The 144,179-nt window shown below is 33.0% G+C and overlaps 11 protein-coding genes and 2 long non-coding RNA genes across 28 annotated transcripts; 8 read left to right on the forward strand and 5 right to left on the reverse strand.

Moving 5' to 3' along the window:
• Positions 1 to 6,082: 6,082 nt before the first annotated feature.
• On the forward strand, positions 6,083 to 10,517 carry LOC105764467 (magnesium transporter MRS2-5). 3 transcript variants are annotated; one of them, XM_012583051.2, is made up of 7 exons: positions 6,083 to 6,402; positions 7,045 to 7,644; positions 8,049 to 8,119; positions 8,863 to 8,991; positions 9,078 to 9,419; positions 9,634 to 9,681; positions 10,204 to 10,517. In XM_012583051.2, the coding sequence occupies exons 2-7, from the start codon at positions 7,212 to 7,214 to the stop codon at positions 10,432 to 10,434; spliced, it is 1,254 nt and encodes a 417-aa protein (XP_012438505.1). In that variant the 5' UTR covers positions 6,083 to 6,402; positions 7,045 to 7,211; the 3' UTR covers positions 10,435 to 10,517. The 3 variants fall into 3 exon arrangements, with proteins under 3 accessions (XP_012438505.1, XP_012438508.1, XP_052480867.1); XM_012583054.2 differs by having other exon boundaries at positions 7,052 to 7,644; XM_052624907.1 differs by lacking the exon at positions 10,204 to 10,517 and having other exon boundaries at positions 9,634 to 9,950.
• Positions 10,518 to 10,540: 23 nt separating this feature from the next.
• Positions 10,541 to 19,787, reverse strand: LOC105764466 (probable inactive purple acid phosphatase 1). 4 transcript variants are annotated; one of them, XM_052624906.1, is made up of 13 exons: positions 19,654 to 19,787; positions 14,617 to 14,789; positions 14,407 to 14,498; positions 14,232 to 14,298; positions 13,996 to 14,118; positions 13,369 to 13,461; positions 13,155 to 13,284; positions 12,749 to 12,830; positions 12,426 to 12,558; positions 12,069 to 12,274; positions 11,854 to 11,979; positions 11,191 to 11,500; positions 10,541 to 11,016 (listed from the first exon to the last, which is right to left on the reverse strand). In XM_052624906.1, exons 2-13 carry the CDS (start codon positions 14,770 to 14,772, stop codon positions 10,711 to 10,713), a joined length of 1,824 nt encoding a protein of 607 aa, XP_052480866.1. In that variant the 5' UTR covers positions 14,773 to 14,789; positions 19,654 to 19,787; the 3' UTR covers positions 10,541 to 10,710. The 4 variants fall into 4 exon arrangements, with proteins under 4 accessions (XP_052480866.1, XP_052480865.1, XP_012438503.1 ...); XM_052624905.1 differs by having other exon boundaries at positions 14,617 to 14,799; positions 19,654 to 19,759; XM_012583049.2 differs by lacking the exon at positions 19,654 to 19,787 and adding an exon at positions 14,978 to 15,196.
• A 1,167-nt stretch (positions 19,788 to 20,954) lies between these two features.
• Positions 20,955 to 25,628, forward strand: LOC105764468 (protein root UVB sensitive 3). 4 transcript variants are annotated; one of them, XR_008191631.1, is made up of 15 exons: positions 20,956 to 21,220; positions 21,293 to 21,350; positions 21,545 to 21,604; positions 21,702 to 21,740; positions 21,828 to 21,890; positions 22,047 to 22,103; positions 22,205 to 22,268; positions 22,478 to 22,561; positions 22,812 to 22,894; positions 22,996 to 23,125; positions 23,319 to 23,411; positions 23,986 to 24,124; positions 24,631 to 24,671; positions 24,768 to 24,950; positions 25,206 to 25,628. XR_008191631.1 is itself a non-coding variant. In XM_012583055.2 (15 exons), the coding sequence occupies exons 1-15, from the start codon at positions 21,102 to 21,104 to the stop codon at positions 25,293 to 25,295; spliced, it is 1,308 nt and encodes a 435-aa protein (XP_012438509.1). In that variant the 5' UTR covers positions 20,961 to 21,101; the 3' UTR covers positions 25,296 to 25,628. The 4 variants fall into 4 exon arrangements, 1 of the variants encoding a protein (XP_012438509.1); XM_012583055.2 differs by having other exon boundaries at positions 20,961 to 21,220; positions 24,763 to 24,950; XR_008191632.1 differs by lacking the exon at positions 25,206 to 25,628 and having other exon boundaries at positions 20,955 to 21,220; positions 24,003 to 24,124; positions 24,763 to 24,870.
• Positions 25,629 to 26,064: 436 nt separating this feature from the next.
• On the reverse strand, positions 26,065 to 29,037 carry LOC105762220 (uncharacterized). The gene is given in 9 exon segments (XM_052625836.1): positions 26,065 to 26,428; positions 26,499 to 26,607; positions 26,690 to 26,901; positions 26,998 to 27,144; positions 27,494 to 27,606; positions 27,609 to 27,642; positions 27,736 to 27,795; positions 27,889 to 27,956; positions 28,202 to 29,037. Coding segments are annotated over 9 exon segments (909 nt in total). The 5' UTR covers positions 28,320 to 29,037; the 3' UTR covers positions 26,065 to 26,380.
• A 2,489-nt stretch (positions 29,038 to 31,526) lies between these two features.
• On the forward strand, positions 31,527 to 40,738 carry LOC105764469 (uncharacterized). Of its 3 annotated transcripts, XM_052625659.1 has the most exons (11): positions 31,527 to 31,870; positions 31,975 to 32,069; positions 32,162 to 32,259; positions 32,349 to 32,398; positions 32,634 to 32,729; positions 37,621 to 37,710; positions 38,734 to 38,826; positions 39,050 to 39,142; positions 39,293 to 39,388; positions 40,130 to 40,195; positions 40,380 to 40,738. In XM_052625659.1, the coding sequence occupies exons 1-11, from the start codon at positions 31,682 to 31,684 to the stop codon at positions 40,548 to 40,550; spliced, it is 1,137 nt and encodes a 378-aa protein (XP_052481619.1). In that variant the 5' UTR covers positions 31,527 to 31,681; the 3' UTR covers positions 40,551 to 40,738. The 3 variants fall into 3 exon arrangements, with proteins under 3 accessions (XP_052481619.1, XP_052481620.1, XP_012438511.1); XM_012583057.2 differs by lacking the exon at positions 38,734 to 38,826 and having other exon boundaries at positions 31,617 to 31,870; XM_052625660.1 differs by lacking the exons at positions 37,621 to 37,710; positions 38,734 to 38,826.
• A 5,910-nt stretch (positions 40,739 to 46,648) lies between these two features.
• On the forward strand, positions 46,649 to 49,390 carry LOC105764470 (SH3 domain-containing protein C23A1.17). The gene is made up of 3 exons (XM_012583058.2): positions 46,649 to 47,688; positions 48,134 to 48,187; positions 48,876 to 49,390. The coding sequence occupies exons 1-3, from the start codon at positions 46,690 to 46,692 to the stop codon at positions 49,101 to 49,103; spliced, it is 1,281 nt and encodes a 426-aa protein (XP_012438512.1). The 5' UTR covers positions 46,649 to 46,689; the 3' UTR covers positions 49,104 to 49,390.
• A 7,153-nt stretch (positions 49,391 to 56,543) lies between these two features.
• On the forward strand, positions 56,544 to 59,025 carry LOC105764471 (uncharacterized). Of its 3 annotated transcripts, none has more exons than XR_001124649.2 (4): positions 56,544 to 56,797; positions 57,067 to 57,877; positions 57,977 to 58,088; positions 58,425 to 59,025. It is a non-coding gene; the product is annotated as an uncharacterized LOC105764471 (long non-coding RNA). The 3 variants fall into 3 exon arrangements; XR_001124650.2 differs by having other exon boundaries at positions 58,454 to 59,025; XR_008191639.1 differs by lacking the exon at positions 58,425 to 59,025 and having other exon boundaries at positions 57,977 to 58,206.
• A 1,633-nt stretch (positions 59,026 to 60,658) lies between these two features.
• Positions 60,659 to 62,175, reverse strand: LOC105764472 (PLASMODESMATA CALLOSE-BINDING PROTEIN 3). The gene is made up of 4 exons (XM_012583059.2): positions 61,945 to 62,175; positions 61,461 to 61,703; positions 61,341 to 61,371; positions 60,659 to 61,172 (listed from the first exon to the last, which is right to left on the reverse strand). The coding sequence occupies exons 1-4, from the start codon at positions 61,994 to 61,996 to the stop codon at positions 60,800 to 60,802; spliced, it is 699 nt and encodes a 232-aa protein (XP_012438513.1). The 5' UTR covers positions 61,997 to 62,175; the 3' UTR covers positions 60,659 to 60,799.
• A 2,501-nt stretch (positions 62,176 to 64,676) lies between these two features.
• Positions 64,677 to 69,648, forward strand: LOC105762222 (pentatricopeptide repeat-containing protein At1g26460, mitochondrial-like). The gene is made up of 3 exons (XM_052625700.1): positions 64,677 to 65,239; positions 68,651 to 68,705; positions 69,121 to 69,648. The coding sequence occupies exons 1-3, from the start codon at positions 64,945 to 64,947 to the stop codon at positions 69,353 to 69,355; spliced, it is 585 nt and encodes a 194-aa protein (XP_052481660.1). The 5' UTR covers positions 64,677 to 64,944; the 3' UTR covers positions 69,356 to 69,648.
• Positions 69,649 to 80,335: 10,687 nt separating this feature from the next.
• LOC128035516 (protein MAIN-LIKE 1-like) lies at positions 80,336 to 81,145 on the reverse strand. The gene is made up of 3 exons (XM_052625288.1): positions 81,092 to 81,145; positions 80,836 to 80,982; positions 80,336 to 80,677 (listed from the first exon to the last, which is right to left on the reverse strand). Exons 1-3 carry the CDS (start codon positions 81,143 to 81,145, stop codon positions 80,336 to 80,338), a joined length of 543 nt encoding a protein of 180 aa, XP_052481248.1.
• Positions 81,146 to 99,506: 18,361 nt separating this feature from the next.
• LOC128035557 (uncharacterized) lies at positions 99,507 to 101,558 on the forward strand. The gene is made up of 2 exons (XR_008192006.1): positions 99,507 to 99,831; positions 101,267 to 101,558. It is a non-coding gene; the product is annotated as an uncharacterized LOC128035557 (long non-coding RNA).
• On the reverse strand, positions 100,466 to 105,333 carry LOC105764474 (probable methyltransferase PMT5). Of its 3 annotated transcripts, XM_052625625.1 has the most exons (10): positions 105,193 to 105,333; positions 103,846 to 104,855; positions 103,506 to 103,641; positions 103,091 to 103,331; positions 102,782 to 103,007; positions 102,440 to 102,598; positions 102,014 to 102,316; positions 101,429 to 101,561; positions 100,907 to 101,112; positions 100,466 to 100,774 (listed from the first exon to the last, which is right to left on the reverse strand). In XM_052625625.1, exons 2-9 carry the CDS (start codon positions 104,355 to 104,357, stop codon positions 100,963 to 100,965), a joined length of 1,860 nt encoding a protein of 619 aa, XP_052481585.1. In that variant the 5' UTR covers positions 104,358 to 104,855; positions 105,193 to 105,333; the 3' UTR covers positions 100,466 to 100,774; positions 100,907 to 100,962. The 3 variants fall into 3 exon arrangements, with proteins under 3 accessions (XP_052481585.1, XP_052481586.1, XP_052481587.1); XM_052625626.1 differs by lacking the exon at positions 105,193 to 105,333 and having other exon boundaries at positions 103,506 to 103,598; positions 103,846 to 104,048; XM_052625627.1 differs by lacking the exons at positions 100,466 to 100,774; positions 100,907 to 101,112; positions 101,429 to 101,561 and having other exon boundaries at positions 102,149 to 102,317; positions 102,437 to 102,598.
• Positions 105,334 to 130,128: 24,795 nt separating this feature from the next.
• On the forward strand, positions 130,129 to 132,456 carry LOC105764476 (UDP-glucose 6-dehydrogenase 5). Of its 2 annotated transcripts, none has more exons than XM_052625391.1 (2): positions 130,129 to 130,277; positions 130,753 to 132,456. In XM_052625391.1, exon 2 carries the CDS (start codon positions 130,762 to 130,764, stop codon positions 132,202 to 132,204), a length of 1,443 nt encoding a protein of 480 aa, XP_052481351.1. In that variant the 5' UTR covers positions 130,129 to 130,277; positions 130,753 to 130,761; the 3' UTR covers positions 132,205 to 132,456. The 2 variants fall into 2 exon arrangements, with proteins under 2 accessions (XP_052481351.1, XP_012438521.1); XM_012583067.2 differs by having other exon boundaries at positions 130,151 to 130,277; positions 130,760 to 132,456.
• Positions 132,457 to 144,179: the final 11,723 nt, after the last annotated feature.

Here is a 144,179-nt window from a genome sequence, read left to right on the forward strand (position 1 = left end):
TAAATATATTAATCTTAAATATAATTTTTCTTTTTAAAATTTTAGATTTAATAAAATAAACACAAGGAAAGGAACAAGAAGCTATTTTACGTGATATCTTCTCACTCTCTCTTTTTTTTTTAAGAAAAACATCACTCCAGAAAGATTGTTTGTCCACTTTCTCTCTTTTCACTTCTGACTTTTTTTCTTTTAATACACATTAAATTATTTAACTTTGTTATTATTTTATGCTTTGAAATTGTATTATATTATTATTTATAATTAAAATTGTTTTTATTTATTTAATTCATTCACATACTTTAAAAACTATTATATATTTAATTTAGTTAAATATATTTTGTATATGATTTTATAAATGTTATTTTAAATTGTGAAATTTAATTTTATTCAACATTAATTTATAATTTCAAAGATTACATCTTTTAAGAATTACAATTTTATATTAAAATGTCTTAAATTGACTTTAGTTTAAGATATAATATTATGATGAAAACTATTTTATTAAATTATTTAAATATGATTTTGAACGTATGAATTATTATTGATTTAATTGTCATTAAGACAGAAAATGATTTGGAAGCAATAGAAGTGAAAATACATGAAAGTTTCTTCATGCTCTCTTTAACTTCTCTCCATCTTTCTCCATCTTTTGGTTATTGCTAATGTCAGAATTAGGTAAAAGCATTTTGTTATAGGCATTAAAGTCAATTTATTTTCTCATAAATAAACAAGATTCATGCGAATTGATGAGATAATTTATTAATAATTTTTACATTATATTAAAAAATATCAAATCATTATCTTATTGTTTTTCTTTGGTGCATTTCTAATTAATCTTAATATAACAAATTGTCAAGATTTTCGACGAGTGGAACTAATTGTTCATATAGTGCTTATTCTTACAAAGATCGTTTTACATTTTCGACAATAACATGATTTTTTATGATAAAAGTTATCCCATTCATAATTTTTAATTTTTAAACATCATAAATAAAATTAGTAGAAAGCACATACATTTAAAAAAAACAAAAACATATAATAGTCTTGAAAATAATGAAAATTTCAACATTTCTATATTAAAATAGATTATTTTAAATATATGTTTTAACTTTATAATTTGTTTTTACACTAATTATATGAAAATTTATTACTTGTTTGAATAGTTCTATTTTTTTTCAATTTAATTATTTTGATTATCAAAGTTTACTCATTTTAGTATCCATTTTATTTTTCTCTTTCAAATTCAGTGATTTTTTTGACAGTGTTGGCCGATTGTAAAGTTAAATATAATATTATTTATAATTTTAATAGTACCTAAATTGATATGAAATATTTTTTTATTGAACAGCAATATTGAGAATAAGATAAATGTTTTAAATTTTCAATTCTTATTTTAAGTAATGTTACTTTTTTATTTGACTTAAAGAAAATAAGAAATTGAAATTTATTTCGTGAAATTATGTATATAAGATGTTTTAAAATTAAATAAATTAATTAAAAATAACAAGAATCACTAACGGGAGGAATTTACCAAAAAAAGCCAATTTTTTTATAAAATTATCGAAATAGGCCGGTTTTTTAATTATTTACCGGACTGGGCCATTTCCCCTAAAATCGCGCCACGTCGGAGCGATGTCAGGGGACGGGGCAGAAGGGCGCGATTTCCTTCCACGTCAGCAGGTCGCGCTGACGTGGACGAGATGTGGACGCGCGCGTGAACAGTGCCCAACGGTCAAAAAATTGACCGTTGCCCCCCCCCCAATGGTCAAATTTTTTTTTACTATATAAACCCCCACCCTTTTATTTTCATAAACAAATTCAATATCAATTTCTTTCAAAATTCTCTCAATTCCTTTCAAAATTTCTCTCAATTCCTTCAAAATTTCTATCAATTTCCTTCCAAAATTCTCTCAAACTCTCAAATTCCTTCCAAAATCCTCTCAAATTCCTTCAAAAATCTCCAAATCCATATTAAATTTCTTTTTCCATTAAATTTCATTTTTAAGAAAATTTTAAAATTTTTATTTTTTTAAATAATTTTAAAATTTTAATATTTTCAACAATGGCGGATCATTGATTCGTCTTGATAGGAATCACATATCGGTGGAGCAAATGAACATGGTAAGTATTAAATTTAAATTTTAAATTTTTTAAAGATATTTTTATTTATGTATTTTTAGATATTTATTAATATATTTTTTGTTATAAAAGGCTGAAGATCGGGTATTGGAATGCAATATTCGGAATATGCATGCTCCATCACCGTTAGTAGAGAACTACCTGCGGGAAGCGGGATTTTGGCACGTGGCGACGGTAGGCCGGGGATGCAAGTTGGAGCCGAAACTGATCAGTGCGTTGATCGACTTGTATGACCTGGGTTCCGACTATTGCGATTAGGGCATGATCGACTTGTATGGCCTGGGTTCCTACACCATCCGCACAATTTCTGTTGACTAGCTGTTTCTCGGATATTCATATTGTTCCGTATTCTAGTGGAGAAAGGTCGACCCTTCGACTATGACGCAATTCTCTATCGATATAATGACTTAAACGGAGCAAGAGATACGGGCGGCCACTTACGTTCATCTGGGACCGGTGGGAAAACGTGTCTCCATACGTTGTACATGTTTTCTAATTTGTACACTTCGTCCACATAACTCAGCGGATCCAGACGGAGATTCTGACAGGCTGCAATAACATGAGCGCATGGATAACGAAGTGCATCGAACTTCCCACAGTCACAGGTCCTGTTTCGCAAGTGTACACGATATTGGCCGCCAACAACGCCTTGGTGCGGTCTGTCGAACTCCGTCACGCGAAACCATAAATTGTCTCGATCGTGACACACAGCGTGCATGATATTTGCCCTTGCCTTCGCCTTGTTAATTTCTTGAACTACCTTACTGCACCATACATGCCCACCCTGCATCTGGCCTGCATAAGAAGCTGCTCGCTTTGGAAATAGCGCCGCCAAAAGGAAATATGTCTCTCGCACAACCGCTGTTATCGGTAGATGGCGCGTTCCTTTAAGAACAGAATTTATGCATTCTGCCAGGTTCGACGTCATATGGCCATATCGTAGGCCTCCGTCGTATGCTTGTACCCACTGTTCGAAACGTATGTTGCAAAGGTAGTCCGCCCCTTCTCTGTTTTGGGATTGCAAGATTGCCAACATCTCGTGGAAACGATCTTTATTCATTTCATACCCTACCAATATAAGAACATAGCGAATATTTTATACCCCTTCTACGAATAAAACTAATTCAATTTGACAAACGAAATAATACAGTTATACAGTAAATACCCATGTTGGTCACTTGTCGTCGTTCCGTCTTAGATGGATATTGCCTGTAGTAGTTCGAAGCAATGTGTCTCAGGCAATATCTATGGTGTGTACGCTGCCACAAGCTTCCCTCTCGATCAAATGCAGCTAGTATACCGGCGCCCGATCTGAAATAACACAGATATCAGGTTGGGGGCACACATGCCTCCTTAACCTAGAGAGAAAGAAATCCCAGTCATCAGACGACTCCTCCGGTGTTATTGCATATGCAATTGGAAGAATTCTCCCACCGCCGTCCTGTGCCACTGCAACCAGCAACCAATGAGTGTACCTACCGAACATGAAGGTACCGTCAATTTGTACCAATGGCTTGCAGTACGGAAATGCGTCTCGACATTGCTTAAAGGTCCAAAATAGGCGTTTGAACACTTGACATCCACGTAGCAATCGGCCGTTGTAGTACGCATGTTCCGTTTGAAGGTCTGTGATGGCACCTGGGACGTATCTCTCTAGCACCTGACACCATTGTCATATTTCATTATAAGAGGCGTCCCACCCACTATGCATCTTCTCCAATGCCTTTTGCTTAGCTATCCAAGCCTTGCGGTAAGAGGGCATGTACCCCATTTGGCTACGGATATTGGCAATTATCAAAGATCAAGTCCGAGGATTTGCTTTTATCGTGGGCAGTATCAAGCTAGCCAACATAGCTGAATCCATTTTCGGATGATCTTCTGAAACACCTGCATAGGGAGGGAGTACATTAAGTAATGCAACATTGGAAGATAAAAAAATTATTCATACACATTCAATACTGTACCTGCAGCACATGTATGTGGACCTTTGTACTTTTTGATCTCCCACAACCCTGTCCTCTTCCTTAACGAGGCGACGATTTTCCATGAACATGTGCCGTCTTGCACCGCACACTTCGCCTCAAACTTATCAGATTTTGATTTAACGACGTGGTAATTAACGCCGTTTTTGATGCTATGCTGTTTCAAAGCACCAATAAAACTATCCTTATTGGTAAACTGATTACCAACTTCAAGGTCACCAACATCTACTCCCGAACTTGTACGATCGCGCACCCGGTGTGGTAGATCTGGAAACTCTAACGCATCATCTGCTGATAGATCGACATTATGCATGTGGGCTGGAGGTGAATATGCTCTGAATCGTGGATTTTCTTCATCATCTGCACTCATATCACCATATTCACCTTCTATTGGAATAGGCTCCGGTTCAGAAAATAATCCCACCTCTGCACCATCCAGCCCGGGCTCTCGAGGTGGATCCACATCGGACTCACCTTCTAACCCACAATCATTTGCAGCGTACGACGTCTCCTCACCGGTTGATGTCGTAGGTAGTACGTCATCCCTTCTTCTGGGCATTTGATAACGCCCCCAATTGGATGTAGATTGCCATCCAGCAGAACTTGATGCGGTTCTCCAGCTCGTATTTCCAGCGTCAATCGTCGAGCCACCGACGTACATGTCCCATCCACCGACAGAGTGTCTTGGGGGGATGTGCATTCGACACCGCTACCGAACATGGGCTGTTCCGTATTTTGTAACACGCTAACCGAGTGTCGGCCAGGGGTCGTGTATACATCTCGAACACCGGACGGAAGTACATCATTTGGTGACGTAAATTGTACATATAACTCAATATAAGTTGCTCCGCTAGCAAGATGAGTCTGCACCATTGCCTCCAAGCTACGAGCACCTTTTATGTCGAACGAGTCATATGTCACCGGATCAACAGAAGAACAAAGTCGATACGTCATTGACTGAGCTTTCATTGGCGTGGTTCCAAAGATTTTACGCCTAATTCTTTTACGGAGTTCTGTCAAATCTATGTTTTGGCCAAATGACAGTCGCACCGTATTCTCCGACAAAAAAACAACACCATTCTCGGTGTGGCAAACCTCACCATCGTAGTAAATAACAGCACTAATACGTTCACTCATTTTGAAACTCTAAATTCCCTAACCCTAACCTAAAATGTTTCTGCTCTGAGTTATGCATTCTAAGAAAATTCTCTGCCTAATTTATAGCCTCAGCCCAAACTTGCTACTGTAGCGAAATCGCGTCCACGAGGGCGCGATTTGACACTATTTGCTCAGAAACGTCAAAAAAAAATTATTTCCTACATGACCAACTGTAGCGAAATCGCGTCCACGAGGGCGCGATTTCACAATTTCTTCTCATATAGCATCCTGGAATCAGCGATTTTATACTATTTCCTCAGAAAACGTCAAAAAAAATATTTCTCACATGACCACTGTAGCGAAATCGCGTCCACGAGGCCACTATTTCACAATTTCTTCTTAAATAGCATCCTAGTAGAAGCGATTTCCCACTATTTAACCAGAAACGTCAACTCGGAAAAAAATTTTCCTGGACCCCTAACTCCTAAAAAGTCTGCACCCTAAACCCTAAAAGCCATAAAACCCAGGCGTAAAAATTAGGGTCAAAATCGCGTTCCCGATATCGCTAAGTGACAGGAGGTCGCGTCCACGTCGTGCGACCTTCGCCTTGATCCCCGACATCGCTCCGACGTGGCGCGATTTTGGGGAAAATGGCCCAGTCCGGTAAATAATTAAAAAACCGGCCTATTTCGGTAATTTTATATATATATTTTTTTTTGAATAAAAATGGTAAAATACAATTCACCGAGTTTATTCTAAATATTAATTTTTTAATTTTTTCTTTCACTCACCTGTATCTGACGTAATCTAGTATCTAAAATCTAAATACATGGATATCAATATGGATACTAATTACTAACCTACCTTGGTTCACATTCACAGTCGTTTTCGTCTTTTTTTTTTTGTTTTTTTGTTTTTTTGAATGATTGAATTTTATTTTGTTTTTAGGGGAAGGCAGTAGATTATTTGATTATCTGTTTATTTGCAGATTAATTACATTAAAATGTTTCCAAATCAACTGTAAAAAGTCGAAAAGCGCAAGAAACGCTTCCCGGAATTTAATGGTGGCAGATCAGTTTCCATCCGCTGTTTCACTGACTCTCTTCGCTTCCATTTAGTGCAACAAAGCGATCCCTGATTCAATCCACCGCTTTTTCTGAGTTTGGACCTTTGTTTTCAAGTGGTATTATAAATTTTTCTACCCTTTTCTTAATCGTTTTTTTCCCTTTGGTTTATTGTTCCTGGAATTTGCTTGCTTTCACGCTTATTCTTCTAAACAAAATTGGGTTGTTTATTTATTTCGGTCTTTAATAAATTACTTTTTTTAGTATTCCAATGCTATTTTAGGGGTTTTCCTTGTTGGTAATTATGCTTCTTGTTAGAGAATTATATCTGTTTGAGCTAACGTTTTACTATGGATTAATAGAATTGAACCATATTATACGCATCTTAATTTGGTTTCGAATGCTTTCTTAGTCTTTATGAGTGTTGGGATTTGTGCTTTTTGATAGAGAACTATAACTGCTTGAGTTACCTTCCTCTAATCGTTGATACATTTCTTCATTGTTGGGCAATGAGCAATTGCTGGTTTTTGTCCCCTGTTGAATTGACTAATGAAGCATGACATTCAAGGTGGAGTCCTCCTCCTTTTTTTCCCTGCTTGTAAATATTCAGCTGCTAAAATGAGCAGAGTTTTTGTTTGGTTTATTAATTTGGGTTTTTCTATTTCTACTTTTGTGCCTTTTTTCCTCCTCCTTTTCTTTGAAAGCAGTAATTTGATTTTTAAAGGGGTCCCTTTCTTGCTTTCTCATGTACCTGCCCATAGTTTTCAGGATTCTCAATTCACACTAGAAATATCAAGAACTGTAACTTTCAAATATATTTGATTCCCATCTCATGAGCGAGGCTGTTGCTGTTCTTGCGATGGCAATTGATATATCATCTCTTTGCAATACTGTTGGCTGGAATTGAAGGAGGAAAAACCAAAAGACAATGGAAGAATCACAGGGGGATTTTCTTCCATCTGACGTTCCTGAATCTACATCTTCCAATAACTGTGAAAGGAATACTTCAAGTGCACATTCGAATCGTTGGTCTGGCTTTCCAGGTGTGAAGAAGAGAGGACACAGCAGTCGCTCATGGATAAAGATTGACCAAGATGGGAATGTGAAGATTTTGGAACTTGATAAAGCTAAAATAATGAGACAGTGTTCTTTGCCATCCAGGGACCTAAGGCTTTTGGACCCTTTGTTTATTTATCCTTCAACAATACTAGGAAGGGAGAAGGCTATTGTGGTCAGTCTTGAGCAAATAAGATGCATAATCACAGCTGAGGAGGTTATCTTGATGAACTCTTTGGACATAAATGTTGTCCAATATAAGTCTGAATTATGCAAGCGTCTTCAGGCAAAGAAAGACCAATCTGGTAAAAATGCATTCTTAATAGCCTGTAGTTTAGTTTGGTTTCAAGTGGATGGCTGAAAGAGTCTTAAATAAACAATATTGATCGCTACTTGCCGTTGAAATTATTGTTACAAAATATCTGCTATACTCTCATCTATTCCCACGATATCCACTAACTTGTTATCCTGTTTGGAGAAGCATAAGAAAATGTTACTAAAATTGACTGCTATGCTGCTTCTTTGAAATAGAGACATCTATTAAAAATTTACCAATTTGAACTAAATGATTCTTCCTAAATTTATTAGTCCCCAAAGAGTTTTTATGGCAGTTCTTATTTGTCTCACCTTCTTTCTTAGTTTATTTGGCAGTTTGGAAGTTGTCATATAACATGCTTACATAGTTACATTATCTACTTGTTTTATTCAGATGACCTGCCATTTGAATTTAGGGCTCTGGAACTGGCATTGGAACTAACTTGCATGTCACTTGATGTAAAGGTATTCCATAACCTCTATCACTAGCTAACTGTTAAAAATGCTTGAAATCTTTTTTCAGGTACATAACCAATTGAATTTCTTTTACTTGACACTGAGGGGATATCCTAGAGGTGCATCCTTGAGAGACACTTATATATTGATGCACAGGATAGGTTCTGGTCTCAGTAAATATGATGTTTCCATGGCCGACTCATTGCATATAATTTGTAGATCTTTGTATTTAGCATGCATCATCATCCAATAAAGCCAAATGTGTCTTTGTGATAATACAAGTTCTGGTCTTATAGAAAAAAGGAGGCCAAGTGTGTCTTTGTGATACTATTTGTTCTGGTCTTATAGAAAAAAGGTTAGGGTAAATAGCAAGGGTGAAACAAGGAATTTTGTGTTATGGGGACTGAGATAAAATTATAGAATTTCGGGGGGGGGGGGGCAAAGCTAAAAATTTTGTGGTAAAAGGATTTAAATTAAATTATTAATTTTTGGGAGGGGCCAAAAATGGAATTTTTCCATTTAATCAAGAGGTTAACAGGCTTAAATTGAATTATTAACTTTTAGGAAGGGCTAAAAGTGAAAATTTTCCATTTAACCAAGGTGGGGCCGAGACCCCTGCCTGCCCCCTTGGCTTTGGCCCTTGTAATTAGGCTGGCTAAACCAAAGTAAAGAATTTGGAAATCAATGTTCATGTTGGTATGAAATCATAATAAGCTAAAATCCTTCACATTCTGAAAATTTATTTTCTATAGGTGAAAGAACTGGAAATGGAGATATATCCAGTGCTAGATGAACTAGCATCATCCATTAATACTCTTAACCTGGAGCGTGTTCGAAGGTTAAAAGGTCACCTCCTTACATTAACCCAGCGAGTTCAGAAGGTATAGATATTTATATACAGCGTGTTTTGGAATACACCTATTGTAGTTTTGTTTCTTATATAATTGATTCTAGATTGAAATTTCAGGTTCGAGATGAATTAGAGCATCTTATGGATGATGATGGTGACATGGCTGAGATGTACCTCACAGAGAAAAAACTAAGGTCAGAGGGCAACACCCCCCATGAAATAAATCCTCTAACTAATTTTTCTGGTGGGACCAGACAAGTTTCAAAATCTGCTCCTGTTTCACCAATAGCATCGACCAGTGGAGCTCCAAGATTGCAAAGGGCATTTAGCAGTATCGTGACTGCAAGTAAACAAGGAAGCTTAACTAGTTCACACGGTGGGGATAATATTGAGCAACTTGAAATGTTACTCGAGGCATACTTTGTTGTCATTGATCATACTCTTAGCAAGTTGTTATCGGTAAGAGACCTTTACCTTTATACTGTAGATATGTTAGTGTGGTCACATCCTACTGGTCTAGAGGTCCAAGAACCGAGAATGATCTGTTTTTGCCACCCCTAAGTTTAACATATAGATGTTGCATTGACTTCAAGCGCCACAAGTAGTTTTTTCTTCCAGTACTTAGTAACCCATTATACTCAACCACTGATGCCCAATCTTACTGGTTATGCAGCTGAAAGAGTACATTGATGACACTGAAGATCTGATCAACATTAAATTGGTGAGAATTGATTGATTGTTTCAATGACACCCTCTCTTTTTAGGTGTGCTTGGTTGGGTGGAAAAGTGAAAAGAAAATAAATTGAGTGTGCTTGGTTGGGAAGAAAAGTGAGAGGAAAGAAAATAGGAGAGATAATCATTTTCTATCTTCCAAATTGGAATGATGAGAGGAAAGAAAAGGAAAGAGATGTGTATGTTAATTCAAAATTATGTATTTTTCAATTTTTTTTTCATTTTTTTAATTTTACCAGGCAATGGATGGAAAGAAAATATACTCTCTTTTTTTTCATTTTTCTCTCTCTCCTGCCAAGCACACCTATGAAAAGAAAAATTATGTTTTCCATCATTCTAGATTTTTATCCCTTCAATTTTCCATCTTTTTAATTTTTTTTCCACTCTACCAAGCAAAGCCTTTTAACTTACAATGTGAATTTAGAAATGAAAAAAAAAATTGAATTGCAACTGGGGAAGTCGTAAGTAAATAGTAATCAAAGATCAATTTTCTTCCTGTTCTGCTAAACAGGGCAATGTCCAGAACCATCTGATTCAATTTGAGTTACTTCTCACTGCGGCGACTTTTGTAGCCACATTATTCGCTGCTGTAGCAGGTGTGTTTGGAATGAACTTTGCAGCTTCGATTTTTGACTACCCGTCTGCATTTAGTTGGGTTCTCATTATAACAGGTGCTGGATGTGGGTTATTGTACTTTTCTTTCTTGTTGTATTTCAAGTACAAGAAAATATTCCCATTGTAAGCTCGAGTTTCAAGATGAAAACTACTATTATTCTTATGTCGACGTTGTTAGAATATATATTGCATTTGCAGTGCTTCGACAAATTGTCACCTTTCATCTTCAAAAGTTTTTGGTTAAATATATATAAAATATTTAATAGATAGGATATGTTGAAATATACTAATATTTGATATACAAGTATTAGAAGGGTAAGCCTGAAATACTGCAAAAAAACATGCAGTTTTGAGGGTAATATTTACAAGCTCAAGAGAATGACAGCAAATTTAAGTATATCATTCAGGATGCAAGTGTTGTAAGTGGGCAACTATCCACAGTGCAGGCCAAGATGTCTCTATAATCTCTGGATATTCTGAAAGAATCATAAACCTTCCCATCACTGCTCTTCTTGTATTCAAACAGCAGGTTGGAATGATCGAAAGCGGTAAGTTTTATAAATCCATAATCATAATCTCTAAATAAACTCCATTTGGTCTTGAGAGTGGTGAATGGTGAAAGGCTTGCTCCTGCCCCACCCGCAACAACATGTATTGTTCCCTTCAGTGTGCCCTTATAGTATCGTTTCTCATTGTCGGTGCATTGATTCTGTACCATGGGCCATTTCCAAAAATCAATTGTTTGCTAGGAATAAGAGAAAATGTTGAGATTCGAATCTCAAATATATAGCTCTGGGTTTGTTTATCCTTGAGTGAGTTTAATCTTAATCTTAGCAACACAAAGTTTGCTGCCTTAAATATTGCAAAAAAGTTTTAGGGGTACCTCGTATATAGGACATGTCCTTTCATAATTATGCGCATGACCATAGATGGCAATGTCAACCTTGTATTTCTGCCAGAGTTTTTGAAGGTTTTCCTTTGCCATTGGTTCTCCAAATGATCCTTCAACGGCATAACTGAGGTCAGAAGAGTAGCCGAGAACTCTATGTGCAAGAAAGACCAGCCATGGTTGCTTTTGTCTGTCAACTGATGCTAGGCAATGTTCGATGAACTTGTATTGCTCCGTTCCCTCTCTCCAATCATGTTCTGAGTCCGCTATGCAGAATCGGAACATGCCGTAGTCAGTGGAGTACCTGTCAAAATAAAATCCAATGCAAACAAGTTATAGTAGAAAATGAATTCATTTAGGAACTCATACTGAGACCTAAGTTACTGGGACACGGTTATGCGTGCGTGTTCGTTTTTTTCTTCATGTTTTTGGAGTGTTCCTAGAAAGTTATATCTCCGTACCCATATCAACTATGTCGCTCGAAATGGAGATGTTATTGTCAACATGCTATTTCTATTCACAACTGTTATGGGAAAAATTCATATACCCACTATATTGCTTGGCCTCATAACGGTCAGATAGATCTATGTGTCTAACACAGATATTTGTCAGATATAAGCACTTTAAGGAAAATAAAGAGTTAGTGACATAGAATACCAATATTTAGCTCTGTTTTCAGCAGGAACAAAAAACATAGTTTCAGCCAACACGCCACATTCGCCTCCAGAATCATTGTTCTCATAGAAAGATCCAGTTCCGGGCCAATCACGTTCATGGTTACCACTAAACAGAAAACAATCAACATCGAGTGTCACATAAGTTGAAAATCAGAAGTAGACTACAAGCTCAAGCAAAGCATGCTAGTGGCCAACCTTGCAAGCATATAAGGCACAGCTGATGCAATAGGCTCAATCTGTGCAGTAAATTGGTCCCATTGTGAAATATATCCATTAGCATAACATATGTCTCCAATGCGAAAAACAATGTCAATGTTTTTCAGATCTTTGATAAGCTGTTTAGTAGCGTTAAGAGAGCCCCGCTGGAAATTATTGTATTCATTAGAGCCATCAGCTTCATCCTGCAAGATCAAAGTTTTAACCTCAAGAAACGGCAAGTCCTGAATGTAGAAGAACATCATATTTTTAAAGTTCAAAAAATAAAATCATGAAAATTTTTACTTCATACAAATTACTAAATATGTAATTAGAAGTTGCAAATGGGATTCAAACCTTTCCCATATCCCCAAAAATGACTACGCGTTGCAAAGAATTCTGACCGGGAAATGGAGATGCTCTAAACTGGTATTCTTGACTCCAAACATATGTACTGTTGAACAATCTATGCCCCAGTTTGTAGGTATACCTTCATAGTAAAAGGGAGTAAAATGTATGTTACTTGGATTCAAGTGTCAGATATTGATTTGCATATGGTCAATTTTTTAAATTCTTTTTATATATTTGGAGGATTCTTAGAGGACCATATTTCTATACCAATGTCCAAATATGTATCAGATATTAGTGATTTAAGAAACATAAGGAGTCGGAGAGAATACACTCTGTTCAGCCACAACTCTTTCAGAAAGCTTGTATGTATAAATCCGGGATCACGCCATCCGATGGTCCTCGCCGGTGCACCTGATGATGCATTTATAGAATGAAAAAGAAAAGGAGAAAATTATAACTGTTAAAAGGAAAGGAAAACAAAAGAATCCACTTTGATAAGGTGAAATGGCATGATTACCAGCATAACCGAGAACAAGGACAACCAAGTTGCTCAAATTAATAGAAACTTAAAGAGAATCAACCATCTCAACCTATATTATAATATAATTAATGTCCGCATATGCATCAAATACAAATGTGGGGTACGGGTACTTAAAAAGAAAATAAAGAACATGAGTAATGAAAGTTATATATAGATGATATGGAAATATAATTCAAGTCCAAAGAGCTATGTACCGCACACACTGCTACGATCAAAAGTTAGAGTAACAGCTGGGGAATGTTGTTGATGTCCTCCTTTAGGACCCCATTGAACAAAAGGCTCTGCTTCATCAATCCCATATCCACTAGTCCAAGTTACAGTCATCTGAGAAATGAGACCAACAAATCAATGGAGAATTTTTCCAACATGACAAAAATGTTGCTCAAGATTGCAAAGGAAAGACTTTACTTCATCCCATTGCTTTCCTTGTGCTAAGCATGGATAAACCGGGGCATTCGGATTTGCAAAAGATACTGTGTTTGACACTGCCACCAGCTTTGGCTAATTATGAAATGAAACAAGGATTAGAGGTAATAAATGACTGACGGAAAAGGACTAACCACAAGTAATTTCAGAAAATAATCATTTTCATATGATAAGTAGCATTAAACACAACTGAGGAACGTAAAAGATTGAAAACAAAAGATGTGAGGGAGTTAGAATACTCGGGTTCAGATATGAACATCCAATACATTTGTATATGTCAGACACAAATATTTCTAACTTTTTTCCGTGTATTTGAAGGATTCTTGTAGGATCATGCCTTTATACTCTTGTCTGAATATGTGTTTGACACGAGTACTTAAAAGAAAAATGAAGAGTTAGAGCTAGATAGCATCAGCAAGTTAAGCAAATACGGTCTTATGCTCGTGGAACAAAATAAAAGAGATGATTCTATCATCCTTGTACGCTGCCATACAACTTTGAGAGACAAGTTCAAATCAGCATATTAGAGTAGATTCAGTTCAAACCAACTACACCTTCGCGTCTGACTCACACCAGAACCCGAGTAGGGAAGGACTTCTGTGAACTTACATTTAAGAAACCATTTGAAAATAGTGCAAAAGAGAAGTCTGATCTTTGGTTAATCAACTGAAGCTTCAACGACCCTTTTCCATTAACTTTGTAGTCAGGACTAGTGTAATTTGCATACTGAAACTGTTGAAAGAAGATGGTTAATCTTACTAATTGTAACATATTCCATTAACAATTAAAAGCAGGCTATGAGAAAGAAATTGAAAATTTCATAGCAAAGTAATTTTCAGATGAACCTTAATAGGTGCAGAGCACAGCAGTGGAGGATAAACCCTTGGGTTTTCTGCTGGGCAGGTTGATGCACTGCAAGTTTTTAGTTAGCATGGTATACTGTCAGCTGGAATAAAGATACATAATAAGTTTCAATGATACAAAAATATTCAGAGGGAAGGTATTGGCCTGCTATTCTACCTGAAATTTGCAGGAGAAAATACCCCAATCCAATCATCCATTGAAGGGTTTGGAGAGCTATATTCCACTGTAACCCATTCTGTATTTTGACCCTAACACATCAGGATTCAATGACCCGATCAAGACTTGAAGATTGAAAAAATGGCAAGTAATCCAGAAAATAGATGATCATTGCAAGGCTAATTGTAAAAAGCTGCAATTTAAGCTTACATTCAGTCCCAGAACAGTAGGAGAGGCTTTAACATAAGCAAGGTTGTCAAGAGCTAATGTTGCTTTATGAATAGCAATTCTTGAAAGAGGTTGGATTCCATGTGAACTTGCCCTATGAAGTATTGCAAGAACCAATAAAATGGTCCACATGATCATTCTTAAACCCCTTATCCCTACAAACATCTGAAATCGATCATTTAAAAGAAAACCTTCAAACTTGAAAAGAGAATCATACAAGAATCAAAGCTTAGCATAATTACAGTTTCCAGATACCCAAACAAAGGTGAAAAGCAGTTCCAGCTAAGCTACTTATGCAAGACTCCAATACAAATAGTCATATAAGGTGAAAATTTAAACTTACCCCAAAAAGAAAATGCATGAAGAATTGAAGATAACAATATGGGGATTAAGAAACAGGATTGAGTCACCAAACTAGAAACCTTTAAAGGAGTTGGAGATTTATGGCTGGTTGAAAGAGTTTTTTTTATTGTAAAGTGTGAAATGAAGTAGAGGAATGTGCTGAAGGAAGATTCCTTTAGGATCATGTTTTCCAAGCTCAGATTTTTAAAAAGCTAAAAAAGTCAACTTATAAAATGTTAACATAGCTGCCCAGACATCACTGACAGGCAGTGGCGAGTCCCGGTGGTTGGCAGGTGCACCCAACTAAAATTGAAAATTTTTCATTTACACTCTTAAAATTTTAAATTATTAATAATAAATTTATATTTTAATCTTTTAAAAATGATAAAAAAAAGTAATTTAATCATTTCAAAATTTTAAAGATAAAAATTATTAAAATGATAAAATTATATTTTTATTATCGTAAAAATATACAATTTAATTCTGATCTCAACAAATTTTTTTAACTTTACTCCTACTGACAATTGTTGACAAATTAGAGTCACCAATAGAATAAAAAAAGATAAGTTAAAAAAATCCAAAATCCTATCATTTAGAAAACCAAGAGTTATAGCCATAGTGGCATGCTTGAAGAATGGAGAAAAGAAAAACCATTTGAAAAAGGTCGATTTACTCATATATGTTGAAAAAAATTTAAATCTGATTATTTATGTTGTTTTACTTTTAAATTTACCAATATATATTGTTTTTGGAGAGAGAAAGGAAAACGCATTCTCAAAAATGCGTTTTCACTGCTACAGGATACGTTTTCACTGTCACATCAGTGAAAATGCGCCTTATAAGACGCATTTTCACTTTCTTAAAATTTATTTTTTTCTTACGTTAAAATTTAAAAGTTTATAGATTTATTTTTGTCTGTGTTTGAGATAGGCATTATTATAGTTTTAAGGTATGTTTGAATTTACGATAATGTCGTGAAGCTCGGTGACCTATAAATTTCATCTGTCATGTGAGTATGAAGTCAACACTTGAGAAGTCGGATCGCATTGCAACTCGACATCTCAGTTGATAGTGATTATACGGTCTCGGATTGAAGTGTAACTAAAGTTTCAACTTTAAAAATGTTATACTATCAAGGGATGGAGCGTAAATGAGACCCCAGTTGACATTGGTTATACAACCACGACAACGAGTTTCTCCTTATCGGAGGGGGATGCTTTATAAAACTCATATATAAGTCAAAGACAAAAAACACAATAGTCCTTTCAGTATAATTAAGTAGTTTGTTTTATCCATCATCACCAAAGGCAACAAACCTGTTACTATAACTTGTGATAGAGTTAGGGGCCTAATTCGCGGCGGGAAAAAGTTATTGTGCTGTGTAGAAAAGATGAAACGCGAAACAATCGTTGTCGCTCCAATTCGTATTTCATCTGTAACACCCCTTACCCGTATCCAACGCCGAAACAGGGTATGAGGCATTACCAGAACACTTACACATGTAAACCTATTAAACCGAGTTACAAAATTTCATTCAAATTTAAAACTTTCAAAATTATTAACATACTTTTATAACTCTTCACATTATATATATATAATGCAACATTTTCTGCTAACCACACTATCAAATAATGGATTTACTCAATCGAGCTCAATATCAGATGTCAACTTATAATCCAACATTTAACTTCAATTGCACTTTCAGATACTTTTTAAATTAATGATCGTATTACGGACTTGAGTACATCGTCTGCCCGGTGTCACAATTTGCTTGAATTTTTTTTTTCACAATGCTATAACTCAGTATGGTGTTCTTTATTGAAACACCATACTTACTTTTCACATTTTGCCATGGATCCACCATGGACTTATCAAATCAATTCATCACCGATTGCCGTACATATGTACTCAATCCTGCGTGTCCATTAATTTGAACAAACAATCTCATTTTATTCTTATTTTTACCATAATTATAATTCAACAACATTATACTAATTGATACATTATACCATTCCCACATTAACGATTAATCATAAAAGTTCAGCCATATGAACTTACTTTTCATTAACTTTCCACACTCATTTTCTATGAACATCACACAAGATATAAACAAATCATTCAACCATAGTCATGAGCTAGTGTATTTAAACATAACTCTTTTGGGGCTAATCACATAACAAACCATATCAATGCATAACTTATAAATTTAACGTGGCATGGTCTATGTAACTACTTGGCCAAAGCCTAAGCATGTATACCAAATATGTTCACCAAATATACATATAACATAAGCATTATAAGTAGGGATAAGCACAACATTTATTCATGTATCGGGCTTACCAACATGTTTTAATTCATAAACCACTCATGGTCTTACTCCCTGCCAAATCATGTACCGAATAATTTAGCTTTCTTAACACATTTATTTGCTTTTACTATTGCTCACATAAGATTTATAGAGCATAGAGCCTTGTATATAACACCGGCATAAAGCACGCTAGGCACCAAGCCGATACATTTCACCGCACAAAGCACGCTAGACATAAAGTCGATATAATTCACCGGCACAAAGCCTGCTAGGCATAAAGCCTGATATAATTCACCGGCACAAAGCCTGCTAGGCATAAAGCCTGATATAATTCACCGGCACAAAGCCTGCTAGGCATAAAGCCTGCTAGGCATAAAGCCTGAACTTACAAAATCAGTCTTTCACATAATTCACATCTAATTTAAATCATTCTCGAAATATAATCAAATCACAATATTACATTCGGCACTAGCTTATATAACTTCAAATAATGAATTTCATACATTTTATTGTCCTCCTTCTCCTCTCCATTCCACATCCTTTACGTATAAAACATGCTTAAATAGTATTATACATAATTTCACTATTCACTTATATTAAAATTTAAAGCTCTCTATTTGAGTCAGAGTCACTAAATCATATTCATCCGGAGCTACAGAGCTCCAAATTAAGATCTATAAATTTTCTCATATGATTTCACAGTAATATAAATTTAATCACACATAAATTTTAAGGTTTGCTTAATTTCCAGCAAGCTGTCTTTCTGCGTCATAGACGCTAATTTATTTTTATCTGGAGCTACAGGGCTCCAAATTAAGTTCCGTAAATTTTTCCTGAAACTAGACTCATATAACTTCTTACCATAAAATTTCCAGAATTTTTGGTTTAGCCAATTAGTACAGTTTATTCATTCAATTTACCCCTGTTTTGCTGTCCAACAGTTCTGACACTTCTTCACAACGAATCAATTTTCTCCTCATACAAAATTCATATGATGTTCTCGTTTATTTCAATTGAAAATAGACGTATTAAGGATTTCAAACATATAAATTATACTCCATAATTATTTTTGTACAATGTTTACTGATTTTTCAAAGTTGGAACAGGGGATTCTGAAACTCATTCTGACCGTGTTTCACCAAAATTCAAATATCTCATAATTCGCACTTCTTTTGCTTACTCTGTTTCTTTTATAGAAAAATAGACTCATTAATCTTTAATTTCATATCTCACCCAGACTTTAATTCAATTTCTACTATTTTTGGTGATTTTTCAAAGTTATACTAGTGCTGCTGCCCACAACTGTTTTAAGGTCAGTTTCACTCATTCAATAATTATTTGTGTTCACTTTCATTTATATACATTTACACCAAAACATATTATATCTTGGCACATAACAATCAAGTGATCATAGACACACCTTACTTGTAATATTAGGGATGTTCGGGATATCTCGTACACCTGGTAGGACGCCAATGCCATATCCCAGATATGGTCTTACATGGGATCACATATCGGTGCCGATGCCGTAATGAAGTTGCACAATTAGTGCTAACCAAATTACTCTCGGTATCGCACACTTAGTGCCTATTATTCAACATCATCATTTTAATTTTACACACTTAGTGCCATTCATATAGCCGTTGCTATTCCATACTCGCACACTTAGTGCTAAATATTGATAAATCACATTCATGTCTATTTCTACTTTCCGAACTAAAATACATTCAGCTATATATATATTTATCATATTTCCATTTCAGCATATATAACTAACATTTATTCAGAAATTTTAATATCTAATTGCTTATAAACTTACTTGGATGTAAATCGACTAATTGATCGGCTACTCAACTACTTTCGATTTTCCCCGATCTAAATCCCATTTCTTGTTTTCTTGATCTTAACATATTCAAATAAATCTCATTTTAACATATTTTCATTCAATTTAGTCTAATAAAGCATAAATGGGCAAATTACATTTTTACCCCTAATATTTCGCACTTTCACAATTTAGTCCTTATTCCACAAAACACAAAATATACAAAATTTGGCCACACTCCTTAAGGGCCGAATCTTCCTAGTACCCATATAAGTCCATACATTTCATTTATTTCACCTTTGAGTCCTTCAAAAATTTATTTTTGTAATTTAGCCATAATTACTCAAAATCACCAAAAACTTCAACACAAAACATATTAATCTTTAACATATCTTTCATTTTCATCAACAACTATCAAAAGCTCAAGCACTCATCAATGGCAAAGCACAAAATCATCATCAATTCACAAAATTGAAACATGTGTTTTAAAGAACACAAAGCAACGATATCAAAACGTAAAATTATCAAAACCGAACAAAAGACTAACCTTAATCTAACTCCCAATGGCCGAACCTTAGCCAAGCTTTTCTCTTTTTCTTCTTTCTCCAGTTTCGACAGTGGAGAAGATGATATGATAGTGGCTTCCTTTCTTTTTCTTTTTCTTTTTTATCACATAATAATATATTATACCTTATTATAACATATATATTATTTTAATAATATAAGAAAACCATATACATCACCTAATGCCGTCCACTAACTTGGAAAATGGCTTAATTGCCACATAGAACCTCCAATTTATAAAGACAAAAACAATTAAGCACTTTTATATTTAACCCTCAAATTTTTATTTTACGCAATTTAGTCATTTTCTCAAATTAAGCATACAACAGTAAAATTATTTCACGAAACTTTCACATATATAATTTCACACATATTTAACACAGAAAATAATATTAAAATATTTTTAGACTCGGATTCGTGGTCTCGAAACCACTTTGTCCGATTAGGGTCAAAATTGGGATGCTACATCATCATTTTTGCATCACACAATAACTCGTCATCACCGGAAATCTTGTTGCCCTCAAAACTGTCACAAGTTTTAGTAACAGGGCCACAGTTTTTGGAAATGGACAAAACGAATTACTTGATTATACTGAAAGGTCATTGAGAATTGAGTTGAAAAGAATAAAGTTTGGAAGAGTTTATTTAAGAAAAAAATATGGCTGTTGGGGGTATTATAGACATTGAGATTGTAATTATTGGGGAAAAGTTACCGGTGACTTGAAAACGTGTCCTACAAGGCGTATTTTTCACTAATATAGCAGTGAAAACTATCTCGTAAGACGTAATTTTCTTTCTCTCTTCAAATTCAACATATATTGATAATTAAAAAAAATCATCAATTTCAAAAAAAATTACAGCATACTTTGGTAAATAAGCCATTCGGAAAATGCTAAATAGTGTGAAATTCTTAGCTTTCACCGTGAATACCATCAGTCATCGTCCCACATCCAATAAGTGAAATTACCTAGCTTCTGTGCAACTTTAAATTAGCCACAAGCAATTTTAAAAAAAAATGCCAGACAAATTAATTAATAAATTTTCTTTTACGATATTATCAGTTGAAGTTTAATTATTAAATTGAAATAGTTAAAGGGATTGAATTTTAAAAACGCAAAAAATACAAGGACTAGATTTTAATTAGATCTTTCCAGTTTTATATTTTTTTTCTTAAAAAATTGTTTTTCTTTCTTTATTTTAAAAAATTAACTTATTATTCATATGAAAAAAAAAAGAGAGAGAGAAAATAAAACTTATTATTCATATTAAAAAAAGGGGTCAACGACCATGTTTTTATTGACCTGGAACTCTAGTTTAACAGGAAGTACATTAGTTTTGGAAGTCAGAAGAATCTGAGCCGGAATAGGAATAGGATCACTAACTTCACTTCTACTTTTATTTATTTATGTTTGAGAAGTTGAGGAATGGTGGATGGAAGCTTCAAAGATGACAAAGCACCCTCTCATAATTGAAGAATGGAATGGATCTTCTTCTACCAAGCTTTTCAAAACCGCCACTATCACTTTCTCCCCTTCTCTACAAATCCAAAGGTTAAGCCTTCACTTTTCATCTCGTTGCTTTTCTCTTTCTCGCTCACCCAAGTTTTTATTTGGCTGAAGCAGATCAGTTAATGGTTTCAACCATGTTTGGAGACGATTCCTCGATGCCTTCGTTCCCGAGGCAAGTTCCTCTCTTCCTGTTTGTTTCCATTCAAAATCGAATTTTGTTTGCTGGGTTTTTAGTCTAATGAAAACTTGATGAACAATCTGTTTTTCTTTTACAAATTCTTTTATTTTTGGATACCCAAAATCCCGGAGATGATTCCGAGTAATATGGGTTTTCGTTTCAAGTCATGAAAGTCAGCTTGATTGCAGGGTTTCCCAGGCAGTGTGACTCCAGATTATGTCCCTTTCCAAGTATGGGACTCTTTGCAGGTATGAAAAAAAAAATGATGAACAGTTATGGACTACTTAAATTAGTAATACTTAATGGCTAAAGTTTCTATTGTTTTGGTTTACATTACATTTGTAGGGACTTTCAACATATATAAGAACAATGCTTTCTACACAAGTAAGGGTCAAGTTCAATTGATATTGAACTACTCATGAGCGATGATTTTTGTCTATGTTTGTTGCTTACTTTTAACTTATTTCTCAGGCTCTTTTGAGTGCTATTGGAGTTGGTGAGAAATCCGCAACTATTATAGGTGCAACTTTTCAGGTAGAATTAACATCCAATTTGCTGTTTTGTATAAATCTTCATTGTATTATTTTACCTGAGCTGTGATAGTTTGGACATTTATGGAGTGAGTCCTAATGCGTTATTGTTGAAGTGAGTTCAGGCCTTTTGATATTATGGTTATTGTAATTCTTGTAGTGGTTCTTGAGAGATCTAACGGGAATGCTTGGAGGCATATTATTCACACTTTATCAGGTTTGCTCATTGAGATTTCATTGATTGCCTTTTTCTTATTTACCAAAACCATATTTTCAAGCTCATGTTGAGAGTCTAACACCATAATGCTTTTTCATTAGGGATCAAATCTTGATAGTAATGCAAAAATGTGGCGTTTGGTCGCAGATCTCATGAATGATTTAGGTATGTCAATGTTTCTTTTAGAGAAATTGCATTGGAGTCCAAAAGAATTGACTGCTGATCTTCAATATTTCTCTCTGCCCCTTCCGTGTATGGGTTTGCATGGTTGCAAATACATGCACATCTTTGGGTTCAGAGAGTATTAGTGATTTTATTATCTCCTAAATTTCTTAACTGTAAATAACAACTAGGACTTCCATGTTTTATTTCAGGAATGTTGATGGATCTTCTTTCCCCTTTGTTCCCTTCAGCTTTTATTTTCATTGTTTGCTTAGGGAGCTTGTCAAGATCATTCAGTAAGTTTCTAAATTCCTCACAACTAAGAATATAACCACCAGGTCTGCAGAGACATGTTATTTATCGGTTCTGTTGAGCCATTTAAACATTGCATAAAGCAATTTCTATGGGACACGTTTGGTTTTTGTGGTAGTTACATTATTACCAGTGAAGCTTCTTGTTATTGTGTAAAAGTAAAGCAATTTTTGTTGGATGCGACTCAATTTCAACTTCTAATTATGTGTTTTCCTACATGATTTCCCTATGCAGCCAGTGTTGCCAGTGGAGCTACCAGAGCTGCTCTGACACAGCATTTCGCCCTCCAAAATAATGCTGCGGATATAGCTGCCAAGGTACCTTGAAATGATTCTGATGTTTGGATGACAATGGCAAGAGCCTATGTTGTAAACGTATAGCTTGAGTACTGAGTTTTTTTTTTTCACCATATTGGTAGGAAGGAAGCCAAGAGACAATGGCAACAATGATTGGCATGGCATTGGGAATGCTTCTTGCTCGCATTACTACCGGAAACCCAGTCGCTATTTGGTTTTCTTTTCTCTCTCTGACAATGTTCCATATGTATGGTAAGTTTGGTTGACATAAACTCCTGTAACCTATCTTATCGTCAGACATATTAAAACATATTGTCTTTGTACTCCATAGTAAATCAAAACTAGGGCATCTTTTTCCAGATTTTTATGTTATTATGGCTTATCTTTTATTTTATTTTCCCTAATCCCTTAATTAATTGATGATTTCCTTTTCACCTATGCATAGCAAATTACAAAGCTGTCAGGTGCCTCACTTTAGACTCACTGAACTTTGAGAGGAGTTCGATTCTTCTACAACATTTCATAGAATCTGGCCAAGGTAAATAACCACAATCTGTCGCTATTATCCCCCTGAGGCCAATTTTTATTGAATAGTGGCCCTGGATTTTACTGTTCCCAAAAGTTGTCTTGTCATTGTCTTAGGTTATGTTACCTAGACTTGGGTGTGTGTTTGACATGAGTATATTCATTTTTTCCCGAGTATTTACATGTATTTGGAAGGTTCATGAAATGTTATATTCACATACCCATATTTAGATATGTGTTGGATACGGTCTTCAAGTACAAGTACTTAAAGAAAATTGGAGGGTCTGGCCAACTTAACTTTTAAGTTAATTCTATGTGATTTTCTTTCTGACAAAACCAATTTACTCTACATAAGCACCATAAATTGCGAAAACTATTCATGATATCATCCAAGTTAATCAACTTGCACAAATTTGACTGGTAACAATGTCTGTGGGCTATTTAGTAGGAACACATACAATCCGATTCCTTCTATAAGCTCAATATGAACTGTTTTCTCTTTTTTCCCGCATATTTTCAAAATGATATCATGTGGCATCATTTTTTTAAAAGCAGATGTTAATCCCCATTCCCAAATACCTTTTCAGTTCTCTCTCCTAAACAGGTTTCAACCATGGAGCATGTTTTGCCCTTATGGACCACTTTAAGGTTGTCAAAGAGTGCTAAGCCCCTGCACACCAATGTAAAACTAGGCTTAAGGGTCTCCACTCTTGATCACTCTGAAATGTGAGTATTTTAAGTTTATATTGATCACATGCAACAATGGTTGGCTACAGCATCTGCAGTCTTTCGATAGTCTCTAATATTTTGATAGTGCTTCAATAGTAACTGAGTATTTAATCATTGCACATCTAGTATTTGTGTAAACAACTAAAGTTGATAATAATATTAATGAAAAACAGTCTAAATGTTGACACAGACTTCTAAAATCTGACAAAGCGTATGTTTTTAGTAGAAGAAACTCTTTTGTTGCTTTAGTTGTATCCACAGGTTTCTACTTTTAGATTCTAAGAATCCACATTATTATTTTGTACAGTGTTCAGCACTGTTATCTAGTTTTCTCTTTTGCACCAATATCAAACGCATAAGGATACTATTACTCGGTTTTTATAATATAGGGACTAAATTGCACTTTTGACAATAGTATACGGACTGCTTTGTTATTTTGACATGCATCGCATATGGTAACATGAACTGTATTGAACTGACTAGTGTAATGATATCTCAAACAGGGCCAACTTTCTGACTTCAGCTGGATCATTTTACAATGAAGGTTGATCTTTTACACATTGAATGTACTCTATGTATGTGGTACAGCCCTTTTATCGATATTGTTGCTAATTCTAGCTATATTGTTACTCTAGCAAAGTATTTACTGGTGGAGAGAAAGGGAACGGTCAGTGTTGTCGTGCACAAAGATTCGACAGCTGAAGATATCTTGAAGTCGTATATTCACGCACTTGTTATGGTCAATCTTACGGTTGAACAAAAATCTCTACATTTGGAGTGCCAATCATGGATGGATAAGCACTACGAAAGCTTTGTTCAGAAGGTAATCTCTATGAAAATTTTCCAAGGAAAAACTTATCTGGATCGAAGTTGGTTGACTTTGCAAAAATGAAATGATAAGCAATACTTGGTAATATGCAATACATCCTATGTTACTCAGACTCGGATGTGTCTGACATGAATATTTTTAACTTTTTCCAGTTTTTACATGTACTTGAAATATCTTTGGAATATCATATCCTCAACGTAGCTTCTATTTCTCACTGAAGATGCATCAACTCTTCTTTTCTTTTTGCAGCTAAAGTTAGCAGGGTGGAAAGCTGGAAGGCTTCTCTCTCACTCAATCATATGGAAAGCACACTGGTCATTGGGTGAAAAAACTGACTAAAACCACTTTAGTTTATATTACAGCAAACATGTCAAATGGCTACCTATTAGAGTAAATTACAGCAAAAAAGAAAAAAGGAAATTCAATTTCTTATTCACTGCTTCAATGGTGCAAATCAGACAACCTGGTTTAAACTGAGCTCATGTCCGAGATGGAATCGGCAAAGAAAAATTTGGAATTTCAGATCCAACAACAGGGAGTCGATGTGTATGAGTTAGAGACTAAAAAAAGTCATAATTATTTTTCTTTAAGAATTTTATATTTGACAAAGTTTTAACCATTTATTTGGAACATTTGTTTTATTTACTGAATTATTATCATTCATTTTGAGTATGCAGAAAGCTTTATGATACAAAAGCACTGTTACTTTTGCAAATTCAAGTGATCCGTTTACTAAAGAATAAACTAATTCCAACCCAAATTAATTATAATTATCATTCATTTTGAGTATGCAGAAAACTGCATCATACAAAAGCACTTTTACTTTTGCAATTCAAGTGATCTGTTTATTGAAGAATAAACTAATTCCAACCCAAATTAATTATAGGGTAAACTACAAAAATAGTCACTTTTGTTTACATCAGGTTACATTTTAGTCACTTATGTTTAAAATATTACGTTTTAGTCACTTATGTTATTATTTTGTTACGAAGTGATCACTCTTCCGTTAAGTTCTGTTATCTCACTAACGGTAATCCTACGTGGCAGTCCAACTAGATTTTAAGTGCCAACTTATCTTAATTAAAAAACTGTTCATCCCATTAGGAAATCTAAGTTGACACTTAAAATCTAGTTGGACTGCCACGTAGGATTACCGTTAGTGAGATAACAGAATTTAACGGAAGAGTGATCACTTCGTAACAAAATAATAACATAAGTGACTAAAACGTAACATTTCAAATATAAGTGACTAAAATGTAACCTGAGGCAAACAAAAGTGACTATTTTTGTAGTTTACCCTTAATTATAACTATTATGAACAAGTGCAAAATCAAGTCTTTCCCCAAAATTTCATCAAGAAAAAGGTCCATTTGAACTTTCTTTTTGTTGTTTATAAGTTGTATTGACATTTCACTTCAAAGCAACTATTGGAAAACTTCAAGCATTTTATGATCCACAACCATATTAGGTACCTGCAGAAGAAATGTATGAGCCAGGGTTTTATGGTGAAAGGCAAAGGGATGAACTAAGAAAGAATAAAACCTTGTCTCCAAAGAAAATTTTTGTGTTATCAGCAATGGCTTCGTTAAATTTGAGCTCAAGAAACTCGGGGGTCAGCTTCAACCTGTTCGCTTCAGCTTCTTTCATTTCACTAAAAATGGAGAAAGAAGAGACATCAAACACCTCTACTTTCATTGTAAGTTGGACACAATAAAAGTTAACGATGACTTCACCGGTAAAAATCTGAATCTCCTAGACTCTTCTGACGAGCAATGTACATTTGATTCTCGATTTCCTGCTGCCTCCTGGAACTCTCCTTCTCCATCCGCTTCTGTTCCATCAGGATCTTGCTAACGTTCGCAGTTTTCTCAGCTTCACTAACAGCCATCTTCTGGGTCTCTGCCTCTTTCTCAGCCACTTTTTGTCTCTCAATTGATACTAAAACCTGAAGAATAACATTATAGTTCGATATGAACTTAAAAAGGGAAAACTGGGTAAGCAAAACAGACTCTTATGTGGCCATAGAAGTTTACAAAAGTACCTTGGTGCGTTTTTCTTCCATTTGTTCATAATTTCTTCTAATGCTTTCAGGTATTGTCGACTTTTTAACACGCACACTAAGAATTTCAATGCCTGGTGCAGAGCGTGTGCAATCACCCTGAAGAGCCTCTTTCATCTTTTCATCAATCTAAACGAAATATATATGATTTATTTTCATGATACCTTAAATTGAGTCAATGTATTAAAGAAAATGCCATTTTAGTTTAAATAGACTTCGTCCATGTTGCTCCCACTTAACTATGTTTGGCACCATAAAGGAACATTTTTAGACGAGGGTATGAGCAATGAGGGTATAGTCCTCCAAGGATTCTCCAAATACACAACCTTGCTTAAAAACAACAATAACAATAATTAAAAAATAAACATGCCTTGTCAGACACATACTTGTATCCGAAACTGACACCAGAATTCGACTAACTTAGAACGAACTGGCAACCATAGCCTTAAAGAGTGTGGTTCAGTTGCATTTTTCTTACCTGATCAAACACTTCTATATAAACTTGTTGAAGTGTATGAGAGCTGCAAAACTGATTGATTTCATGATGAATCTTGTCATAAATCCATGTGTTGTCATAATGCACACCATAGTTTCATATACATGTTGTTTTCGTAGCCGATTGACAACCTTAAAACAGATGTAATTCAAGTATCAACGAGGGAAACAAAGGTCACCTTGAACTCCAATTACAATACGAATTCAGAGTAGTTTAAGCCTTGCCTCTATCTTCTCAAAGTTGATCATCATACCCCCTTTAGTACCACATGGAATATCCCTCACCTAATTTTTTTAAATGAAAATAAAATGAAATAGGACATTATAATGAAGGCCAAATGATGCACAGTGTTCACAATTTGGGGGAAAGAAAGTTACCAGATCTGTTTGAAGTGTAACTAGAACAGGCTCATACTGGGTTATCAGAGGCATCTTCAAATGGAATCCTGAAGATAGTAAATTCTAAGGAGGCTGAAGCTATGTCACTCTAACTTATTTTGAAACAGTTATGTCTGACACATTTTTATATAAATATGAATGTAGGGATATAATCCGCCAAGTAATTTTCAAATACATGAAACAATAAAAAAAAATGAAACATAAAAGTAACCAGCACCCACACCAAAATCCGAATAAGACAGACCAGTAAGAGCTATTATGAATAAAAAAAAATAGAAGACTTTAGTCTGACCTGGCTCTGGTATCGTCTTTAGAAGAGCTCCACCCCTCCAATACACACCAACATGACCTTCTGGGACTTGATGCAAAATGGATAAGGTATTTCTAGTATTCGAAGATGACGGAATCATTACCCGAAAAATATCATTATTACCCCCTCATGATTTCAGTGCTAAAGTGGTTTTTGCACGTTCATTTGAGGTTTCTAAAATCTTAAGAGGCAAGAATTCTCCAGCTGAAGAGCCTAAGGAACTTGCTGACTTCCATATAAACTTATACTGATTCTCAAAAATAAATCAAACAAATTCGAGTCAATTCTCACCAACTTTGAAGAAGAGAATGTTAAGCAACCATGTTTTTGAGGAGTGTAAAAAAAAGGAGCAATAATTAAAGATCTAGGCCAATTTGCGCGGGGTTTTGAAAACAATTCAATGCCGAAGATAAAATAGCTTAAAAATGTGAAGTGATACGAGGGATATTATAAATTTACGTTAAACGACTTTCAATTTCAAGATTTCTGAATGCTAATCAGAAATAAGTTCAATCCAATAAGAGTTGCTTGACATACAAACAAAAGAATTCAAATCATCACCCAAACGAAAAACATTCGAACTTATTGAAACAAATGGAAGAGCAGTAATAATAATAATAAAGATAAAGAATGAAGAAAGCGCGGAGAAGCAAGACGCAATCAAAAGCATTAGTGAGATATAAGAGTGTATATTACAGAATGCGGAGAGAGAAAAGAGGTTTACTATGGAGGCGATAAAGAGGAAAGCAAATGCAATCATGATGATTGGAAAAAAATCGCCATTTTGAGGTGGCTGTCTGGCAGCGGTTCTATTTTGCTCTGGACGATCCATGGCGGTTAGTGTATAACACTTTTTTTTTCTTCTCTTTTTGTTCTTTATATTTCTAAATAAAATAAGTCTATATATGAGATGAATGGGGATGGTTGATGTTTCACACATGGAAGGTGGTGTTGGATGGATCCAAGGTTGGAGCTTTAAGAACACCGTATTAGGAGAACTGGTGACTGATTGATTCGTTTGTTAGCCGTAGAACCAAACTTTCTATTTTCCGTAACAAATATATAATTAAATATCATCTTCAATCTTCCACGTTAAATTAAAAGTAAATATTTATATCTATTTTATTTTATTCTTCATTAAATTAAAATTAATTATACTATAAACTATCAAAATCTTAAAAATTTAAAAATACATATTATATTATTTTTACTTTTCCAATTATAATATTTTTAAAAAATTATAATTTTTAATAAATAAATAAAATATATTTTAATTAATATATACCATTAACTTTGAATCGCACTAAATAATAAGTAATTAATATATTTTATTTAAAATATGTAATTACATTTTATATTTATTAGAGCATATTATATTGATAACATAAAAGTACTATTTTATTTGAATGTCGTTGATTTAAAAATTTTATTCCATAAAAAGAGTGTAAGGCATGTCTTGAAGCATTTTAAGTGTCGGAATTCTAACCATTAAAAACGATAACACGTAGATATTAAAGAACATAAATTGATTTAAACCCAAACTTTTTAGTTAACTCAAGTAATACCATGGATGAATCCTGTATATGCTAAATGTCATGGTTCAAACCATGTCGTGCACTAGCTTCTCAAATGGCCATAGTATCATGCACTTGCTTTTTAGAGACTTTAAAAGTTGCTTAAAGGCTTTGATTTTTAAAAATATTTCTATATTTATTTAAAATTAATTTATGAGAAATATTTTTTTTTACACTTTTATAGATAGGAACTAGGATAAAAATTTTGATGTTTAAAATTTGTTGAGAAAATATTTTGAATTTATATTGACTTGAAACAGGCCTATTCATTAATTAGATTTAAGGTTAAAATCCTTATTTTCAATTTATTAATTTTATAAAATATTTTTAATGTTTAGAAAATTATTTAGTAATTGATTTAAGTGTAGCGCTTGTAAGTATAAATGTAATATGTTCAGGTAATTATTGTAATTAGTGGGTCTCACTGAATTGAGTGTAATTAAAAAACTTAATTGTAATAATTACACGGTTAATTATATCCAAATCTAATTACCGTATGACTTTCCAAACACTTATATATTACTTTTTGAGATTAAACGGCTGAGTTTTATTATATTAAAGAGAAAAAACCACAACCGAATACAAACTAAAAAGTCCATAAACAAAATAAGTGGACCGTGAACATCGGCCCAACCCAGCTAAAACCAGGAGTTGCTTTAGAAGCATCTTTTCAGCATCAGCAACAATTAACACGACTCCTGACAAAACTTAAGAAAACAGCTTTCATAATTGCTTATTTGTCAATGTGTGTTTGGGATAATTGTGACAAAATTTATATAAAAAATTATTATTTAAATCTTAAAAAATTCTAAAATTATGGCAAAAATATATTATAAAAAGTAATTTACGTATCATAAAAGTGTTATAATATATTTGCTTATAAAAGTTATAAATCAAAAGTTTGTATATAACTTATGTACGTGTCTATATTACCTATTATAAAATAACATTTTATTGTTTTTGATTTTCACCTTTCATTTTCGTTTCTAAAATTATTTTTAAATTTTCAACTAAATACTTTTTCTTTAGTGCTTTCAAACAAAAACGATCACTTTTCTTTAACCCAAACGGAATTTCTCTTTTCTTTAATCCAAACGGAACTTCCCTTTAAATTTAAAAAATACTTTAAAGGTAGCTTATTTTTAACATAACGATATCCAAATAAGATAATACCTAATTTGTGCAAGATTTCACACCATCAAAGTTTTATCATTTAATTTTGAAGTGAACCTAAAATACCTCTTAAAAACGTTATAGAATGAAAATCATTACGGCTAAAAGTTAGAGTGTATAGTGTGACACTAAACAACACAAGTTGATTCTAACCCTAAAATTTTTATATTAATGTACTTTATTAAAATATAAATCAATGAGTTTGAATCGGATTAGACAGTTGGATAAAAATAAGTCGAGATATTAACTTGAAAAATAATATCGATCGGTTGAATTACAAACTAATTAAATCGATGGTTGAATTATTATTATTATTTTTAAAATTTTATAAATATTAATGATATTTGTTAATGAGTTACATAATGGTTTGAGCATAAGTTGAATTCTAAAAACATAACAACTTTTATCATGCAGTCTCTTTTTTCCTTCTGAAGAAAATGTAAATTCCTTTTTACACGATAAATTTTAAATTTACTTCATTTTTGCGCGGGATGTGTTCCTCCCTGCATTTGCCGAGCCAATTCGATTTTAACTTGTAACTTGTAAGAGGAGAAATGTTACGACACGCGCCATCAGCTCGCGTAAGGCGAAAGTTCCATTACAAAAGTCCAGATTGCGCGGTTTGTCGGTTAGTATCAGTAATAAGCATGCTCGACCACTCACTTCATCGAGGGAGTATCCGTGCGTTGCTAACTCCATTCGAGGGTGGCGAAAAATGCTCACCCTCACCTCCGCCAGCTCCGCTCTAACATTATTCCCGGAATGCAAAACCCAACGGCGCCGATTCTCAATTTCGGCGGCGGCGGATTATAAGTTCCCTTCCTTTCTACCAAAACAAATGGAAGAAATCAAAGACCCATTTGCCCGAAAACTCGCCACCCGAATCGAAAGACTGCCCGTAAATGTGAACACTCTCTTCCTCATCTTCTTCTTTAGACTTATATATGGTTTTTTTTCAGTCATTATTTGACTTATAATGGGCTATTAATTTTCTTATTAACATTTCAGGTTAGCTTCTCAGAAAAAAGCATTATGAGTAGTTGCGTGAAGCCATTGATTCAGAGCAACCAAAATCCAGTGGTTCTCCTTCATAGCTTTGACAGGTCTTTTTATATATATTATTTTCTAACTAAACACGTTAGAAATGATGACCCATTTTAGCTATTTGTATGATTATGCTTTCTTCATTGTCCAGTTCTTGTTTAGAATGGAGATACACATTTCCATTGCTTGAGGAGGCTGGTTTGGAAACTTGGGCTATTGACATTCTTGGTTGGGGTTTCTCTAATTTAGGTTTGTTTTGCTTTGTGTGTCAAACAACTTATGGTATGTTCCTCAGTTTTAGATCCTTTTTATTTATTTACTTGTATGTTCATTTCTAGAAAGAATCAAGTCATGTGATGTAGCATCTAAGCGTGAGCATTTCTATCAGGTAAATCTTCTTATCTCTACAATTTTCAATTCATAGAATGGCGTATGATTTAAGCAGTGAGACTGTAAAAATGGGGTAACCTTATATAAGAGTGTTAAATCGAAATCAGATTGATGAGAGTGGTTGAACATATTGGCACCGAGGCAAGTTTTAGCATATAGCAGGTGGTTGCCCTGAGTCCAACTTCCTCGTGTTTCATTATGTTGAGATTAAACTGGCTATCTCTTATTTACAGCTGTGGAAGTCATACATCAAAAGGCCAATGACATTGGTCGGGCCAAGTTTGGGCGCTGCTGTTGCAGTTGATTTTGCAGTCAACCACCCGGAAGCTGTAAGCATCTTAGACAATTTGGAATATGATTTTTTCTCCATTAGACTAGTTGAATAGTAGAGTGTTAAAAATAGAATGTCGGTAATGAAAATGTATTGCAAAGAAAAAGAGAGAGATAAATAAAGAACACACAAATTTTACGTGAAAACCTTTTCAGAAAAAAAAACCACGGACCGTGGAGAAGAGAATTCACTATGTCGAATTTGAATGATTACTATGTCTATTTATAGGCTTGTAAAACCATATTCTAATAAGAGTGTAGGAAGATTGAAACACATTATTCTAATCAATATCAAATAGATGGAGCTTATTCTAAAATAAAATAAAAGAAGTGTAGTTCTATATGGATTTGACTTTTCTTTTATTTTATCAATGTATTTTATTTAAATAAAGATTCGGGTCACTTAATTCTAACAATCTCCACCTTAACAAAAATTCTCAATAAACAAGTTCTTCATCGCGAACTCTCAACAAACAAGTTCTCCACCTCTTCCATAAAACCCCTTAAGAGTTTAACTTCAACAATGAACACTAATCAAGTCTAAGCAATGCTCAAACTTTGGTTATAGGAAGTAACTTAGTCATCATATCTGTAAGATTTTCATGAGTACTAATTTTGCTTACAACAATATCACCACGAGTAATAATATCACGAACAAAATGATACCGAGCATCAATGTGTTTTGTGCTCTCATGAATCATTTGATCTTTTGTAAGGAAGATGAAACTCTGAATGTCACAAAATACTGTATTGATTTTAAGGTCTTCATTGAATTTACTAAAGAGTCCATTCAACCAAATAGCTTCTTTACAAGCCTCAGTAATCGTTATGTACTCAGCTTCAGTGGTAAACAAAGCAATTATAGTTTGCAAAGCGGTTTTCCAACTAATTGCACAATATTCGATTGTAAAGACATAACTTGTAAGAGATTTTCTTCTATCAAGGTCTCCAGCAAAATCAGCATCAACATACCCAATGACTTCATCTCTAGTTCTTCCAAACTGTAAGCAAACATCAGTAGTACTTGTAAGTATCTTAAAATCCACTGAACTGCTTTCCAATGTTCTTTACCGAGATTCGCTATGTATTTGCTAACTGCACTGACTGCATATGATAAATCTGGATGTGAACAAACCATAGCATGCATGAGAGATCCCACTGCACTAGAGTATGGAACAGGTGACATGTACTCAATCTCATCATCTGATTGTGGAGACAAAGTCGATGAAAGTTTGAAATGGGCTGCTAAAGGAGTACTAACAGGCTTAGCACTCTGCATATTGAACCTGTAAAGAACTTTCTCAATGTACCCCTTCTGACTTAGGTACAATTTACTTGCTTTTCTATCTCTGAAAATCTCCATACCAAGTATCTTCTTTGCTGGTCCTAAATCTTTCATCTCAAATTCTTCACTTAGTTGGGCTTTGACCTTTCTTATCTCTCATTTATCTTTCGATGCTATCAATATGTCATCAACATAAAGGAGTAGATACACAAAAGAACCATCACTGTTTTTTTTAAAGTAAATACAACTGTAAAAGTTATTTCTTTTAAAATCATGAGAAGTCATAAAGGAATCAAACTTCTTGTACCACAGTCTTGGTGACTGTTTCAAACCGTAAAGAGACTTTTTTAGTAAGCAAACATAGTCTTTTTTTCTGAGACTGTAAAACCCTCTGGTTGTTGCATGTAAATATCCTCCTCAAGTTCTCTATGCAAAAATACAGTTTTTACATCTAACTGCTCAAGCTCCAAATCATGCATGGCCACAATACCAAGCAAAACTCGAATCAAACTATACTTCACAACTTGGGAGAACACATCTGTGAATTCCACTCTTGGAATTTGACTGTAACCCTTTGCAACAAGCCTTGTTTTATATCTAGGTTTTTCAACTCCTGGAGTCCTCTCTTTTTTTTAAACACCCATTTACAATGAACAACCTTTTTACCTTTAAGAAGTTTCACAATATCCTATGTTTTGTTTTTATAGAGTGCTTTCATCTCCTTTTGCATACCAAACATCCACTTTTTTGAGTCTTCACAGCTAACCGCCTTAGAATAATTAGATGACTCTTGGTTTGCATCTATATCTTCAACCACATTTAAAACATAAGCAACTAGATCAGCCTTGACATACTTCTTTGAAGGTTTAATTTATCTTCTAGTTCTGTTTTTGGCGATAAAGTATTGTGGTGAAGAAGCAACTCTATTCTAAATTTTTGTACTGGCTTGAGGAGTCGATCTATTGTAGATTCTGGATTATCTGATGTTCCATCTGCTTTTGATTTTCTTTATTGAAAGAGCCTTTAAGAGATAAGTTAGGTAGCATAGCAGTTTCATAAAAAAACATCTCTACTAATCACAACTTTTCTATTTTCAGGACACCATAACTTATACCCTTTTACACCAGTTTTATAACCAAGAAAAACACATTTAATGGATCTCGGTTCCAATTTTTCATTATCAATATGAGCATATGCAGAACACCCAAAAATCTTTAAATCAGAATATTCAGCAGGATTACCAGACCATACCTCTTGTGGAGTTTTTTTTCTCAGTGGCAACGAATGGAGATTGGTTGATCAAAAAAAATGTAGTAGAGGCTGCTTCGGCCCAAAACAACTTTGGTAAGTTGACATTTGACAACATACATCGAACTTTCTCCATTATCGTTTTGTTCATTCGTTCTGCAATGCCGTTTTGCTATAGAGTATGACAAACTGTCAAGTGTCTCATGATCCCTTCTGACTTGCACAGATTATTAAACTCATCAGAACAGAACTCTAAGCCATTATCTGTGCGGAGATATTTTATTTATTTTCTCGTCTGTTTTCCAATCATAGTTTTTCAAGACTTAAATGCGGAAAACATATCACTTTTCTGCTTTAGGAAGAATGCCCAAACTTTTCTGAAAAATCATCAATAAAAGTTAGAATGTAATTAGCTCCACCTTTCGAAGGCACTCTGGATGGCCCCTACAGATCAGAATGAATGGCCCCTACAGATCAGAATGAATATACTCCAACATTCCCTTCGTGTTATGGATTCTTCTGGTGAATTGAACTCTCTTTTGCTTCCCAAAAATGAAATGCTTACAGAACTTCAGTTTGTAAATTCCTTACCTATCAAGAAGTCATTTTTGCTTAACTCTACCATATTTTTCCCTAAGCGCATATGCCAAAATTTAGTAATATCATCATCTGACAAGGAAAAGAAAGCGACAACTGCATCACCAGTAATAGTAGAACCCTGCAAAACATATAATTTGGTAGTCTTTATTTGCCCTTTCATCACAACGAGGGAACCTTTGAAAATATTCAAAACCCCACTTTCAGTTGTGTATTTGTACCCTGTTGAATTAAGAGTACTCAACAAAATTAAATTTCTTTTCAATTCTGGAACATGTCGTATGTCACTAATTGTTCTGACAACTCCATCAAACATCTTAACTTTAATTATTCTAACACTTGCGATTTTACACAAAGTATTATTTCTTATCAAAACAACACCTTCAGACATTGTTTCTTAAGTTGTAAACCAATCTCAATTGAGACTTATGTGAAAGGTGAGCCTGAATAAAGGATTCACTCCTCGCTCACTTTAGAATTGACAGAAGCGACTAGAAATTCACCATCACTATAGTCTTCTACAATATCAGCTTCACCAGAATTTTCTGGTTGTTTTCCCTTTTGATTCGCAACCTCCCTTTTGATCTTATTCTGTAGCTTATAGCACTCAGATTTAATATGCCCTTTCTTCTTGCAGAAGTTACAAGTTTTACCTCTATTTGAAGACTTCAATCTACCCTTAGATTTATCGCGAGGATTCCGTTCCTGTGTCCTTCCACAATCATCATCAATATTCTGATCTTGTCTCTTACGAACAATGAGACCCTCTCCTTGAGAGTCGATTTTAACCATAAGATGTTTCATCTTATCATACGAGGTCAAAGAATCATAAACCTCATCAACTGTCAAAGAATCATAAGACGAATGCAACGAATAAAGTCGAATCAACCCTAGATCTTCCTTATCATACTGAACCTCCATGGCCTCCAAGTTTGAGATAATTTTTTTGAATACTATTAAAGTTTTCGACATACATATTTGTTCTAGCCTCTTCCATAATCCAGTGGTAGTCTTCTCCTTCATCACATCCTGTAAAATTTCGTTAGACAAATGCATATGTAACTGTGTTAATGCCTTTCTATCATTGCGCTTCTTCTCCTCCTCCGTCAATGTCGAAGGCATCTTATCTACCCCTAGCAGTGCTTCCTCTAAGTCCATCTGTGCAGGAACTGCCTGCATCTTTATCTGTCGCAACGCAAATTTGGTGTTGCAATCCAATAGTGGAATTTCATACTTCAAAGACGCCATTACCGTGATTAAGATGAACAACCCAGAAGCTCTTATACCAATTTGTTAAAAATAGAACGTCGGTAATGACAATGTATTGCAAAGAAAAAGAGAGATAAATAAAGAACACACAGATTTTATGTGAAAACCCTTTCGGGAAAAAAACCACGGGCAGAGGAGAAGATAATTCACTATGTCGAATTCAAATTATTACAAGAGGAGTAGGCTATGTCTATTTATAAGCTTGTAAAACCATATTTTAATAGGAGTGTAGTAAGATTGAAACACCTTATTCTAATCAATAACAAATAGATGGAGCTTAATAAGGTTTAAAAAACTTTATTCTAAAATAAAATAAAAGAAGTGTAGTTCTATATGGATTTTACTTTTATTTTATTTTACCAATGTATTTCATTTAAATAAGGATTCGGGTCACTTAATTCTAACATAGAGTTATATTTTGGTATTGATTCTACTAATAAATGCCATAATGCTTCATGTAGCTCATGACACGCAGTTACTTCTTTGTTTAGGTTGAAAATCTTGTTTTGATCGATGCAAGTGTATATGCGGAAGGTACAGGAAACCTAGCAAAGTTACCTCGAGCAGTAGCCTATGCTGGGGTTAGTCTTTTTAACTACTCATAAAAGCCTTGAATCTCAATGGTTATGGAAATCCCTAATGTTTATAGTTATTTGTCTCATTTATATTCTCCACCTGAAATCTTTCAGGACAACCTTGTGTGTTATGAACAGTCGTTTTTCTTTCTTCTCAACTAAATTGTTCTAGATTTTTCTTTTTTGATCATTCTGGCTTCTTTTTGACTGAATTTTCTCCTTTTTGGTAAAAATAACAAAAGGTTTTTGTTGAGGATTGACTCGTATAAACAACGAACAAGAAAGAAAAAGAGAAAAGAAAATTTGGCCACGCAAATATTTTACGTGGAAAACTCTACCGAAGAGGATAAAAACCACGGGCAAAGTAGGTTTCGACTTTTCATTAAATGAGTAAACAAATGATGGTACAATATGAAGAAACCCCAAAAACAAAACCCTAACTTTGGAACAAAATTCTCTCCATAGTTACCACGAAACTCTCACTAAAATTCATATGCGACTACATCTTGTCGCCTTCAAAAGAAAAACTTTTGTTGATTGGTGTAACAAAATAGAGATACAATAAACTTAGATTAGAGTTATAATCATATTAAAATATTCTTGGAATAATCGGATTCCAATTGGGAGAAGCAATCCTGCTTAAAGTCTAAAACGCGGCTGCATAACTTGGAGAAATCGCCATGATGTCCCATGCATGCTCGTCATGACGTCACCGCCACGTTCGTTTGGGGTTTCGTCACGACGTCACCTTTGTTTTACCTCTTTTTCGGTAAATGATAAATGTGAGGCATACCCCATGGTTTTCATTAACTACCTACCTCTGTTATTTGGGAAATAATAAGCAGACATGTTAAATGACTTCATCTCATTTTTCCTAACTTTTTCCACCTTAATTTTTGTTGGCATTTCCAATTTTGATTCAATGGTCGCTGATGCATCTCAACATCTACAAATAAGTCTAGTTTTACTTGTGTTTTCTCATACTCTCTTTTGTTAGCTAATTGCATGGCTTTGATATTGGCATCACAGTTTAATGCTTACCAGCACATGTTGGGTACTTTTTCTTTTTCCCTTTTTGAGAAGGGGGTCGGCTTGTTAAATCTATGTTCCTCAGACTCCAATGTGAGTGTTAGATATGGATATGTATTGAACACATGGTCAATATTTTTCAAGTTTTTCATGTATTTGGAGGGTCCTTGGATTGTCATGTATATATATGTCCATATTCATGTTCAAATGTGGATTGAAAACAGATGCATCAAGCAAAATGAACAGCAGGATCATCATAGTTCCGTAGGTTTTCTCACATATCAGTGTTATAACCATAGACTTTTTTGTGAATTAGGTATCTATATTGAAGAGCTTCCCGCTACGCTTATATACAACTTTTTTGGCATTCAAGGGTGTGTCATTTGACACCGGCTTAGACTGGGTTAATGTAAGTTTTCTTCACTAAAATGATGCTAAGAAAAGTAATCCAATAGTTATCAGATTAATTATTGTGTATTCCCGGAAGCCAGTACATTTTTCAGTATTGCAGGTTGAAGTGGGTATCTAATAGCCATTCTGTTCTTGTACCCCTGTACAGATTGGTAAACTGCATTGCCTATATCCTTGGTGGGAGGATGCAACTGTGAGTTTTATGATCAGCGGTGGTTACAATGTTAGCCGACAGATAGATCAGGTTTGTCCGACTTTGAAGTTCTCATGACCCTCACACTTGAGTCTGAGTAGTATGACTACTGACAGTTAATATTAATTTCAGCTTTATTGTTTCAATTAATTTTTATTTTGATAAAATTTTCAACTCATTTCCAAGAGGGAACCTTGAGTTGCTGACATGAAATATGACCTTGATTTCAAACTGTGCTAAATTCCACTTTGTCTTGTTATCTTTAGACTAACAGTACTTCAGAAAATACTTTAATATATAATTAAAGGAAAAAATCCTGAGCAAAATTAAAACATATTGTAGCATTTGGACAAGTTAATTTTATCTTATAAAAGGAGGGAATTCATTTTGATGAATGGAAAATTATTCTAGGGAAATACACCATGCCATTCTTGCTGTGCATTGATTCTCCTTGTTGTGTATTGTTATATTACTCCTACTCTTCATTTCTTTGGCGCATAGTTTAAATACAGGTATTGGGTTATGAGTCTCCAAGAATTCTTTAAATGCATGGTTTTCTTTTTCTCAATGAAATTCCCGAGTCTGGCACAAACACCGTGTCTGAGTAACATAGATGTGTTGGATGCATCTCAAGGTCCTATACATTCTTACATGCATTTGAAAAACTTAAAAATAAAAAAGGACTTTTCTTCATATGGAGTATTGTGAGCAGATATTTGTATGCCTTCTATCACAAAATAAATGCAATAAAATGTGTAAATTTTCATACAACTTGCAAAATTTGTTGTACAGGTGATGCAGAAGACACTTATCATATGGGGTGAGGATGACCAGATTATTAGCAACAAGCTAGCAGTGGTTAGCAACTCAAACTTTTGCTCCATACAGGCATCAGAATACTACCATAAAGTGGCTCTCGGACATGATTGACAAATAATAACAATAATGATATACGAATTGAAGTTCCGGTGTTAATTTACTGAAACTTTGAGCTGATCCAGTAGCAAAAGTGAAAATTAACTTATTGAATTGCATATTGCAGAGACTGCACTTTGAGCTGCCGAATTCAAATATTCGCCAAATACCCGATTGCGGTCATCTTCCTCATGTAGAAAAGCCAGATTCTGCTGCCAGATTAATCTTGGAATTTATGCAGAATCACAGCTGCCAGAAAAAGGCCCAGTTGGCCCCTACTGAAGAAGTTGTGTATTAATCGTGCATGACTGAAATTAAAGACGCGGCATATATTATATAGCTTTCATCATAGGTGTGTTGATCACGATGATTATCTTCGTTTCCACTTCTTTTTTGTGCCGAAATTTACTGCCATAGCGTCATTTCATTCATGTTACAAACTGTTGTTTTAAACCCAAAGCAAATAATATGGAGTTTTCCTTGAAACTCGCAATTTAGGCTCAGTTTAAAATAAAAAGGACAAATTTCACCGTTATGCCATCCAATTATTACTAAACTTTTATATTATTCATCAAATTATAAAAAAGTTACAATTTACTCACCAAAATTTTCAATATTGTTTTTTGTCACCCAACTGTTAAACAGTAACAGAATAATCATAAAGACAACTTTTTAATTTGCTCACTGACTTTTTAATGTTTTCATTTTAGTCATTAAATTATAAGAAGTTACAATTTGCTTACTAATGTTTTGACATTGTTTTTTGCCACACAACCGTTTTTAGGAACACTTTATTGAGTTGAATCATTGAGAAAATTATGCTAAGGATTCTATGAAGATTTTTAATGTGATCGAGTTTTCTTATTTGAAGAGATTTATTTTTCTAAAAAGATTACTTCTAGAAGATCTTTGTTGGTTCATTCCACATTGAACCTGTTTGAGTGAAATTGTGGAGACGGAGAGTCACATCGGTTATACTTTCGATAAATTAATTTGTATCTATTTGAAATAAGTTTGTTCATTATTTTATGTACAATATTGGGAATATTTATTTTGTTCATCGTGAGGAACTTATTTTAGTGAAATTATTGTAAACATATTATTTTATTTGTCAAGTTTGTAGTTAAGCTTTTAAGGAGAAAATCTTAGTGGGGGAGAGTAATTATGTATAGGAATAATGTTCCAATTTTATGAGTAAGTTAAATAACATCTTGTACTAAAGATTGATAATGGGTTACTCTTTAGCCAATATTTGCTCGTTCATTGTGCTTTGCATGTAAAAGTCGTTGAGGACAAATACAAATGATATTAATGTATATGGCAAAAATTTATTAAACAAATTTGTTCAAAAAATTACAAGTAGACTTGATCATGGATGAGGTTAGGCCGAAGTAAAATTTTAAAACTGTTTTCTAGGCCTGACCCAGAAAATGGACTTAAAATCTTGCCCAAGCCCGACCCAAATTAAAAATTATAAACCCGAGCTCGACCCGACCTGCCCGTATTAATTTTTTTTAAATTATTTTTTATATAAAAACAAATTTTAAAAAATATAATATATCAAATAACTAAAAACATTAAAATAAATGTTTCCTAATAAATTGAAAATACTTTAAAAAAATTATACTTAAATAACACTAAGATAGTTGCAACTTAACAAATAAATGTCTCTAAAATAGTAGCAAAATTAACAATAAAATAAGAGTTATACAATATTCAAATAATAACAACAAAATAGTAGCAATATAATAGCAAATGATAGCAAAACAACATGGAAAAAAAGTTTAAGCTTATTCAGGCTGGGGCCCAAGCCAAAAAATCCTACCCGAGGCTTGACCCATTTATAAAACGGATTTTATTTTTTGTCCAAGCCCATTTTTTGAGCCTATATTTTTTGCTCAAACCCTCCCACTTTTCGGGTGGGCCTTCGAGCTTGGGCGGGTGGCTCGACCCATGATCAGGTCTAATTACAAGTACATTATGACGAAAAATTATACTAAGGCACTAGATCCCTACATAATTGTCTAAATGGATTACCTCAATATTTTCCTTGCCTTTTCAGTCTCCGATTTGCAACTCAACTTCCTATGCGACATCCATAGGTAGGACAATCTTGACTAATCCAGTTGTATTGGAAACTATAAGATCAAGTTTATTGGTAGCTTTCTCGAATATGAACGAGTCTGATGCTCCTATATCAATTGGAGAACTCTTTTGTCTATGATGTCAATGTCTATGAACATCAACCCTTTCTGCTTTTGACCCTTTTTTTTGCCTTTGTAGAATTGAGTATCATGGAACCAAACTTTAAAGCTTTACTCTTTGGCTACACGTCTTCTTTATTGATGGTCAGTTTGGCTCGCTCTAGACAATCTTACATCTTGTGTGGACCCTCATATAAGAAGCATTTCACTAGCTCCTGATTTTTCTTTTTCTCTAACTGTTTGTTGGACTTCCACTTCTCTATTTGTGATTTCCGTTTTCATCTTTAGGTTGTCCTTCTTAATCTCCCCACCATTGCTCTTCTTTTTGAGTTTGAAAGGCTCAAACTTGTTCATTTTTGTACCAAGCTCAATCAAGGACTTAATTGTTGTCATGACTTTGGCCAAACCTTAGATCCCTCTTTGTTGTAACTCGAGCTTGGCCTAAGGTCTCAGTCCATCCATAAAGGAGAAAAATGTCTCTTTTTTCGCTAAGTAAAAAATTTAGAGCATTAGTTCACTAAATTCTTGAATAGTCCCTTGTTGCGTAAATCGTTGCAACTTGGCTCGAACCGTAATAACCCCTTTTTCAATGGTATCGAAAACAGTAGTTCTGGGGCTACAATTTCAACGAGTGATTCCATAAATATTATTTATTAATATTTACGAGTTGATTATAGTGTTTTATTAAATTTTTATTTGGTAAGTTTTGCTAAAGGGTTAAAAATATTTTTTTTTCAAAAAAATATTTTTTAATTTTTAGAGTTAGGACTAAATTGACAATTTTTATAAATATTGAGGACCAAATTTATTGAATTTTTTTGAATTAGAACTAAAATGACAAATTTTGTAAACATTGAGGGATAAATTTGTTGGTATATTTATTATGATCAAATTAATAGAATGTGTAAACATTAGAAATGTAACACCCCTTACCTGAGACCATCGCCGGAATCGAGTACGAGATGTTATCCAACTTAACTTACCAATTCGGAGCATAAAAATTTGCTTTTAAAATTAAATTCACTGTTCACAACAAAACTATTCACATGCGCGACTGTCACTAATTTAATTATATATTGAGTTACAAAACTCAAAATTTAAATACGTAAATTTTCCCTGAAACTAGACACATATACCTTCTTACCATAAAATTTTTAGAATTTTTGGTTTAGCCAATTAGTACAGTTTATTCATTAAAGTCTCATCTGTTTCACTACTTGACAGTTCTGACCTCTTGGCACTAAAAATCAATTATCTCATTGTACAGAATTCATATAAGGTTATCATTTATTTATTTTGAAAATAGACTCACTAAGAAATCTAGACATATAAATTATGACCTATAATTCTTTCTGTGAAATTTATAATGATTTTCTAAAGTCAGAACAGGGACTTCAAAACCATTCTGACCCTGTCACACTAAAATTCAATTATCTCAAAATATAAAATTTCTTTTCCTACACCGTTTCTTTTATGTAAAAATAGACTTGATAAGATTTAATTATATGTATCATTCACTCTCTAATTCCATTTCTACTATTTATGGTGATTTTTCACATTCACGTCACTGCTTCTGTCAAAGAAACTGCTTCTTTGTATTAACTACCATTTACACATATATAACACCAAAACATAATCTTTACTAACCATTTCAATAGCTAATCTTAGCCATATCATATGAACATACTCAAAATGATTAAGACTCTATACATGCCATAGTTTTAAACATTCTGAAAAATACATAATACCGAGATGGTTATGATAGTGTGATACGAGTTCCGACAATCCCCAATTCGAGCAAGCTTAAATCACTATAAAACAAAGGAAAGGAGAAAATGTGTGAGGTACAAATAGCTTAGTAGGTTACATGTAAACAATAATTACTCATTTAATAATTAACACTTTTAACATATAACTAATCAAAACATTTCTTAGCAATTTCAATCACTTACACATGCATAATCTTACCAATTCACTTGCATATACATTTTCACACTTAACATTTATCACATATGCTCAATTCTTTCAATTGTACCTGCATACACACTTCATTTCATATTCACTTTAACTCATTATTAATCCCGTTGAACACTCGGAATATACACAGATACGTAGAGATTTAGCACATAAGTGCCACACTGATATGTAGCCGAAGCTACCACTGAAATGTAGCCGAAGCTACCACTGATCAATAACACTAGAAATGTCCACGGCCCGCTCACACAAGCTATCGTGTCGCAACACATGCTAGATCACCCAAGACCCGGACTCACTGTAACATCAGTAACATCGATATCTAGTGACATGTCACTTGTATCCACTTCTATTCCTAAGTTCAACCGGAATTTACACTTAACACTTTATTTTCAACACTTTATCACTTGAATAATTCATGAACAATTTTCCTTCCACATTCAATATTAATTCACATATCAAATATAATTCACAATTTATAAAAATATAACTATTATTTACACGTAACTTACCTCGGATGCAAAACGACTATTTTTGTAAATTAGTCGATATAACCTTCTCTTTTCCCCGATCACTTACACTATTTCTTCTTTCTTGATCTATATTAACACAATTTAATGCATTTTATCAATATTCCATTCAAATACAACTCATACACAATATTTTGACGAACTTACATTTTTTCCCATAACTTCTCAAAAATTCCACTTTTGTCCCAAAGCTCGTAAAAATAAAATTCACTAAATTCTTAAATTTCAAACTTCACTAAATCATATTTCATGCTCATAACATCCCCCAATTTCACAAAATCACAACTTCATGCACACTTTACCATCTTTCACAATTTAGTCATTTTTCAACATTTTCATTGAAATTCATCTAGTAAAACTTGTAATTAACACTTCAAACATTCATTATCTAACATCACTAATCAATTTACAATTATATCATGAATGAGTCAATTTTTAAACTTTAATTTCATTTAAATTAAATGGTAGAAACATGAAATTCAAGCTTCAATAAGCATAAAAATACGAAAATAATTAAAAACGGGGCAAGAAATCACTTACAATTGAGCTTAGAAAAATCAAGAACCCTAGCTATGGTGACATGAATTTTTTTGGCAGCAAACGTCTGATTTTGAAGAAGATTGACACTTATTTTCACTTTAATTTGTCTTTTTCTCAAATTGGACAAAAATGCCCTTGACCCATTACTTAGATATTTTTCTAGAATTACTCTTTTGTGTCCATATCACTAATTTATGGTCTAATTTCCACATAAATACTTCCAATTTCATGCAATAATTCAATTAAGTCATTTAATCACTAATTAGACACACTTTGCATTTTCTCAATTTAGTCCTAAAAATTCAATTAGGCACTAAATCATTAAAATTTCCTACCCATATTTTCACACAATATTTCAATCAATCGAAAATTAATAAAACTTTATAAAATTAAACTATTTCACTTCGGATTTGTGGTTACGAAATCACTATTCCGATTAGGCCCTATTTCGGGCTATCACAAGAAAACTAATTTTATTACTAGACTAATAAGAAAGTTCATATAAGCTCGGGTAATTAAAATATTTAATTTTGAAAAGTTTAGTAACTAAATAATAAAAATTAATAGTTTGATGACCAACATAGAACAAAAAGCATAGTTGGGTGACTACTTTTAGATTTTACCCATAAAAATAAATTTGAATACTAATTTATACGTATCAAAACATACAAAGATTAATTATATAGACTACTAATAAAAGGACCGAATTACAATCCGCCCCAAACTATAGAGACTTTACTGTTACTTTTACCAATAAAATTCAAATTTTTTTGAAATGAATTCAAGTGGCTCTTCTAAGTACGAAAGTATGCTTCATTAGAACTTTGGCAACAAACAAACAACTGAAAAAGTTTGTCCGAAATCATACCCGTTGAGATAATGGTGGACCCACTTAGTTCAGCTTCAGATCTGAATTTTACAGTAAATGCAGATGACAACACTTACTTAACCCCAAACTAATCTAATTTCTGTTTCTTCTTTTTTCAAACTATTAAATTAATTATTTTTAAGTATTAATTAATTTTTTATTACATCTATCCATCTCATCCTCGGGAAACCCCTTCCCTCTCTCTTTTTTTTTTAATTACATTGAAAATTTAAAAAGCAATCTTTTTTTTTTTTTGAATTTTAATTTTATTTCTCTTTCTACTAGAATTATCTCTTTCCCGACATTTCACCATACCTAAAAATGGACCCTTTTTTCTCTTCCATGCCCGTAGCCCCTCCTCCCCCGATCCCTCCCCCGTCCGTCATCCCTGTCGTCCCTCCTTTTGTCTCTAACCCTACGACGGCGACGACGGTGGCTGGTGGTCCACCACCGAGTTTCGACCACCCATCTTACTCTGACATGATATGCGAAGCTATCGGGGCTTTAAAAGACAAGAATGGGTCAAGCAAAAGGGCTATAGCTAAGTACATAGAGTCAGCTCACAAGGACTTGCCACCAACACACTCGGCCTTGTTGACTCACCACTTGAAGCGCTTGAAAAACAACGGTATCTTAGTCATGGTCAAGAAATCTTATAAGCTTGCTTCTACTGCTAGATCTGAGGTTCCTATCCCCGATTCTACTCCTTCCAACCCTCCCGATGTTTCTTCTCCTCCTGGATTCAAACGAAGCCGTGGTCGTCCTCCTAAACCCAAACCCACAATTTCTGCTCCTGCCGACCCTATTCCTCAGCAGCAGCAGCAGCAACAGCAACCGCTGCCTGCTCCGATTCCCGATGCCACTAAAAGGTCTCCCGGTAGGCCCAGGAAGAATGGTCCCGTTGCTCCACTTGGGGTTAGGAAGGGCCGGGGTCGTCCACCCAAAACTGGCCCTAAGAAGAGTCCCGGTCGTCCCAGGAAGCCCAAAACGGTCAGGTCGGTGGTGGGGGCTAATGCGATGAAAAGGGGTCGTGGGCGGCCGCCTAAGGTCTTGAACCAGATGCCTCAACCGGCTGTTATGCCGATCCAGGGTCAGCCCATGGCTGTTCCTTATGCTGATACCGCTGCTGCTGTTCCTACTACTACTGCCGTTGCTGCTGGTCCGAGGCCTAGAGGAAGGCCAAAAGGCACTGCCGTGGCTCCTGCTGGCCTTGCGGTCCCTGGAAAGGGGAGAGGTCGACCACCCAAGAGTAGTGGGGTCGCCGCGAAGCCCATCAAGCCCAAGAAATCTACTGGAAAGCCTGTTGGCCGCCCCAAGAAGGTATAACCACTTCACTTGTATATATGGTTTTTGCTAGAAGACCAGAACTGTCAATGCTCGGGCTCCCCCGCCTAAGCCCGGGCATGGGGCTTAATTCTAAGTATAACTTGTCATGATTGCAATGTCTTACAATGTAGAAAGTACTCGAAGTAAATAACTAACTTTAGCCCTGTGTAACTTAACGTTCCATTTGTTTGTGAATAAAGGAGAGGTCAAAATAATTTGTTTAAGATGGTAATGGTTATGGGAGAAATTGATGAAGTATTTAAGTGAATGATACATGTCATTTAAAAAAAGAGAGTAGGTAATATGTGAGTACTATGATTTTGCAAATTGCTAGAACATGCCTCTAAAATTTAGACTTTTTTTTAATATTATCTTATGCTTGATGTTTTTATGTTGAATCTAATATCATCGCCCTTGGATTTGATTTTTTGATAACAAGACAACGGATGGAGCAGCATCATATGGCGATCTGAAGAGAAAACTTGAATTCTTTGTAAGTCAGATGATTTTGATTTGTGCCTTGCAGTGGGATAAGATCTTCTAAATTCCAAAACTTTTAGCATTGTATTGATAATAGAGAAAACATAGGTGCATAATTGCCAACTTGTTGCACTCGGACTTTAAGAGTTGGATATCAGTATGTTGCACTGGATATAGGCATGTTTTCAATGTAGTTACACTAACAATTTTTAAAGTGTTCTGCATCTCTCTGGAGTCTGGAAAACAGATCACATGCTTATGTTGGAATTAATGTCGGATTTAATGTGCAGTGGTAAGGCACATTGCACTTTCGAGGAAAAAATGTGGGTTCGAACCTTGGGAGGCGATATTGTTAGGAGGGGCAGCCACGAACCTTAAACATGGAGGATACCAAAAAAATGTTAGATGTAGGTTTTTTTTAATAATCCTGACGTAGATGTTTAAGGAAAATAAAGAGCCTGGGTACATAGGTAGGCAAAATTGATTCACAGTGAAGTCTTTGATATTCTGTAGGACATATTGTGAGGTAGGCAATTAGTATGGTAAATTTTGAGTAGGTTACAATGATATTATATAGTATTTATATAATGTATAATAGTATTTGCAGTGTAGCTGTGTTGATTATTAATTCTTAAATTTAAAAACAACTAAAGAAAGGGCAAATTCATTTATGGTTTCTGACTGAAGAATGTTGATTGCAGCAATCAAAAGTGAAGCAAGCAGTTGGAGTACTAAAGTCTCAGTTCAGCAGTGAAAGCAACATCAGTGCAATCGATGCTATCCAAGAGTTAGAAGTACTTGCAGCTATGGACATTAACAAACCATTTAAAGATGATGCTCAGCCACCGCCACCGCCCCCACCACCCCCAGCACCAGAACCGACACAGCCAGCACCGATGCCCCAAAATATGGAAGGACAAGTGTATTAATAACGAAGCCCTATCTCTCTGTATGATTATTAAGAAGGCAAGGCGTGGAAGAAAATGTTCTGACCCTAGACATATGATATTTCTGTAAAGGGAAAAGTAGGAAGTTGCAGATCATCTAATTTGTGTTGTTATTGTTGTTGAGGTGTGTGTTCGTTTGTGAACCCTGTTCATCGACTTTTAATTATTCCCCCTCATTTAGTGCAACATTAGTCAAGCATCCTTGTTCGCTTGGTTATTATTATGAATTTGATACTAGTAGTGTATTTGAAATATCCATTTCGGGTTTACTGTTAGAGTTATTTTTTTGGTGTTTGACGCTCGAGTATCCAAAAAGTCATTTGTCTCCAAGGGCGGGACTTGGGTTTTTTACACAAATAGGGTAAGAAAAATAAAATCTCTTGAAATAGGCTGTCAGAAAAAATTGAATAAAAAAATAATAATTTTTTTTTTGAATAAAATATTTTTTAATAAATTTAAAAAAATACAGGTCAAAATACGGTCAACGGGTCGGGTGGTGCCTATTAAGTAGGCTCCAATGAAGGTGCCTCATATAGAGGTGCCAATGAAGGCGCCTCATAGAGAGGCGCCAATGGTGGCCTTCTGCCCACCGTTACATGGCTTCACCAGCAGCATGTCTTGTCCCCTCATGTTTGTTTTTTTTTTGGCTATAAGTAAATGGTCCCAACATGCAATGGGGACGGTAGAGAAAAAAAAAAGAGAGAAAGGAGAAGAAGAGAAGAAGAAGAAGAAAGAAAGAAAGAAAGGTAATGTATTATTTTAGTAAATAATTTTGTTTATAATTTAAAAAGTTTATAGTTTGTGAATTTTTAGAAGATATTGTGAATTTTTGTTATTAATTATTAATTATAAATTATCTATATTTAGTGTTTATAGTTTGGATTAGAATTTTGTATGAATATTCTAATTTTTTGTATGAATATTGTAATTTTTTATGAATATTGTAATTATTTTATAATTAAATTTGTATTTATAGTTTTGGATTAGTATTTTGTATGAATATTGTAATTTTTTGTATGAATATTGTAATATTATAATTTTATATGAATATTACAATTTTTGTATGAATATTGTAATATTGTAATTTTGTATGAATATTGTAATGTCGGGATATATTGTAATATTGTAATTTTTGTATGAATATTGTAATTTTATAATTTTGTATGAATATTGTAATATTGTAATTTTGTATGAATATTGTAATGTCGGTATATATTGTAATATTGTAATTTTTGTATGAATATTGTAATTATTTTATAATTAATTTGTTAGTAATTTAGGATTATGTTATAAATTTGTGCGTGTAATTATTTAAAATTTAATTTATTAGTAATTTAGGATTAAGCTATAAGTTGTTGTGTTTAGTTTAGTATTTGGTGAGTTTAACATATAAAATTTATAAAAAATTAAAAATCATTTTATTAAAAGTTTAATTATAAAAATTAAAAATCATTTTATTAAAAGTTTAATTATAACTGACTTTTTTAATCATATAGTTGTTGTTAACTCATTTAATTTTTATATAATGTAACTTTTATATAATTTAATTTTCTTTGATTTTGTATTTATTTAACAAGAATTATTGATTTTTGAAACAAATTAATCGAATTCATTTTTTGATTGCGATTGCAGAAATGGGTTCTCTAATTAATAATAATAATCACATATCAAGTACTATTAATGAGATGGTAATAAAATTTTTATTTGATATTCATGTTATTTGCTGAATTAACTACAACAAATTGTAGACAATTTTGTGATTCAAACCATCTTTATGTAATGAAGTACATATCAATTTCTACCCAATTGAGACGATTGTCTAACATGGTAGTTTCGGAGAGGGCATTTACTCCGATTATGACCGGCTAATCTGCATACGCCACACAAATTCCCATCAGATTTCTCCCTAATGTCCATTTCGTTATGGATTCTGGATGATTGCGGACGACCTTTCAGGTTTCTACGCAACCTTTTGTCTGGACTAGCTCGAAGGTCGTCGGAGGTACCTCCCAATTAGATAGGTCAGGAAGCACGGGGAAACTCATTTTCCCATACACGCAACGTACGTTCGATGGTGTACACTTCATCGATAAATTGTTCAACATTGAGCCCAACTTTAGCACAGCACAAGCTGCCACGACGTGTGCACATGGAAAATGAAGTGTTTGAAACCTCCTGCAATCGCACCGTCTATTTCAGAGATCAACTCCGTAGGACCTAGGTGGTATACCGGGTCGACAACCGATGGTCTCTGTAACTCGAAACGTTTCATTATGGCGTGAATATACTTCTACTGTCATTGATCTCGCCATTCGACGGTTTACAACCATTACATCCCTAATGCATTCGACAAAGACATGTCCCACCTCCATCTGGTTCACTTGTTGCTGACCCATTCTTGGCATCAAGGTAGCCAACCTGTAGAACGTTGCCGAGAAGACAGATGAAATTGGAATATGTCGTGTTTTTAATAACACAGCATTGATCCCCTCCACTGAGTTTGTAGTCATTTGACCACAACGAAAGCCCTCGTCAAAATTTTGAGCCTATTGCCACGGCTCCATGGTACCTAACCACTACCGGAAAGATATGTTGGTTTGACCCTCCATGTCACTCTCAAGCCGGGCCATTCTTTGGCAAAAAATATGTGGCTCTAGCTCGTACGCTGCATATGTATTAAAAAAATTTAAGTTACAGTATTACTCTAAAACATTAAAACTTATATTGAAAAGATAAGGTAGTTCTTTACCCATTCTCACAACTTGTCTCTTCCAATCTGCATTCTTATAATCTCATTTGGAAGTTAGCGCGATGTGCTTGGATGCAAGAAATGTGATCTCCATGGTACACCAGAACGCCTAATGGCTGCAATTAATCATTTCCCTCTATCGGAGATGATGCAAATATTATCATTGCTAATAACATACCTCCGCGGGTTGGTAAGAAAGTACTCCCACGATTCCATGTTCTCCTTATCGACGATGGCAAATGTTATCGGGAGCACGTTCCTGTTGCCGTCTTGAGCAACCGCAAGAAGTAAGATCTGTGTGTATTTTCCATATAGCCAGGTTCCATCTACTTGCACAAATGGTTTGCAGTGGGGAAATGCGCGCACACATTGATCAAACGTCCAGAACATCCGATGGAAAATTCTTTTTCTCGATTATAGTTGGTCATTTGGCCCGTAATAAGATCGTGTCTGCAACTCAATTACAGTCCCCGACACGTGTTCCCTCATGGCGGCTATCCATCCCTGTAACTCATTGTACGATGCATCGAAATCTCCGTACAATTGCTACATTGCCATCTGTTTAGCTATCCATGCCTTCCGGTATGATACTCGATACTGGAATCGTACTTGTATTTCGACAATCAGTACCGAAACTTTAATGGTCGGCATGTCTTTCACCATTGGCATGATGCATGTACAGATAGTTTTGGAGTCAAGTTTTTGATGATATTCTGTCATACGTGTTGAAGTGCATGTGTAAGGCCCAACAAATTTTTGTATCTCCCACATCTGCGACTTCTGCATAAATGCAGCTTGTATCCGCCAATTGCAGCCTTCTGCCAACCTCCAACACTCTCCAATATATAATGTTGGTTTAGACTCGATGACTTTGTAATCTACTGATATATTCATGCTATACCACTTAATGGAAAACATGCATTCTTCCTTACTTTCAAATCCCTGGCCCACGTAAAACTCCTTTGGATCAGAATATACGCCTATTTGTTAGCATGTGGTATTTCAGGGTACTTCAGAAACTCAGCTGTCCGTGTCGCATCGATGTCTATCCGAGACATGTGTGCCCTAGGATTATTGTGTATCACAATACGACGAATCTGGTTTCCGACTGAAGACGCATTAATGTTTCCATCCTCATTCACACCTTCGTCGTTAATATCATCTGGGACCTCGTCCGCGTCGGGATCACTCTCACTATCCACTTCGTAATCAACAGGATCACTACTATAGTATACATCATCACCAACCACATCAGTTTCGGCTGCAGCATTAAGATCAATATTTATCCCGTGTATAGTTGATTGACTATCAACATACGATATCGGAACCACCATCCATCTTCTTCACCTAATGGGGTGGGATCTTCAGTTGCCTCCACACCGACTAACTCAGCAAATAACTGAATCGGTGCATTTTTGTTACTCTGAGTCCCACAATAAAGAGCGACCATTGTCTCCACGTCTTCATCATCTACAAGTTCCATTTCGGTAAATTTTATTAGATCTGTTGAAACTGGAAACTTGTAGAAAACTTTTGATATCCTTCTCCCACAACATCTATAAATTTTTTCACTAATTTTTTCCTTCATATCATCAAACGAGATATTTCTATCAAATCTCATTGCTACTTGTTTGCGACATTCAAATATACATCCCACAGTTGTTGTCAAAATTTCTCCATCGAAATAAACGCATACAAAAAACTGATTCTCCATTTTCAATACTAGATCTGTTAAAAAGAATTTCAGATTTCTTAAAACAGTTTCAAAATGTAAACAAATTACATAAAAATTTTAATGCAAAATATTTCATTCAGAAGCTAACAAAATTAATAACCTGACAAAATAACTTTCAAATAATAAAATTACTAACAAGACTCTACATTCTATTTAAAAAGAAATAAACCAAAATACCTTTTTTTTTTCTTCTTTTCCTTCCTTTTTTTCTTCTGCTTCCTTCTTATTTCTTCCGTTTCTCTAGTAAAATTTATGCCTGTGTTGGGGGTATTTATAGGGGAAAATCAGGCCATTGTCGCCTCTCAGTATGACACCAATAATGGCGCCTCCCAGATAGGCACCACCATTGGCGCCTCCCAGATAGGCGCCAATACTATATATTATACGGATTATATACTGACCCGAAAAAATATTTAATTATATTTTATTCAAAAAAATTATTTTTTTATTCATTGGCGTCTATCTAATAGGCTCCAATGAAAAAAGTAACCTATTTTGGTAAATACTTTTTCTGACACCCTATTTCAGTAGATTTGTTTTTCTTACCCTATTTTTGTAAAAAACCCGCAGGACCTTGATTAAATTCAGAGTGGAGAGGGTGCGTGCAACTTTACATGTCGTAATTAATGCCCGGTTTGTAATGGCAAAAATCAAATTGCGGAACACTTGTTCGTTAAGCTGCATGATGTTGCAATGGGATATTTCTTTACCTGTTCACTTTTATTTGAATCCCGCTGCTGCGAAAAGGATTATGCAATAGTTTAGCCTATGACACATCGAAACGAAACTACATTGTTTAGGGAATTTTACACTCTTTCACTTAAGGAAATGGGAAATGGTTATTAAGGTGTGTTTGGTCCAAATAATCTAATAATTTTGAAAAATATGTAAAATTAAAATTCTTATTTTTGGATTTCAAATTATGGTACTCAGTTTCATTCTGATACCGCCCGTATCGGTCGGTATGTTCCGTTTCGATATTAAACTGGAACAAACTCTAGGTTCCATTCCGGTGTAAATTTTGGTTGGTACCGGTCGTATCAGTCTGTACTAGTTGATTTCTACCATACCAGTCAAAATATGGTGTATCGAACGGTACAAAAAAAATTAAATATAATTTGAATTAAATTTTTTATTATTTATTTATACCAAAAAATAATTTTAGAATATATTTCAATTTTAATTTAGTTTTTCATTATTTAATACTTGTAAATACCTTTTATATGCATATATCAAATGTTTTACAAAAATAGTGATAAATCCGAAATAGACTAGTACTGATACATATGGTATCAGTACAAATAAAAAAAGCAGCACGTCCACGGAGACAATATTGACTATCTTGTTTCAAATATTATCTTAAGTCGTTACTTTTATGTAAGAGTTAAACTCAATATCACCTTTTCTTTAGGTAAATTTACATTAGTTAGTGGCGGAGTCAGAATTTTTTTTTGGCGGAATTAAATTGTATATTTGTATGATAGTAAAAATACAATCTCATCATTTTAATAGTCTATATCTTTATAATTTTCAAATGATTAAATCAAATTTTTATATTTTTTGGGAGGGTCAAATTGTAATTTTACCATTACCAATTTAAACTTTTAAAAATTATAAAGAACCTAAATGAAAAATTTTTCATTTTAGGGGGCCGGGCCCTCGAGCCCCCCTTGGCTCCACCATTGTTGATAGTCATTTTCTACAATTTTATCTTATTTTTAATGAGTTTAATTCATTTTACTTGAAACAAAACAAAATAATAAGACACAAGGACTTATTTGGTCCTTTAACTTTATAAAAAACATTCATTTTAGCCCCACATTTAATTTTGTGTCTTCTTTTAGCACTTAAACTTGTATTATTTGTCAATTCATCCCAAAATGGATGAAAAATTAATGTTTGTTAACTTTCTTGATATGACATATACATGGATGCCACATCGCAATTAATTAAAGTTTTAAAATTAAAATTTTTAAACAATTATAAAAGTTATTTCTAAAAATTAAACAATTATAAAATTATAAAACTATAACAAAATTATTTTTAAAATATTTTTAAATTTAAAAATTATTTAATTATTAATATATCGCTTCAATTAAGTTAACAAACGTTAATTTTTATTTATTTAGGGTGATTTGACAAACAATACAAATTCAATGACTAAAAATATGAAAATTAAATAAAAATAAAATGAAATTTTCTATAAAATTGAAGGACAAAAAATCATTATGATTAATGATAATAACAACTAATAAATTAAATAATTCAATTCTCTCGTATATTCTTTGAGTATCATTTCAATTATATTATTTATTATTATAAATTAAGAAATATTAATATTTAGTATATTTTATTAGATTTGTCTATTGCATTTTGCTTGAAATTGTTGCTCTTATAATAATTTATATATTCCCTTTATTTTGATCAAATTTGCTCGAGTCATAACAAGTAATATGTTTTAATAATTAGAAATGTATCATAATTTATTCATTAAAATTTTTAAAAATCATTTTAGTTTTTAATTTAATTTTTCGTCTCTTTTGATCTTTAAACTTTGCCATAAAATGGATAAAAAATGTTAACTTTGTTGATGTATCATACATGTGGATCGTCACATGAATCCACATGTATACTTATGTCAATAATTAATTAATATTTTAAAATTTTTAAAAAATTAATTAACTACTAACGTGACATAGACATAAATTATCACGTAGATTTCACATAAACAAAATTAATAGAGATTAACTTTTTTATTTATTTTAGAGTTATTTATCAAATAAAAATTTAGACGAATTTTTTAAAATAAGCCGAGACTTCATTAATGGGTCAAAACAAAAAGCAAATACAAAAACATAAACCAACCACGTGTCCCTGTCCTCTTCACACCGGGGAACCCATCACATAAGTGTACTCAAAACAATCAATAAAACAAATAGCAAAACGAAACTGACTGAACATAACACAAAGCAAAAAAGCAAAGAAAATAAAAGAAGCCTCGGCAAAACCAGAGATGACGATTTCAGTTCTCATGTGAGAAAACAAAACGGGCCCTCAAACCAACAGGGCGATCCGATGGTAGAGTTGAGTTCATCGTTCTCTGGTATGAAGCATAAGAGACTCTTGTAATGGATCTTGGTGGAAGAAACTAAAGGGGCATATCACGATTCACCGCCTCCAATATGCCTTTAGGTACCTCTTCTACCCAAAACATTGTGTTTCCCTTCGTAAACCCCATTGTTGCTAATTTGTAGGCTACAGTGTTTACTGATTTATCTGCATATCAAAATGAAATAGAGTGAAAATTTAGGGCTAAAAATAAGATTTCTTCTATAAGCGCACCAATTTCAAATCTATCAAAAGTACGTTTTTGGACTTTAATAATAGTAGTTCTTGAGTCCCTCTCAACTTCTATGTTATAGAAACCCATATCACTTGCAAACTAAAGTGCTTGGATGCAGGCGATGACTTCCGCAGAAAAAGCGCCTGCAACATAATTATTCATCTGCACCCCACGTCCCATTACCAGCCCAGATTTGTTTCTAATAACAAACCCAGAGCACGAACGATGTTGGTCTAGCTTAAATGTCGCATCAAAATTAATCTTGACGTTCTGCCCTTTTGGAGGTAGCCATTAAGAGATCATTTGATCTTGTTTCACTAGTAATTTTTGGTTACATATAATTCCTTAAGCAGACTTTCAATTTTAGAACAGATTTCCAAAATTGATTGATCTTTTCCCTCCATTACAAATTGATTTCGAGCGTGCCAAATGGATCATAGAGTTATCAGAATTCTACGACAGGTACGCCCATCATTCCTTAGAAAAATATCTTCAAACCAGATCCAGATATTCTCGTATCGATTATCTGTTGGCCATATGTTCATTTTTTTCCAAACTTACTGTGCAAGACCACACCATAGTAGCACTTGTATTGTAGACTCTGGACACAATTTGCACCTTGGACATATTGGTGATTGCGCTATCTGTCTGTTGTATAGAACATAGGTAGTAGGGAGATAATTATGTAGAACACGCCAGGATGTAATCTTTATTTTGGAGGGGATTTTTTGTTGCCAAATTTTCTTGTATATTTCTATTGTATCAGTAGCATTACTGTATGTAGTAGTTGACCTATAAGAGTCCTATACCCACTCCGAACGGTATACTCGCTTGTTCTGTCGCCAACCCGTATGAGTCTTTCATCCTCCACCAATCAAGAGAGTGGCATGCATCTGATTGTTGTAGCATCTTCCCTAGAGAAAACTTTGGTAAGAACCTCCTGATTCCATCTCTTTGGGTTTAGTGTGATCAAATCAAAAACCTTATCAATTGAGTCTGTAATAACAGTGTTGTGAATTTTTCCCTAGCCCATTTTGGAAGCTATCGATCTGTCCAGACTGAGATTTTGGATCCAAAGCCTACTCTCCAACCGACTCCATCTTCCAGCATCTTTCTAGCCGCAAAGATGCTTCGCCAAACGTAAGATGAGTAAGCCAAACGAGACGAAAAATTAAATGAAGAACTAAAATGACTATTACTTTTTTATAAAGTTAAATGGTCAAATAAATTAATAATGCCATTAGAAAACTTATTTTTATTCTTTCCGTGTCAATTTTATTAAAAAATTAATTACCTATCACTCCTCTCAAATCCAATTTATTTATCTGATAAAATAAATAAATTAATTTATTAGCAAAATAAATTTATTTATCAATAAAATAAAAATACTGTAAACTTCACCTTTATGCAATAAATAGATAATTTAGTATAAACTTGCAAAACAACATAATCTTGCATTTCAAAATATGTTGTCAGCGAGCCGTAATATCAAACTGAAAACTCAGGGCTTCTTAATGGAAGTGAGCAGTTCCCACCTGATCAGCAGAAAGAAGAGTAAGCAGAAGTAAAGCGAGGTCTGGTAGTGTAAATCCTCTTAATACAGAGAGGGCTGGAAATTAACAAAGGAAACAATAATGATAGAATCGGAGCCTCTATAGTCATTTGCAGGACAATACAAGTCCAATCTGGGATCCCACCTCCTATCCTCCCGATCAGGTTTGGGAGTGAACCAACTTCTCCATTTTATTGCGTCTTAATGCTTGTAGGAAACGGAGGAATATCATTGAAGGAGTAACATGCTCAATTGGGAAGCCTCAACCGGCAATGGAGGAAATCTCGCCCCTCCACCACAGCCATATCCATTTATCAAATAGTCCTCAACTTTCTCCTATTTTTGTCGGTAAATTGATCATTATATAAAACATTTTAGTATTTGTATTATTTTTTAATTTTCAAAACTTTGATACTCAATTTTTTGTATTTTTAAATTTTAGAAAATATTTTTAGCTTTTTAAGTGGTGATATGGTAACATCATTATATTCTTTAATTGAAAATAAAATTAGATCTAATTATAAATTTAAGTATAAAATAAACTAGAAATACAAAAAAAAAAAACTAAAATGGATCTAAGTACTAACACCCTAAAATATTGTAGCCCATGTGAAATGGAAAAGTGTAGACCATAGAAATAAAAATTTAATAGAAAAATAGAAAAATCTAAATTTGATAGTAAGTCTTATAAAAGTAGGACACGTTTCAAACATTTGTAATGCAGTGTCGAAGCTGGGCAGCTGAGTCTTAATTAAAGTGGAGTGGCGTGGCTTGACTTTTCGTCTCATCTTTTCTGAGGATTTCACTTCACTCTTCTGTTTTAAATTATTGAGAGAGAGAGAGAGAGTATCATCTTTACTGAAAGTTTTCAAGTAGGAGCCGAATTATTTTACTCCTATAATTTCGGTTTTGAAAATCTATTTTTAGACTCGATTTTCAACAAACCAAATAATATATTTTAATTATTTGGGTAAAAGACAATTTAGTGTAAAATATACTTTTAGCTTTGATGAAAATTTCATAAATCCTTTATTATTTATGTTTTTTATTTTTAGGTACAAAATAATAAAAATTCAATTGTATATTGAAGTGTTATTAAATATATTTAATTTCTTTAAAAGTTGTATTTGATTTTATTAGAATTATATATTTCAAATTTATATTTAATTTAATTATATATTAACCTTGAAATGAAATTATTAAATTACTTTATGTAACATTAATTAGTTGACATTCTTTAGAAGATTTTAGTGAAAATAAATTATTAAATTATAAAACTAAAAAAATCAAAGTTAATATTATGACTAAATTAAAATTTAAATATTTAATATATATTTGCACAAACATTTATTAAAAGAAAAATCAAAACAAAACAAAACATAATTATTATTGATAATAATTTTGTAAAAATAAACCTACCACTAATTAGGATTTAGCTTTCTGGTAAAGGCAAGGCCTTGGAAAATATAAAATCCACATTGGTTTTTATTTATTGTGGTTTATATCTCACCATAAATGTAAATTACTAATAATTAAAATGTTTTTTTATTTATTGTTCCACCAAAATTCATGCTTTATGACTGAAAATTTTAATAAACGCACGAAATGGATTTGTGTCTAAAGTCTAAACCCCAAAATGGCATTTTATTACCACGATTCCTTCACTAACCCAAAAGTCGGTGGTTCACATGTAAAATATTTTTTAATACACCAACCTCTCAAATATTTGATTATGTGACACCTATATCATGATTAAATGGAAAAAAAATAACTATAAATTAAATACAACCAATACTTTATTTTGGAATTTTATTTGAAATTATGATTTAAGCTATATAATTTTTAAAAATAAAATTATCAAAAAATGAATATATTTATAATAAAAATATTTTTTCTAGCTAAATTGTTTTTTCTCGAATTTCTAACTAAATTGTTTTTATAATATATGTACAAAAGTAAAAGAAGTTGGGCTAGAAGAAGAATCTACACATTTTGGCTATGCATTGCAACCTAATTGTTTTTAATTAAATCTAAAAAAATCGCGTGTCGTAGTGAGCACTCAAAAGGGAATCGAATTCCAAAACTTTTTTCATAAAGGCAGGGAAAGAAAGATCAAACAAAAAGGGAAGAAAAAAAGCTAAAATGATCACTACATCCATACCTTAATTAAATATTAATATTACTGGTCATGCCCAAAAACGCATCTTTTTCACCTCTCCTACTAAAATGATCACTACATACATAAATACATACATACATGCATGCATGAATGTCGAAGCACATGAATGTTAAAACCTTTTTAAGCCCAATAGTATGCTAGAATCCAAAGTGTGACAGCAAGAGTGAAGAGAATGTTGTTGTTGGTGCTCGTGAAGAGAGTCACAGCATGACTTGGATCATTGATGCCGGTGGTTGTTCCCGACGGACCAAGTGAGGTGGTGCCACCACCAAACACCGTCGGAGACCCGGTGGTTGTCCCCGTGGTGGGTGTTGTGGAAGGAATCCCGGTGCTTGTCCCTGTTGTCGGTGTCCCCGTTGTTGGTGTGGTAGGAGTCCCTGTTGTCGGTGTCCCCGTTGTTGGTGTGGTAGGAGTCCCTGTGGTTGGTGTTGAGGTAGGCGTCCCTGTGGTCGGTGTCGTCGGAGTCCCTGTGGATGGTGTTGTGCTTGTACCACTGTAAAATTAGCACAACATATACAATGTTAAAGATGCATAATTTTTTTTGTGAAATACCAGACAAAAGAACATAAAAGAACAAAATATTACTTAATGAATGATAAATTGAAAACATGAAAAATCCCAAAGTAAGTTTCATCGGAGTGTAAGATTCTAGTGAACATACCTGGAAGGAAAACTGCAAGTAGAGGGAATATCTGCAATTCACAGAGAAAATTATGAAAAATCCAAGGAAAAAAAAGGGAAAAAAACATTTATTGAAATGGGTTGGTTAGTAGGACTTTACTTGAAGGAGGATTAACACTAACAGTAGCAGTGCCTGAAAAATCACAGCTTCCTTGAGCTTGACCTTTCTTTTGGAAATAGCTATTGACTGCATAATTGCAGTGATCTTTCACAGTGTTGGGATTATAGCAAGGACCATTTTGATTAATTGGAGTACAATCAGCTCCTGCTCCACAAGCATAATCTAGGGTTTTCTGAAGTGTTTGCTCATTCACTCCATCTTTACATAAGCAATAGTTGGCACCTGTAGACACCATAAACAATTAAAAAACACTTGCAATTTTTTCATAAGCAAGCTGAAAATATTTTCTTTTAAAAAAATGGGGGTTTTTCCCCCTTTTCTTTTGTTTCCATTTGCATCAAACAACAAAAACCGATCTCAGAAATCTTGAGTTATGGATCTGAAGTTGAAAAACAAGAGAAAAAAAAGGAAGTCTTTTGCCCAATGAAAAGAAAGAAAATCAAAGAAACACCAAGAAACTTACTTGAATGGCCAGACATGGCTAAGAAAAGAACAACATAAATGAAAGGAACCATGATTGATGATGCAAGGTTTGGGAAGGGAATAATTGTAATATCAACTGACTTTCAAAGATATACTGTTAGCAGCAAAACTTGGAAGCAAAAGAGAGAGTGAAGAGATTTCCAGACCAACAACAAGATAAGAAACAAAGAAGAATGACGGTGGGTAGTGTGACTGGTGATGGTGAGTGTCTGTATCTGATATATAGACCCCTTTTTATTACAGTAAGTTATCTTAAAACAAGTGTTTATGAAAACATATACTAATTACTTGGTATAGGTAGATACATACAAATGAATTTGTAAAAATCTGTCAAATGTTTCTCACTGTTCTTTTAAAGTATCATGGCAAACCGTGCAACGTTCCTAATTTTAAAAAAAAGGTTTTTGTCATGTATTTGACCCTTTTTTCCTTCTTTCCAGCATAAACCATGTGCATGTATGTTGGTATTATTGCATGCAATATAATATATTCATAGAAGGATTCAATTTTTTTTATCCTAGGTTGAAACGTCACACAATTTTCAAATAAATTTAAATTCGTTTTTGTGAATATAAAATTATTTTTTTGTAAAATTTTAACTGATACGAATATTATTAAGCAATTTACCATTACACGCCACCGTAGTAAATTTGAAGTAACAGTGAAAGTAAAGATGGAGTGACGAGGGTCCTGGCGTTGGGACCCTTTTAGAGCTACTTTTTCAAGTTTTAATCAATGTGCTGTCACTATGTGTTTTGCTTTTTCTTGTGTGTGATGCCCCTTATTTTTCAGCCTTTTCGTTGAGCTTAGATTCGACACGAATCAATAAAGTAATCAATATTTATTGTTTACATTCTTATGTTATACTTTTACGTTGTCCTGTTTTTAAGATTATCATTTGATGATCCACCAAAAAACTTATCATTTCATGTTGAATTTTTTAATGTTAATAATAGAATTAAAAATAACTTTTAGAAAAACAAATACAGTTAAAAGAAAGGGATTACTTAAGTAAATTTAAATTGCATTTGTTTCAATGATACTGTATAAAATATATTTTGTTGTTTGATATATTATTAGTAAAAAACAAATACAATATAAATGTATTTGTGATAAAAAATTTATAGTAGTGCATTCCTTTTGACAATTAAAATTTATTTTATAGTAAAATAATATTTTATAATAATAAAGCGGTGTCTATTAAAACTTAATTTAAATTACATATATGAAAGTGTTAAAATTGAAAGAGATAAATGAAATTAAACATGTTTATATAATTAAAATATCTATATTTTATACTATAAAATAGTCATAATTGTAATATATATTTCTTAAAATATAAATATTTTCAATAATACTATTTAAAATTTAAAATAAATAAAATTTATATTAATAATTTATTATATTTTAAAATATAAATAATTTAATATGTATGTTTAATAATATTTAATATTAAACATCTATGTTTATTAGAGTCTATTGTAACCGATTTCAGTTAAGTAGCTAAGTTGGTTAGTAACCGTTACTCTTCCTTGTATGTGTATAAATTCGCCGCTCATGTTCTCAATCAATCAAGCTTTTCTCTCAAGGTTATTCATAAGAATTTAATTTGTTCATAAAAGCAAGCTAAATTCTTATAAAAGTAAGAAAAGAGCAAACTAAATTCTTATGAATAACCTTGAGAGAAAAGCTTGATTGATTGAGAACATGAGAGGTGAATTTATACGCATACAAGGAAACTTGGCTACTTAATTGAAATTGGTTATAACATACTCTAATAATGTTTAATAAGGCGCCTTGGCCAAACGGTATGATCTCGGCCTTCTTCTAAAGTTGTTAGCTTATTGTCGTTGAGGATATTTTTACTTAGTGTTGCTTTTGGCTCAACAGAGGTGAATTCTTGCTTTGATTAATGATAATTTAATTGTTTTGATTCCTAAAAGAGTTTCACCCAATTGCCTTATGTAATGTTGTCTATAAAATCCTTGCTAAAGTTCTCGCTAATCGCTTGAAAAGTATCTTGCCCAGTGTCATTTCACTTATGCAATCAACATCTATTTTAGGCTGCTTGATCATGGATAATGTTTTGATTGCTTTTGAGTTAATCCATCATCTGAGGAATAAAGGAGGGGTTGAATGGGTGAGATAACCTTAAACATTGATATTCACAAAGCATACAATTGAGTGGATTAAAATTTTATGTTGAAGATGAGCTTTGATTCTTGATGGGTTCATTGGATTATGTTGTTTATCAATTGTTAGCTATTTTGTCTTTTTCAATGGGTGTAAGATCAATTGTGTCAAAATGATTTATTGTCTCTGAAGGTCTTAATTTCTTGTTGCAAAGGGTAGACTCTAGAGGAGAATTCTATGACATTTCGATGTGTCAACGAAGGTTAAGTGTGTCAACTTTTTATTTGCTAATGATAATTTTTTCTTCGACATTAATGATTCGGACGTATCCACTATTAAGAATATATTGAATTATTATGAGGAGGGATATGGGTAAGCCATTAACTACCAAAAGTTTGGTATCGTGCTTAGTTGAAGTATGACTCTCAAGTTTGTGTTGGGACCTTGATGTAGTTTAAATGTCCTTCTAATTTTTCGAACAAATTTATTTAATAATTTTTTATTATTTACATTGATATCCTCAAATTTGTGTTCCAACATTAAATGGCCATCTTGACCCAAACCCAAACCCTAGTCCAAGCAAACCAAATTAATTTCATTTCCACATTCTCTTTCCTCTCTTAAGAATCTCAACTCTAGGGGTCGACTCACTTCACTGGAACTCAAACCACCCCTCTCCCTCCCAACCCAGCCTCCGGCACCCTTCTATACCATGAGAACTGGAAGAACCCTAATGCCGCCCAAAATCCAACCTCCCTGGCCCAATTGCTTGTTCCCCTAGGCCTCTTGGGCCAGTCCCTGCACTCCGGATTCAGTACCCCTCCCAGTCCATCGACGCGCCTGCTTAATGAACCATTTCGCTGACTTGATGATCCAACAATGCTGGATTGATGTGAAAGAGCTTTTCGAGTTCTGGGTTCGATCGCTGGATGAGAATGGGAAGCCTAATAAGTTTGATGTTAATCTTTATAATCATTATCTGAGAGCTAATTTGATGATCGGAGCATCAGCTCGGGATTTATTTGATTTCGTCGCCCAAATGGATGATTTTGAGCATGTTCCCAATTTAGCGTCGTTTAATTTGATTTTAAAGGCCATGCGTCAGGCTAAGGAAACTGAAGCTGCTGAGAAATTGCTTGACGGTTAGTTGGATGTAGTAGTGCTATACCTTTTCTTTTTAAAACTTGATTTCTCGTTACCCTTTTGCTTGAAAGTTCCCTAAATACTTCGTTTTGAGTTAGTAGATGAGATGGGAGCAAAAAAGTTCTCATTTTCTTTTAAAAATAAAATTCATTACTCTGCACTCCAAATTTGTGATGTGAATTGTAAACGTGGATTTAGTTGTGAGTTTTTTCTTTTTAATTTTAATGAGAATTTGAATCCTTTGTATTTGAGATTGTGTGATTGTCTTTGGTTGACGGTTCATAGTTTTTGGTTGATGTTGTTTCGGTGAATTTTAGTGATGTTAGATGAATGAGAATTGGATAAAGATCGCAACTGGGTTATGAATTGGGACAGAAAGGGTGATGCATTATTTATTTTTGAAGATTTAAATTCCTTTTATCAATTTACTTTCTATAAGGATATGCGTTTGTGTTTGAATAGGAAGTCCCTTGCATCGGTAAGATACTGCTTTAAGTTTATTGGAATTACATTCTAAACACTAGTGATATTAAATTGGTGTTGTCACCCTTCACTTTGTCCCTATCACGATGTTGCAAGGTGGAAAGGAATCTCTGCCTAATGATGAATCTTATGATTTGGTTATGGGAATGCTGTTTGAGATGCGACGGTTGAAGCAGCTTTGAAATATATAGATATGGCCTTACAATCCGGTTATAAGTTGTCTATTAAAGTATTTACAGAATGCATAGCTTGCTGTGTTAGTCAGGGCCAGCTTGACACTCTGGTTATGCTCATTGAGAGGTGCAGGTTAGATGACTTATTGATTGCAAAATGTTATTTTGAGTATGCAGGTTGCCTTTTGCTCAATGTTTGATTATTTAACTTTGATTTCTCGGGTCTTATCAGAAAACAGATCAGAATAGAGCTCTATATCCAAATTGGAGTTTGTGCAACTATCTTGCAGAAGCTGTAATGCAAGCAGACAATAGCAAGCTATCATTTTATGACTTGGAGTTTATGGCCAAATGGATTGCTTGAGGCAAAAATGCAAGGCCACCTTTCTTGCTTTCAGTAGATGAAGGATTGATTGTCCTTTTATACTTCCAATTATTTGCATTCTGATTATTTTGTTGAATCAGCTATTATTTAATATTTTGGTGATTTTGATATATTTCTGGAGAAAAAAAGAAATTAGCACGAGAATATTAACTTGCATGCATGCTTCCTTTTCAATTTTAAAAATTAATAATACATAAATATCAAAGAAGTTCCTTAAGCTGCCTCATCGGACACTGATTTAACATTTGAATTAAGTCAATTAAATACAGTTAAAATAATGATAGAAAGGGATTAGTTTATAATAGTGTAACATTGAAGTAAGTTTAAATTACATTTGTTTCAATGATACTGTATAAAATGTTTTTCTATTGTATGATAAATTTTCCTGAAATCATTTTCTAAATGATGTTATTAGCAAAAACAAACACTATAAATATATTTGTGACAAAATATTATAGTAGTATTTTCCTTTTGTCAATCAAAATTTATTTTATAGTAAGATGATATATATCTTATATAAATTAAATAATAAAACGGTGTCTATTAAAACTTAATTTAAATTACATATACGAAAGTGAACAGTGACACGTTAGAGTTGGAAGAGATAAATGAAGTTAAACATGATTTAAACAAATACTCATACTAACTGTTAGCTTCGTCTGATTTTTAATAGAGCTCTCTCTGCTTTTTGTTAGCTTTGTCTTATTGAAAATCATACTAATTGGTCTATCTTTTGCCACTTTCCTTTTCTTTTAGTAATTGATTCAACAACTACTGCAATCAAGATTTCATCTGGCATTTACATGGTTGATAATGACATTTTCTTGGAATGATTAGTTCTTTATCCGTTTTTATTCTCATTTTCTAGGTTTCATCTATTTGATTTCTTCAAAAGCTAATAGTGTTCGTGTTTCTCTTCTGACAATTTATTCGTTTTTCACTGTTCTCGATGCTATGTTCAGTTGCAAGTAGTGCATGATTTGTATCTTATCATGATTTGCCGAATTATTGTGGTTTTGAACTTTTAACATTGTGTTTCTTATTCTTCCTTGTTTGGTTGCTCATAAAACTGAGGAAAAATGGGTGGTGCGTGATGTTCTTTTGTTGTTCTGAGTTTTAGTTATGAAAAATATTTGCTCAACTAAGTTTAAGAGCATTTTCGTAAGCAGGTAAGAGATCTTTATCCTTAAGTCCTAAAATGGAGGTTAATATTTTAGATCCTTTTGGTAACTTTTTCCCCATTTTGAATTATGGGACCAAGAGAAGTTCCAACTTAATTAGGCCTTGTTTGACTAATTTTTGAAGCATATTTGGATTGAGAGGCTTGAAATAATACCTCCTTTTGTAGTTCATTAAGGAAAGAAGTAAGAAGAGTGGAACTTTAGGTGACAATTTCTCTTTTGAAGAGTTTTGGATAGCAGATGTATTAGCTAAGTTTGGCATTTGAAGGGAAGTATTTTCATGGCTTGATGGTGACATTTGTTTTGTTTTATTGAGTTCTCTGTGTTTTGTTGGTATTTCCATGTCCTGACGCTGTCTGTTCTTATTTGGTGTTCGAGTTTTGGTTGATTTGTGTTACGGATGTTTTAATTTTACATATTGGTTCTGAAATGTCTTTGCCCTTTGTTTGATTTTGTGAGTGTTGTCAGTTATTAATGAAAGTTGTCTTAAAAAAAAAAAAAAGATACCAGGTTTTTTCATCTTCAAGTAAGAGCTAGAAAGAATGCAATTGCTTGCATAATTGTTAATGGGAAGAGGTTATCTCATCCAAGAGAATTTAAGTGGACCATGTTTAAAAATTTCGATCATTTTGTTGATGAAAACTGGTGAAGGCCACTCATTGATAGATTAGAATTTAAGTAACTTTCGGGAATGCTAGCTGAAACTTGGGAAGATCCATTCCAAATTGAACAAACGAAAATAATGTTGTTGCATTAGGAAAATCAGGAATATGTCTGCAATGTATAAAGCTTGATTAGGTAGGCTGAATCAGGTAGAGATATTGTATGGAACAGAGCTTGACTAGGTTGTATTTAATTATATTGAAGTTGTCGAGGGTGTGTGGATTAGCAGTTAGGGGATTGTTTTGTATGATATTTTGAAGTTGATGTATGTGATGTTCGCTGCTTATTGTTGGTTTAATGAAATATCATTGACTTATCTCTTCTACCCCACTCACCCCTCAAAAAAAGTTTTAAGATTTAAAATAACATTTTTGAAGAAATACATTTTGCATGATTTAACTTTAATCATGTCAGGAATGTTGTATTTTATTTAGTTGATGAAGTTTATTAAATTATTATTTTGTTTCTTAGTGATATTTTGCTTCTATTGCTTTGTGTTTTATGTAAATTTTGGTTTGAATGCAGCAATGGATACTTCAAAAACTGGAGTTCAAAAGCTTGATTCTGCTAGTGCAAAACTGTAAGTGTGACTTTATTTACTATTTGAAGGAAAGAATTAATGATTTAAAAAAGGAATTAATTAGTTTAAATGTCGGGGAGGATGTCCCTTTTTCTCTGTGTCTTTTCAATCAATCGAAAATTAATTACTTATTCTAAAGTCAAACCTTATTCTGTTCTTTTCAAGAAAAAGAAGAATGGCTGAGGGTTTTTTTCACAATTTTTTTTTTGTTTTTATTTCTGCAAAACAATTAATCTGTTGGCTATTTTCATTTTGATAGATAAGATTCATAACTTTTTGTAGGAAAAGTCATTAAATTACTCCACCTTAAGCAAAATATCAGGGTATTTTACAAAAATAATACAAAAAGAAATTAAAAAAATACTAAAATAGTATACCTTTTTTATTTACTAAAATGGTAAAAAAAACCAAACAGTAGAAAATGGGATGCCACAGGTGGCACCACTCTATTATATACCAACTTCAATCCAGTTGAAGGAAAAGAAGAAGAAGAAGGAGGAGGTTGTGCCGGAAAAAGAGAAAAAGGGAAGAAAAAAAATAGAAAAAATAAGATATTTTTAAAAAAAATAATGGATTATCTTGCTATTATGTTTTTTTGTATAATAATAATTATTTTTGTTGTTAGTTCTGTTATTATTGTTAGTTATTAAGATTAATAAAAACTCAAATTGATGGTTTTAGTTAGTATTATTATTGTTAGTTTTAGGGTTTAGTTATTAATAATTATTGTTACTTAGTATTATTATTAGTAAAAACTAATATTATTATCATGGTTAGTTATTAGGATTAGTAAAAACCCTAATTATTATTTTAGTTAGTATGATTGTTAGTTTTACATTATATTATTGTTAGTTAGTATTATTTTGAGTAAAACTATTATTATTGTTATTGTGTTAGTTATTAGGATTAGTGGTTAAATGTTGTTCATGTACAAAATGATAACTGAAAAGTATGAGCTTAAGAATGAAAAATTGCATATTGAAACATTAATTTTTTATTTAAGTAATTTATTTACTTTTCGAGATTATTTTTGAGATTTTGTTTATTTTTGATGATTGAATATTGAAGATGGATAATAAGTTTTTGTATGCGTTTATTTCGATGGAGTCATCTTGACAACAAGTATTGAATGTATATTTGAATGTCGGCAACAAATAGCAATTAGATTTAATAGAAATTTCTCGTTGAATTATATGAAGGGAAGAATTAATGCAAAAATTGTTAAACGTGAGAGAATGATATCAAAAATTTTCTATAAGTTTTCGTTTCGACAAATCCGATCAAATTCATCGAAATGAAACTTGTAGACGACGAAGACGTGGAGACAATGGTCGCTCTTTACTGTGGGAATGAGAGTGACAAGAATGTACCGATTCACTTATTTGCTGAGTTAGCCGGTATGGAGTAAAATGAAGATGTCAACGCATATGGTGAAGAACACGGAGTTCAAGATTCGTGGATAGTGGCTCCAATATCGTACGTTGATAGTGAATTGACTATAGGTGGGATCGGTATCGATCTGAATATTACACCCGATGTTGATGTGGTTGGTGGTGAAGAAGGTGCTAGCGATCATTATGATGAAAAGGTCGATAGTGATGGTGATCCCGATGTGGATGATGTACCTGATGATATTGACGATGAAGATGTCAATAACGATGGAAATATTAACGCTTCTTCGGTCGAGAACCAGATGCGACGTATTTTGATGCACAATAATATTGGGTTCATAGACCTCGGCGCAGTGCATGTAGCTGAGTTCCCGGAGTAGCTTGAAATAGTTCCTCCTCACCGGCTGGCCATAAATTCTGATCATTTGAAGTTATTCGTAGGATAGAGGTTCGAAAGTAAAGAAGAGTGAGTACTTGCTATTAAACGGTATGACATGAACATATCAGTAGATTATAAAGTCGCAGTGTCTAAATCGACAATATATATTGAGGAGTATTGGAAGGCAGCGGAAGGCTACAATTGACGGGTACTGTAACAGCCCGATTTTGACCTTAATCGGAACAGTGGTTTTTGGGACCACAAATTCGAGTCTGAAAAATATTTTAATATTATTTTCTGTGTTAATTATGTGTGAATTTACATATGTGAAAGTTTCGTGAATTAATTTTATTTTTGTGTGCTTAATTTGAAAAAAATGGCTTAATCGCGTAAAATGAAAACTTGATGGTTAATTAAGAAAGTGCCTAATTGTTGCCGTCTTTATAATTTTGAGGCCTTATGTTGTAATTTAGCCAATAATAATAGGTAGTGGATGGCATAATGATGATATGTGATTTATATATATATATATATATATATATATATATAAATAAAAGTTAAAATAATAATAATATAATAATATATGTTATAATAAAACAAAACATTAAAAGCCACCATTTTATGTTCATCTTTCTTCACCGAATGTAGAAAAGAAAAACAAGGTTTGAAAGCTTGAAACATTCGGCCATTTTGAAGCTTAATTCAAGGTTGGTTTTTGTTCGGTTTTTGATAATTTTTACGATTTTGAGATCGTTGCTTTAAATACTTCAAAACCCATATCTTAATTTTGTGAATTGTTGATGATTTTGAGAAATGCCATTGATGAATGCTTGAGCTTTGTGATAGTTGATGATGGAATATGAAAGATATGTGAAAGATTAACATGTTTTGTCTTTGAATTTTTGATGAATTTGAGTAATTAGGGTTTAATTGTAAAAATAATTTTTTAGGGACTAAAATGTGAAATAAATGAAATATGTGGGCTTGTATGGACACTAGGAATATTCAGCCCTTAAGGAGTGTAGTCAAATTTTGTGTATTTTGTGTTTTGAGCAAAATGGACTAAATTGTAAAAAGTGTGAAATGTTAGGGGCAAAATTTTAATTTACCCATTTATGTGTTTTTAGGCTAAATTGAATAGAATGATATTTAAATAAACTTAATTTGAATATGCTTAGATCAATAATTAAAGAAATCAGATTTGGATCGGGAAAATACAAAAGTGGTCGAGTAGCTGATTTAACAGTCGACGACATCCGAGGTAAGTCTATTAGCATATAAATGTTGTTGAATTTTCAAATATATAAATGTTATTTGTTGAATTGAATTTTGTGGATATATATGTGTATTGGCCGAATGTGTGATAAGCCAGGAAGTTTTATTTCGTGTTTGATTCGATCGAGATACGTTGTCCGAAAGCCCGTACGAACCTTAGGAATAGATAGGATACATATGTCATGACATAGGATTTCCAATATGTGTTATCGTGTAAGACCACGTCTGGGACGTTGGCATCGACTTGTGTTTACGTGTAAGACCATGTCTGGGACATTGGCATCGTATTTGATTTGTGTAAGACCCTGTCTGGGACAGTGGCATCGATATGTGATTACATGTAAGACCAGGTCTAGGACGTTGGCATTGTACGAGTCTTTCGACTATCCGAGTATCCTTTTTAATTCCGAATGGTTCAACGGGGAAAGATAAGTTGTGTACGAATGTATAAATCGGGCTAAGTGACCAGGTATGTGATAGTTGATTACCTATTTGAAAATAAGGTAAGTTGTATACTTGAATTGATGATATGAAGTTATGCGAAATATGAATTATGTGATTGCATATTTGAATATATATGTATTCGACCTTTGATGTATATGTGCATTGAGGAAAGTGATGATTGGTTATATTAATGTTCAATTGATTATACGGTAAAGAGGGAAGTTATTACAAATTATATAAGTTTTGATATATATAAATTGATAAATTGAATTATATCTGAAATTATAATGATTTATTACTAATTATTTAGCTTAATTTATGTAAATGATTAAATGTTTATTTGCTTATGGCTTACTAAGCTTTAATAGCTTACTGTGTGTAATCGCTTTCAATTTTATAGATTTGGAAGTTGGTTAAGAGCACGGGAATCGTCAGAGAAGTCTATCACACTATCGACTGTTTTCGGTATTTTACTAAGTTTGAATTTAAACTTATGGCATGTATAGTCTAGTTAATATGTTTGATTTTTGGGTATGTAAATATGAGCCATGCAAAAAAAAAATGGCTTATTTATTTTGTTAAGCATGGTTTTTATACTTTTGATCAAGTGATAGATATGTTGATTTTGGTATTTCACTAATGCATATTTATTTATGTGAATTATGTTTGATATGTTTTGTTAAGAATGTGGTAAATAATTCGACATAGGTGAGCTTAGTTAAAGCATATAAGTGAGTTTGGTATAATATGTTAATCTCGAATTGGCCATGGTGTATATATATATATTATGGTGTTTTAGTCATGTGCTTGGTAATGAGGTAAATGATATTCAAGCTTAATTAATCTTGGTTATGTGTTATATATATATATATATGATATGTGTGATATGTTTGGTTTTAGTCTTAGTGTTTGCTATCGTTTATTTATAAGTAAATATATGTGAATCTTGTTTGATATGCTTTGTTAAAGTATTGTTATGTAATTTAGTAATTAAGTGAACTCGGAAATGGCATATTTTGACTTATGATTTAATGGCTAAATCTTGTATAATTTATGAGGTTATTTATGGATGTCAATTTGTTACTGAAATAAATTAGGAATGTGGAGTATTTAATAAAGGTACGATTTGCTCATGCAATTGGACTTAATATTCGATTTTATATTTGTAAAATGATATGAATTGTATGGATTTTTTGATATGGCAAAATGGTGTATTCATATGCATAAACTTGTAATAGATAAATATGCATGTTTTAGTCTTTTAAATGATAAATATAAATGATTTCAAGGTAGGTTTAAAATTTATGAATAAGATACATACAAATTCAGGTAATGATAGTTAAGTGAGTAATACAAGCTTGAATTTAGCTTTTATAAATTTATTGGATTAGTCGATTAAAGGATAAGTTGATTTGTATTGAGCATATATAGTTTATGATTGAATGATTTCATTGAAATGGTCATATGTGTATAATATAATGACATCAAAGGTATGTACGTCATAATATAATGTTACTAATGTTGTAAATGTGATTGGACATTAAGTTGTATACATATTGGTTTCATTATGTACATATCTGAAGTTATGAAATGCAATGTTTGATATTTAGATAGTGAAATTATGTACGGACATATTTTCTATATATGAAAAGTGAAGATATATGCTTGAATATGATTTATTTATGAAAATGTCATTAATACGATGGATTTAGGAAATCGAATATTGAAAGTATTATATAATTTAACATGACTCGATGTATACAAGTTTGGTTCGAATTTGTTAATTATAGAATATGTTCGATTGAGCTTTGATGTATGTTTAACTTGAAATTGTTTGAATTTTAAAATGTGTTTATTTGTGATACATGCTTAGTAAGGTATGATTGATTTGAATTGTAATTATCATTTCATATATTTGAATTTAAAATAAGTAAATTGAGGATATTTAAGTTTGATAATGTTATAAATGTATCGTTATTCTTTGGTGTATGAAAGGAGACAAATGATTGTGCTGAATTGTGTCTTATTCGGTAATGCCTCGTAACCCTAATTTGGTGACGGATACGGGTTAGGGGTTTTATAGGTACGAGTTGGATTCATACAAAGTTCGCAGATGTGGGAGATATGAAAATTTGTTAGTTCTCACATGCACATCAACATGTATGACTAGATCATGGAAAACTGATTCGAAAACTATCTGTACGTGTATCATGCCAATGGTAAAGGACATGCCGACCATTAAAGTTTCGGTACTAATTGTCGAAATGCAAGCACGATTCCAGTATCGAGGATCATATTGAAAGGCGTGGATAGCTAAACAGATGGCAATAGAGCAATTGTATGGGGATTATGATTCGTCATATAACGAGCTACAATGATGGATAGCTGCTATGCGGGAGTACGTACCGAGGACTGTGATTGAGTTACTGACAAGGCCTTATTATGGTCTGGACAACTAGTTATAGCCGGTAAAAAGAATTTTCTATCGGATGTTCTGGACGTTTTCCCTACTGCAAGCCATTTGTGCAGGTGGATTGGACCTGGCTATATGCAAAATATACAAAGATGCTACTTCTTGCGGTTGCTCAAGACGGCAATAGAAATGTACTCCCGATAGCATTTGCCATCGTAGATAAGAAGAACTTATAATCTTGGGAATTCTTCCTCACTAACCTGCGGAGGTATGTTATTAGCAACGATAATATTTACATCATCTTCGATAGAAGGAAAGATTTAATTACAACAATTAGGCATTCCGGTGTGCCATGGAGATCCGTTTACTGTATCCGTCACATTGCGTCAAACTTCCATTGTAACACCCCTAACCCGTATCCGTCGCTGAATTAGGGTTATGAGGCATTACCGAACAAACACAACCATTTTTTTTAAAAACCAAACTAATCACAAACATGAAGATTAAATCATTTTCGCATAGCTATTTATAATTTACAATCAAAATCTAACCAACATCGTACTCAAACCTATACATGCCATAAGATCAAGTTCAAATATTTAACAAAATACCAAAAGAAGTCGATAGTGTGATAGACTATGCTGTTGATCCCTGAGCTCGTAACGCGTCTCCAAAATCTATAAAAACAAATGGACAAAAATAATCAAAGTAAGCTTTTATAGCTTAGTAAGTCTATAGCATATCTAAAAATACATATAAAAGAATCACATAATTCTTTAAGTAAATTTATTGAAATCACAAATATCAAATATAATTACTAACCAAACATTGCTATATTAAGTCATTTTGTTTAAATCTAAAAGAATGTATATTTAACTAATATACATAAACGGACAAAGGTATATACATTATATGCATATAATCAAGTTACTAACATAATCATTAACTGCATATACTGATTTCTAGAGTACTTATTGTTCGCACTTCCTCGGATCCATTTATATATAGTTGTTCAATTACATATACCAAAAGCAAAATTTTTATACTTATCAACTATAATTGCCGAATGCACATATTCACTTATACCCACCTATGCCGAATGCATACATATATATATATCCACCTATGCCGAATGCATACATATACACACTTAAATATCAAACGATTTCATGACAACCGATATATATATATATATACATACTCACAAATCACAAAGATTCGAACGATTATATACTCATCAAACATCTTGAAACAATGTTCATATATTTATCCATTTCATATAATTAAAATCATATATATATTTATACCCAATGCTTAGAATCACTTAATTTAAACGGATTCACTGGCACTTCACCTAATAGGCTTATAGTCTAATTCCGTTCACCGGCGCTTAGCCTGCTAGGCCTATAGCCTGATTCAGTTCACCGGCACTTAGCCTGCTAGGCTTGTAGCCAGATTCAGTTCACCGGCACTTAGCTTGCTGGACGTATAGTCCGATTCAATTCACCGCACTTAGCACGCTAGGCGTATAGTCGAACAATTTCACGGCAATAAATCCAATTGATCTTGAGCTTTAACAAAAGAATCTCAATTCACGAAGTTGTATCTCTTATTTGTATATAAAATCCACATAAAATTCAGCTCAATATTCATAATTTATATCTTTAAAACACATGGATAGATATAAATCCCAATCATCAAATCTAGCTTAAATAATTCAATGATTCAACCGAAACATATTTATGTATATATATAACCTCATACTATAGATTCCACTTCTAATATCATAAAATTTAACTTATAATATACTAGGTACCTTAAACATTTGAATTCCTATATACCTATATAGTTTCATATACCATTTCAATACAAGATCTTATACATGTACATATATGCATATTCAATCTAACAACCATATATTACTCTATACTTATTTTGAAACAAGAACATATACCTAAATACTCATACATATTCGAATTTAACATATATATATATATAATTGAATATAATTTCATACTTATACTCAATATAATTATTATTCATAAGTACACATACTTATTCACTTCAACTTATACAAATGTTCAAATATATCTCATACCTTTGAAATTTCATACCTAAATTCAATACAACAAATTTTACATATATATATATACATGTATATTCGAATATAATTTATACATATATGATCATACCTAAATTTATTACATGGACATTCATATGCATATTTGCATATTCATAGCCATTCGAATCTAACATATATATGTATACATAATTTCATACTTCCAATTCAATTTTTTTATACTTTTAAATTTAACTCAACACACATACCATTGATATACATACTTCTATGTTGATTTAATAAAATTAAATAGCTAATAGACTTACCTCGGACGATGGAAAATCGAAATCGGACGATTATTCGACTAATTTGGCTTTTCCCCGATCTAACTCCGATTTCTTTGGTTCTCGATCTAAATATATTCAAAATAAGATAATTTATTTATTAACACATTCAATTTAATCCAAAAACACATAAATGGGCAAATTACCATTTTGCCCCTAATATTTTACACTTTTTGCAATTTAATACTTTTTGCATAAAACACAAAATACACAAAATTTGTGTATACCATATCTAGGCGAATCTTCCTATAGTCCATCTAAGTTCACACATTTTATTTATTTCACATTCTAGTCCCTAAAATATTATTTTGCAATTTAGCCCTAATTACTCAATTTCACCAAAAATTCCAATACAAAATATATTAATCTAAAACATATCTTTCATTATTCATTATCAAACATCACAAAACACAATTATTCATCAATGGCATAGCTCAAAATATTCATCAAAATCAAAAATTCAAGCATGGGTCAAATAGTATTCGAAGCAATGATCTCAAAAACATAAAAATCATCAAAAACCGAACAAAATCCATACCTTAATCAAAGCTTGAATGTGCCGAATGAAACAAAGCTTTAAACCATTTTTTTTCTCTCAAATTCGGCTAAAAGGTGAAGAACATGACATATTAATTTGTTATATTAAACATATACTGCCTTATTATTTATTTACTATATTAACCTTTACTAATATATTTATAAAACATATATAATAAGGTTACTTTAGTCCTTTGCCACCCACTAACTTACATAGTGGCTAATTGCATAATAAAACCTCTAAATTATAAAACAACAACAATTAGACACTTCCATATTTAACCATTACATTTTTATTTTACGCGATTTAATCCTTTTATTTAATCAGACACTCAAACGGTGAAATTAAAGCACGAAATTTTCACACTAGTAAATTCACACATAATGAACACAGAAAATAATATAAAAATATTTTTCTAATTCGGATTTGTGGTCCCGAAACCACTGTTCCGATTAGGGTCAAAACCGGGTTGTTACATCCATAAAGATTATAAGAATGCAGACTGTAAGAGACAAGTCGTGGTAATGGGTAAATGATAACTTTATCTTTTCAATATAAGTTGTAATATTTTATGTTATCGAGTTACTGAAACCTATCTTTTCTTAATACGTATACAACGTACGAGTTAGAGCCAAATATTTTCTGCCAAAGAATGATTCGACTTGAGAGTGACATGGAGGGGCAAACAAACACATCTTTTCGACAATGTTTGGGTATAATGGAGCCGTGGCAATGGGCTCAAAGTTTTGACGAAGGCTTTCATTTTTGTTAAATTACCACAAACTTAGTGGAGGGGGTCAACGTTGTGTTGTTGAAAACACGTAATCTTCAGATTGCATTTGTCTTCTTTGCTACATTTTACAGGTTGACTACCTTGATGCCAAGAATGTGTCAGCAACAAGTCAACCAGATGGAGGAGGGACACATGTTTGTCGAAGATGTCAGAGATACAATGGTTGCAAACCGTCGAATGGCGAAGTCGATGAATGTAGAAATATACGTTTGGAAACATTTCGAGTTAGTGAGACCATCGGTCGTCGACCCGGTATACCACTTAAGTCTTATGGAGTTGATCTCCGGAACAGACAGTGCGAGTGCAGGAGGTTCGAAACACTTCATTATCCATGTGCGCATGTCGTGGCAGCATGTGCTAAAGTGAACCTTAATGTTGAACAATATGTCGATAATGTGTACACGCTCGAGTGCACATTGCGTGTCTAGGAAAATGAGTTCCTCGTCCTGCCTGACCTGTCTACATGGGAGGTGCCTCCGACAAATTTCGAGCTTTTCCCAGATAGAGGGCTACGTAGGAATCCAAGAGGTCGTCCGCAATCAACCAGAATCCATAATGAAATGGACATTAGAGAGAAATCCGACGGTAAGCGTTGTGGATTATGTAGGTTAAGTGGTCATAATCAGAATAAATTCCCTCAGCGAAACTATAATGTTGGACAGTCGTCAGGATCAGGTCGGAATTGAGCTAATGCTGTAAAATTGTTATGTGTAATGTTGTAATGTTGCAATGTTGTTTTAACACCCATTAACTTAAATTCGGCTTATGCTTATGCTTAAATTGTATCCAAATTAAGTTATAAAAAGTATAATTCATTTCGAATAATTAAAATTATAACCAAAATAGAGCCATTTAACCTTAAAATCAGCTTTAATATAATTCAAAAAGGGAAGAAAAGTTTTGTAGTAAGCATACCTAAAATTAGAATAATTAAATTTATACAAAAAGTACAAACTTTGTAATGTACATAAAATGCAATAAACCCCTAAAATTGATGGTTTGATGGTGTGGTCCTAGGTGTGCTAAACATAGAGGAAAAATCATGTGGCTCGATCGGCATTGACGAACTTAAACCGGAATGAGTCTTATGATGCTGTGGATGTGGGCCGGGAGTGCCGTACTGCAGCGGGTAGGATCCAAAGAGATCAAACTATATGCGTATTTGCCCCCTGAAAAGCTCAGAATATAGTCATTGCCTGCCACATTCGGATGATAGCAATGTGAATCCCCATGTGAATGTGATTGTTCACGATCCCCCAGGTCGCTGCATGTGCGGGGGGGACTACAGTCGACTGCCCTCCAAGTATATATGGCTTTCCGCAACTAGAGTACCATTGTATGTATTCTAATGATGGTTGCAAATTGAAAGCCATAACCATCTGAGGTTTTCGACCCATCCGATCATTCCACAGCATAATAAATTTTCGGTGCTTAGCCCCCCAATTCAACTGCGATTATCCTCTTGTTGATGCCGTGAACCGCCCCCACCTCGCATGGCGGATTCGGGATATATTGGATGCAACCAAACTGTCGTAGCACCCGATCCCCATGGTACCAGTCGACTACATTAAAATTTATAATTGGTGCGTTAGTGCACCACATTTCAAAATGAACGTATGCAGACGAGGTATCATAGCTGTAATTTTCGGGCTACGATATGACATCCATATAAACTGCATGATTAATAACATGGTTATAATTTAACACGGTGTGAGTAAGATATAGAAAGTAAGATGTCACGAATATTAGAATAGCTTACCCCTTCCCTGGCATGCTCTTCGATCATCAGTCGGTATATTGGGACAGTGTACAACCTCTCGATACTCGGATAAGGACTCCACCTACAAAAATAAATATAGGGTTTAGGGTTGGTAACATCAGTCAATATAGTATGACTACAAATAATGACAAGTTATATTTTATCACTTGTTAACTAGTGGATAAACATATGGTTGGTGAGTAACCGATGCCAAAAATGGCATCTGATAAAGCACCTAGGACTGCTGCAATGTAAGGCATCTGCCCATGTCTACAACAGAAGGCTTTGTCGTCCGACAAAACTCCCGATACAACACTGCTAGAACGGCGGAGCCCCAGCTATACGAGCTAACATTGGTCAAATCAGCTAATAGGGATAAGTACATCATATGCACCTTGTTGTTGTTTGCATCGGGCATCAGTACTCCCCCTATAATATGCATGATGTACGCTCGAGCAGCGCACATCAACACACTTTCAGTGGCATTCGCTAATAACTGTCCAAATTTGGCTTTTAGCCATGTAAATTTCAAGCTCGTAAAATTTGACTCATCATCGTTTGGCGAATCTCCTAGTAGCTAATAACATAGTGCAGTCGTCAAAGTAAATGCAGTTACTCCCGTTACAGGACTCCCGTCGATTAGGAGCCTAAGCCGCAGTGCAACATCCTCTAACGTCACCGTGCACCCCTACACGAAAAATGAAAAGTGTAGGTCTCTGGGCGCCATCGCTCCACTAGTGCAGATGTTAAATCATACCGCAAGTCGAACGTCCGGATCAATGCTGCTGGCCCAAATCCAGCTTGCTCCAAGTACAGCATCAATCGTGAATCCGGGAGATATCCTATACCATTCACCCAGCCCTTTATTACTCGGTACGAGCCCTGATAGTGTTAAATTACAGAAAAAAAATAGGATAACATGATTTATTTCTATATATTACGTATATCCTTTTTTAATAAAACCCGTGATTAACAAATAATAATATATTACCATGTTATTAGCCGCATTAGATATGTGAGAATCGTCGTTAATCAATGAAGCCATTGCGATGCCTGCAACTTCAAAAAGAATTTAGTAAAAACCCCTTATTTTGGCCCTTTGTTCGTATTTTTTTCCCGAATTTTATTACTTTAAAAAATATAATATTTTCTAATTTTATTGTATTACATTATTTTAGTACATTATGTTTAAAATTCATTAATTTAGTGTGTTTTTTTAAATAAATTTAGAAAAATAACCCTTATTTCGACCCTTTGCTCTATTTTTTCCAATTTTATTACTTTCAATAAAATATTTTATTTTCGTATTTTATTATTTTACATTATTTAAGTACATTATGTTTGAAATGTATTAATTAATTCTATTTTTAAAAATAGTAAAAACTCTTATTTCGCCCTTTGTTTGTATTTTTTCTAGATTTTATTACTTTAAAAAATATACTGTTTTTTATTTTATTATTTTACATTATTTTAGTACATTATGTTTGAAATTTATTAATTTATTGTGTTTTTAAATAAATTTAAAAAACTCTTATTTCGACCCTTTACTAGTATTTTTTCCCAAATTTTATTACTTTCAATAAAATATATTATTTTAGTATTTTATTATTTTACATTATTTTAGTACATTATGTTTGAAATGTATTAATTAATTCTATTTTTTAAAATTTTAGTAAAATACCCTTATTTGGCTCTTTGTTAGTATTTTTTTCTCGGATTTATTACTTTAAAAAATATACAATTTTCTAATTTTAGTATTTTACATTATTTTAGTACATTATGTTTGAAATTTATTAATTTAGTGTGTTTTCTAAATAAATTTAAAAAATAACCTTATTTGACCCTTTGCTAGTATTTTTTCCCAAATTTTATTACTTCAAATTTTATTTCTAAATATATTTTTATTTTTTATTTTACATTTTTTGGATTTATTACTTTGATTGTATATACTATTTCCGTTTTTTTTTTCGTATTTTATGTTTTCTTAAACATATGTTTTAATCATTTATTTTTAATGCTATTTTTGTAAAAAACTAATTACAACATGCTAAATAAATTTCATAAAAAATTTTAATCAACATAAAATGTACATAACATGGATATTTTCATGCTAAATGAATTTCATAAAATATATATGCTAAATAAAATAATAAAACAAATATAATGTACATAACATAGATTTTTAACACAAATATTACAAAAAAATTAAATTAATACAAAAAAATTACCTTTACTTATTTATTTATTTCTTTTTCCTTCCTTCCCTCTTCTTCTTCTCCTTTCCTTTCCTTTCCACCACTGCCTCTGCCATTTACCAAAATGGTATAAAAAACATAAAAGTTAAAAAAAAACTGTTGGAGGAAGTGACAACACCCTGGTGGAGGGTTTGCCACAGGCGGCACCAGTGGTGCCAGTGGCAGAGGCGACACCACTCTCTTATAATGGGGGACCATTCGGCTGGTGGGGTGAGAAGAAAAGGAGAAGAAAGAAAGAAAATGAAAGGAGAAGAAAGGAAAGGAAAGGAGAAGAAGAAAAGGGAAGGAAAAAGAAAGAAAAAAAAGTGAAGGCAATTTTTTGTATTAATTTAATTATTTTTGTAATATTTGTGTAAAAATCTATGTTATGGACATTGTATGTGTTTTATTATTTTATTTAGCATATATATTTTATGAAATTTATTTAGCATAAAATCAATGTTATGTACATTTTATGTTGATTAGAATTTTTTATGAAATTTATTCAAGATGTTGTAATTATTTTTTACAAAATAGCATTAAAAATAAAATGATTAAAAATATGTTTAAGAAAACATAAAATACGAAAAGAAAAAATAGAAATAGTATATTCACCGAAAGTAATAAAATCTGAAAAAAATATAAAATAACAAAATAAAAATATATATTTTTATTGAAAGTAATAAAATTCGGGAAAAATACGAACAAAGGGTCAAATAGGGTTATTTTTTGAAATTTATTTAACAAACACATTAAATTAATAAATTTCAAACATAATGTACTAAAATAATGTAAAATAATAAAATTAAAAATAGTATATTTTTAAAAGTAATAAAATTCGAAAAATACGAACAAAGGGCGAAATAAGGGTATTTTACTAATTAACAAAACAGAATTAATTAATACATTTCAAACATAATGTACTAAAATAATGTAAAATAATAAAATACGAAAATAATATATTTTTATTAAAAGTAATAAAATTCGGGAAAAAATACTAGTAAAGGGTCGAAATAAGGGTTTTTTAAATTTATTTAAAAAACACACTAAAGTAATAAATTTAAAACATAATGTACTAAAATAATGTAAAATAATAAAATAGAAAATAATATATTTTTTAAAGTAATAAAATTGGGAAAAATACGAACAAAGTGTCAAATAAGGGTTTTTACTAAATTAAAAAACAGAATTAATTAATACATTTCAAACATAATGTACTAAAATAATGTAAAATAATAAAATACAAAAATAAAATATTTTAATTGAAAGTAATAAAATTGGGAAAAAATACGAGTAAAGGGCCAAAATAAGGGTTATTTTCTAAATTTATTTAAAACACACACTAAATTAATGAATTTCAAACATAATGTACTAAAATAATGTAAAATTAGAAAATTAGAAAATAGTATATTATTTAAAGTAATAAAATCCGGGGAAAAAAATACGAACAAATGGCCGAAATAAGGGTTTCTTACTAAATTTTTTTTGAAGTTGTAGGCATCGCAATGGCTTCATTGATTAATGACGATCCTCGCATATCTGATGCGGCTAATATATACTTGAGGCGGTCGATGTAGTCCCCTCAGACATGCAAAGGGACTGGGATCGCACTCAATGCCCCCATGGAGGCAGAGCTCAGAGAGATCATGATCCCGAGCCAGATCCCGAGCAATTACATTCACATAGGGATTCACCTTTCTATCATTTGAATTTGGTGGGCAATGACTATATTCCGAGCTTCTCATAGGGCGAATACGCATACGAGTTTGATCTTTTTAGATCCTACTCGCAGCAGTACGGCACTCCCGGCCCGTATCCACAGCATCATGGGTCTCCTTCCGGATCAAGTTCGTCGATGTCGATCAAGCCACATGATTTTTCCTCTATGTTTAGCACACCCCCACCTGTGCTTAATGAGGATGTTGGTCATTGCGAACACCCACAACGTGACCGTCGACCTCCGCATAGGTATACCCCTAGGGCCACACCATCGAACCATCAATTTTAAGGGTTTATTGCACTTTTTTGTACGTTACAATGTTTGTACTTTTTGTATAAATTTAATTATTCTAATTTTAGGTATGCTTACTATGGAACTTTTCTTCCCTTTTTGCATTATATTAAAGCTGAATTTAAGGTTAAATGGCTCCATTTTGGATATAATTTTAATTATTCGAAATGAATTATACTTTTTATAACTTAATTTGGATACAATTTAAGCATAAGCACAAGCTGAATTTAAGTTAATGGGTGTTAAAACAACATTGCAACATTACAACATTACACATAACAATTTTACAACATTAGCTTAATTCCGACCCGATCTTGACAACTGTCTAACATGATAGTTTCGCTGATGGCATTTATTCCGATTATGACCACTTAACCTGCATAATCCACAACGCTTACCGTCGGATTTCCCTCTAATGTCCATTTCATTATAGATTCTGGTTGATTGCGGACGACCTCTTGGATTCCTACGTAGCCCTCTATCTGGGAAAATCTCGAAAGTCGTCGGAGGCACCTCCTACGTAGACAGGCTAGGCAGGACGGGGAACTCATTTTCCAAGACACGCAATGTGCACTCGAGCGTGTACACATCATCGACATATTGTTCAACATTAAGGTTCACTTTAGCACACGCTGCCACGGCATGCGCACATGGATAATGAAGTGTTTCGAACCTCCTGCACTCGCACCGTCTGTTCCAGAGATCAACTCCATAGGACCTAGGTGGTATACCGGGTCGACGATCGATGGTCTCACTAACTCGAAACGTTTCCAGATGTCGTGAATATATTTCTACAATAATCGACATCGCCATCCGACGGTTTGCAACCATTGCATCTCTAACATCTTCGACAAACACGTATCCCGCCTCAATCTGGTCGACTTGTTGCTGACCCATTCTTGGCATTAAGGTAGCCAACCTGTAGAATGTAGCAGATAAGACAGATGCAATCGGAAGATGACGTGTTTTCAACAATACAACGTTGACCCCCTTCACTAAGTTTGTGGTCATTTGACCATAACGAAAGCACTCGTCAAAACTTTGAGCCTATTGCCACGACTCCATTGTACCCAACCATTGTCAGATGTGTTTGTTTGCCCCTCCATGTCACTCTCAAGTCGAATCATTCTTTGGCGGAAAATATGTGGCTTTAACTCATACGCTGTATACGTATTAAGAAAAGATAAATTCCAATAACTCGATAACATAAAACATTACAATTTATATTGAAAAGATAAGGTTACCATTTACCCCTTGCCACGACTTGTCTCTTCCAGTCTGCATTATTATAATCTTTATGGAAGTTAGACGCAATGTGACAGATGCAGTAAACGGATCTCAATCGGAGATGATGCAAATATTATCGTTGTTAATAACATACCTCCACAGGTTAGTGAGGAAGAATTCCCAAGATTCTAAGTTCTCCTTATCTACGATGTCAAATGCTATCGGGAGCACGTTTCTATTACCGTCTTGAGCAACCGCAAAAAGTAGGATCTGTGTATATTTTCCATATAGCCAAGTTTCATCCACCTGCACAAGTGGCTTGCAGTAGGGAAATGCCCGCACACATGGATCAAACGTCCAGAACATCTGATGGAAAATTCTTTTTCCCGGCTGTAACTGGTCGTCCAGGCCGTAATAAGGTCTTTTTTGTAACTCAATTACAGTCCCCGATACGTTCTCCCGCATAGCTGCTATCCATTCTTATAGCTCGTTATACGACGAATCATAATCCCCATACAATTGCTCCATTGCCATCTGTTTAGATATCCACGCCTTTCATTATGATACTCGATACTAGAATTGTACTTGCATTTCGACAATCAGTACCTAAACTTTAATGGTCGGCATGTCCTTCACCATTGGCATGATACACGTACAGATAGTTTTCGAATCAAGTTTTCCATGATCTTGTCATACATGTTGATGTGCATGTGAGGACTAACAAATTTTTGTATCTCTCACATCTGCGAACTTTGAATGAATGTAGCTCGTACCCGCCAATTGCAGCCTTCTGCTGCCTTCCAACACTCCCTAATATATATTGTCAATTTAGACACCGCGACTTTATAATCCACTGATATGTTCATGCTATACCGTTTAATAGCAAGTACGCACTCTTCTTTACTTTCGAATCTCTGGCCTACGAATAACTCCTCATAATCAGAATTTACAGTAAACCGGTGAGGAGAAACTATTTCAGGGTACTCCGGGAACTCAGCTACATGCGCTATGTCGGGGTCTATGAGCGACATGTGTGGCTCAGGATTATTGTGTATCAAAATACGTCGCATTTGGTTCCCGAACGAAGAAGCGTTAATGTTTCCATCGTTATTGACATCTTCATCGTCAATATCATCAGGTACATCGTCCACATCGGGATCATCGTCACTATCGACCTCTTCATCACAATGATCGCTACTACCTTCTTCTTCACCACCAACCACATCAATATCGGGTGTAATATTTAGATCGATACCGATCCTACCTATAGTCGATTCACTATCAACATACGATATTGGAGCCACCATCCACGGTTCTTGAGCTCCGTGTTCTTCACCATATGCATTGACATCTTCATTTTACTCCATATCGGCTAACTCAGCAAATAAGTGAATCAGTGCATTATTGTCACTCTCATTCTCACAGTAAAGAGCGACCATTGTCTCCACGTCTTCGTCATCTACAAGTTCCATTTCGGTGAATTTGATCAGATTTGTCGAAACTGGAAACTTATAGAAAATTTTTGATATCCTTCTCCCACAACGTCTAACAATTTTTACATTAACCCTTCCCTTCATATCATCCAACGAGACATTTCTATTAAATCTCATTTCTATTTGTTGCCGACATTCAAATATATATCCAACACTTATCATCCATCTTCAATATTCAATCTGTCAAAAAATAAACAAAATTTCAAAAAACAATCTCGAACCGTAAATAAATTACTTAAATAAAAAAATTAATGCTTTAATATGCAATTTTTTCATTCTTAAGCTCATACTTTTTCAGTTATCATTTTGTACATGAACAACGTTTAACCACTAATCCTAATAACTAACACAATAACAATAATAATAGTTTTTACTCAAAATAATACTAACTAACAATAATAATTAAGGTTTTACTAAAATAATAACTAACAATAATATAATGTAAAACTAACAATCATACTAACTAAAATAATAATTAGGATTTTTACTAATCCTAATAACTAACCATAATAATATTAGTTTTTACTAATAATAATACTAAGCAACAATAATTATTAATAACTAAACCCTAAAACTAACAATAATAATACTAACTAAAACTATCAATTTGAGTTTTTATTAATCTTAATAACTAACAATAATAACTAAACAACCAACAAAAATAATAAAATTATACAAAAAACATAACAAGAAGATAATCCATTATTTAAAAAAAAAAAACCTTATTTTTTCTATTTTTTTCTTCTCTTTCTCTCTTTTTCCGGCACAACCTCCTCCTTCTTCTTCTTCTTCTCCTTCAGTTGGATTGAAGCTGGTATATAATAGAGTGGTGCCGCCTGTGGCGACCAATTTACCAATAAAAGCTTAATTTTTTATAAATTTACCGAAATGGGCCCGAAATTTTATTATTTACTGGAATGGACCATTTTCCGGCAAACCGCGTCCACGTCAGCGCGATGTCAGGAGACGTGCCAGGAAATCGCGTCCATGTCAGCGCGCTTTGCTAATGTGGCAACAAATAGCGTCCACGAGGGGGCGATTTGTTGCCACGTCAGCAAAGCGCGTTGACGTGGCCGCGGTTTTATAAAAAATTATAAAAAAATTAAGCTTTTGTTGGTAAATTGGCCAGTACAAATAACAAAAACAATAGCAAAAATAATAACAAAAACAACAGAAAAATAATAGCACCAAAACACTAGGAACAACAAGATAATTTTTATTAAAAAATAATTAATTTATTTGGGTCGGGCCCTAGCCAAAAACTTTTACCCGAGGCTCGATCCGTTTAGAAAACGGGCCTCATTTTTTATTCAAACACATTTTTCGAATTTATATTTTTATTCAAATCCTACTATTTTTTGGGCGGACCTTCGAGCCAAGCTAGACAACTCGAGCCATGATCAGGTCAATAATCGGAAGTTCGTTCAATTTGTACTTTCTTGTTGATCTTTTTACCTATTGTTTGAATGCTTTTCTTTTTCTTTTTTCTTTTCCTTAAAAAGAATTCCTTTTTGCTATTAACCATCACCAATAGAAAATTTTTATCATCCGTTTTTAATCATTAATGTCATTATAATTAAGATTTATTTCATTATTTTTATTAATTTCTAATTTTGTAATTCTTATTTTTAAATCACTATGAATAATTGTGAAAGAACTTTTTGACCCTTTAAAATTTTGACTCTAACTTTTTTGTAAATTTCTCTCAATTTGTTTTTTTAAAACTTTATCGTCAATATGCTTTAGTCTTCCTTTCCACCTTCTTTCGTAATATCTTATTTAATTATTTACAATGCTTCCTCTCAACACCAAAATTGAGAGGAAATTTGAGAAAGAATTAGTTTGTGAAAAAAAAGGTGGAGGTATTTATAGCTTTTTTTGGACCGTTGGGGGGGGGGAATCGTGGCCACGTCAACGCTTTTGCTGACGTGGCAACAAATCGCCCCTCGTGGACGTGATTTGTTGCCACGTCAGCAAAGCGCGCTGACGTGGCCGCAATTTCCTGGCACGTCCCCTGACATCGCACTGACGTGGACGCGATTTGCTGGAAAAGGCCCATTCCGATAAATAATAAAATACCGGGCTTATTTCAGTAATTTAAAAAAAAAAACTTTTTTTGGTAAATTGCCCGCCTGTGGCATCCTATTTTCTACTTTTTGGTTTTTTTTATACCATTTTGATAAATAAAAAAAAGTATACTATTTTAATATTTTTTATTTTTTTATTATTTTTGTAAAATACTCAAAATATCATCTATTTATCAGGTCTGATCCAATTTAATATGTTAACACAAGTCTAATCATCAATCAAAAATATTCAATTTAAAATTATAAATAATAAATTTAAATCACTTGTTTTTAAGTAGACAATGGTATCCATTTCTCTCTATGGTTCAAAATTTTAGCTTATTTTCTTCTTTATATTGTTAGATATTTTTAAAAATATATGGGTAATAATAAAATTGATCTTTATTTGTTTTTTTAAGTTAAATTAAATTAATTTTTAAAAGAGCTGGAATTGTTATTTTTTAGACATTAAAACACACATCACAGTTCACATGGATTTTGTATTATTATTTTAATTTCTATGGACTTCATATATATATATTTTGGATTTTTAATAATTTTTACACATTTGTCAGTAAATTACTTAAAAGGAGAAGCAAAAGATTTGAAATTTGAGAGTGATGTGACAAGAAACAGAACCAAGTGGGGAAGGAGCAAACTGTAATTAAATAGCTCAGCTCTTCAACGGTATATTGAACCAAATGTGTGTGTTTCATTGGTCTCTCTTCCTCCCTTGTTGTACTTAGCCGATTCTCTCTCGGTCACTTTTCATTTTTTTCCTGTCATTCTTTTTTAGCTTTGGGTAAACCTCAGGCCGAAAGAAAACATATACGCTACAGCAGGAATAGAGTTTTCATGAGAGCGAGAAGCCCTAAGTTTTTCTCTGCTGTTTCTGGGTTTTTTTCAAATCTCCTGCGGCTTTTTTATAAATTAAACCCTAAAAAAAATTAATTACTTAAATAACTTATTTTTAGTCAATTACCACATCAGTTATTTGTATAAAAATTAATATTTTGGTGGTAGAGTCATTTAGAATAGCGCTATTTATATAAATATTAAATAAATATTATATTTTAAAAAACTGGGAGAGAGTTTTAAGCATTTTTACTTTTTTTTTGGAGTCAAATAATTTGGTGTTATCAGATTCTAACATTCTCCTATTGGAAACAGTCTAAATTTTTTTTCATTCGTTACCTTTTTTTATTCTTGCTTTTTAAGTTATTTATTTATTTACTTTTTAAGTTTTTTATTCGTCCTTTATTTATTTTATTTTATTTGTTTATTATTAGTTTTATAAAATTTGATGTGTATATTTTAAATGTTTTATAATATTATTTTTTAAAATTTAAATATATTTTTCATTTTAAATATTTTTAATATTATAAAACATTTAAAATATATTATTTTTAAAGTTAAAATTTATTATTTGTTTTATAAAATTTGAAATGAATATTTTAATTTTTTTAATTTTTTTAAAGATATTCAATTTTTTAAAATTATATTTAAATTTAAAAAATATTTAAAATATTTAAAATATACATTTTAAAATTTATAAAACAAACAATAAATTTTATCTTTAAAAATAATATATTTTAAATATTTATAATATTAAAAATTTATATTTTAAATTTTAAAAATAATATTATAAAACATTTTAAATATACATTTTAAATTTTATAAAATCAGTAATAAACAAATAAATAAAATACTTAAAAGGAAAAACAAAAGAGAATGAAAAGGACAAAGATATGAGAAAAATCAGAAAAAGTAACGAATGAAAAAAAAATTTAGGCTGTTTCAACAGGCATAACAGGCTAGTATGTTGAAATTTGGTGGTGTGAAAAGGGTAAAATTACTTAAAACTTTATTTTTTAAAAATTACGGTATTCTTTAATATTTATATAAGTGGTGAAATGTTTATGACTTAATTAAAAATTAAATTTTATCCAGATTGTTTATATGACATGTTGGTGAAGTAATGTAAAATGACGTCACCTATATAAATTTTAAAAAATACTGTAATTTTTAAAAAAATGACAGCCTTTAAGCAAATTTATCTTCTTTTTTTGAGTCAGATAATTTTGTGCTACCAAATTCCAATACCTTTATTCTGTTTTACCTATTCCAACACTCTTTTCCTGATTTTTTATTTGTTTTATTTATTTATTTTTTCTGATTTTATTATTCGGTTGTGCTTTTACGTTTTCTTTATTTACTTTTTCAATTTTTTATTTCTTTGTCATTTCCTTGTTTATTATTTGTTTTATAATATTATTTTTAAATTTTAAATATTTTTAATATTATAAAATATTTAAAATATATTATTTAAATATATGACTTTTCGAATTTATTATTTGTTTTTATAATATTTTAAATATATATTTTAAAAATTTTAAATATAATTTTTAAATTATTATTTTTAGAGATATTTAAACGTTTTCAAAAAATTATATTTAAAATTTTTAAAAATAATATTTAAATTTTTAAAATTTTAAATGGCTGCACCAAGTAAAATATTGTTTTTAAAATTTCGAATATCTTTAAAAATATTTTTAAAAAAGTATATTTAAAATTTTAAAATATATATTTAAAATATTATAAAATAAATAAAACTGAAAAAGTAAATAAAGAAAAACAAAAAAAATGAAAAAGGAGAGACAAATAATAAAATCAGAAAAAGGAAAAAATGAAAAACAAATAAGAAAAAGGTGTTGGAATAGGCAAGAGTAGGGTATTGGAGTTTGGTGGTGCGAAATTATTTGGCTTCACTAGAAAAAGATAAATTTGCTTAAAGCCTCTCAATTTTTTTCAAATTTTGTAGTATTTTTTTAGCATATAGGTGACACGTTATTTTAAATGGTTCCACTAAAAAATTGAATTTTTAACTCTATTGTTGATGTGTTATGTTGGTGGCACCAAATACTTTGAAAAAATATACTTATAAATTGAATTTCTAACTCTGCAGCCGGGTGGAAGCTAAATTTTCTTGATAACAGATTTTCGACAGTGTTGACAACATCAAAAATATACTTATAAAACAATCAAAGTACGGGTAATCATCAAGTTATCAACAAGATTAAACAAAAACATGTCAAAAGTGCAATAGTTATGAAAGTCTTCAGAATTCTGTCTGAAAATCATGTTATGTTGAACAAATTATGTAGTTTGCATAACATATTATGGATATGGGAAATAATTGTTAAACAAAACACACGTTAACGAAACAAAATAGATAAACATAAATAAATAAATATTTATATAAATAAAATGTAAATGGAACAATATATAATTAAATTGTGAAATATGAAAATGAAACAAAACTGTAATATAGTTGAAATAAAGAAGAAAGAACAGTGATTTTAGGAAACGTTGAGGCCTGTGAAACACAGTTTCCTTAAGACAGATTTGGCCGCTCTTATGGTACTTGGAGCAACGTTGGTCGAATGTCTCCCAAGATACAACAGCAGTGATCAAAGTAGTAGCACCTTTATAACAATCAACGAACGAACAATGCATTTTTCTATCACTGAAATATTTGAAAATACGAAAAGAAAAAGGAAGAGTTTTGAGAGCAACAAAATTTCGGTAAGAGAAATTATCAGAGTATTTCAAAAACTGTCCATATATAAGTAGATTATGTTTGCTAGGAAAAATAAACTTGTGTTGGGAATTATCTGCAAGTCCATTTGGACTTGACCGGTTTAGACATTTTGCGCCGTCTACGTCGTGCGGGTGCAGGTCGCGAGGCATGATTACAAGTTTAGTCAATCAATTACTTTTTAAGAGAGTTCACATATTTAAACATATCTCACACTTGGTATTTAACGAATGTGTGATCTAAACCTTTACTTTTCCTCAACAATATTTCCAAGTAGCTTACTTTGAGTACCAATTTCTTATTTATCACTCAACCATTTTGAGCATATGATATATTGTTATAAAGGTCTAATGGAGCAGAATATGAAAACATAATTTTATAATTCAATTTCCATCTTTACCTATTGAGAATATACCTTAAAATTCCCATAAAAGTAATTTTTCTAACGATTTCTTGTTGAAGATGACATTGAAGAAGTCATTTTGGTAGACGAACTGGAAAAACAAGGTGTCAATTTAATTTGTCATTTTGGTGGTGATCAGACCTTGAAATCTTTCTCTGCAAAGCTTTTTTGAAGGCATTGAATACCTGCAATTACATGTTTCAACTCCCTTCAAAATGTTCCCTCCTTTTCTCGGAAGCCAAACAATAATAAACATGTGATGGACACAAACGCGCAACCCTTCAAAAAAAAACTCAAATTTACATCGTCAGCATTGACAATTGAAGAGGCCGGGAGCTCAACATTATTTGATTCCAATCAGTAAATTTCAATGGCTATGCAGAGAACATTGCTATAGAAACAAATTGATGATCAAGGCTTGAGTGAATGAATGCACGTATATTGTTTGTATGAAAAATAAAGAAGAAAAAAAAACCCTAGAGTTTGTGATCACAGACTAAATTGGAAGGGTATTTAAAAAGATTGTAAAGTTAGAAGGTTGACAAAGATAATATAAAGAGACAAACGAGCAGTATTATAAAAATATTAAGCTTATAGGGAAACTATTAAAACCCAAAATCTAGTAATTTTGGATTCAATTAACAACACTAAGAACACCAAAAGGAATGAAAAAATAATTGAGAATTGAGATCAAGTAGCATGATTATATGAACCAATTGCCACAGTTTTTTACTCTTTATCCAATGTCCTGTACTTATAGTGGTATCCGCTACTGTTTGTAGTAATTATAAATTTTTGAGTTGATAATTAAGAAATCCTTTTGCCTAAACCTTTTTATTTGACTATATGTTTTATGTTGGTAGTATAAAATTTCCCTTTATTTCGACTTGAATGTCTATTCTTTCTGCTAGGTATGATTTATCAATCTAATAAGTTGTCCACACAAAGCATTTTAAAGAAAAAAAATCAAGTTTAAATAGTTTTTTCACTTCGTAGTCAACAGGGGTTGTAGCTCAAATGGTGGAGCGCTCGCTTTGCATGCGAGAGGTAAAGGTTATTTTTTGAATTATCAGTCAAGCAGCCCCCTAATCAAAATCCCGACACCATCTGACCCAAAACTCTCTCAGTTTCACTCAATTTCAACCCAAACGTAGGATGTCCTTCGAAATTAGGTTTTTTTTCCCTAATATACAAGTTTGGTGATTTAATTAGCTGTGGATTAATTAGGAAATAGACAAAAAAAATTGAAGTTGGTCTCTGGAGGTGCTGGCTTCACTGTTCTCTTATGTTGTTTTCATGCAGCAGCATCATCAACGTATCAGAAGAAGGAACCCATGAGTATTCATAAAGGAAAAATGTAAGAAAGAAAGGAAAATATAGAACCCGTGGCAGCATGCATGAAAGCAGGAAAATGTAGTGTTTTTTTTGCATGTAGCAGAGCAAAGAAATAATGAACCCGTGAACAAGCATGCATGAAAGAAGCAGAAAAAATATGTTGAGCATGGACTGCAATGCAACAGAAGGCCATGATGCGGACAAGAATGCAGCAGACAAAGATTCAAGTTGGACCGTAAGCGACTTAATTATTTTGTTTACTTTTTGTTCATTTTGTAATGCCATCCAAGCTAAATGTAACTAGACTTTTAGAGTTGTTAAGATTTGAATTGATGGATGTAATGGCTAAAAATTGTCCAGCTTTCTTTTGTATTACTTTAGTTGGTAACTTGCCAAAATAGGTGTGAGCAGTTACAAGTTTAGGTAACTGACATTCTAATTTTGTAACTCTTATATTTTCAAATGAAATGAAAAGTAATAGCATTCCATTCGATTACATTTTTGCTTTTGAGTTTTCTTACATTTTCTTTTCTTTTCTTCTTGCTGTTCGAGAGCTTATGCTCTTGGTGTTTTCATTTGTTTGATTTGCTGCTGTCTTTGTTTCAACAAATGGTAATCAGAGCCTCTTATCTTTGAGGACCTCTGTTGTTTAAGTTTCAGTTTTAAAAAAAACTCAGAATTGTGTTTGTAAAATCAATTCCAGCAGCATGAGTTTTGCTCCTCCACCACCACCAATTTTTGCTGGAGATAACTACCACATTTGGGTAGTCAAGATGAAGACTTATCTCCAAGCACTTGACCTCTGGAGTGAAGTTGAAAGTGATGTCGAGCCACCTCCACTAAGAGAAAATCCTACCATTGCTCAAATAAGGCAACATGGTGAGGAATGAGCCAAGAAGCATAAAGCTATGGCTTGTCTGCAGAATGGAGTGTCTGATGTGATCTTCACTCGCATCATGGCCTGTGACTCACCTAAGCAGGCATAGGACAAGCTGAAAGAGGAGTTTATGGGATCAGACAAGACCAGGCAGCAATAAGTCATCAACCTGTGAAGAGAGTTTGAAATTTAAAAATGAAGGAGTCAAAAACTATTAAACAGTATTCTGATAAAATCATGGCTATTGTAAATAACATAAGCTCATAGGAGAGGATTTCAGCGATAGCAGAATGGTTAAGAAGGTGATTACCACTCTTCCAGAGAGGTTTGAATAAAAAATCTCCTCATTGGAGGACTCGAGGGACCTCACAACCATTTCCTTGTCTGAATTGGTTAATTCTCTCTATGCACTCGAGCAGAGGAGGGCTAGCAGACAAGAGGAGAATCCTGAGGGAGCCTTTCAAGTAAAAGCTAGAGAAGGTTCTAGCTCAAATCAGAAAGCTAAGAAACCTTGGTTTGAAAGAAGGGACAAAGCAAAGAAAGAAGCAAATAAAGAAGTAGGCAGAAAGAGGTTTCCACCATGCATTCACTGCAAAAAGACCAATCACTTGGAGAAATTTTGCTGGACCAGACCAGACATTCAGTGTAAGAGTTGTAAGTAGTATGGCCATCATGAGAAAATTTGTAGAAATCATGAAAAGGCTCAAATTCAGCCAATTCAAGCCAAGACTGCTGAAGATATACAGGCTCAGGAGGAGCATGTATTCACTGCCTCATGTTTTGCAGTCAACAACAAGTGTAGTTGGCTTGTGGACAGTGGTTGCTCACACCATATGGTTGCTGATGAGAGTTTGTTCAAGAATCTTGACAGGAGCTATGTCTCGAAGGTCAGGATAGGCAATGGAAATCTGATTGAAGCTAGGGGCAGAGGTGATGTTGTAATCAACACCGGTTCAGGTAACAAGGTTATTTCTGATGTCCTTTATGTGCCAGAAATAGACCAAAATTTGCTCAGTGTAGGCCAGTTGGTTAAGAAAGGCTATTCACTATTTTTTAAGAATAATTCTTGTGTTATAAGTGATGCTCATGGTAGGGAGATTGTCTCAACACTTATGGCAGACAAATGTTTCATGCTGGATGTGAGTCAGCTTGAGAAAAGTGCCTATTCAAGTTCAGTTGACAATACTGATCTTTGGCATAAGAGGTTTGGCCATGTTAATCTCAGGTCACTTGATTTGCTACACAAAATGAGCATGACAGAGGACATGGTTAAGGTTAATGTAAGTGAATCAGTTTGTGAGGTGTGTCAGCTTGGTAAACAAGCAAGATTACCTTTTCCAGCTAACCAAGCATGGAAAGCTCGAGACAGACTTGAACTGGTGCATTCAGATGTCTGTGGACCAATGAAGACACCTTCATTGAATGGCAGTAAGTATTTTATATTGTTTATTGATGATCTGACCAGATTTTACTAGGTCTATTTTATGAAACAAAAGTCAGAGGTGTTTGAAATGTTTGCAAAGTTTAAGGCTTGGGCAGAAAATCAAACAGGCTGCAAGATTAAGGCCTTAAGGACAGACAATGGTTCAGAATACTTGTCTGAAAGATTTCAGAAGCTATGTGAGCAGGCTGGAATCCATCATCAGCTGACCACAGTGTACACTCCTCAACAAAATGAAGTGAGTGAGAGAACGAACAGAACTGTGATGAACATGACCAGGTGCTTGTTGTTTCAAAGCAGGCTTCCAGGTATTTTTTGGGCTGAAGGTGTCAACACATCGATATACTTGCTGAATAGGCTGCCAACACATGCTGTGTAGGACAAGACCCCTTTTGAAGCATGGTATGGTCTAAAACCTATTGTTTCTCACTTAAAAGTGTTTGGCTGCATGTGTTATGTTCTTGTACCAGCAGAAAGGAGAACCAAACTTGAGAAAAGTTCTGTACCAGGCATATTTGTTGGCTACAGTGGCTGTAAGAAGGGCTACAGGATATTTGATCCCTCGACCAAGAAAATTTTGGTAAGTAGGGATGTTAAATTTGATGAAACAAGGTTTTTGAGACTTGAAGGTTCAGACACAAGTTAGTTTGAAGACGAGAAAGATGGCAACAATCTGGAATTGGCAGAAAGTGAGGTCAGTAATGCCAATATTGATGATGCTCCTGTGAGAGGGACCAAGCCTACTGCTGATATCTACCAGAAATGCAATATAGCCATTGTTGAACCCTCAAGCTATGAAGAAGCTGCTAGAAGCAACAGTTGGATGAAGGCCATGGAGGCTGAAATTGACATGATCCACAAGAATGACACTTGGGATCTAGTGGACAGACCTGATCAGAAGAAAGTTATTGGTGTCAAGTGGGTTTACAAGGCCAAGTTCAATGCAGATGGCTTTCTGAACAAGCACAGGGCAAGGCTTGTAGTGAAAGGGTATAGCCAACAATTTAGCATTGACTTTGAGGAAACATTTGCTCCAGTAGCAAGATTAGACACCATAAAGCTCCTTTTTGCCTTGGCTGCACAGAAATAGTGGAAGGTTCATCAACTTGATGTCAAGTCAGCTTTCCAGAATGGCTTTCTTAAAGAGGAAATTTATGTTGAACAGCCTGATGGATTTAAAGTTCAAGGAAATGAGGACAATATTTATAGGCTGAAGAAGGCACTTTATGGATTGAAATACGCTCCTCGAGCCTGGTAAAACAGAATTGATGAATATCTGTCTAAACTCAAATTTGAGAAAAGTTTGAGTGAGCCAACTCTGTTTGTGAGAAAGTCCAAAGATGAGACACTGTTGATTGTGTCAATATATGTGGATGATCTACTGGTGACTGGAAGCAAAATTGAACTGGTTCAAGAGTTCAAGAAGAAAATGCAAGTCATGTTCGATATGACAGACTTGGGAATTATGAGTTATTTCCTTGGTATGAAAGTGAGTCAGATTGATCAGGGCATTTTCATCAGCCAACATGCATTTTCCTTGAAAATACTCACTAAATTCCACATGGAAAATTGCAAGCCAGTGAGTACACCTTTGGTTATAGGACAGAAATTGAGCAACTTTGGAAATGAAGAAAAAGTGGATGAAAGGGAGTGCAGAAGTCTAATTGGATGTTTGCTTTACTTAACAGTAATTAGACCTGATCTTATGCATTCGGTCAGTTTGTTATCTCGTTTCATGCATAGTTGCAATACATCACACTTAAAGGCAGCAAAGAGGATACTCAGGTATGTCAAAGGAACTTTGAAGTTTGGTGTGTTGTTCAAGTCAGGGAGTGAGCTAAAATTAACTGGCTACTCAGACAGTGACTGGGGAGGTTCGATTGATGACATGAGGAGTACCTCAGGCTACCTTTTTACACTTGGTTCGGGAGCTTTCTGTTGGAGCTCTAAAAAACAACAAACAGTTGCTCAATCAACTGCTGAAGCTGAATACATAGCAGCAGCTGGAGCAGTAAGCCAAGCAATCTGGCTTAGGAAATTGTTGTGTGATTTGAATGAGGAACAACTTGAACCTACTGAGATTATGGTTGATAATTAGTCAGCAATAGCTATCTCCAAAAATCCTGTTTTCCTGGTAAAACAAAACATTTTAAGCTTAAATTCTACTTTGTTCGAGAGGCAGTGCAATCAAAGGATGTAAGTCTTGTACATTGTAGCTCACAAGACCAATTGGCTGACATTTTAACAAAGCCTCTTGGTACTATGAGGTTTGAATTTCTTAGAGATTTGGTTGGTGTTTGTTGCCTACAGTCCAAGGAGGAATGTTGAGCATGGACTGCAATGCAACAGAAGGCCATGATGCAGACCAGCAGCTGCAGCAGACCAGCATTCAAGCAGGACCAGAAGCAGCTTAATTATTTTGTTTACTTTTTGTTCATTTTGTAATGCCATCCAAGCTAAATGTAACTAGACTTTTAGAGTTGTTAAAATTTGAATTGATGGATGTACTGGCTAAAAATTGTTCAGCTTTCTTTTGTATTACTTTAGTTGGCAACTTGCCAAAATAGGTGGGAGCAGTTACAAGTTTAGGTAACTGACATTCTAATTTTGTAACTCTTATATTTTCAAATGAAATGAAAAGTAATAGCATTCCATTCAGTTACATTTTTGCTTTTGAGTTTTCTGTTCTGTTTTCTTTTCTTTTCTGCTTGCTGTTCGAGAGCTTATGCTCTTGGTGTTTTCATTTGTTTGATTTGCTGTTGTCTTTGTTTCAACAAAATATACTTGTATGCAGAAGTAAAGAAATTATTGAAGCATGCAATATGTAAATAATTGAGGTAGGTAAGGATGGGTTAATTATTTATCTTTGAATGAAAGTTTAAAATATTATGCAATTTAATCCTTCTAATTTTGTGTATATAAATGGACAACCACTCTTCTCTTATTGTCTATCTAAATGCTTTTTTTTCTTTCTATTTCTCCCAACATCTTTTCTGGTTCTCCAAACATATTTGTAACAAATTCTCTGCAAATACACCACTAACAAGTAAGTTATTTTTTAAGTTGATAAATGTGAAATTTAGAGATTAGTTGAATATTTTTTATAATTATGTTACTTTATAATAGTTTTCAACTTATGTACCTCTAGACAATTAAATTCTTAATAAATGATTGATAATATATATAATTTTAATAATTTTAATGATAAACGATTATGAATGAGTAGTATATGATACCATTTTGGAAATAAATAACAATACAGAGGTAAACAACTTCATAATATAGCAATAAATAATTTATAATGCATAAGTAAAAATATTATAAATAAAATATTAGTAAATGGTTGATAGCAGAAGATAATAACAAATTTTATAATTATGATTGTAAAAGAAATATATACTCCACTAGTTTAGGTTTAAAAAGTTATATACTTTTATTTTATAAATATCACCTTTATAATACCTAAATCGAAAATATATATTTATATATATTCATAAATACTTAATTAAAAATATATCAAATTAATTAATAAATTTTATTATAAAATAATATTCATAATTTAATAACTGACTGTTCACTAGTATTAAGATTTCAAATTTTGAATATATTATTATTTCATAATATCACATAGTGGCACTAAAACTATACATATATATATAAGAGGGAGGGAGAGAGCTTCCTTTGATATATTTGTAATTATGACATTTCGAGGGCATTGCAAAGCAATGATGGTTAAATACAATGAGTTCAAATATCAAATAATATAGAAATAAACAAACTCAAACCTGTTAAGGTAAGTTAAAAAGAAGAATGAAAGAATGATGAATTGCTACAAATGCCTTGCATGAAAAGAAAAGGTAAAAGGAAACTGTAAAAAACTTGGACCTACTTCAACAAACCATTTCTGATCTACACTAACAGCCCTCCCCTCCCACCATGCTCATTCTTCAGCGTTTCTTGCATCCCCAATGCTGCCCATACATCATCCTCTGCCCAAAGTAACATCATCATCAGTTCTATCGACTAATTTAAGGGTCACCAATATGTGTGATATTTTACTTTTATAATTTATGTACGCGTGATTCCTAGAAGGTGTTTTGTTGGATTAGTTTGAGAATTACCCGTTCAAAAACAAATTTGACAGCCCTGGTCCTGAGACCTTCTGGTGCTACATCAATCATTTTTTCACAAACGGTTTCTGACAAACAAGCAGCCGCTGATCATTACCATTCTGAACATCAATCACCCTTGCATCCCATCTTACTTGTGTAGCATGTGCACGTGCTAGTTCTATAGCTCCTAGTTTATCAGAGAGAACAACCCAGCCCTGCGAACAAACACAACCTCATAACTTCCGATACACAGTTGATCAAGTAATAACTATTTCACAAACTATTCATTAATATAGCATATTTTACAGCATATCAAATGATATGGCATTATAGGGCATTGATTAGAATTATTGTTGGTTTTTTGGGAAGGGAGCACGTTGGGGAGGATGAGGATGTTAGTATAAAATGATAGTTTTTCCTTCAATCTAACAAACAATAAGAGGTCTTAGGGGGCAATTCCTGCACAAAAAAAGAATGAGAGAAAAAGGGACTGCATTGAATATGAAGTAGACACCCAGAAAAACTAAATACCTCAGGGCGGAGAATTCGATCCATCTCTACAAATAACTCCACCAAACTACACCTCTCTGAAGTAAGATGTGAGAGGAGCCCATTCGCATGAAGCAAGTCGTATGTTCGAGGATATGTTGGGAAGGGTTCACACCTGAACAGATCAGATATATTAGTTATTGTTAATATGGTTGATAGAATGATCCACAGCTGCATGTTATTATGAAAAAAAACAGAGAAAAGGAACTTTCGAATGTTCAACAGGAGCTCAAGAGAGAAAATTCCATATGCAGATTAAAAATGTAAATTTCATTAGCAGTCAAATATAGTTCAAACTTCAGCCAACTGAAGATTCTCGTATATAGAAAAATTAAACAGTAATATTCAGTTTAAGAATGAATCTAACTAAAGCAAATATATTAACAGAACCATTATTATTACAAACTTAAATATTAACTTAATCTTGAAACAAAATGAGAAAGTGCACTTCTAAAAACCTGGGAAGATATAAACACAGAGAACAAAGAAGTTAAAATTTGCACTCCACCTCCAGCATTTAACTACCAATTTAAACAAATTACTTTCGTGAAGTTTTAAGAAACTAACCAGTCATGAAAAACACCAGGAAAGCCTCGGTCAAGAATGAGAGGAAGTGTATTGCGTGCCCTAACGGGTACAACATTCATCACCCACACTGATTTCATTTCCTCCAGGAATGCAGCATTTAAACCCCCATAATGAGCATTCATGTCCATCACATTGCGTGCCATATTAAATGGAGGCAATGGGTCTTCATCGCCTGGCCTCTTGGGATGGTCAGAGAAAATTAATGGTGTAAGCAAAGACCAATAGTTTTTTAAAGCTAATTTCCAAACTTGCAAGTCTTCAAAGAAATCTTCTGGACTGACACCTGCAGCCATTAACTTAAATCAATATACTACATGAGCTGTGGATTGCATACAACAACCCTAAGTGCAGAATGAAAACATGGGTGCAGGGAGAGAAAAATAATTTGGGGTGGAACAATACTTTCCATGAACTTCAAGCTCCACAGAGCTCAAATCTGGGCTAGAAGACTTGTTCTGAATAGGAATCCAGCGTTTGCTGGAAGCTCCAATAATACATGGCATCATGGTTTGATAATAGGGAGTATCATATCCTTGTTTGCATAGGGGTACTTCATTTTTCTTGCTATATTCAAGAAACATTAAGTTAGCAAAACATCAGCACAGGTCAGATTGTTAAGGGGAACAAATACAACAAAATCAAAGTAAAAGGGTAGAGCAACCAAAAAATGGTTTTAATGAGTTGTTTATAACGAAATTGAAGAAAGATTCACTTTGAAAAGAGTGAACATTTTCTGCATATACTCACAGAGAAGAATAGCAATGAGCATCAGCAGTTTTCTGCCAGATGAATGTCTCATCTTGTTGCGCAATAAGACTCCAACAAATCTTTTCAGTGAATTGTGCCAGTGGGGTTAACATGCTTCTTTTCTTCGAACTTGTTGCACGCCCAGGTGGCTTACTTATAGGTGAGGTTATAACAAAATAACCTCCAGGCTTGAGTAACCGATCAAATTCTATAAGAAACATCCCCTCTGTTTTATAAAATCATAGTTAGAAAGTAAAGCATATGTAATTTTTACAATAGGAAGCAATACTATTAAAACTCTGAAAGTACCTTTCTTGTCCCAAACAATACCGCACTGAGCACAATGAACCATGTCAAATGACAATGATGGATATGGTAGTTGTCTCGATATGAAATTGCCAATCATTGCTGGAAGACCTCTCTCAAGAGCTATTTGAACTTGGCTTCCGGTTGCCTCATATGCAGCAACACAAAGAGCCGTCAACTTTAGTGAAACTAAATGAGCTCCAAAACTTCCAAATCCACAACCAATATCAAGAACAGTGCGTACCTGTAACCAAAGTAGGAGCATTAAATACCATGTGATGCAGATAGTTTTACTTCCCCTTGAAGACCATACACCATCAAACATTAGAAAATATTTGATTCCAAAATACCAAACTCCCAAAACTCACGGTACTCCAAAAGGGTAAAATTAGTATCATGAAATGAAATAAAGACTTACACCAGCTTGAAAAAATTCAGAGTCACTTCCCAGTCCCATCATCTCTGCAATCTGGCGAGAATAATCTTTGACACCATCAAAGATTAAGCCGTCCTGAGAGTGAAAAGCAATTTGATTCTCTTCGAGCAACATCATTCTAGATAATTTGGTAAAAGATTATGAATGTAAATTAGAAAGCTGTTACTAATGGCATAAAGAACAAAGAATGAAGGATGATGTATAAGCTGGTATAAAAAAAACAGATACTAGCAAATTATAAAAGGTAAAGTTTGTAACAGAGGGAGATATGCATGATACTTTATGTACATTTAGAAAGCATCCAAATGCATTTAATAATTACCTTTTTGTTATGCTTCCAGAAGAAAGGAATTGGTCTTTGGTTATCTTCACATTTCCAGTCCATATTACATCCCTACCAGCTGGCCAACGGAGTGGAATCTTATAATCCTTCGGAGGGCGAACTAAACAAAACTTTCCTTGGCTTGATACTTCACAATGCCGATCAAACTCCTCTCCATCTTTAAACCCTAATAATACATTTGCAGTTACATTGTAACAAGGAACATAATTTTCTCTTTCTTTGCCGCATAAGCCAAGCTCCCCTTGGCGACCAGCTCCAGACGAGACAGTTCTCAGCTCAAAATAGTCAACTGCGGTTTGCTCCTTTAACCTTCTATAGTTTGAATAAATCTCTGGGACTGGAGTGACAGTTACATAGTCAAATGACTTAGGAAACGATGATCCAAAGACTGCAATCAGCACAAGCACGCTAGTGAAGCACAATACCAACCAACTGACTGGCAGTCTACGGCCGCAAATAAGAGAAAGTTTATTGAGCAAAGGGCTTCTCATGTCCAAAGCTTTAAAGAATTGAGGTTTGGGAAAACCACTAAATAACCAATTCCTTTAGATTAAATCTACAAGGACCACAAAAACCGTAACCTATTATCACATATAAGCTTCTATATAAGTAATCATGTGCGGGGACAAGTCCAATAAGCATTGAAACCACCTCCTCTACACTCCTGCCCGCACGGATCTTTCCCCAGTCATCACAAGTAACAGATAAAACGATAGTGGAAAATACCCAAGTTCACTCTAAATCCACCGTAATCAGTACTAAGAAAAACTACAAAAATCAAGCTGAATTTCAATTCTTTATTAAGGATCAATAGTTCATTCCAAAATCGAACTGTAGAGAAGAGAATTACACAATTCTTGGTCCAAAACGAAACCAAACTTTACAGCAGTATACACTTTTAACATAATCCAAACAGAGCCGATCTTAGCTCAATTTTGAGTAATGTCAATTCCTCAGTTTCCAACAAGTGAGCAGCCAATCGCATCAACCTGCAAATGACCCACCAAAACCAATATTCAAAAGAAGGAAAATTTGATTCTTTTAACGGTCTGTTAGGTAGATGAAATGATATTAAATCTAGCAACAGTATTCTAAAGCTTACAACAGACATTTAGTATGTATAAAACTCAGAATTCCTATAAAACGTAAATAGTTCCATTTTGGGGAATCCGGTAAAAGTAAGTCAGATCTCGAAAAGGAAACAATAACAGATTGAGATCATTGAAAAAGCAGGAAAAAAGAAAAGAGAAAGGAGTAAATTGAAAACTGAAAATAAAAATTAAAAGAAAAAACAAGAACCCAATTAGAGTTTACGTGGGAGCGTACCGGTGGAGAATCAAAATTCGAAATTGACAATTGTAGAGAGCTACGGAGCGAAAGAGAGGAATGGTTAATAAGATAATCAGATCCAAAGCTCCCATTTTTATTTTAAAAACGACAAATAATGACCAGAAATCATAATGACAATGACTTTACTTAATATCTAGAAGTAATCCTCACTTCGTTTTGGGGATTTTACATTTTAAATATTTTAATTAACTCAACCAATATTTTAAAGAAATAAAATTAAGAGTAATTTGAGAAAATCCAATTATTAATAAATACTATTCCTTAATCTTTATAAAAAATTTAATTTTATTTAAATGTAAACAATTATAAAAAGGACTCATAAAATTGAGTAAAAGAGAATTAGCAATCCTCATATTCTTTTTTAGTTTTTAAGCTCCATAAAGTAACTTTATTTGTTATTTTTTATTTATTTAAAATTTTGGTTAACAAAATAAATAAATAAATAAACACAAGTGAGGTAGGAAATTAGACTACATGTGTCCCGGCCCGAAGGTCCACTTAAAAGTGAGAGTATTTAGATAAAAATATAGGTTTAGAAAATGAATTTGCACAAAAAAATAAAGTCCGTTTTTTAAACGGGTCTGGTCTTAGGTAATTTTTTTGGTTCTGACCCAACCCAATCTAAATTTGCAAAAAAAAAAACGTTTGTTGTTTTTTTACTGTTTTGTCGTTGTTTTTTCATTGTTTTGTTATCATTTTATAATTATATTATTATTATTTTGTTGTTATTGTTTGGACTTTGGAGATTGTATAGCTATTGTTTTATTATTAATTTTGCTATTATTTTAGAGGTATTTATTTGTTAAGTTGCATTTATCTTAGTATAATTTTAAAAAAATATAAAAATAATAAAAAAATTATATAAAAATTATTCTAAGAGTGAAAATAGAAAATTTTTCTAAATCCTTAAATTAAGTTGTATAATTTTACCGAGAGTTAAAATATTATTTTATTATTTTAGTAACTTAAATTTCATATATTTTAATTTCGTGTAATTTTATTACCTACTAAAAATTTTATAAATTTTAAAGGGTTATTGACAAATGACAACCCTCTGCCGCCGCTGATCTCCGTGTTGTTCAACTAGATAATGAATCGTAGCTTTGCAAATAATAAACTGCATTCCGCTGATTCTTATTTTTCTTGAAGTGTTTATCAATTTTGAAACATGTTAAAATACAGGTAGGAATATGACAAAATATTTAAAAGAAAGTTGAACATACAAGTGCCAAAACACACACCAGCCAGTAGGCAACACTCGCATTCTAGTCTAAATACAATGAACTGCAGTGCATGATATATATGAATTTGCCAAAAATCTAGAAATCTGAAATTGATCAGATATATAGTATATGTTCACATGTAGAGGTATGTATGCAGGAATTGAACCGTTTGTGACACTCCACCATTGGGATCTTCCTCAGGCATTGGAGGACAAATAAAAGTAGTACTATTATTATATATCTTCTTTAGTCTTTCTTTTAAGGGGTAATGAACCATGGCTTTACTCATTTGCAGCAAGGACTCTGCAAATTATGCTGAGACATGCTTCAAGATGTTTGGTGACAGGGTGAAATACTGGACTACGTTCAATGAACCCGACACATTTACAGTGCAAGGTTATGATGTCGGTTTAGAAGCACCAGGACACTGTTCCATCCTTTTTCATCTCTTCTGCAAAGTTGGGAACTCTACAACTGAGCCTTACATAGTTGCCCATAATGTTCTTCTTTCTGATGCAACTGCTGCAGACATTTACAGGAAAAAGGACAAGGTAAAATGGAATGTCGGATTCAGGTATATATATGATACAGACATGTATGGTCAATTTTTTCTCCATATCCGAATATGTGTTGGATACGAGTATCAAACTTCAAGCAAAATGAGAGATTTGGTTGGTTTACAATATAGTATATCTATGTTAAAATTGCACATTGCTCTTTAAAATTTTATAATCCAAGGTTTCATTCTTGGAAGATCATACGCCTACACTAATATCTGGATGTGAATCGAACACGGAAAATAAAAATAAAAAATGGAGAGCCAAGACAAGATAGAAAGAAAGTTTATATAGGATGATGATGTTAATGTATTGTTGTCCCTTAAAAGTTTATACAGGATGATGATGTTAATGTATTGCTATCCCTTCAAAGTTAAGTTATGACCACTTCCAGTCTTGGATTGCCTTTAAGTAGAAGATCTAAATTTTACTTCTTTTTTTAATTGTCATTACAGGTATGGATGATTTAAATAACCCATTTCTCCCTGCTTTGAAGGATGAAAACAGAATCGAATTCCACAATGATTACTTAACTAACCTGCTAGCTGCTATCATGTAAAGAACTAGGTAAACAAAATGAATTGTATAAGAAAAACTAATTTCCTTTCTTCTGTATTTTCAATCTATTCTTCCCCTTTGTACACTGTTAACAATGTGTTTATATAGAGCTTTGAATAACTGCTCTTTAACAAAATGCTTCAGTTTGCAGTTGACTAACTGACTAACTGCTCCCCATGCTAACTTATAAGATCTCTAACATTCATCCATCTTCTCGACGGGCAAAACTTGAAGAAGATTTCGAAACCAAGTGAAATATGAATATAACACCCCTAATCCGTATCCGTCGCCGGATTGGGGTTACGAGATATTACCAGACATAAAACTTATTTCAACTTTTAGTTAACATAAGAACTTTTTTTTTTAAATACAAAATCGAATAATGCACTATATATAAATATATATATTATAAAGCATAAACAAAATGAAACAAATCAAATATACTAAATTTGCATGTTTAATAATTAATTCAAGTACATAGACTAACCATTCAAGAAAATAAAAGTGAACATTATAGTAATATGACTGAACCTATTTTAATCAAATACTACAACCGAATATGCTACATAACTAAGTCATAAATTTAACAAATTTAATAGTTCACCTATCCAAATACACAAACACATAATAGTCGAATTTAGTAGCTACCTTTAATGCCGATTATATATATAATCAAACTTAAACCTAACCGAATGAAGCTTGGTTATTTTGTCTCATTTACATATTATATACCATAACCGAACCTATTTAATACCAAAACCAAATCAATCCATCACCCAATGCATAATAATTATACATACAAGGCATCACTTAACATATAGATTTCGGCCTAAAACATACATATTCATAACCATGTATCCTACCATTCAAAATGAACAAGTATAAAGCCGAATATGCATAATCACAAACATCATTTTTACCAAAATTAACAAAAGCATAAGGATTAAACATAACTAAAACGAATAAGCCATTATCAACAAACCGAACACAAGCACGAAAATAGGTTATTTTCATATGGCTATTTATAAGTACATGACTTAAACTAATCAAAATTATAAGCAAACCTATACATATTCAATTTAATATCATTTAATTCTTGTATATTCGAACATATAACTAATCTAAAAGCCAAGTCAACAAGTCTAGATCCATTTGCATCACATTTATTTACCTAACGCAAAATTATACCATAATCAAACATGCATAAACATAAACTCCATTTTTGTGACCATTAAGACCATACACATAGATACAAACTCAATCAAAAGAAAATAAGCCATTTTCTAATGGCTTGGGCTATTAATTACATATACATATTTGATCCAAAATCAACTTTTCAACTATGCTATACATGCCATATATTTGAAATCAACTTAGTAAAATACCGAAAGAAAATGTCGATAGTGTGATCGGCTTTGCTGACGATCCCTGAGCTCGTAACGACTTCAAAATCTATAAAACAAAGGTAAACAAATACAAACACACACAGAGTAAGCTATTTGAAGCTTAATAAGTCGTAAGCAAAAATATACATTATCACTAAGTTAGCCAAAACCGAATATACATGTTTTCTAATGACAAATTATCATTTATAACTAACATACTCATACAATATAGTTAATAATACACATATACATGAATCTACTCAAATTACTTATATTAAAATCATTTATTCCACATTTAGCCGAATATGCATCACCACATATGCGTACACATAGTTACATCATCAAATATGCATACACATAGCTCACATTTATAATTTAACATTATACAACTAATTTAACAACTAACTTACCTTACTTTCACAACTTGATATAAGTACATACATGAGTTCTTTTAAATTTGTTTTCTTATTTAATCTTCACTTAACTTTGCTCGTTGAACCATTCGGAAGTAAAAAGGATACGCGGATAGTCGGAAGGCTCGTACAATGTCAACGTCCTAGACATGGTCTTACATGTAATCACAGATCGATGCCACTGTCCCAGACAGGATCTTACACGAAAACATAATTCGATGCCAACGTCCCAGACGTGGTCTTACACGAAAACACAAATTGGAGATCCTATGTCATGACATAAGTATCCTATCTATTCCTAGGGTTCATACGGGCTTTCAGATATTGAATATCGATTGAATCAAACTCGAAACATAACCCTATATCAATACTCACATTCGGCCAATGCATAAATAAATTCAAATAATTTAATTTTTTCATATATCATATATATATATATATATATATATATATTCTTAAATTTAACAACATTAAAATGCTTATCGACTTACCTCGGATATCGACGGACACAGTCGACTACTCGACTACTTTCGACTTCTCCCGATCTAATTTCGTTTTCTTTGTTTCTCGATCTAAACATATTCAAATTTAACTCTTTTATTCAATAATTCATTCAATTTAGTCCAAAAACACACAAATGGGGAAATTACCATTTTGCCCCTAATATTTTATACTTTTTACAATTTAGTCCCTATTGCATAAAACACAAAATACACAAAATTTGCACACATCATGCTAGGGCCGAATATTCATAGTCTTCATACAAGCCCACACATTTTATTTATTTCACATTTTAGTCCCTCAAAATTTTATTTTCACAATTTAGCACTAATTACTCAAATTCACCAAAAATTCAAAAACAAAACATGTTATCTAACACATATATTTCATATTTCATCAACTAACATCATAAAACTCAAACATTCATCAATGGCACATTTCAAAATCATCATCAATTCACAAAATTAAGACATGGGTTTTGAAGTATTCGAAGTAACGATATCAAAAACGTAAAAATTATCAAAAACCGAAGTAAAACATACCTATAATCAAGCTAGTTGAATGTCGAAACCTTAACAAGCATGAATGGTCTTCTTTCTTTGCTAGATGATAATGGCCATCTTTTTTTGTTATATTTTATTATAACTTAATTTATTAACTAAGTTACAAAATTAACCTTTAATAATATATATTTATAACATATAATCTAAGGGTAATTTAGACCATTGCCGCCCACTAACTATATATTGGCCTTATTGCATCATAAATCCTCCATTTTATAAAGACAACAACAATTAGGTACTTTTAGATTTAACCCCTAAATTTTCATTTTACGCGATTAACCCATTTTCTTTAATCGGTCACTCAAACGACAAAATTAAAACACGAAAATTTCACACAATCAAATTCACACATAATAAAGACAGAAAATAATATTAAAATATTTTTCAGACTCAGATTTGTGGTCCCGAAACTACTATTTCAATTAGAGTCAAAATCGGGCTGTTACAATGACACCGAAAGTGGCTTAGTGAGAACATCAGCAACTTGATCACACGCGGGAACCTCTCCAACCGCAATAGAACCATCAACAACTTTTTCGCGAACAAAAAACAAATCCAACTCAACATGCTTGAACTTAGAATGTAAGACAGGATTGGCTGCGACTACAACCGCACTGAAGCTATCACACCAAATATTAGGAGTATCGATAGACTGAATGTGTAGTTCTTGAAGGAGCGACATTAACCAAGTAACCTCACTGGTGAATACTGCAAGGCTCCTATATTTAGCCTCAACAGTGGATCGAGAAACCACTTGATGTTTCTTAGAGCACCAGGACACGAGAGTGTGACCAAAATAAACATAATACCCAGAGGTCGACTTCCGATCATCAAAATCTAACCCCCAATTGGCGTCGGCATATCCAACTAAAGATAATCGAGCAGATGGGCGAAGAACAATCCTAAAATTAAGCGTGCCACATAAATAGCGCAAAATACGTTTCAGGGCAGCCATATGAATAGTAGTAGGATTATGCACATATCCGGTTTACAGCATACGCAACATCAGGTCGAGTAAGAACAACATACTATAATGCACCAGCAAGACTTCTATACTCAGTCGGATCCTCTAAATGCTCACCATCATCTTTGGACATGGTAAATGAGTTAATCATCGATGTATGAACACTCTTTGCATTGGTCATCGAACACCTGTCAAGAATATCACATATATACTTCTTCTGACAAAGATGAAGACACCCTGATGAAGAACGAGTAACTTCTATTCCAAGGAAATAGTTAAGATCGCCCATATCCTTAAGCGAGAACTCATGATTTAACAGTTGAACAAACCATTCTATAGTGGTAGACAAACTTCTAGTAATTATAATATCATCGACGTACACAAGAATATAGAGAGTAGAATCAGACTTGATTCTAACAAACAATGACGCATTAGACTTGGATACTACGAAACCAACAGAGACTAAAAATCTCTTCAGCTTCTCAAACCACGCACGGGGAGCCTGACAAAGACCATATAAAGCTTTCTTCAGTCGACACACAAAAGGTTTTCCATTCGAATATACTGAATATAACCCGAGGGTTGTTGCATGAATACTTCAGTATCAAGATCTCCATTTAAGAAAGTATTATTAACATCCACCTGTCAAAGTGGCCATCCTCTAAAAATTGCAATAGATAGAATAACTCGAATAGTGGCAGGTTTCACCATCGGACTACATGTTTCCTTGAAATCACACCCAGGAACTAAGGAACATTCTTTGGCCACTAACCGGGCCTTTCACCGAGCAATAGTACCATGAGGATTCCTTTTGATTTTGAACAGCCACTTGCACCTAATGATCTTACGGTTGGGGGTACTGGAACAAGCTCCTACGTAGAATTATGAATAAGTGCATCATACTCAGCTTGAGCAGCAGCCCGCCACTCAGAAGTAGATAGAGCTTCCTCAATCGTAGATGGTTCTATAGCTTTAACAGATAACGCATTGGGCTTGAAAACTCCTGCCTTAACCCGGGTCACCATTGGGTGAGTGTTGATAACAGGCAATGAGCAATTCTGACTATCAGACGACAATGAGACGCCTTCAGAAAGTCTTGTGGCATACTGGGCAATCATCATTTCGCATAAACAGGTGATGAAGTTCATGTGCAACACCAGGTCCGTCCTGAGAGGTGGCAGACGGAGATGGTACAGAATTGACCTCTGAGGAAGAAAATAGCATAGACGGTGATGTCATGGAGAACTCAATGGGCCGAACAAGAGGTACAACCGTTGTAACAAACTTACTAGACTGCAGTACAGAACCCTCGAAAACAGACTCAGAAAATGGAAACCTATTTTTATCAAACACAACATGTCATGAAATAACAACCTTACCATTTGGTAAAAGACACTAATACCCCTTGTGTTGAGAATTGTAGCCCAAAAAAATAGAAGGTTAGGACCGAAACTCTAACTTATAGGTCACAAACGGATATAAGTAAGGGTAACAACAACATCCAAACACCCGTAGATGATCGCAGGTAGGATCATTCCCATAAAGAGCTGTAAACGGAGATTGTCCTCGGAGAGCTGCAGTGGGAAGACGATTGATGAGATGAACCGCACAACAAAACGCATATCCCCAGTATTCTATGGACAAATTTTCTTGAGCTAATAGCGTAATGCCCATTTCAACAATGTGTCGATGTTTGCGCTCAGTCATTCCATTTTGTTCAGAAGTATAAGGACATGTCAACAGATGTACAATCCCCTAGTATGCCAAAACAGACGTGAAGGCACAATACTCTCCACCCCAATCATTCTGAAGTTGTTTAATAGACTTGCCAAATTGTGTTTTGATTAGCTGTTGAAACCGAGTGAAGCACTCTATCGCCTGAGACTTTTGATGTAGAAGATAAATCCTTGTAAATCTAGTACACATATCAATAAACAAGATATAATACCACTTATTATCACATGCAACAGATCCGGGTCCCCAAAGATCAGAAATAATCAAGTCAAAAGGAAGATATTCAGTGGTTGACATTGAAAAAGGTAACTTATGCGACCTCCCTTTTTGACACGCAGTACACACACCATCAAGACAATATTTAGTAGAGACAATATTACATTTGTCTAGAACATTCTTAACTACAGAAGCAGATGGGTGACCAAGACGATTATACCAGTGAATGTATGTGCCATCATCAAGCTTGACCACCTTATGTCGAGGAAACAAGTTAGTGACATGATCACCAGTGAACACAGCGGAACCAGGCTGACCGAAGGTAGAATCTGCGGAACTCATGGTAGCCAGAAGTCCAAAATCAACCGGCGAATGATACCATGTAAAGAACTAGGTAAACAAAATGAATTGTATAAGAAAACTAATTTCCTTTCTTCTGTATTTTGAATCTATTCCTCCCCTTTGTACATTGTTAACAATGTGTTTATATAGAGCTTTGAATAACTACTCTTTAATAAAATGCTAGTTGTACCAACTGCTTCAGTTTGCAGTTGACTAACTGACTAACTACTCCCTATGCTAACTCATAAGATCTCTAACAGGTATGTAACAATACAATGCCTTACATTCATATTCAAATGTTACGTACTTTATACGATATGTTGATGTACTTTTGAAGAGGCTTTCAAGAATTGTAGAGAGGCATGGCCGCATGAGAGCTGGTATTACAAGTGCGCTTTGATATTTAAGTTAAGAATAGCGATTCAAAGAAAGAAATATCGAGAAATTTGACATAAGATTTTATATAGAAAATTCTTATTCTTTGTAATGATTGGGATCTATTCCTTCAAATATGTAACAATTCCTTACATTCATATTCAAATTAATATTATATCAATGGACTTACGAGGTAGACAATGTGATATAGGATTCAATTTCGGATACAAGTATAACATGATATTTTGTAGGTAAAAAAAAAACTTGGTACCTTCATCATCGAGCGAAGAAGCATAAGGATAAATAAGAGAAAAAATGAGTTTTTTTACCCAAATAATATAAAAATAATAATTAATTACAAAAAATGTATGGAAAACAAATTAATTACGAAATTAGGCATTTGCTACAATGTTTTGATAGTGCGGCCTGATATATTAGCGGCACTAGACTGAAATGTGATGACCTAAAATATTTAGGGACCTGATCTGTAAATTTATCATTTTGATTGGCAGTTGAAAAAAGTTGTAAGGGTGTTGTTTGACATATTGGCTGCACCAAACTTTAAATGGGTAAATTGTTGTATAACCCCCCTTATTTGTTATTTTTGTCTTTTTGACTAAAACACTTTGAGTTTTTTTCTTTTAAACATCTTTTACATTAGAAATTTTCATTTGCTTCTCAGATCTAGAAAGTACCCAAAGAAGTACTGCACCAGCAACCGCAACCCCAGGAGACTGACTTCAACATCGTCATCTTCTTCGTCAATGACGAGCGTTCGTCTGACTATAGTTACAAGTCATAAACATATTTCCCTTTCTCAAAACTTCAACCATAATTTTTTTTCTCACAACAAAAATAAAAAACAAAGGTTGAAAACTGAACCCTTTGTTATAATCTCACAATCAAAATTAAAATACAACAAAAACAGAGGAGAGCTTCTTTTGTAGTGCCTTTGAGGTTTAAAGCAAAAGTGATTTCCTTTTTTTGTGTAGGATTTGCTTTGCCAGTTTTTGTTGGTTATGACGAAAAAGATGAGGATGTTGAAGTCAGTCTCCTCAGGTTGCCATTATTGATGTAGTACTCCTTTGGGTACTCCTCAGATTTGAGAAACAAATGAAAACTTCCAATGTGCAAGATGTTGAAAAGAAAAAAAAACCCAAAGTGTTTTAATCAAAAATAATAAATAAGGTGGTTATGAAGCAATTTGACCATTTAAAGTTTGGTGCTGCCACTATGTCAGGTGGGACCCTTAAAGCCCTTCTTCCCCTTGCCAATCAAAAATATAAATTTACAAATTAGGTCCCTGAATTTTTAGGTCATCACATTTTAGTCTAGTGCCACGAATATGTCAGGCGGCACCGTTAGAACACTGTAGTAAATGTCTATTTTCGTAATTAATCGATTTTCCCTATATTTTTCGTAATTAATTATTTTTATATTATTTAGGTAAAAAACTAAAAAAATTGATATATATCTTGCTAAAAACAGAAGCTCCAATGATGAGAAATGTGAATCTAGAATAAGTGAATGATAGAAGGTGAAAGAAACAATTGTTTTGGTGGTTAATCCAAACGGAGAAAGCCTTCGGCGGTGGAGAGTTCACAACGGCGATAATGATTTTTTGCTAATTAATTTATCTTCCTTTTTTAACGGTAATAAATAATTTCCATTAAAAGAGAAAAAAGACATTGAAAATTAAAACAAGAAAAACTTATCAAAACCTTTCTTCTCCCCTGACAGACGAAAACAATAAATAAGAAGCCATTAAAAAGTTCTCCATACCCGATTTTTGGCTGGATTTTCATTGGTTCTTGAGGAAACGTTTTATTTCCCAAGCACCATTTTTTACTTTCTTGGTTTTATTATCATTTAAAACCTTAAAGTAATTTGAGAATGAGTCTCTTATGAGTTTATAAGTATGCTCTGTGCTTGTCATACTATAGATCCTGCACATCAGAAAATAAGCTTAGACCAAATCATATTAATTATTAAAAGACTTAGGAAGTATTTTGAATAGAGAGTTGGTAGCTAAAAGGCAGTGCCGGTTTACGGCCATGGAGGGCCTCATTTTTGGCATAGCATACTTACTATCATCGCTATTCTTAATCCTCTTTCTACAGCTCTTTTCAATGATTGGTTTAATGAGTAAAATCCATCTATTTTCCATAAAAATATCTTTTTTAATTAATGCGTTGTTAACTCATTAATTAACCCATTATTTTCGAAATGAAAAAAAATTAGGTTGATAAATGCTAATTAATCCAACCACCAAACCCCCTTTTTTTGTTATTTTAACTTTTCTTCAAACTCCCTCATAATTTTTTACTTTTCTCAAAAGTTTTCCAGATTTCTTTCTGACCATTGATTTTTCAATTTTAGTTAGGTATATATCAATTTTTCTTCTTCTTTGTCCTCATGCTTCTTCACTCGATGTTGAATATATCGGTTTTTTTTTGCTACACCGGATCTAGGTCTTCGTTTTAGAGAATGAATGACAAAATTTATTTTTGTAAAAAATTCTCCAGTGTTGTCATAGAGGTCGACGACACCCATTAAAAATTATTTTTTTTAAAAATACACCGGTGTTGCCAATATCAAGGTCGGTAACAAAACGCCAATGCAGCCAATGGCAATGGCGACACTAAAAATATATTTGAAATGTTTTCTTTAATAAAAACGCCGGTGCCACCAATGACAATATTTAGCGACAACTATTAAAATATAATCTTTTTTTCTTTTTCCCTCAAAAGATAGGTATTTTGGCATGACATGTACACAAGGGTGAAGCTAGAAAATTTTATTAGGAGGCAAAAATTAAATTTTAATTTTTAATAGTCTATATCTTTTTAATCTTTAAAGGATTAAATCAAAATTTTATCATTTTTAGGGGGTAAAGTGTAATTTTAACTTTACTAATTTAAAATTTTTAAATTTTTAAATGGCCTAAATGGATAATTTTCCATTTTAGGGGGGTCAGGCCCCTGCCAACCCCCTAGATACACCATTGCATGTATGTGTATTTTTACTGGTGCCGTCAATGACAACGGCAACACCAAAGTTTACTATAGCAAACAGTTATTTTTGTACAAGATTTTTCAAGTAGGTCATTTTTATAATTAATAAAAAAGTTTAGGTCAATTCCAAAAATAAAAATAAAAAACCCAGGGAAGATGGTTGCAATGTTAAAGGGTACTTCGTGTGGTCTGTATTGGACAAGTGGGAGTGGGAAGCTGATACATTGCAAGATTCAATTTATATTTTGTGGAGGCGTTTAGCTGTGCTTTTTTTTGAAAAGCACTTTTGGCGATGCAGCAGTCAAGTATCATTTGCTGCTTTTGCTCGAATGGAAAAGTTAAAAATTTTAACTCTTTTTGAGCCGAAAGCACTTTTAACTTTTAATTTACTTTCTTATCCTTCATTTTTCTTTTCCCAAACACACCATATACTTCCAATTCTTCTTCAATCAAAAACAGTAATTTAAGCTCCAATAGAAATGATCTCAGACCCTGTAACCCAAACTCAGAAAAAACCTTATCATGGTAAGATTAACGTATGTAAACTCAACCCTAGAGCTGTGATTTCCATCTCCATCTCCATCTCTAACCAGTATTCTTTGATTTCTAAGGGTTTTTTTTTTCACTCATATTTTTCTTTGTAAATAGTCAACACTAACAAACTTAAAAGGAAAAGATTGAAATTTGGATATGGACTCATGAACGCCATTGAACGCTTCTTGGTTGGAGAAGACGCTAGTGAACAATGGTGCTAATAGTGGGAAGAGGCCGTAGGGCTTCTTTGTTTTAGAGAAGAAAATTGAAAAGATTGCTGATATTTGTTTTCTTTTCTTCTTTTTTCTTTTTAAATTTGAGTAATAATAAATGTTGGGTAAATTAGCTTTAAGCCCTTATAGGTGGTACAAGAGATTACGTGGCAAATTTATTATTTTGTAATATTATATTTAAAATGAATATTTTATTTTTTAAAAAATACTTTTAACAGTAATACAATAATATTAAATTAAAGTTTTTAAAAGTATTTTTCAAAAGTAATACTAAATTAACGACAACCTTAAAAGATACCGTAAAAACTCCGTCAAATGGTTCAAGACCTTCCTAGCCTCTTCTTAAATTGTGGGAATAATTGAATACAACAATTGTATAGAAACTGCTGTTTTACGGGGGACAGTCGATGTTGTAAGAATACTGAAAGATGACAACATTTCAATTCTAAAAGCTGCTATCATTGTAAACGCCACCAAGCTGTTTCCAATCAGTTTGGTGCAGCATCATCGGACTGCAGCATTTCACCTTTCGATAACCCGAAGAAAACCATAACCTAAAGATAAACCCCGAAGTTTTAACTCAATTACTTTACGCAACCATCTTTAAATGGTGGTGTTCAAATAGGTCTCAAAGTTTGGATTTCATCATCTTCCATCTCTTCCATGTTGTCAAATTACAGCCTCCTTTTATTATACCAGAAAAGGTAAAAGCCAGAAGGTGAAAAGGGAATGTGATGTTACACAATTTATTTTTTTGTCTAAATGTTGTGGTCCTTTTAAGACGTTGCTGTCTTGTTTGGTGCCTCACATTTCACACGTCTTTTGGAAATATATTTGCAAATTAAAGAGGACGTTTTATATATTTATAGTGTCTAGTGTCTGGTGTTTGGTGTTTGGTCCCTTTTAAAACATTAATATACTGTCTTATTTGCAGATGTAATGTGTTTCTCCCTTGATGTATCAACATCAGCTTTAATCACCTGGGATTTGGATGTCTATGCATGTATTAGATTTGATCATACATTCAATTACATTTGCATAAAACATACCTCTCAAAATTTATGTATCAAAATCATAAAAAGTTTGTAAATGATAAAAAAAAAACATTTATTATAAATATACGTAAATTAGTTGACATACGATGATGCAGGTGGGACATCCAAATCGTGGTCGTTACAATTACTATACTTACATATGTATATGTTTTTTGTCCCTTCAAGGAAGACAATCCATGTAGCACATGCGGTTTGGCCTCAACAGCAATGGAACCCACCAGCTTTGCTTGCAGCGCCTATTTTACGTCATAAAATCATCGTATGTTAAAATAATTTTCTCTTTTTATATTCAAATATGTTATGAATACAATCGTCCAGCTAGAGCAGCCAGGGGCAGATGCTTTGGTTCTTTCATTAAATTATTAACATTTTTTTTTTGAACTAAATAAATCATTATAACCTAAAATTTTATAATTTTATTTTCATCCTATCACAAAATCACTGCATAAAGCTAGAAATAGTTGAGAGATGAGTGCAACCATTTACAGAAGCTGGGCCGACATTCCTTGCACTTTCATCATATTCCAGCATGGGTTAAGGACTTCATATTTTGACTTAATTTTTCTTAGTTTGTTTATTTTAATGCAACTTTCCAACCGAAACTTTCCTTTTAAGTTCCATCATTTTTTGGCATTATATACACAAAAACTGGAATGTAATCACAATTTCTTGGAATTAATGAAAATGATGCCCTAACTTCGTAAAGAATCAAATTGATTGAAGGTAGGTTTTAAATCGATTTCAATGGCCAGATTGTTCAAACAATTCTTCCTTTGACCCATCAGATTATGTTGTTTACATCATCAACTCATCACATGTTAATCCTGTTCAAAATCTTCCAGGTTGTAGACATGAACATTTGGGTTCAATCCCAACCAATTCCATCTCTTACCCCTTCAACTACTAAATTAGTTTGAGTTTTATTATCTTCAAACCGACTTCATATTTATTAACGAAAACTTACCTTTACATCAAATTTAATTATAAAAAACTTTTTTATTAAAAAATTTATAGTTTTTTTTTGATACATAAAAGAGAAAAGATATAAAGGTTACTGCTTAACTATCCTTGTATAGGTGATTCCCACACAGTCACCATGTAGAGTCCACTTAACTTCTTATGGAGGTTCATTGAAAAAATGATATCCAAGCTCCCTTGTTTTCGCACCATTAGACATTAATGTATCAGCTACACCCTTTATCTGTCGATAAAAAACTTTTTAAATTTGATTCCAACAAGAATATATCTAATTATTAATTATCTCATTCCCACTCGTATTTCAACTAATTTTTAAGATAAAAGTTTTATTGATCAATTGATCACTCAATTATATGTAAGTTTTCATCTTAATAAAAATTATAATTTAATCCACTCAACTAACCTTGACCTATAATAAAAGATTACATATTTAAGAATTGAGAGAAAAGTTGATGATGCAAACAAACAATTCAACCAGGAAAGAAAATAGAATTAATCTTTAAAAACTTAGAAAAGAAGTGAGCAAATAAAAACCATATAAGGATTGAACCAATGTTATACCTTCATCAATTCCAAATCTACACACGTATATGTATGAATATATATATCTAAATCCTGGATCTATAGATAATTGAAATAAATTATTAAGTTTTATTAACCAAAGATTTCTTTACTATTATATTTCTGCGAATTTTCTTCAACAATTATTTTCGTTTTACTTTTATTGTTTTATTTAGATTTTCTAGATTAGATTAGTAAAAAAATCATTTTATTTGATTTGGTTAATCTTAATTAGGTTTAGATTTAGTAGTTAGTTAATTTAATTATTTAAGTTGTGATACTTCTTTGTTTATTCGATTTGATTATGTGGTTTGATTATCGAAATACTTCCTTTTACAAAATTACTTTTTATAATTTATTTTTACTAGTATTTCGCGTATTTGTGTGTAGTTTACTAAAATGGTAACACAATATAATATAAATTTTTCTATGAAATACAAAGTTAATTATTATACAAAAATTAGATTTTGTTATAAAATAAAGAGAGATGAAGAGAATAAAGAACAAAGAAAATATGAAAGCAAAGAGAATAAACTTAATTGATCAAAAGGATGATTACAATGCTTCATTAGAGTCTCTATTTATAGGGATAAGAAGTATAAAAGAAACAGAGATCTAACTCTAATAACTATTAGAATTTAAAGTATATCAAAACTTTATCTTTATCATGATGGACATCCACTTAATAAGATATTCATAACACTCCCCATTGGATGTCCGTTGGTAGATAATGTGCCTCGTTAAAACCTCATTAGAAAAAACCCTGTGGGATAAAAAACCTAATGAAGGAAAAAGAGTACACAATCTTCTATTACAAGCTACCTCGTTAAAAACCTTTACCAGGAAAACCCAATGGGACAAAACCTTGATTAAAGTAAAATAATACAACTTGTTTTTAGACTCCCCCTGATGGCAACATTACATTACATCTTTGAGTCGATGCATTCCAATCTTGTGTGGTAGTCTTTGTTGAAGTTGGCAATGCCTTAGTAAAAAGATCTGCTAAATTCTCACCAGAACGAATTTTTTGAACATTTATATCACCTCTTTTCTCAAGACCATGGGTGAAGAATAATTTTGGTGAAATATGTTTCGTTCTGTCACCTTTGATATAGCCACCCTTCAATCGAGCTATACATGATGCATTATCTTCATATAAGATAGTTGGCATCTTTTCCTGTAAAGGTAAATTACATACCTTCTGGATATGCTGGGTCAATAACCTTAGCCAAACACACTCTCGACTTGCCTCATGCATTGCAATTATTTCTGCATGATTTGAAGCAGCAACAGCTAATGTTTGTTTTGTTGAATGTCATGATATGGCAGTATCCCCACATGTAAATAAATATCTTGTTTGAGAAATTTAAATACATGTTTAATTTCATTCCAATGTCTACGTGTTGGAGAAGAACTGAATCTTGCTAACAAGTTTACGACGAAAACTATATCAGGTCTTGTGTTATTTGCAAGATACATCAATGCCCCTATGGCACTTAAATATTGTACTTCAGGACCAAGAAACTCTTCACCATCCTCGCAAGAACGAAATTGATCTTTATTCACATCTAATGATCATACAATCACCGGAGTACTTAATGGGTGTGCTTTATCTATGTAAAATTTCTTTAATATCTTTTCCGTATAAGTTGATTGATGAACATGAATTTCATCTTTTAAATGCTCGATTTGTAAGCCAAGACAAAACTTTGTTTTTCCAATATCTTTCATCTCAAATTCTTTCTTTAAACAATTTACTGTATTTTGGAGCTCTTTAGGAGTTCCAATAATATTTAGATCATAAACATCAATGATCACAAAAATTGATCCAAACTTTTTTTATAAAGACACATGGACAAATTGGATCGTTTTTTGTAACCTTCTTTTAACAAGTATTCACTAAGACGATTGTACCACACACGTTCAAATTGTTTTAATCTATATAAACTTTTCTTTAATCTGATCGAACAATTTTCCCAAGAAACTCTATATCCTTCAGGGATTTTAAATCCTTCAGGGATTTTCATATAAATTTCACTATCAAGTGTGCCATACAAATAGACTGTAACAACATTTATTAGATGCATGTCAATTTTTTCACGTACTGTAAGACTAATAAGATATCTAAACGTGATTGCATCCATCACAGGAGAATATGTCTCTTCATAATCAATGTTTGGCCTTTGCGAAAATTCTTGTGCTACAAGTCGTGCTTTATATCTTACGACTTCATTTTTTTCATTTCATTTTTGCACAAATACTCATTTATATCCTGCCGGCTCTACACCTTTAGGTGTTTGGACTACAAGTCCAAAAACCTCACATTTAGAAAGTGAATTCAATTCTGCTTGAATTGCATCTTTCCATTTTGGCAAATACTTTCTATTTTTACATTCCTTAGTAAAATTAGGCTCAAGATCCTCATTTTCTTTTATTATTTTAATAGCAATATTATAAGCAAAATTGTTGTCGATAACTACTTTTTTTCGGTTCCATCTTTTTCTCGTATTGACATTACTTATCGAGATCTCTTTATTTTCATCATTTTCATTTTTACTTTTAGGTACCTAAAACTCTTCTTGAGTTTTATAATTAGTTATGTCATAAGCCTATTCAGGAACCTCGCCTCCATTATATGACCATCTTGAATGTTTGCTCCTTACTTTTACAAGGATTTTTATCTTTGGAATCGACTAGTCTTCCACGCTTCATGCATGGATTACTTTCTTTTGCATTAATAGTTTGCCCTATTAGGACATCAATTCATATTGGAGCATTTTCAGCTGGTATGTGAGATTTAATGAATCTGGCAGTTGATTTTAAGTAAAATGAATTATCTGTTGAACTTCTGGTTCACATTGCTTTGTACGAGGATCTTAGACATTGATAATTCATTTCAAGTACTTTATTAATCTAGCTATTTATTCTCTCCCCTAATTTTGGGAAAACTAACAACTCTTGTCATAACTAAATATCGAACTAATAGCTCAAAAATATTATAAGGAGACTCATATAAATATAGATTATCAATCTCTAATAATGACCCATCTTTGTGCGTTGTGGTGAAGAAGTTGGAACATATACCGCACATTCAAAAAATTGTAAGATGGAAATATTTGGCTCTTGACCAAAAATCAATTGTAATAATGAGTATTTATAATTTATTGGCTTGATGCGTACAACATGTAAATCAATACAATCTCATGCTGAAATAGAAAGTTTTGTTCTCATAAGTAATGATTTAGCTATTAGTTGGAGGCATTTGATAAATAATTTAGCTAAATCATTTTGTATGTGAACATGAGCTATAGGATGTTCAACTTTTATCCCAATTGACATGCAATAATCATTAAAAACTTGGGATGTAAACTCACCAATATTAGCAAGATAAATTGTTTTAGTTGCATAATCTGAAATTAATCATTTAAACAAGCAATCTTGCAAACGACAAGTTACGAGTTGATAACGCATGTGATTATTTTGTAGATGCATCTACCAAAATCATATAATATCAAAATCATCCATATGGTGGATGAATGGACCCATATTCATTTCAGAAATGCAAGACATTAAATCTCAACTTTAGCTAGTGAGTTTTTAAGAACCAATTTTTATTGAGAACAAACAATAAATGAGAATTCTTTAAATTAAAGAATCTTTTGGTTCTTTAATGGGTGTCTATATGAATTCTCAATTAATTTTCGCATCATATATGATCCAGAATGATCTAACTGGTCACGCCAAGTAGTAAATACATTTGTATTAGTAAACTTTTGGTTTACTTTAACATGTGTTTCAATTGTATCAGTATTGTAACAAATTGATAATTTTATTATCATTTCTTTTAATTTGTATCCACATATAAGTACTATTGTGACATTTTACTACTGAAAATGTCTAAATTAATGTGAAGTCTATAATGCCACTAAGTCAATAAATATAATTTCCAAATAATTATATGTAGTATTCGCTTCAAGGAATATGCCAAAATCTTCAAATACCCAAAAATCTATTAATACCAAACTTTGAGAGTGGATCTTATTTTCTACATGTACAATAGGTACATAACCAATGACTTTTCATACATAAGTTTCCTCTTTGCAAGTTCTCATCAGTAATATTTTACTACGTAATTTTAATTGAGAACTTATTCGAATCTTGTAGAGTTATACTCACATTTTTAAAAATCTTGCACAAAATTTTGTGCTTTTTAGATGGTGATATATTAGCTCTTCTAGAGCTTTCAACTAATTTTGTACTATCAAATATTGGAAGAATATTTGTTTGTTTTAGTACCAAATAAGATAAATATTTTCTATTTGTAATAATAGAATTCATTGCTACATTTTCATACCATTCCTCAAAGAATATTAATGAAATAAAATATTTGGGCATACGCCACATATGTGGCCAATAATCTTTCATATCATATTGATAACATAAGTTATTTTTACCCTTTGAAAAATTATCTTAAGAACTTTCATTGTTCTCTTATTTATTACCATGTTCCCACTTTTAGTGGTCCATGAGTATATATTTTATTTTCTTTATGTTTACATTCACTTCGGGGAATGCAATAGATTTACTAAGACGAGCTTATAAATGTCCCAATAAATTCTTTATTTCATAATCACCATCGCAAACATGCATGGGTTTTAAATTAGAATCTATCTATTCGTGTTGTCATGATTAGTCTCCAATTATAATAAATATGATATAATAAATAAAATATAGTAAAATATACCTGAAGATCTTTAACATCATCGTCATCACCTTGACAAATCTATTCTTTACCCATGCTTGTACAATTATAAATCAAAGATCGGGAATAAAAATCACAATCCATTCTGAGATTGAATCTTTAAACTTCCTGAAGATGAAGTTGTAAGGGAGAAAGTTTAAGGTGAAAAGGAATTTGATTTGTAGGACAACTTTGAAAGATTTTGAAAAAATAGAGAATTATCCTGCTGATAACGTGTTATAAAATAAAGAGAGATAGAGAGAATAAAGAACAAAAAAATATGAAAGCAACATAGAGTGAACTTTATTAATCAAAAGGGATGATTACAATGCTTAATTAGAGTCTCTATTTATAGGGATAAGAAGTATAAAAGAAATAGAGATCTAATTCTAATAACTATTAGAATTTAAAGTATATCAAAACTTTATCTTTATCATGATGGACATCCACTTAATAAGATATTCATAATGATTTTACTATTTAAAACATATTTTTCCTTTTACTTTCGGGTTATCGGAAATATACATAAAAAATAATTCTATATAAATTTTGACTTTTTTATATATAAATGCATTTAATAAAAGTATTTTAATAGAATTAGAATTTTATTTATAAGCAATGGTAAGAAAATTTGTTTTAACCAATTTTTATTAAAATTAAAACTCTTATATTAATAATAATTTTTGATAATTGGGGAGGTTTGCTTGAGATCAAATATAAAGTCTCATGCCTACAACATAATACTCTTGTCACTCAACCAAAAGATTGTTAGCAAATAATAAAAATTATTAAATGGAAAAATCAGTAATATAATGAAGGCTTCATTGACAAATTGCACCCTAAATTATATTTCTTTACCTAATTTGGTACTTAATTTTTTAATATTAATATTATAAAATCAGAAAAATAACACATGGTGCTAATGTGGCACAATATAATTGGTCATTGGGTTTTTTAACGGTGTTAAGATTTTGGATGATTTGAGTAACGGAGGAATAATTTAAGTACCACTTTTGATAAAAATAAAGTTTAAATACCAAGTTGGGAAAATATGTATAGTTTAGGGTGCAATTTGTCAATTAAGCCTATAATAAATAAAAATTATTATATTAGTCAGTTCAAAAGTTTTTCAAACTTGTGCCAATATATATATGTAGGAAATTATTTAGTACACTGTCAATAGATGTTTTAGACTTCTAAAGTCAAGAATTGACAAGTGCCCTATAAGGATATAATAAAATATTTTTTAAAAATACATGTCAATTTTTCAAAACTGCTTGTGAAACAAAAAATATACACTATCACTATACCAAATACTAACCAATATATATTATAAATTAGAATTCTTATCACAAATTTGATATATCTTGTTAATAGTACTAATATATATATATATATATATATATATATATATATATCTTTGACTCTTGAAATTTTTAACATAAAATAGAGTCTTGAACATTTTAATTTAACCAAAATTCAATATATATGATTTATAATGAAATATAAAATATGATGACAAAAAGACTATATTAATCGTTAAAATATTAATTATATAAAAATAAAAAATGTGCAAAACAACTTTTAATTTTACATTAGTGAAAGTAGATCCCAACTCTAGTAAATTATCAAAAAATCAAAATGAGATATCAAAATTATAAATAATACTATATTATGGGAAACTCATGATGTGGGTAAAAATTGTATAACAAATACCTGTACCAAAATTTCATATTAAAAATAATTGAATTGATAACGTTTGAGACTTTAGAAATTACAATCACTTGTGTTAAATCTATTTGTATGTATTTTATAAATTTTATATAAAACATAAAATAAATAAAAATATCCTCAAAATAATATTTATTACTGAGTTGGTGATAATTAACTTGTGCCACTAACTTAGTCAATAAATCATTATAAAAACATATTAGATTTTTGTCAAGCATAATGATAAATTTAGCCTTTAAAGTTTACATCTTTTGTCAATTTAACCCTTAAATTTTATTTGAGTTAAATTTGGCCTCAACCTTTTAAAAGAGTCAAATTTGACCATCAATCTTTCAATAAGAGTTGAATTGTTGTTGTTTTTTCTAACAAAATACGAACTAAAACAATAAAATTTTAAAATGGTTGCCTGTATAGCAATTTATGTGTACTTTATGCTATTTTTAAAAAATATATATGAATTTTTTTATAATTTTTATTTTAAAAATATATGTATAAGTTTTAAATTATTTGTTGACGTGACATATAAGACAAATAACATCATGTCAGCATGAAGTACATGTAAATTATCACGTTGGTTGCTATACCAACATCATTAAAAAAAACCAATGTTTTAGTCAACATTTTTTTTAAAAACGATTTGATTTTTGAAAAGGTTAATGGTCACATTTACTAAAAAAAGAACACAGGCTAAATTGATAAAAGATATAAAAATTGAAGGTTAAATTTATCATTATGCCAAAAAAATATTAAAATTTTGAATCATAGATTGAGTGATGAAGAAATCATAAATAAATCTACTTTAGGCTTGGGTTTAGAGGTGCTCATGGGCAAGGGCAGCTCGGCCCGGCCCGACGGCCCGCTCGAAATATGGGAGGGTTTGGGTAAAAATATAGGCCCGAAATATGGGCTTGGGCAAAAAAATGAGGCCCGATTAAAAAACAGGCCGGGCCTCGGGCACCATTTTTTGGCCCGGGCCCGGCCCGACCCAGCCCGAATATAATAAATATTTTTATTTTTTATTTTTTTAATTTTAAATTACTTTTAAAATACTTTTTTAAAATTTTTTAAATTTTAAATTTTTTTTAAAATACTTTTTTATTTTTAAAATATTTTTAAAATATTTTTTTAATTTTTGTTTTAATTTTTAAAATAAATTTTTGGTATTTATTTAAAAAACAGGCCGGGCCGGGCCTGGGCTTATGCATTTTCCCGGGCCGGGCCTGGGCAAAATTCTAGGCCCATGTTTCGGGCCGGGCCTAGGACCCGAGCCGAAATTTTTTTCTGGGCCTGGCCCGGCCCATGAGCACCTCTACTTGGGTTCAATCTTTAATTGATTTTATTTAAGCATTACATATAAAAAATAGGAAAAGATAAAAGCAATATTATATTAATATTCATTATATTACCTTAAAAAATGTAAGTAATTCTTTTAATTGAGTTTATGTCGAGTTGACTCATGACGCCAATGATACTAACTCAGTCAAACACGTTATATGATTATAAGTTAAGCATTTCATATAAAATAGTAAAAGACAAAAACATCATTATATTAATATTCATTACTTTATTAAAAATGGTTTTAAATAATTTTTTGATCGAATTAATGTCAAGTTGACTTATAATACCAACTCAATCAAACATATTATATAAATATAGATGACACCTAAAATTAATGGAGTAAACTACACTTGTAGTCACCCAACTAATTATTGGTAATTTATTTTCGGTCACCAAACTATAAAAAGTTGCAAAATGGTTACCTAATAATTCGATTTTTCTTTTTTGGTCACCAGCCGCAAAATAGCTAACGAAAAGATGATTTGACAAATTTTAAAATTGGCATAATAGCAACAATAACCCTTAATATTTATAAATTGTGTCAATTTAAAACTAACCATAGATGTCACAAATAAAAGTAAAACTACTACAACAAAAAAATACATAATGTGTAAATATTGAGGGTTTTTTTTTAGAATTAAGACTAAATTGACACAATATACAAATGTTGAAGATTAAAGTTACTATTATGCCAATTTTAAAAGCTACCAAGTTATCTTTCCATTAGTAATTTAACGGGTGACCAATAAAGTAAAATTCAAATAATTAAGTGACTATTTTATAATTTTTCATAGTAAAATGACAAAAGAAATACTAATAATTAAGTAACTACCAATATAATTTACCCAAAATTGATTATAACATTAAAATGATATGAATTCACAAATTATTTTATCAGCAAATCAAAATGGAATCAGAATGAAAAGGCAGTAAAAGTGGTCCCGAAGGAGCCAATATTTATGTGTCACACTCTCATCTCATGTTTAACATTAACAAATCCAAGTTTTGAATGCCCTTACACAATGATCTGGCCTTCTAAATACCAACCTAAATAAATAATTAATTTTTTCCATAGCTTCCATTTCACTCCAACACTGCACAACTCTCATGTGGACCCTTTTATAATTATTGCCCACACATTTTTTTTTTGTATATTTTTATCAATGAGTATGAGAAGAGGTTGTCCATATTTTAATCCACCAGTTGATGCAATCAAAGACTTGTATAATTTTTTAAAAAATAATTAAATCATTGATCAAATATTTTAAATTAAAATCTAGAAAGAAAAAAAAGCGATACTTTTGATTAAATATTTATTTTTTTGGTAAGAAGAAGAAACTAAAAATAATTAGTCATAGTAATCCTTACAGAGTTCACCAACACTTTCTTGTAGTAATCCCATGGCAATTTGTTTAGGTGGACCTTCGTAAATACGTAATTCAAATGGGTCATAGTCGCCTAGAGTTGTCATATTAGTTGAACGTGAAATATAATTGACAATACTATTTAACAATGATTTAGGAAAATAATTAGTAACATAATTAAATTATAGCATTTCTGATTCAGTTTTGGTAAGTAGAGGAATTTTAGGTAATTAAATTTTATATACTATTTGACATCATTATAAATAAACTCACTTAGATTTTTTACTAAATTGAGTCCTTTAAATTTGATTTGATTAAAACCATATATCAATACCAGAAAGCTTTAATTAATAAATAAAATCATGGGTAGTTTAAGTGTAGGATTTTGATGGGCTAAAAGAAAAAGAATATTCTTATAATTTATATTACATATAATTGTTTTCATAGACATTTTTAAAATATGGTAAATAAAAAAAAAGGGAGGATTAAATGAAATAAAAAAGTTGTGTAGACATTTCAAGGCAATTTAGGTGACTATAAATACAGTTTAAAGGTCTTCGGTCTTTCTCATTCTTCACCTCAAAGATCCTTTTTCCTGTTTCTCTCCTTTTCCCATTGTTCTTCTTCTTCACCCAGATTCTGTTTCTTTTTCTTTGATCTAACAACTCAACACCCACCAAGGTAATTTCATCTCTACTTCCTTTTCAGTCTTTGTCTTTTGCCTTTTGATTTTCACTTGTCAACTTTGTTCTTTTGGGTCACTCCTTTTTTGGTTGTTTATGGTTTTTGGGTTTTGTTAGCTGGTGGATCTCTTGTTGTTTCCATCATTTTTTTGGTCAGATCTCTGACATGAATGTGTTCACTGAACTTCTTGTTTATTGTTTTAAAAGGAATTTGTAGATTGACTGCGTATTTTGGTCGGTTTACATGTCGGATCTCAGAGTGTATTAATGTCCTGCTTTTCATTTGGGAAACCATAGATCTGAGTCTGACTTCTCTCTGTGTTTCATCAGTATTTGTCTTGGGTTTGTTTTACTTTGAAATGAATCTCAGTTAATTAATGTATTGCTGCTGACATAAATATTTGCTAATTCCGATGTTTAATAAACAATACCATGATCTTACAAAGAAATTGGATTTTTTTTAATGTTGTAAGATATCAGAAATGGTGAAGATCTGTTGCATCGGTGCTGGTTATGTCGGTGGGCCGACAATGGCTGTCATTGCATTGAAGTGCCCTGAAATTGAAGTGGCTGTTGTGGATATTTCTGTCTCAAGAATTACTGCCTGGAACAGTGATGCACTTCCGATCTATGAGCCTGGACTTGACGAGGTGGTGAAGAAGTGCAGAGGGAAGAACCTTTTCTTTAGCACTGATGTTGAGAAGCATGTTTCCGAGGCCGATATTGTGTTTGTTTCGGTTAACACCCCGACGAAAACCCAAGGTCTGGGAGCTGGGAAAGCCGCTGATCTGACCTACTGGGAGAGTGCTGCCCGTATGATTGCTGATGTATCGAAATCTAACAAGATCGTGGTCGAGAAATCAACTGTCCCTGTTAAAACAGCCGAGGCAATTGAGAAAATTTTGACCCACAACAGCAAAGGCATCGACTTCCAGATTCTCTCCAACCCTGAATTCCTTGCCGAGGGAACTGCGATTCAGGACCTTTTCAATCCGGACCGTGTTCTTATTGGAGGCAGGGAAACACCAGAAGGTCAAAAGGCAATCGCAGCATTGAGAGATGTGTATGCGCATTGGGTCCCTGTGGACCGGATCATATGCTCCAACCTCTGGTCTGCCGAGCTATCAAAACTTGCTGCCAATGCCTTCTTGGCGCAGAGAATCTCTTCGGTTAATGCTATGTCCGCATTGTGTGAGGCAACCGGTGCTGATGTGAGCCAAGTGGCTCATGCTGTTGGGAAAGACACAAGAATTGGACCCAAGTTCTTGAATGCGAGTGTGGGTTTCGGTGGATCGTGTTTCCAAAAGGATATTTTGAACCTGGTCTACATCTGTGAGTGCAATGGCCTCCCAGAGGTTGCAAACTACTGGAAACAAGTCATTAAGATTAATGACTACCAGAAAACTCGGTTTGTGAACCGGATTGTTTCCTCAATGTTTAACACAGTTTCAGGGAAGAAGATTGCCATTCTCGGGTTTGCTTTCAAGAAGGATACCGGTGACACTCGGGAGACCCCAGCGATCGATGTATGCAAAGGGCTGTTGGGCGACAAGGCTCTGCTGAGCATATATGACCCTCAAGTCAATGAGGAGCAGATTCAGAGGGATCTTGCAATGAAAAAGTTCGACTGGGACCATCCGGTTCATCTTCAGCCGATGAGCCCTACTTCGATCAAGCAAGTTAATGTTGTCTGGGATGCCTATGCAGCAACGAAGGATGCTCATGGGGTTTGCATTCTGACAGAGTGGGACGAGTTCAAAACCCTCGATTACCAGAGGATTTACAATAATATGCGGAAGCCCGCGTTCATCTTCGATGGCCGTAACGTTGTAGATGAAGCCAAGCTGAGGGCAATCGGGTTTATCGTCTACTCCATTGGCAAGCCATTGGATCAATGGCTCAAGGACATGCCAGCTGTGGCATAAGAGCATCATTTTGAGAGGCGTATAATCCGATTACACAGTTTTCATTGCATTACATTTTATTTCTTCTAGTTTTAAGATCCTGCTTCCGACTTGTATTGAGTTATTCCATGACACAGTAGTGTCTGAATCTGTCATCAACGGGTAGGATATATTTGATTTTGTTATTGGCTTATTGTAATAAAACCTTTACCAGTGGATTTTATTCCAGTTATCTTATGCATGAATCATGGTGATTACATGCTTATAGAATCAGAGATTTTTTTTTTTATTGATGTTGCATGGAGATGTTTGATTATTCTCAGCCAGGAGTCGTTGGTTTCAATGTTGAAACTTTACTTAAATAAGATCAAGATGAGAAAATCTCTACTCATTTTCATGTTACGAGGTTACCAGTGATGAATATCCATAAAAGAAATAACATTGACCATTATTTAAATTATACAAAGAAAATCTGGTTTTTCACCCCCTCACCCTGTATTAGCACGTATTTCGTGCAAAACGAGATGGTAAACCAACTTTATTTTATTCATTTATTTTCATACTCATGAATCAGCTCATATATAGTATCAATATAATATATAATTGATGGGTGTCGAATCCACCAATATAGACCTACGCCAAACTTGCAAATTAAGCAGTATAAAGAGTAGGGTCGATCCCTCAGAGACTGGGTTTACTGCAAATTGTTGCTCTCTTGACCAAATTTATATCGCGGCAGTTGTCGTGCCCAAGATATTAGCGGGGAGGATGAAGTCAAAAATCTAAAACCTTAAATAAATAAATAAAAAGCGTAAAAAGTAAAAGTTGAAGACAGAATAATAAAAACAGTTAAATAAAATATGTAAGAGAATTAATTAAAATAAGCTCAGCCTTAGGCTCGAATTTTCCCTCGTTTTTGAACCGATCCTCAAAATTAAATGAACTCCTCTTCTCCAATAAGCTAGTTATAGCTACCAATGACGCCTCGGACACCAACTCTTCCTTGTGTAAATTAGTTACGGAACGTCCAATAACTAACCCTTACCGATCGAACAAACACAAAACGTTCGAGATTTAGAACTCCGGCAACTTTGCGTTCTAGAAGAGCCTAGCTCGAACCAATGCCTTCAACTGCGTGGGACATTTAAATCCGGTTACTACTTCCCTTGACGGAACCAAACAGCTATCTCTACTTGGCACGCCAATGTGTTCAGAGAAAACCGATTAGAAACGTTCCTTTCGGAATTCCAACTGTACGTCTAACCATACTAAATCAAACGACGTCTTTTTTTTTACTTAGTGTTGATCTGACTTTGTGAGCTGACAAAATCATACTCTTAATCCGGAGAAATAATAAGTACTGGAATTTAGGAGTTAAATCGCTCGGGTTCGTAACTCACGGGTTTTGACGAGGCTAATTCCGGCCTAAAGCTGAAAATAGGTTTAGTTGGCTAAGGTTTGGGACATGTTGGTATTTGATAAATTAAATAAGGTAGAAAGGGTGAAAAGATGGGTGACGTGATTGAGTATGGGGGATGGAAAAAATATGTATTAAAGTGGGGTGGTTGAAAAAGGGAATTTGAAAAAGGAGTTGTAAATGGTAAATAGTAACAAGCTGAAAGTTTTAGGAATTGAAAGTAAAGGAAATAAAGACAATAAATAAATTTGTGAAAAGTTGAAAGTAAAGGTAAAATGGATGGTTGGCTACTGGAACTAATAAATTGAAGGAAAACAAACTAAATAATCAACCAAGGCTACGTGAGAAAGGAGAGAATTGAAAGATAAAAGCTTAATATTTTTGATTGATGAATTCATGAACAATGTAGCCTCTATTTATACTAGTGGCTTTACTAAATTAGGAGCCAACTAGTCATAGAAAATTAAGGAAAATATTCCATGATATACAAAAATATCCCAAAATAATCTCCCACTAAGTCAACAATTTCAGCTAATTATCATTGGAAAAATTCTGCTTTGGCCCTCCTTTTCTTCTTTCTTCAATCTAGCCCAATTGTTTCCTTTTTTTTCTATTTAGTCCCAAATTGCATTCCTGCACAAAATTCAATAAATATGGCAAAATTAGTGGTGCATTCTCATAAATTAACCAATTTAATTACATAAAATATGTAACTTTAGCATTTAATCAAATCCCCCCTACTTAGCTTATGCTAGTCCTCGAGCATTTTGTATGTATCTGCAAAAGGAAAAATTTTCTCCAAAATAGGACTTGACCCTCATGGTTTGCACAACTCAACAATTTAATCCTTGCACATTAACATCTCAAATAACCTAGCCTAAGAAGTAAGTAAATATATTTCAGAACTTATTAGAGCTTGATAGACTTACCTTTCATTTTATTATATTTTGTACTTAGGACATTTTCGAATTTTTTTACGCGAGACATGATGACAACCCAAGCACCATGTTCCGGTTACTCAATTCGAACGTCTCTAAGCGGGTTATTTCGCCCTACTCATGATAACTTGTTAGCGGAGTGAGTACAAAGAAATTGGACAGCCGCACGAACCTTTTTACGCGAGATGTGATAACAACCCAAGCACCACGTTCCGGTTACTCAGCCCGATGCACAACCCCAATTTTTCACTCTTAACATTCGTATCAGAGGAGTATTATTATTTTTTTTCTTTTTTTTTCTTTGAAAGATTTGACATATGATAAAAGGTAGGCAATCAAGCAAACTCATCATTCCCAAAAATTTCTTACCCACTAAGTCTAGGTTATTGGAAAGTTTCATGTGTAAAGAATTTAAATAGCTAAGTCAGTCAAACCATAAGTGTACCATCTCAATTAAAAGAAAATTTTTACCTTTTACCAAAAACATGCAAAAATAGCGATGACAGATAAGCAAATTAGAACCAATTTATGTTTCCCTCCCCCTACTTATTTTACATTGTCCCAATGTAATATGAAAGGATATAAAGTAAAAGTAAGTAGACAAAAGAAGAAAAATAAACTTCTCATATATTTCAACGTCGTGGAGGGTGGTCTCGCAGATGTGTGAGAACGTCTGTCACTAAGGTACGTAAAGAATCGAGTCCTTCTTCGATTCGGGTTAACCGAGATTTGACGGAATTTGGAGGCTCTGGTCCGTGCTGGTGTCTTCGTCTGAACACTCTATGCGACCGATCTGTTCTTGTACCTGGAGGAACAAAATAAATGGAAGAAGGGGTACCGACAAGTAACCCCATAGAATCCAAACAGTATGTATCTAAAGAGTCTGTTTTGTATGCCAAATTCAAAGAACTAAAATTGATAGCTGATGGATTCAAATTAGAGGCTAAACGTGTGATGTAAGTACCCAAAATAAGTGGCCGATTCGATCGCAAAACATGCTGAAACTGTATAGCGAACCAATATCCTAAATTTACCTTTTTTCCTGAATGCATGCACCATAGAAAAATAATTCAGTCCTAGTTAAAGAAGCAGACGCATCATTACGTCCCGAAAAATTGAAAGCAAGGAATCGGTGTATATACCGAAGTGCAGGACTATGAATTCCTATGTCTTTGTAACGTTTCGGATCGTACGAAATTTGTCTCATTTCAGTTAACAATACCAAAGCTTTATTAGCATCAAAGTCAGGTGGTATGTCGAGAAATGAGTCATAATAGTCATCAGTTGCTAAATAGTCCTCATTAACAAATCCCAAAGCAACATTAAACTCAAAAACAGACAGATTATAGTGTACACCTAACAAGCAAAAATTGACAGCATGGGGCGTATCTATGGTGTTGGCAGAACGGTTGAAGTAAAATGTAGAATAAAATTCAAAAACCAACTCATAATATGCAAGTTCATCAATAGCAGCAAAATCAGTCCACCCAATAGCATCAAAATATTAATTAACAGATTCTTTGATATCTAAAGAATATAATGAGAATGAGTCGACGTGCTTACATACTGGAAGAGGGCGATGTTGAATTTGTTCGAATTGCGCTTGATGTGTCGGATTCGTAAATGTTAGATTCCCATGAAATCTGTTCTCGGGGGGCATGAATCCTCTTCCTTGTCGAAATTAACCTCGCTGACGTGGATGATACTCAGTGTCCTGATTTTCCATTTCATTTTCGTAATTTTCGGCATCGTCTGTCGTTGGAGTTGATGAACCGACCAAAGGTGGCTGTTGGTGGCCTCGGGTTTATCTTTGCGTTGAACGTGGTTCAGCACTATCGTTTGGGGATTGTGGCGTTCCTCTCGATGGTCTCGGTTGTGATGATTGATGTGAATGGGCGTTTGGTCGAGAAGAAGAGCGGTCTTGGCTGTTGGATGAGTGAGGTGGTTCGACAGGGCTGTTCGAAAGGTGATCGGTCGAAACGGGCTACTCATGGGGCGGGTAGACTATGGCGATCGGAGTTGGACTGCGGTTTCTTCTAGAGCGGCGCGGTTGCGGCGGTAGAGATGGAGGGGACTCGTCGGAGTCTATGGCAACAAAGGTTGGAGCGGAAAAACGTCGTTGACGACGGTTTACCACTGAGGGTGGTTCTTGCGCTGCGCGATCGCGGGTACGTACCATGATGGGTTGGTGCAATGGCTTTCTTGTAGGTCTGTTTAAAGATGGTAAAGAAAAGAAAAAGAAGTGGCAGTGTTGAAGGTGAAAGGAAATAAAAGAAAGAAATAAGAGTTTGAAAAAGATTTTGAATTTATGTTTTTTTATGTTTCTTTGGCCGGTCAAATGGGGGTTGATGGGTTGTGTCTGATTTTTTATTTTAGGGTGAAAAGAAAGCTAGGATGTGATAGGTGAAAGGTTGGGATTTGATGGGAGTAAGGGTTTTTGTTTTTATTTGAAAGAAGTGGACGGTTGGAGGGACTAGCAATACTTACAAATTGTTTAGATTATCTTCATGACCAGATCTTCATCCGGAGATCTCGGATACGATCCAGAGATCGAAAAATCAACACGAGCACAACGTAAAGAGACGGAAGTTCTTAAACGTGTAGAAGCAATTAAACATGGAAAACAAGTCGAAGTGGTTGAACCTATGACCAAACCACTTTGTGAAACAAAAGAGGCGGAAGACAACCTCGGTGAACCAGAAAGGATGGCGAACCAAACCATTCGTCAGCTAGCCGCTGCTCCCAACGAGCAAACACCGTTATGCATCAACTATCCAACCAGAGAAACCCCGTTCGAGTTGAAGTTAGGCCTGATCCACTTTTTGCTCACTTTCTGAGGCTTGAAGAACGAAAATCCACACACTCACTTGAGAGAATTCCACATGGTCTGCTCAAGCATGAAACCACAGGGAGTAACCGAAGATGAAATCAAACTTCGGGCCTTTCCTTTTTCTTTAGTTGATACAGCAAGAGAATGGTTATTTTACTTACCCCCTGGTTCTATTACAACGTGGGATGACTTATCTCGTGTTTTTCTTGACAGATTTTTACCAGCATCGCGAGCAGCTGAACTTAGGAGAGACATAGTGGGAATTCGACAAATGGAGAGTGAATCGCTCTACGATTATTGGGAGCGATACAAAAAACTGTGTGCAAGTTGTCCTCAACACGGTTTGACCGAGCAATCACTTCTTCAGTATTTCTACGAGGGTTTGCTCCCTATGGAAATGAAAATGATTGACGCTGCTAGTGGAGAGGCTCTTGTCAATATGACTCCTCAAAGGGCAAGAGAACTGATATCCACCATGGCAGGAAATTCTCAACAGTATCGGCCAAATTCAGAACCCACAAGACGGGTTAATGGGGTAAACGTTTCATCCTTAGAAGATAAATTGGATAAGCTCACTAATATTGTTCAAACTATGCTTACAGAAAAGAAGAATCAGACCCAACTGTGTGGAATTTGTACTACATCTGAACATCCGACGGATTTGTGTCCAATCCTTAACGAAAATTCAACGGCACATGTTGACGCTGTCGGAGGCTTTCCGGGACCTCCACAAAGACGATATGATCCTTTTTCTAACACCTACAATCCCGGGTAGAAGGATCATCCTAACTTGAATTACGGAGCCAATCCTTGATATAATCCGTCATACCAACCGAGACCTTTGCTAAAACTGATGGGTGTCGAATCCACCAATATAGACCTACGTCAAACTTGCAAATTAAGCAGTATAGAGAGTAGGGTCGATCTCTCAGAGACTGGGTTTACTGCAAATTGTTGCTCTCTTGACCAAATTTATATCGGGCCAGTTGTCGTGCCCAAGATATTAAGGGGAGGATCAAGTCAAAAATCTGGAACCTGAAATAAATAAATAAAAATCGTAAAAAGTAAAAGTTGAAGACAGAATAATAAAAACAGTTAAATAAAATATGTAAGAGAATTAATTAAAATAAGCTCAGCCTTAGGCTCGGATTTTCCCTCGTTTTTGAACCGACCCTCGAAATTAAATGAACTCCTCTTCTCCAATAAGCTAGTTATAGCTACCAAGGACGCCTCGGACACCAATTCTTCCTTATGTAAATTAGTTATGGAACGTCCAATAACTAACCCTTACCGATCGAACAACCACGAAACGTTCGAGATTTAGAACTCCGGCAGCTTTGCGTTCTAGAAGAGCCTAGCTCGAACCAATGCCCTCAACCGCGTGGGACATTTAAATCCGGTTACTACTTCCCTTGACGGAACCAAACAGCTATCTCTACTTGGCACGCCAATGTGTTCAGAGAAAACCGATTAGAAACGTTCCTTTCAGAGTTCCAACTGTACGTCTAACCATACTAAATCAAACGACGTCTTTTTTTTGACTTAGTGTTGATCTAACTTTGTGAGCTAACAAAATCATACTCTTAATCCGGAGAAATAATAAGTACTGGAATTTAGGAGTTAAATCGCTCGGGTTCGTAACTCACAGGTTTTGACGAGGCTAATTCCGGCCTAAAGCTGAAAATAGGTTTAGTTGGCTAAGGTTTGGGACATGTTGGTATTTGATAAATTAAATAAAGTAGAAAGGGTGAAAAGATGAGTGACGTGATTGAGTATAGGGGATGGAAAAAATATGTATTAAAGTGGGGTGGTTGAAAAAGGGAATTTGAAAAATGAGTTGTAAATGGTAAATAGTAACAAGGTGGAAGTTTTAGGAATTGAAAGTAAAGGAAATAAAGACAATAAATAAATTTGTGAAAAGTTGAAAGTAAAGGTAAAATGGATAGTTGGCTACTGGAACTAATAAATTGAAGAAAAACAAACTAAAGAATCAACCAAGGCTACGTGAGAAAAGAGAGAATTGAAAGATAAAAGCTTAATATTTTTGATTGATGAATTCATGAACAATGTAGCCTCTATTTATACTAGTGGCTTTACTAAATTAGGAGCCAACTAGTCATGAAAAATTAAGGAAAATATTCCATGATATATAAAAATATCCCAAAATAATCTCCCACTAAGTCAACAATTTCAGCTAATTATCCTTGGAAAAATTCTGCTTTGGCCCTCCTTCTTTTCTTCTTTCTTCAATCTAGCCCAATTGTTTCCTTTTTCTTCTATTTAGCCCCAAATTGCATTCCTGCACAAAATTCAATAAATATGGCGAAATTAGTGGTGGATTCTCATAAATCAACCAATTTAATTACATAAAATATGTAACTTTAGCATTTAATCAATAATTGTGCCCGTATATGAGTAGTAAATTTGTTTATATTTGTAAATTGAAATTTAGTCACATAATATTTTAAATTAATCATTCTACGGCTTATTTGAGATAGATGAAATATTTTAGTATCTCAAGGTGTTTGGTTCTTGAGGATTGCGATATTGGATGTTATGTTTATTATGAAGTAAAACATCGGTGAAGTTTTACATGTGGAAAGTTCTTTAAAAAACACAAATTTAAAATGTATACTCTAATTTATTTTTTATGTGGAAATAATTAACTTAGTTTTCAACTAAATTAAGAATGGGTTATAAAATGCAAACCTGTAATTAAGAATTAAACAGCTTAATGCTTGTTTATAGAGGAAATATGGGGAAAAAGAAGGAAAAAAATTGATAACAAGTCATGAATAATGAAAATTTTCAATTAAAAACTCATGGCCAATTCTTCATGGAACACCTCTAACATCTAACCGTCGCCGAAATCGAGTTACAAGGCATTACCAGATAACTCGGATAATATACAATAATTCTTAAATAAATAGCAAACATATATAATCAATAAATTATTATAAATTCTTACTAATTGACTTCATTTTTTTTTTTGAAAAATTTGAACATAACCCCTTTATAACTATTGAACCTTCCCTGCAAATTTCAAATTTCAACCAATGCATTTATATACTCAATTATACCAAAATACCCTTTATCAAAGTGCACCCAAAATGAACATAACACATAATGTTTCCATTCTAAACTAAACATTTCCAACTCAAGCCATATCACATAACTTGATCAAACCCAAAAATTCATACCAAAAACTAACTATACATGCCATATTTACATTAATTGCATGAGGTCCAAAAGTACCAAAAATCGTTTTGATAGTGTGATAGCCAATCTCCGACCTTGTCCAAAATCGAGCTAGCTTCCGAATCTATAGAACATAAGAAAATGAATGAAGTAAGCACTAAGCTTAGTAAGCCGTATAATATAGAATTAAAATTTTCCAATTTAATATCTAAGCATTAAAACAATTAAACAATTATAATAAATTCATTTGTCCACAAAGTCTATTCACATCACCATCCAAAAGTTAGTCATATAGCAAATATATCATGTCGTCCCTATAATTCATATATTCATAAAACAACAATCCATGTAAATCATGTATTTCATGTAACTTTTAAATCATGTAAATCATATAACATTTATATCAATTTTTTTTCCTATCCGTATAACCTGCAATTCATCGGTAATAACAGAAATTTATCCGTAACTTATACATATCAACGATAATTCATCCATATAATTACATAGCTTATTCATATAATCAGTAACAGTAATTATGCCCGTTGAACCTATTAGAACATCGAGGGATACACGGGTGATACACTATAAGTGTATTTATCAGAAATTCGTGAATTCATTGTCATTTTCGCTCTTTCGAGCCATGATCGGTAAGCTCATTCCGAGCTGAATAAACGGTAAGCTCTATTGAGCTGAAACGGTAAGCTCCGTAGAGCTGAAACGGTAAGCTCATACGAGCTGTGGTGAGTCCGCAACAAATGCAGGAGCTCGACCAAACGGTAACCCTAGTGACAAGTCACTCGTATCCGACAATTTTCTAAAGTTCAAACGAGCTCAGTATTATCCAATTTCATCAATTAAGCAATGAAAAAAAAATCAATAACTCAATTTCTCAATTCATAGGTGTATATATATATATCTAATATTATTGAGTACATACATTTAAATACTCAAAATTTCATATTCAAAGCCTATTATCATGCTAAATCTATATAACGTATATAGTATTTGTAACATTTCATTTGCATCCATGTAAACAGTAATATAATAGTATACTGGTAATTTAAAATTCAAGTATATCATTCATTCAACTTACATACATTCATTTTTGGACAATTACAAATATTTAATAATTCAATTCTAGCTACACGAACTTACCTCGTATTTGCTCGAATACTTTCGTCTACCCGTCTAACTTTTGTTTCCCCCGATCAAGTTCCGGTATTTGTTTATCTTAATCTATATAAATTCAAATTTAACTCATTTATTCACCAAATCAATCAATTCAATCCATATAAATATATTTTGGCATTTTTACAAAATAGCCTTCATATTTTCACATTTTGACACTTTAGTTCCTAATTCACAAATACACAAAATATACGAAACTTCTTTATACGTATTCTTAGCCAAATAATATATATCTTCTAATCAGCCCATATTTTCATTTATTTCACATTTCTAACATAATATTTCTATTTTTTATTAAATCCCTAAAGCTCATTTTGTCAAAATTTACTTTATAAAACTTGTATATATTTCAATACCCATTAATAATCTAGCATAATACTTCAAAATATACTAGTATTCAACAATGGTATATTTCAAAATCATCAAAATTTTCAGAAATTGAGGTACGGGCTAGCTAGAATACAAAGCAACGATCTCAAAAACGTATAAATTATTAAAAACGAAATAAAAACCATACCCTAATTGAGAATCTAAGCTTGGCCGAATGTAAAAGCCAATACTTTGGCTTTCTAACTTCAAAATCGTGCAGAAAGAAAATGACTGCCACTTTCTGTTTTGTTTTTTTTTTTTAACTTTAATTCACTATTAATAACTATTTTACCAAATTAACCTTAATGAAATAAAAGCATAATTCACATATTTTAAGGTCATTTATGACCAGCACCACTATCATTGGTACAATAACATAATAAGGACATCTCATTCAACTTATCAGTAAATAAATACTCTTAACTTATAGCATGTTACTTTTACATTTTATGCGATTAAGTCCTTTTTATCAAATTAAGTATTTAAACGGTAAAATTTCTTAATGAAATTTTTATACTATAATTCCATCATGCTGTAAAACTTATTAAAATAATATAATAAATATTTTTACTCGGTTAAGTGGTCCCGAAACCACTGTTCCGATCAGACTCAAAAACGGGTTATTACACTTCATTACTTTTGAAAAGTGCTGTGAAAAAGTGATTTTGAGAAGTGCTTTTGAAAAAATTGGTTTAAAATTTGAGTGTTTAGCATTGCTGTCAAAAAGTACTTTTGAGAAATAAAATGTTCATTTTAGACATGTTATTATCAAGTAACAAATATGTATTTAAATAATATTTAAATTAGTTAATATTATTATATTTTAGTAATAATATAAAAATTATTATAACTTGTTGTTAATATTTTAATATATAAAATATAAATTGTAAATATTAATTATTTATAAAATTTAATTAGAATATATAAACTATATTTTAAATATTTAAATATAACCATTAAATATTTGTAATTAATATTTTAAAATTTTTTTATTTTTAATTAATAATTTTAACACAATTGTAATTAAGCACCAAGAAAAAAAAGAAAAATACTATGTTATTGGAGGGGTGAAAAAGTAATTAAGCACCAAAAGTGCTTTTGGGAGAGGAAAAGCTAAAATTTTTAGCTTCTCCTTTTCAGTTCCTTTTCAAAGTTAAAAATTTCAGCAAAAAGTAGCTTGTTCTTCACATCTTTTCTTTCAAAAGTATTTTTAGAGTCAAAAGTGTTTTTTTAAAGTAATGAAGAACTGACCCTCAATATTCATAAATATATTTGATACCGCCTCACAAATGAAGCAATTTGAACACTTTTATTTTTTTACCTTTGTTTGACTACAATTAGGGGTGAGCAAAACTTGATTCGACTCGAAAAAATAAAAAAAATTTGAATTTCGAGTTAAACGAATCGAGTTATTCAAATCAACTCGAATTTTTTTTTCAAATTTCGAGTTCGAGTCGAGTTGAGTTTTCGAATTCGAATAACTCGAATAATTCGAATATCAAATTATAATATTTTACATTTTTCCCCAAACTCCCAAACCTTTTTACTTTTCCCTCAAAACTTTTACTCCTTCCCACTTTTCCCCCAAAACTTTTACTCTCCTCCTCTCCCAACCCCCCAATCTACCAAAATCCATTTCCTACCAAAATTTTACTCTCCCATTTACTTTTTTCAAAATTTTACTCCCAAAAACCCTCAAAACCTTTTATTTTCCCCCAAAATTTTTACTCTCTCCCACTTTTTCCCTAAAACTTTTATTCCCTTCCCATCCCACCCCACCTCTCATCTCCTCCAATTTTTTTTTTAATATTTTCCCTCCAAAATTTTACTCCCTCCTATTTACTTTTCCTCAAACTTTTATTCCCCAAAACTTTTTATTTTCCCCCTAAACTTTTACTTCTCACCCTTTACTCTCAAATAAAAATCAAAATTATCCAAAAATCACTAAATATAAATAGTAATAATTTTATTTATATCTACTATTTATATTATTAAATTAAATTTCACATTTTATATTATTTATATTATTGAATTGTTTAGTCATATTGAATATTTA

This window comes from Gossypium raimondii, chromosome 12, assembly GCF_025698545.1.
Source record: "Gossypium raimondii isolate GPD5lz chromosome 12, ASM2569854v1, whole genome shotgun sequence".
Classification (NCBI taxonomy): domain Eukaryota; kingdom Viridiplantae; phylum Streptophyta; class Magnoliopsida; order Malvales; family Malvaceae; genus Gossypium; species Gossypium raimondii.

Excerpts from the sequence above, each read along its gene's own strand:
- LOC105762222 (XM_052625700.1), top strand. The coding sequence starts at position 64,945 with ATGAACCATTTCGCTGACTTGATGATCCAACAATGCTGGATTGATGTG. Across the intron at positions 65,240-68,650 it reads TGCTGAGAAATTGCTTGACG|CAATGGATACTTCAAAAACT; the intron begins GTTAGTTGGATG and ends GTTTGAATGCAG. Across the intron at positions 68,706-69,120 it reads GATTCTGCTAGTGCAAAACT|TAGAAAATGGGATGCCACAG; the intron begins GTAAGTGTGACT and ends AAAACCAAACAG.
- LOC105764469 (XM_052625659.1), top strand. The coding sequence starts at position 31,682 with ATGCTCACCCTCACCTCCGCCAGCTCCGCTCTAACATTATTCCCGGAA. Across the intron at positions 32,730-37,620 it reads CAGTCAACCACCCGGAAGCT|GTTGAAAATCTTGTTTTGAT; the intron begins GTAAGCATCTTA and ends TTCTTTGTTTAG. Across the intron at positions 37,711-38,733 it reads GAGCAGTAGCCTATGCTGGG|TTTAATGCTTACCAGCACAT; the intron begins GTTAGTCTTTTT and ends TTGGCATCACAG.
- LOC105764466 (XM_012583049.2), bottom strand. The coding sequence starts at position 15,161 with ATGATCCTAAAGGAATCTTCCTTCAGCACATTCCTCTACTTCATTTCA. Across the intron at positions 14,499-14,616 it reads CTACTGTTCTGGGACTGAAT|GGTCAAAATACAGAATGGGT; the intron begins GTAAGCTTAAAT and ends CTGATGTGTTAG. Across the intron at positions 12,275-12,425 it reads TTTTTGGGGATATGGGAAAG|GATGAAGCTGATGGCTCTAA; the intron begins GTTTGAATCCCA and ends TTGATCTTGCAG.
- LOC105764467 (XM_012583051.2), top strand. The coding sequence starts at position 7,212 with ATGGAAGAATCACAGGGGGATTTTCTTCCATCTGACGTTCCTGAATCT. Across the intron at positions 8,120-8,862 it reads GCATGTCACTTGATGTAAAG|GTGAAAGAACTGGAAATGGA; the intron begins GTATTCCATAAC and ends TATTTTCTATAG. Across the intron at positions 9,682-10,203 it reads ATCTGATCAACATTAAATTG|GGCAATGTCCAGAACCATCT; the intron begins GTGAGAATTGAT and ends TCTGCTAAACAG.
- LOC105764476 (XM_052625391.1), top strand. The coding sequence starts at position 130,762 with ATGGTGAAGATCTGTTGCATCGGTGCTGGTTATGTCGGTGGGCCGACA.
- LOC105764470 (XM_012583058.2), top strand. The coding sequence starts at position 46,690 with ATGGACCCTTTTTTCTCTTCCATGCCCGTAGCCCCTCCTCCCCCGATC. Across the intron at positions 47,689-48,133 it reads CTGTTGGCCGCCCCAAGAAG|ACAACGGATGGAGCAGCATC; the intron begins GTATAACCACTT and ends TTTGATAACAAG. Across the intron at positions 48,188-48,875 it reads AGAGAAAACTTGAATTCTTT|CAATCAAAAGTGAAGCAAGC; the intron begins GTAAGTCAGATG and ends TGTTGATTGCAG.
- LOC128035516 (XM_052625288.1), bottom strand. The coding sequence starts at position 81,145 with ATGGCTTCATTGATTAACGACGATTCTCACATATCTAATGCGGCTAAT. Across the intron at positions 80,983-81,091 it reads CTAATGCGGCTAATAACATG|GGCTCGTACCGAGTAATAAA; the intron begins GTAATATATTAT and ends TAACACTATCAG. Across the intron at positions 80,678-80,835 it reads ATGATTTAACATCTGCACTA|CTACTAGGAGATTCGCCAAA; the intron begins GTGGAGCGATGG and ends CTATGTTATTAG.
- LOC105764468 (XM_012583055.2), top strand. The coding sequence starts at position 21,102 with ATGGAAGCTTCAAAGATGACAAAGCACCCTCTCATAATTGAAGAATGG. Across the intron at positions 22,895-22,995 it reads CTGCGGATATAGCTGCCAAG|GAAGGAAGCCAAGAGACAAT; the intron begins GTACCTTGAAAT and ends CCATATTGGTAG. Across the intron at positions 24,672-24,762 it reads TGGATCATTTTACAATGAAG|CAAAGTATTTACTGGTGGAG; the intron begins GTTGATCTTTTA and ends TTGTTACTCTAG.
- LOC105764472 (XM_012583059.2), bottom strand. The coding sequence starts at position 61,996 with ATGGTTCCTTTCATTTATGTTGTTCTTTTCTTAGCCATGTCTGGCCAT. Across the intron at positions 61,704-61,944 it reads AGCCATGTCTGGCCATTCAA|GTGCCAACTATTGCTTATGT; the intron begins GTAAGTTTCTTG and ends TGGTGTCTACAG. Across the intron at positions 61,372-61,460 it reads TAGTGTTAATCCTCCTTCAA|ATATTCCCTCTACTTGCAGT; the intron begins GTAAAGTCCTAC and ends TGTGAATTGCAG.
- LOC105764474 (XM_052625625.1), bottom strand. The coding sequence starts at position 104,357 with ATGAGAAGCCCTTTGCTCAATAAACTTTCTCTTATTTGCGGCCGTAGA. Across the intron at positions 102,599-102,781 it reads GCTCATTGCTATTCTTCTCT|CAAGAAAAATGAAGTACCCC; the intron begins GTGAGTATATGC and ends TCTTGAATATAG. Across the intron at positions 101,562-102,013 it reads CCTGGTGTTTTTCATGACTG|GTGTGAACCCTTCCCAACAT; the intron begins GTTAGTTTCTTA and ends TGATCTGTTCAG.